Source organism: Leptidea sinapis, chromosome 36 (assembly GCF_905404315.1).
Source record: "Leptidea sinapis chromosome 36, ilLepSina1.1, whole genome shotgun sequence".
Taxonomy (NCBI): Eukaryota; Metazoa; Arthropoda; class Insecta; order Lepidoptera; family Pieridae; genus Leptidea; species Leptidea sinapis.
Genome location: NC_066300.1, coordinates 4,612,963 through 4,727,734, shown reverse-complemented (window position 1 = coordinate 4,727,734; position 114,772 = coordinate 4,612,963). Strand labels below are relative to the sequence as shown.

Here is a 114,772-nt window from a genome sequence, read left to right as displayed (position 1 = left end):
AAGCATTTTCTTCCACGACTATTAGCTCAACGCGGTCGACGGTCAATACGGATGACGATGAAAGTGGGGAGGAAGATAAAGACTACGATAGCAAGAGTTCGGTACGGATGGTGAGATCTCCGTGGAATTACGCCTGGTCATCGTACTTTGACAAAGTAGGTGACAACACGTCCAATTTGATGTCGAAAATGTTAACAATCTTGCCTTTGTTCCCACAAATTCCTCAACCACGGAAGGTGTACGCAGATGTGCATGACCCATTTAACCATCCATCTATGAAAAAATATTAGAAATTATACAATAATTATTATTATTAATTTAATTTTCATATATTTTGTGGTTTTTCTCGTGTTTGAGTACATTTATTGAAGTAAAATAAAGAAAATAAGTAGAATAGTGTTTATTAATTTTAAAACTAAAAAATCAAGTGGAATTGTTCATTCTGGCTAAAATATGCAAACTGTATTGAATTAATGTAAAACAACTTATCTATCACTGCATGATTTTTGGGTATTTATTAGGAATTAGATGTTTTACCTTTATATAATACTAGCTGACCCGGCAGACTTAGTACTGCCTCAATCGATAAATAAAAGACCTAAACTTAATCAATTTAAAGCTTTCTGAGAAACTATTTTGTGGTGCGGTTTGGTTCAGAAATAATTTATTTCTTGACAAAACATAAGATTTATCAATCTACTAGTTCGTTGTCTTAATGTCAAATAATGCTGTTTGCGTTCAGAAATTCAATTTGTGACAAAACTTAAGATTTATCAACCTACATAAAAATAATCTGATAGATAGTTAATAGCTGTAGTTCATCTACCTACTATAGTAACTAAAATTAAGTTTATTTTTTACCTCGTGAAAGAGTTGGAAAGATATAAAAATTCTAATTAGTTAATCATTTTAAAATATTATTTTAATTTGATTTCTGAACGATGGGGGACATATCAAAGGAAAATCAAAATTGTTGTTTTAATTTAATTATGAGTATTTTCATATTTATTCAACCTTTTAAACCTTCTCTGGACTTCCACAAATAATTCAAGACCAAAATTAGCCAAATCGGTCCAGCTGTTCTCGAGTTTCAGCGAGACTAACAAACAGCAATTCATTTTTATATAAATAGATATCTTCAATTCTGATTCCGTTAAATTTTTTTAATACAAAATTTATATATATATATATACAAGAACTGCTCGTTTAAAGATATAAGATACCCCCTTATTCATAATGGTCCGCTAACTTAAAACAGCCGCTAAGGAGTGTTTTTTCTCATTCTGACTTAGGTCAATAGAAGAAGACAGAGTGAGAATTAGCAATGCTTTAAGTTAGCAGACTATTATGAATAAGGGGGATAGTGATTAAATGCAGAGTTGGCTAGCTAAATAATAATATTTTTATACTACTTTACAGACGATTAATTAAACAAGAGATGTCTTTAAAATTACCCTTATATTGTTGTAGTCCCATTTTAATGCTTTATCCAACACAAACGTCGATCTAAATCTAACAAGATAAATTCGTGTTACTCTGTACCCATAATAACTTAACATAATGAAATATAAAGTCAGTGCATTCAAGAGAAGATGAATTTGATTAGGTAATCCTTCAGCAATTGTGTTTTGTCTTTTTCATGCGCAGTTATGAAGACAGTGAAAAAGCACACTTGATCACGGGTTACGTTTTGAGACACCTTCTGGAAAACGAACCTTAAAATCACTGGACTACCTAAGGGCTCTACCTTTTTTTTGTGAAAATAAGGGACGAGATGAGGAGGACGTTCATTTGATGGTAATGATACGCCCTACACATTACAATGCAGTGTCGCTCAGGATTGTTGAAAAACCAATAAATTCTGTGTAGCACAATTGTGCTCGTCACCTTGAGACATAAGATGTTAGGTCTCATTTGCCTAGTAATTTAGCTACGGCGCCTTTCAGCGTTCAGACCGAAACACATGAAGTAATAATGTTTTCACATTACAACTTCATGGCAGAAATAGGAGCCGTTGTGGTACCCATTATCTAGCCGGCTTCCTGTGCATAGGAGCCTCCCACTGGTAGACCATCTTTTTTCTGGACTGTAATTATAGGGTTAAGGGAAGTTTGATAGTTTCGAGCTTAGCATGAGTATTATCGATGTAGGCTGGAGTAATCACATACCATCACACGCATACCTTGCATATCCGCTGATAGCATATATGACAAAGGCAGTGTGAGTAGAGAATCTATATGAAAAAAAGAAATCAAGTTCAAAATTTCTATATTTGGTATTAAATTATATATACAAAATTACTTAAATCTACTTATTAAAGCAATTTACAATTAAACCTTATATATGTAGGTATCAGAAAACTTATTTCTACAACCCTACCTACGTATTGAGGGATAAAACTTTATTATGTTTAAAAAACTAATACATGAGGTTTGTGGGGGGGGGGGGAATCCAGGAAACTGGGAAAACCTGGCTATTTGCTATTTAGAGAGAATGTATATGCAGAACATGTTCGCAATAAATAGGCGACACAAGTGGCATATGTGCAAGTGGGTAGAAGCAGTGCGGTGAAGGTAGAGGACGCATGCCGACGGAACAGTACAATACAGTAAGTTAAGTAAACGTTAGTACTTCGTTTTTAGGAGATAACTCCTTTCTTAATAATAAGAAAGACAGGTAATATTTAAACTATTTTATTTCAATCTACAATATGAAAGGTAAAAATATATATTATGACTAGCTGACCCATCAAACGTTGTATTGCCGATATTAAAATCGCGATACAAAAGTAACTGTTGATCGTAGATGGGTGAAAATTTGAAGTTGTATGTATTTTTTAATGCTGACTCATAATCAAACAAATTTAAAAAAAAATGTCAAAAAAATTAAAAGAAAAAAATTCGTGTGGACCGCCCTTAACATTTAGGGGGATGAAAAATGGAGGAGTTCAATGTTTAACACCATGACACTAGAATTTTATATATTAGACTAGCTGACCCGACAGACGTTGTTCTGTATATAATAAATAAAATGATGTTTTTATATGAATTTGTCAATAATATATCACATCATCAAGAATTACTTCGTAAAATATGCACCCTGCTGTCGTAATGAAATTGTTTCACAGCAGAACTGTCAAACCGTGCGTCAATAAATTCTCTCATAGAAATTATATATGGACACTAGAGATGATGAAACTATTAACCAATAAATTTAACTAATATTTAAAATCAACCATTATATTCAATAAATAAATTTAACATTATTGAATGAAAATATCATAAAAACTTCAACCATTTCAACCTATCAACCAATAAATGTAAGTGATAAATGAAAAATCATATTCAATAAACTTATTTTTTATTTATTTATTTATTTGTTTTCAACACTTACATCTAGCTTTACAGGATTATTCCTAATGCGCTAGTGTAACATTCATCTTATAAAAATAAATTAACATTTAAAATGAGCATAAACTAAAAAATAACATACGGTACCTTATCTAATTATATACACTTAATCTTATATGATAAAATTAATACTAAAGAACCTTATCTAATAATTATTATGCATAACTATCATAACATATAGCCCACATTGCAATCCTTGTGAATTCACTGAGAGTACAACAAAACAGGTCGATCCGCTCGGACACAATGTTGAGAGTACTAAGTGCGCGCGCCAGCGGCGCCTTCTCGACCAGGTTGGTGCGCCCGCGTTGCAACGCCAGCAGTGACGGCCTGCGCCTGCGCCACACGTACCGGTCCGGCACTCGAAGATAAACCTGCCCTAATACGTCCGCATTAAATAACTTTCCTCTTATAATTTTAAAAATATATAGAACAAGCGCTAATTCCCTTCTAGACCTTATCTCATTGTATCCGACCATACCCAAAACAAATAGTGTAGGGTACATTAATGGGTAAAATAAATTAACAATCACCATTATTGAATAAAAATATCATATCAACTTCAATCAATTCAACCTGGGTTTCCGAATTAACTAAATTGAATGCTTTGAAATTTTACCTTTAATATCTTAGTGTTAAGTAAAAATTTCGTACGTTCATATAATATTATGCTACCGAACTGAAGTATACCTATTAATTATGTTAGCTTCATTCTATTGTCGTCCTTACTTTAGTCACTATAGTGTTTGAATTGCTGATTTACTTCATGCGATATTTATATTCGAAACAAAATGAAGTGATATTTTAAACAAATAAGTATAGTACGATTAGTGATTTGCTGTATGCGATATTTTTATTCGAAACAAAGTGAAGTGATATTTCAAACAAATAACTATAGTGCGATTAGTGCGTGACTTGTTATTAATAATTTTATTGAAGTGAAACTTCTTTAGGCGCATGAGGGTAAAATTTTACAAATGAAACGGAAATGATCGTCACGGAAATTTGAAACGTTTTTGTTCAAGAAGAGGTGGAGTTTTTGTTCAAGGGAAAGAGCGATTGACACCGATTGAGGAAGAGTATTTTTTACTCTCGGGCTTCCCTACTAACCTTGTATCGTGCAGGTTTTTTTTTTAATCCAAGATGGCCGCCGCGCAAAATTATGATTTCAACATTATGGATATCGTATCCGAGGTACTCGAGGGTGCAGAGTACGAATTTGGGATCAATTTTGAAATCCAAGATGGCCGCCACGCAAATATATGATTTAAACAATATGGATATCGAATCCGAGCTTCTCGAAGGTACAGAGAACGAATTTGGGATCATTTTTGAAATCCTAGATGGTCGCCGCGCAAATTTATCATTTCAACAATATTACTTAATCGTAAAGCAAGTGTATCTTATAAAGTGTTCAAGCATGAAGAAAAAAACATTTAATTTTATCTTATAACATTGTATGCTCCAATATGATAAAATATTCAACTTCATTAACCCCTGAGGTGCGTAGCTGCCACACCATGTGTGGCGAGTAGGTAATATTTTCAACCGATAAAATAGCGATAATTTTTATCAGTTAACTGTTAACTAATATAAAATATTCAACATCAACCAATAACCAAATGTTGTAACCGACAAAAAATATTAACTAATATTTTCAACCAATAAAAATATCGATATATTTTTTTATCAGTTAACTATTAACTAATATAAAATTTCAACCATTATTAACATCTATGATGGACACATCAAAGGACAAACAAATTTGCTGTTTTTATTTAATTTAGTAGCACTTTCCTATTTATTCACCTTTTAAACCTTCTCTGGACTTCCACAAATAATTCAAGACCCAAATTTGCCAAATCGGTCCAGCCGTTCTCGAGTTTTAGCGAGACTAACGAACAGCAATTCATTTATATATATATATAGAATTATCTATATATATAACCTACCAAAACCTATAGTAACCTACTGAAACTTTGATGTAATAACTTAGCTCTAGCTTTAGATATATATAATGTTTACCTATTTATCTGGAAATTAACATAACTATTTAAGACATATCTCCAAGATAGCCTAGAGACTAGCAATGTATAAAAAAAACCGTGTGGTGTTATGGGACATCGGATAGGAACGAAGTTCCTTATTATAAAAATATTAATTTAACTGATTTAATAAAAAAAATATGGGCAGTTTCCACTGAATTCCAAAAAAATCCTGTATTAAATAAAAAAAAAGTGTGTGTATTTATATGTATGCGCACGCAAGAAGTTATACTTCTTTGGCGTAACAAAACAGATCCTTAAAATTATTTATCCGTCGTGCTACGACGTAAGAGAAATAATAACGTTTATAGAAAATATTGTAAAAATCGTGAAATAAATTATTGAATAATAACGGATACGGCTGTACTGGCTTGAACCGTTCGCCTGTTCTAATAATGGACAAAGAAACATATCATCGTCGTTTGTATATCAATACAAAACAAAGAAACCAATAAAATTGTGTGCGTGTAATCTTTACGCGCGATTGAAGTAAAACTTAATATTAACTTTAGGAATAATTAACAGATACATTAATATATTACATTAAATAAAGCATTGTTACCAAATGAGCACTCACGTATTACTGAGGAGCTTTGTTAGATTTATTTGGTATTTTTTTTTTTCTCGGAAACGCTAACGATATAACTTCATATTTTGAGCAAAGTTGTCATTTTCTCTACCTAAAATATAAGAATGCCTTTAAAATAAATAATATCATTTAATCAAGTGAGATTTTATATATTTTACAAAGAATGATATAATGTTATATTTTGATATTATTATTCATCAGAAAATAAACACTTATACTTTTTACAGGTGAGGTCATTATCAGGTTCTTGATTTTCTCTTTTATGCTTATTTATTGATGAAAGAGTAAAATGTTCTTGGGATTTCGCCATTTTATTTGACTGATCATTATTTTCATTTTATATTCCATTTATAATTCATTAATACCAGTCGCATATTTTAAAATATTCACTCACAAATATTAACGGTGATATCATTGGCTGTATGGGCTCGAACCCTTTGCCTATCCTAATAATGGACGAAGAAACCAAAAACAAATTAACGAATGTCGCAAATGTCAGAAAAATTCTGATAACTTATATATTATTTATTAGAAAAGTAGTAATAAATATGCAAATTATACAGATTTTCAAAAAAAAATTACTGAGCATATTGAAATGTTTTTTTTTTAAAACCATAAAATTATAACGGCTTAAAAAATTGTTTCAATTAACTTTTTTACTGAGAAAAAAATTTTAAGTCACAAACGTCAGAAAATTTCTGAAAAGTTTTATTTGTACATGTCGTTGTGCGCGCGCAACTTAGGTAATAGTCAAAGAAATATATCTTCAATAACATCAAAAAGGTATACATAATGTACATGTTTTGCTTTTATGTCAGTGTAATTTTGCAGTTATAAACCTATTTAAATAGACATGATTTAAATATTCGTTTATTGTATGATTTATAGCAACTGGTCTTGCGAAGTTGCGACTCGGCCCGAAAAGCAAAACATTCCGGCGAGCGACAGGCGACAGCAGTGTGCCAAGTAGTCTGCAGTCACAAGTAGAGGTGTTCGCAACGGCTCTATATTGAAATCACGTTATAACGATACGCTATTTTTAATACCGCTATTATTTTTTACGCTATAATATATTAGTTCACTTCGTTATGACTTATGACGCGTTTGATTATCGTTGCTATTCGTTACAGAATGTTGATGTATCGTGCGCTGTTAAATATTATTCTATACATTATTGTTGTGTGAACTCACAAGTCAGTCAGTCAGCGGTTGCCAGTGGGCACCGGCCACGGTGAGTCAGACTACGCTCGCCCGCGGACACGATATCTCAACAAATTACAGTTATATTATATTATTTTATAATAATATTTACTAACTATATTTTAACTAAGCTTACATTTAATTTTATAATTAAGTTATAAAATTTTTTTCTCTAAAAGTGAATTTGCAGATTTCTTATGAGAAATAAATTCTTTAACCGTTAACCGTTGATTTGGTTTGGCCTTGTTGCCAATGCTCTCAATAAATAAAATAAACAATCAATGTAATTTGTCAGAAATGTGTCAAATGTCAATAATTGTTACTTATCAATTATTTTTTAAATAATAATAGTCTTACGTTCCGGACGCTTTTTCCCGGTTAGGATATCAGCATCGACCCTTAAGGAACTTCGTTTCAACAATTCAGAATAAATATGGAGCATTGCCCTTTTCCTTGGTCTGGTGCTCACCAGCTTTAACATTCAATGCACCCTGCCCCAATTGTCTGGGAATAGTGCAGCCAAAAACCTTTCTTCCAAATATAACCAGACTGATGAATTTTATTTGAAGGAGTTTCAAATTCAATGATTTGCCATAAGATACTTGTTTTTTGTTTTATTCTTGTCAATAACAGTTTTTCTTATATTGTTATTTTACAGTCCATTTATAAGTTCATAAACGTCCTGTGGTAATACGAAAGATAAAAAAAAACTATTTTATATATTTCAATGAGTACCTTTTACAGATACATATATCATTTGTATATAATAAAAAAAATGCACGGAGGCATGTCATTAATCTATATATATATATTATATAAAAGAATGTATGTTTGTATGTTCCCTAATAAATCCTAAACTATTCGACCGATCTCAATGTAATAGATTCGATGAAGCTCAAGGAAGGTTTACATATATAGATTGTCGTGTCACGATCCCACCCACGCACTCACCCACGCATTTACCATATCTCTCGAATCGTTTATTGACAGAACAACGTCTGTCGGGTCAGCTAGTAGAATATAAAAGTATGTATAGCTTTATAATGTTTTTATTACATAAGCAGCATTTACTCAGAAAAAAACAAGTAAGCAAATTTTATAAAGATTCACTCTTAATACTTTCTCAGCCTCTTAACACTAATCTAAACTAATATTAAAAAGAGGAAAAATTTATGTTTTTGTAATATTTTCACCCAAAAACTACTGGACCGATTCCAAAAATTACCATCGTCATTAGAAAGCTGCATCTTAACTGAGTAACATAGAGTACATTACATTTTCAAAAAATAGGGATTCCTAATAAAAATTCGATAATATAACCCAAGGTGTGAAAAAAATTGTCAAAATCTGTGATCGCGTGCGCTGCGGAAATTGATGATAGAACAAAAAAAATTTCTACAGTATTATAGGACGTATCAATATCTACAAAAAGTCCATAATACCATATGTCCAACTACTGCAGTTATTTTATATTTTAAAAGTTAATAAAAGTGCCGACAATAATCAAACTATATTGTTCATACGTATAATCGTTATCCTATTAAATAATATTTTATTAAAGACCGTTTCAACACCTGTAAAATACTTTTATCAACACCCATGGTTTAAATCCTCTATTAAAGATTCTGAAACAGTTAGCTTATTGCCAACATTAAAACACCCAATGTTCTAATAACCATTACATCATCCAAAAGAGCGTTGTAATGTTGTACAACACTCCTACGTTTTTTTTTATCCCTTCATGCGCAAAGAGTTTCAACAGACAGCCACATTCTTATTGCTCGATGCGTGGTATCTGTATGAATTTCAAAAAAAGAACATTTTCGTTTACGCGCCTTCCACACAACCAGAACGTCGCGCGCCGTAAAAAAAAAGTAGGTGATTCGAATCCCCGCCATTTCTCTTCGATATTTTTATTGTTTTGATTACAAAAAATGAGCGATTCATTTTAAACGCTGCAAAAGAACATTATATTCGAGTGAATTTTAATTATTGCACTATACAAAGTGTAAACTACTACTAAAATAAATAATTGTTTCATTAATACTTACTTTATTTGTATATAACCAGTAATGAATGATATTAGGTTACTATCTAGTAGGACTGGTGTTTTAATGTTAGCAGTAAGCTAACTGTTCCAGAATCTTTGAGAGGATTCATATTCTGGGTGTAGATAAAGTCTTGTATGCAACTGCTGATAATTAGGTATTAAAACACTCATGTGATACTATTATCATATTAAATCCTCATTCGTGTTTTAATACCATTTATTACACAACAGTTGCATAAATAACTATTTACGGTCTAGTAAAATACTTTTTACTTTTAAATTATTAAAATCGTATATTCCGTTCAAAAGCAACTGGGCAACATAATATGACTACAATATCGCACACCGTATTCCAGCACTAATGTTGCAATATTTTCGATTGCTGACCTATTGTACATGGTCGACGCGTCAGATCGTAAACGGGTACTTTATGTGGAGACTGGTCTTCTTGCTGTTAGGGTTAAGAATCTAAAGAATACTGACTACTATGGTACACGTTGAGACGTTTAGTGGGTCTTGATAGCTTTTAATATATTGTATTAATAAATTTTTACAATCATGATTACATAGCATCTTGGAATTCAACCTAATAAGTTGAAATACATTTCTGAATTTTTTGTATAATATAAAACACACCTTGAACATTAATAGGTACGATTTCGCATATTGGATCATGATTGCCTTCGACCTAGATGTGATTGCATTTTGTCTAGAAAAATATCTGTTTATTTTTGTAATTTTTTTTGTCTTTAACACATCTCTTCAGTCTTCATTTGCCTAAAAGTAATAATGTAAGAAGTGAATAATTATAAACAAAAAAGAAATATTTCGTAGTGCTAAAAATAGTCATCGTTATTTGTTCTTGCCATATGTGCGATGTCATGATATTTATAATAATCTTTGTCGGCTCCTGTACTTTTATTTTCAATTTCATTCTTATTTAAGAATTTTTGGCTCTCAGCGTTTCCTTTTTTGTTGAGGGAGTTTGCATTACTACCAGTCGATGCAAATGCGCGAGACCCAAGTAAACCTTCCGAAGCACCAACGTTAATTTTCGATCCACCCGTTTCTTCTAACTTTGATTTATTACTGGAGTTATCAAAGAATTCATTATCTTCCTGATATTCATCTTTATGGTAGACTCTTCTAAATCCCTTTTTATTTTCACCCTTATCTTGAGTTTTATTTATACTATAGTTTGTATCTTTACCATGTCCTTCTGAGCCAAATTTATTAACAAATGAATCCAGAAAATCTTTTAACTTCATGCTATTTTGTCCTTCATGACTATAACTTAGGGAATGATCTTCACTTTCTTTTTCGCCTTTGGCCTGACCACCCTGTGTATTATACTTATTGAAACCACTTTCTGTTTCTGCAATTCTATTTAAATGTTCGACTGATTGTTTATCATTGTCATCATAAATAGATTTATATGGTATTTTATTATCATCTAAGCGTCTAACTCGCTTACCTTCCTCAATATCAAGGAACGGTTTTTCATGATCGAAATCATTACCCCAATGCAGTCCTTTAAACGTAAGTGGGTCTTCCTCTTTATTATTATCGAAATAGTCATTGAGGACAAATGAAAAAAATGGTTGATTACCGTATATAGGATTATCAACATTATTTTCATGTGATGGATTATATTCTTGAGGCACATCATCTAGAATTATTTCATGTACTGGAATAATTTTTTCATTTGTTATAGCACTTCGTTTGTCTTTAGCTTTATCTTTCACGTAACTGGATTGCATAGGTTCATACTGGTAGGGGTTGCTATAGAAGAATGGCCACCCACCGTACATTTTGGAATCAGTTCTTACATCATCGTCATCGACCCGGCGGTGATTACTGTCATATCGTATGACAATATTGTTGACAGAGTTTGCTTTCGGTTCCAGATAATTGCGACTTTCTAGATTATATGAGCTGGTTTTGAATGTTGATTTAGAGTTATTTCTAGTTTTATTATTCTGTTGAGGTATATCTTGAGTATAACTTAATGGATTAATATCACTTTCAAATACATTTAGTTCACTTGGTGCACTTGTTTGCTTATATGCGTAGTATCCAGTATTTATTGGCAGAGAATTTGGATGCGTATTCCTCGCCATATAAACGTGGCGTTGATAAGATTTCACCTCAGAAGTAACACTAGAAATTAACGTTACCAGGGCTATTACTGGGATCATAGTTGCCCACGCGACGTTCAGCCAAGCAATAGACTAATGATCGATTTGTTTAGTGTTTATAGTTTGTGTTTATTATTCTATTCGTTACTATTGTTTATAAGACAATGGGTATCGAAACAGTTAAGAAACAACGCAACTGTTTTAGCAATCGGAAGTCCGCTCTATTCATATTAGTCTTTATGGTTGCGAAGGTAATTCCCGCCGCTTATATTATAACGCCAGAAGAATTACAAGGAATTACTGCATTTATTGAGGAAGATAATGATGGTATTTTATAAAGGTTCTTAATTTTGCAATATCGACCTAAAATTGCTGCTAATCTTCCATATCCTGAATCTGGATGCCACAATCACCATACTGGAGGTTGGATATGTAGACATCATACATATCACAGACTAGGAATGGAACACCCTCATGCTTTTTAATTATAAATGTTTACTGCACGATATTACATTGTTACCATACTTTAAGAAAAAAGAATTCCTATCAGGTCTGAGGCACACTATTTCGAATGGGTGGTGGTAGTTTATGACGTTCAATAAGTGATTTTTAATCCTATTTTGAATAAAAATATTTGAATTTTAAACTAACTATACACGAACTTCGACATTTTTCTCTCAATCATGATTCGATGTAGCACTGAGTAGTTATAATATATTTAATTTATTTGTAATATATTTTAATACCTCTGTGTTATTTTTAATTTAATAAATTGTTAAACGCAAATATCAGAATTAAAATTTAAATAGATATATAAATTAACAACTGAATTAAATGTGTTTAATTTATTTTATATAACCATTTCACACATATTTTAGCATGCGGTATTCATCTAAAAAGGTAATGCATTTAGTAATAAGATCTTTGTAACTCAGCATAATTATACATGTAATATTGTAATTACTACTGGTGAATCTAAATAAACAAATAAATTGAATAAAAGGCAATTTTTTTTTAAATTCTTCTGGAATTCTTTTTGATGTCAATCACTACCACCCACTGACCTCTTTGAGTGCTACCACCGCACCGCTTCGTTAAATATTTAAATGACGCAGTGAGAGAGACGTACTCGTTTTTTTAAAGAATGATACATATTACGGCACTATAAGAGCTTCTTAATTCGACTACTTATATCTTATATTTATATATATAAATTACGTGACATGTTGTTTGTCCGCGATGGACTCCTAAACTAATCAACGGATTTAAATGGGGATTACTTCATGGAGTGTAGTTTAGTCCAACTTGAGAGATAGGATAGTTTTTATTTCGATTTGGGACCCATATTTATTTTTATTTTCAATATTTGTTTTGTATGGACACATTTTCTATGAGAGAATTAAGTGACGCATGGTTTGACAATTCCACTGTGAAACAATTTCATAATAACAACAAGGAGCATTTTTCACGAAATAATTCTTGATGTTTGGAAATATTATTGGCAAATTCCTATATTTTTTTTATTACCTACAGTGCAACGTCTGTCGGGTCAGCTAGTATTTTTATATGAAAATACATAATATATAGCGTTTGTTTTTTCATCAAGAAAATAAGCATTTTTATACAAAAAGTGTCATTACTTAAATAAAGTTCACAATGGCCACCGGGAGGTTTTAAAGGTAAGTATTTCTCGTATGGCGAGAGTAAATCAGCCACTATAACCAACCACATGTAAAGGGAGTAAAATAGAATATTTCTCCAATCAAACTGTGATCAGTTTGATGGCGATGAAGCCGAAAGGTAGCCGTCGGAACTTCTGAATTAAAATTGAATATAAAATCACTTATTGACGTCAAAAACTACCACCCATTTGAAATAGTAGGTATGCCTCAGACCTGAGAAAAATGGGCGCAAGCAACTCATTTAGAACCTAAAGAACATATTAGAACCATATACCTACCCAAGCCGTGTTATTAGAATTTTCATTAGACGTACTCTTTCTATAGTATATGAAACCCTTTCTTTATAATGTAATGGTATGACAATACACTTATGAGGGACACCTTACTACCAAATCGATTTACTCGTAGTATACTCGTATATAGAAATTTTAATCAATATAAAGTACCTATTGTTGTAGAACCTCCTGTTTCCGCAATTAAATCACTAACGTCCATTTTGGGTTCAGTGTTGGCCAGCTACTCCAACCAGCCCAGCTCCTTCCAAAGCTCAGAACACCCCTGGGTTGTTTGCAGACTTTTTGGATACACGTCGTATAATTAACTAAAGTTTTTACTCGACCTCAGCCAAACATCCTGCACCTAGGGTTGTCCCTTACCCCGATTGTAAAAAGGTGCTTATTTCGTAGGTATAATGTTTGTGTTGTGCTGACTTGATCTTCCATAAGCAAGTGCCAAAAAAGTTACCTAATTCAACTCAAACTGAGATATACTCCCGCGAATGCCGGTGCAGTTCATTTCCCGCCCGCATCACATTGATGTTTGAATTATTTTGGCTCCAAATACAGCGCGCTGAGGTCAGGCATGTTCACATCAAACAAACGATTTTGTAACAATATCTGCTTTAATATGATAAAATAAAGCGCCAATATAAAACTTGTCTACGATTTAATTTAGATCCATACTATATTGAGAAGATTTATTATTATTATTGTGTAGTAAGTATTGGTGTAGATAATTTTATGTATTTTATTCTGCTATGCAATCGCTGTAATGCAATAATCTGATTGTTTTTTAAATCTTAATGAGATAATACTTGCTTTTAATTGAGTTTAATTAGTGTGCAAACTTTTAAAGTCATATTCGAGGTATTGCTTTTATTGCTGACGGGTTACATTGCCCGATGCGAAACTAAGTAAAGTTAAAGATAACATCTCACACATCTGTCACAGTTGCATAGCCTCCTTCTTCTGTACGACTTTTTATGCTGTGTGCTACACCCACGTTGTAATTGCACCATCCCAATTCCCAACCAAGACAACCAGTTTGTATAATAAAAGCATTGAACTTTAAATTTTATGTTTATCTTGGCCCCAACGTGTCCAATGTGAGTTTCTTAACTTTTAAATGGTGTTCTCACTGTAAATTAATGTTTAGCAAATTAAGTTACTGTTACACTTTAAGGTTTCCAGTTAAAATTCATTTAAATACAAATCACATCTTATTGACGACAGCCGAGGAGCAGTACCAACTGATCTGCGATTGTCAATACGGTTTCCGCCAAGATTGCTCAGTGGTGATTTTGTATATCTGACCCAGTAACGGATTAAGCTTAAGCGGGACCCGTAGCAAATTCTTTCAATGAACCCTTGTTATATACTGGAATAAGTCAGTTACCAAGTGTCTGACGAGGGTTGTCTCAGTAGGAAAAGTTGTAACGTTTCACGTTTTTGCCACATGAAGAAATTCAATATCTTAATAAGTCTTTCTCAAAAAATTATGCTCAGAAAGACATGAGTGGGACTGCGGGGCCCCCTTTTGCGCGGGGCCCGTAGCAATTGCTACACTTGCTATGAGGCTAATCCGGCACTGTCTGACCTATAAATTCAGTCGGAGGGAGAGGTGTTAGCGGTAAGTCTAGAAATAGTGAGTGCCTTCGATCGACTGTGGCACAAAGCGCTTATTATTTATACTTATGCTTAACTTGGGGCAAGATAATCTGTGTAAAATGTGTGTCAATATATATGTGTGTTATTTTTTAAGAAATACTTATAGCAATCCTCTTTTTCGTCTGGGCTTAAAAATACCTAACTGCTACTCCACTGATGTCACTATCCAAATCGGGTTATAATTTCAAAATACGCAGCTTAAACTGAAAAAGTGTTTACATTGCTGCCTATTGACCAATAATACTTTAAACAACTGGAGTAAACGCAGAAATGTATAGCCGTAACAGGTAGTGCGGTAGTGCAGCGGAGACCAATCCCTCTTAATCTAATATTCAGGATTTATTGTGGGATAAGATTAAAAAGCATCATGAAGCAGTAACTAATAAATTTATAAAAAAAAAATCTAGTTTCTAAAAATTCCTAAACTAGAGATTCAATATATAGAAAGCGGTCGTTTCATGTTTTCTGAGCACAGAATAAAGTTCAACAGGGATAAAATAAAACTTCATAAATTTTAACACAATTTTATTGTAAATATATTTATGTATACATACATAAATAAATGAACATTTGCCGGTACAGACTAATGTTATTCTCTCCATATCTCTACAACAATCATTTCTTTCTATCATAAAATACTTAAAATAAATTACGCCAAGGAGTTGAGACCCGTTATAATCTAAAGTAGACTAGAAAAGAGGCACACTTTTAACCATATAATAATATTAATAAACTATTTGGTATTTGAATACTATACAAACATTTACGTACATTAAACAAGCATACTCTCTCAATGTCTGAAGCAAACTCTGCCTACGCGCCTATCGGGCACTATTTTCGTTCAGTTGTGTTTCGACCGCGCTTTAAATAAAACGCCACGCAATACAAAGTAAAAATTGTGTAACTGACGTTTTTAATCATTTTGCTAATTAATTACATTTCAATTGATAAACAAAATGTTCTTGCCTCGTGTTCGCGTCCGTCTCTTTTGCACCATAATCAAACTATCAAGAACAAAATCTAATGAGCGTACACAATACATTTAGATAATAGACATGACTGCCACGTAATAAGGTGTTAATTTGGATGAATGTTTTAATCTCATATGCATAAGTTAATAACTTGAAACAAACGCAGAATTTTTTGACGACCTTTTAATAGGCGATTGGGGATATAGTAGTTTATAGTACGTCGATGTAAACAAAATAAAAAATCAAATGACTTTATACATATATTCGTACATCTCCCACATTAAAATCAAACTGCTAATAACTAAGTGAAGACACTAGTGTGTAAGAAATACTGTGATTGGGTGAACTCCTTTACAATTGAAAATCCTGACGCACAACCATTTACAGAGTTATTTAAAAGTAAAAAAATACTAATTTGATAACATATTTCACTAAGTAGCAAAATCGTGTTGTGGCATAAGAAAATCAAAGAGAGGGACACCGCTTTCCTTCATAGCGCACCCCAACTTTGTTGATCCTTCTAGTCGTCGCGTAGACTATTTGTATTAATTATAGCATAAATTTTCTAGATGTTAAATCTTTTGTCTTTAAAAAGGTTATTATTCTCTGTCACCATATCTTATGAGAAATGGCATTATTGAGTCTAGTAAGTGCAGCTCATAGATTATAGGAAAAAACTGGAGTATTAGAATGTTTTATATTATAATTGCATCCAAAGAATTATTAACAGGACCCTTGGACATTATTTTATGCTTCCGTTGTCCGAACATCCGTACGTCTGTCTCAACGGGCTGTAAATCATAGCAAAAAAATAAAATATAGACAGCAAATCCCGAAAATTAAAAAAAATGTAGATAATGCTAATTGGGACCATAATATAAATCTTAAATTAAGTATATACTAGTAACTTACGAGTATCAACATCCGTTGATCACGAGAACATTTAACTAATAGTAAAATAGAACAGATCAAAACTCCTTGAGCGTGGTATATTTAACTATGATTCGATTAGAAAAATATCTATGTCTTCGTTCAATGAAAAAATATGAAACTTCAATCGGACATTTGCGAATACTCTAGAACTCAAATTGAAATATTAAGGCTGGGCTGCACCAAATTACTTAAGCAATATCAAACATGTTAAAGTGCTGGTGAAGCAAAAATGTGTTGCAGCATTTGACACCTTTTAAATGACGTCATAGCTCTAGCTGCTAACCGTCCAATCTTCGCCGATTAAATCTATTGTTAATGTTAAATAGCTAACTAGCAACCTGTCAGAAGTTTCAGATAAATATTCAATATTGAATTGTTTTTAACTTTAATAGTTAAAGTCAAGGAATACGATGGTTCAACTTATTAGTATCATGTACTGTAAACATGGATGTTACTGTAAACGTTAAATTTAACTTAAACCTTAACAATAATATTTAATATAAGTTAATATGATGCAACGTTATGTTCAGTAGAGCCGCCACGACTTTTTCTGCCACTAAAGTCTGTCATAAAAGGTAAGAACAAATTGTGTCCGAGAGTTTTATATTGCTTCATCTACATTACGCTAAATATTATACTATTTGTTGTTTGAGAGCGAAATCGTTGCTGGGTGACGTCATCGAACGGATCCAGGGCTTTGTCAAACCTGGAAATTACATGTTTCTAATAAGACCAACATCGAAATGAAAATTTGTCCACCATAGTTGTGATTTATTAATTATTGAATTGTACCAATATTCATTTTTTCTTATGAAGCCATAATTGCAGCATTCAAAAAACGCACTCAATACTGGAGATACAGGTTTGAATCGCGTCTAATCGCCTTTATAGTTTATACAAGAATGACATATAAATTTAATATCGTACTATCAGAATTGAGGGAAAACACTTCAAACAATAAAAAATTTTATGTAATATATATGTAATTTATTAAAAGACCAATTGATATTTAGTTATAATAATATAATTATTTGAATAATTGTTATCGTTATAATAAGCCTAGGTTTCACAACCATACCTTAATATTGGATTTGTGAAGCCTGGACACTTACACAAAACGAGGAGACCAAACTACTTGTACATAACGGAAGATCATACGCAAGATCTTGGGACCCACCCTATCTGAAAATGGGGAAGTGATAGTGCGCAAAAATGCCGAGATTTCAGAAGACCTCATGATGGTTGAGCCCAACATTATTGGAGAAGTTAAGTTCCATCGTCATCGCTGGCTCGGTCAGGTAGAAAGCATGGGAGAGGATTTTGGAATGCGAAACGCATGCTAGGGACTAGTAGAAGGCAAAACAATTTGTTATTTTAAAGTGATCACCCTCACTTCTGGGATGGATCACACAAATTAAATTTATAACCAAAAATTATGAACGATGCGGAACTCGAACCCGCGTTAATATAAGAAATTGTTTAGATTTGAAAGAGCGACATCTCAAGTCAATTTCCTAATATGCAATTATTGGGGTTGAGCAGGTTATCAACTTACTGTAAAGTAGATGCAGATGTCCTGCAGATGGAGCCAGGATCTAAGAGTTGAACAGGACATACCAAGATTTACGACCTATGCGTACTCGAAAAAATGGCTCCAGTGGTAAGAGCGTTCGGACTTTTATTTGTATAAGTGGAGCACTGTCGTGCCAGAAGCCAAGTGCCACTTTGAGTCGCTACACCGCAGGAGTAAGTAAATACAGTGCTCCGAAATTATTTTTTTTTTTTTCTTCTTTTGGCCGAAATTAATAATGCGCATACAGATCTTCGCTAATGGGCGTATTCCCGGAAACACCCGAATCATTCAATCGTAAGAGCCCTAAACAATGCACTTGCATTTTGCACCCTGTGCGAAAGAAATAGGAGTCAAATCATGTGTTCACAATACGAAAACAAATCGGGCGGTCGGCTGTGGTAGCCGGTCAGTCAGTCGTCTTTAAGTATTGGTGCCGACTGCACGTGTTCAGTCTATGTGGAATTATATAGAGCTCCTATTACACACCCCTCTCGTTATTATTATTGTAATATAATTCTACTAAATTATGCAAAAGTAATGCATTTTACAACTCTATATAGATATCGTCTCCCGACGGTCGGGAAATACGACCGTTGCCGAAAAGTGGCGAAGATCTGTATTCGCATTATTAATTTGGGAGCACTGTAAGTATAATAAGCCTAGGCAACAAAGAATATAATATAAAGTGGCATCGCTCATCATTACTTCTCCTACGCGATTATTAATTATGTTTGCCTCCTCTTATATAAAAAAATGTGCAACAACACACATCGGTACCACACGTATGAGAAATACAAATAGTGAGTCAACTCACTTTGTTCTGCCGCTATCCTACTTCAACGCTGTCTCGTGGGATATTGGTATGAACTAGAGTTGAGGTTGTTGAGGCACAGCCATATATAGCACATGAGGTGAGCAAAGTTGTGTAGTGACACAAATAAATACGAGTACCGACTTGCAATGGAATGAATCGGTACGAACGCAGACGGCGCTCTCCTTTATTGCGCACCCCATCGTTGCTCCGTCTTGTGACCGAGTTGAGACTTTTATTTACTACACATTACACATATATGGCAGAACTGTGTGCAATTAAAATCTGTACTAAACTAATGACAAACTCTTTAAGTCAATCGAAAAGCGACGTTGTTGGCGAAAACTCATATTATTAGTACCTATTTTCTGTAATGGTTTCCATGAAAAGACAAAGCCTGCAAAGACAATGAAATGTCGGAGTAGGTAAAAAGTTTTTCTTTAAAAATAAACGTAAAGAAATGTTTTGTATAGAATTATTCTTTACAAAGTGTTTTATTTGATAGTATTCTTTTTTTACTATAGGTACTGCTGTAATTGCTATTACATTATTTTATCTATAGGCTGGGCTTATAATGTTTTGAAGCGTCAGCGGTGCGATAAGTAGAACCGAACCTCTCACCACGATGTCCCCGGTTCGGTCCTCGCCCGTCACTTACCCTATGTGGAAAGGCTATCCAATGCATATGTACGATTATTTAACACTAAGTTCGGCAACTTTGATCATTTATACGTCTAGATATACTATGAAAGCTGTGAAAACAAAATTGAGTTTGGAATTAACCATTATTATGAGCAATGCACGCACACTAACACAGAATGTCATACAAATCGCGAGTATAAGACGTAGCTTGTCACGCACACTAAAGTAATAAGCCAGGCATATTTTCATCGGTTCTCTAGCAGCAAGCTGCTCTATCTAGACGTATAAATTATCTAAGGTCAACAACTCTATTGTGATTTCTCGGGTATTGAGAATATGAGCCGCGGTAATCATATACCATCAGGTGACCTTTATGTATGCACGATTGTCCTCCTGTTCAATAAAAAAAAGAACAAAATATGTAGAAATTCGTTGCGTTCCACGCCAAAAGGTATCCCATTCAATTTTTTTATTTCAAAAAAGGGTTTAAAATCGGCATTCCCATCGGAACTAAAGTAAACTTCCACCTATAGGGATACTATTCATGTGGGAGAAATGTTACGGCTGGTTTGGGCAAAGGATACATACAGATCTGATTATGGTCGCAATGTTAGAGGAGACAAGTCATTCTAACATTCAGATCGGGGCAATTTTTGGCAGTTGGTGATGTAATATGTAATGACTTACACATACTCGTAAGTGGCAACAGTAGCGTATGGGTCACCTGATGTTAAGTGATCACCGCCGCCCACGTTCTCTTAAATGATCTTTATCACTTTATTATAAGTAATAAATTTAATATATTGTTATTACAATAAAATTGTTTATTTCTTTAACAAAGAGTAGTTAAAAACTTGGGGCAGGTGTTTCCCGTTAAGCTTATCGCCTGTGTTGGGACACCAAAGGAATCACATGAACGTTGCCGGCCTTTAAGAAAGGTGTACGCGCTTTTTTTGAAGGTACCCATGTGGTATCGTCCCGGACCGCACAGTAGAGGAACGCCACACATCCAGATGGTGGGGAGGAGATCCTAATTTTTGGCACGTCGTGCGATGATAGAATTCAGCGGCAGGAATCAGGTGAAACAGTTCTTTGGAACACTCTTCGTGATAAATGCGGTAAAAGTGGTGCTCTGTGAACGGCGTGCGTGCGTACGCGTTGCGTAGAGACGTCGCTTCATTGTGTGTCTTCTACCGCATTTATCACGGGGAGTGTTCCGAAGAACTGTTTAACCTGATTCCTGCCGCCGAATTCCACCTTCGCACGACACGCCACAAGTTAGGATATCATCCCCACCATCTGGATGTATGGCGGTCCTCCACAATGCGGTTTTCAAGGAGTTTTCTTCCTCGTACTACAAAGCTGTGGAATGAGCTTCCTTGTGCGGTGTTTCCGGGACGATACGACATGGGTACCTTCAAAAAAAGCGCGTACACCTTCCTTAAAGGCCTGCAACGCTCCTGTGATTCCTCTGGTGTTGCAAGAGAATGTGGGCGGCGGTGATCATTTAACAACAGGAGACCCGTACGCTCGTTTGTCCTCCTATTCCATAAAAAAAAAGACCATGCCTTGCCCGCACTGCGAATAAAATCGCGCTTTTATGTCAGTTTCTAACATACACAAAAAAAAAACTTTTTCGCGTCTCATTTCCGTGATGTGCGTGCAATTTAATGAAATTTTTTTTTTCATTCACACTATTCTGCGGAATAAACCGTATGGTTAAAATTCGTTGTGCAGGCTTTACAAGATCGCCGAAGAAGGTTGGATGAGGGCAGCGCAGGACCGATCGTCATGGCGATCTTTGGAAGAGGCCTTTGTCCAGCAGTGAACGTCTCCAGTTAAAATGATGATGTTGTGTACAGGTGAAGGTGTAATACCGTCAGGTGATGTCAAGTGTCGGTGAGCGAGTGGTTGGCGAGTGAGCCGTCCCAAGCCGCCTCCTTGTGAAGCGCCGCTTGACGTTTCTTCTCTGAAACGGACAAACACGCAATGTTACTTAGTATTTAGTACAAATACATATACAAAACTTATTGACGTGTAGTATTGTTACTGGATTTAACATTTTTACAAAGTCAAATAGTTTTTTTCAAGTAGGCTTATAAAACCCTTTTGGAATCATTAATTGCTTTTACAACCACCGATGTCAAAACTTGCGAATTGCCAAAAGCGCGTACACCTTTCTAAAACGACAGCAACTCTTGTGTGATTCTTTGATTGTTGCGTCAATCCAGGTGGTGGTTATCAATTATCAGCAAGTCGCACGTATGATGCTCGTTGGTCAGTCACCCTCTACCACAAATAAATAAATATCTATTTATTTTAAAAAGAACACATGTCTTAATTCGGCTAATGTGATATTCATTACGTGGTTTTCATGCTCATTTTGTTCGAGTTTTATAGAGAACTTTATGGGGCGATTTCTAAACGATTAAATTAGAAATTAGAAATTTATACCCGACGAACATGGTGAACGTAGAATTATAGAAATTATAATAAAACTAAATTCGAATATCAGTATTCAATATCACTTATTGAACGTCAAAAACTATCCATTCGAATTAATATGTCTCAGACCTGAGAAGAACGGGCGTAAGATACTCAGCAGGTATTATTTTTGGTCGTAACGAGACTTAACACCATGGTTGTGGGTTCAATGAAGAATCCAGAGCTTCTTTGTATTGGGTGAGGCGTATCACTTACAACCGAGTGAGTCTCTTGATAAAAAAAAAACATATATGATTGATAGATAGATTAGGCCAGGGGTGCTCAAACGGTCGATCGCGAGTGCTTTTTGAGTAGATCTTGAGAAAAAAATCCGGTATAATAAACTGAAATCGGTAATTACGTACCATCTTATGAAAAGTATGCTCAGGACATGCAGTGTCACGCTTCAACATCCAAAGTCACTATTTAGTTGAACTTAGAACTTTAGAACGCGTTTGTTTTGTAAGAACCAATAAACTCGCAATTTTGAATAATAATTATGAGATTTTTCATTAACATTTAAGAGCAAACCTACACTTACATTGACTAAAATATGCATATTTTGCGCAAAACTAATATCTATGTCATCGTGACACTCTACCTAGACGACAATCACCGCTCTTCGAGAACACTTCCCTTAAAGCCTCGCCTAGTATCGGAATACTGGGTCTCGAAATCTCGAGCGATTGCCAATTCTGTGGCCAACTGGAGGGCAAAGCCAAATTGGCTTCGAAGAAACTGGGCGTCACAAATAGAGGACGGCAATACTTCAAGCCGGCCCACATTCTAGCGCTCTACAAAGCGCAGGTCCGGCCTCACATGGAGTATTGCTGTCATCTCTGGTCTGGCGCACCCCAGTATCAGCTCGATCTATTTGACCGCGTGCAACGCAGAGCAGCTCGAATTGTCGGGGACCTAGCGCTCTGTGAACGGCTGGATCACTTAGCGTTGCGTAGAGACGTCGCTTCATTGTGTGTCTTCTACCGCATTTATCACGGGGAGTGTTCCGAAGAGCTGTTCAACCTGATTCCTGCCGCCGAATTTCACCTTCGCACGACACGCCACAAGTTACGATATCATCCTCACCATCTGGATGTGTGGCGGTCCTCCACAGTGCGGTTTTCAAGGAGCTTTCTTCCACGTACTACGAAGCTGTGGAATGAGCTTCCTTGTGCGGTGTTTCCGGGACGATACGACATGGGTACCTTCAAGAAAAGCGCGTACATCTTCCTTAAAGGCCGGCAACGCTCTTGTGATTCCTCTGGTGTTGCAAGAGAATGTGGGCGGCGGTGATCACTTAATACCAGGTGACCCGTACGCTCGTTTGTCCTCCTATTACATAAAAAAAAGCAGTTCAAGCTTGAGCACCCCTGGATTAGGCTTTCAATTAGATTTATTGTTGTGGGTCCATTCCATTCTGAGTGGGATCTGATTATACAATAAATTTTGGTTAAGATCCAACGGTAGACCAGCGTTGGTTTTCAAACCAGCAAACATGCTGAGTTGGGACCATTTTTGTAACGAATAGTATAAATTTCAGTTTTTAAGTTATTTAAGTCTTTTGTATTTATCTGTACCTACTATAAGTTTCAAAATAAACATTTTTCTTTCATTCTATATCGTAGTGTCTGCAAAGCCTTCTTTACCAGTGGGAGGCTCCTTTGCACAGGTTGCCGGATAGATTATGGGTACCACATCGGCGCCTATTTCTGCCGTGAAGCATTAATGTGTAAACATTACTATGTTTCGGTCTGAAGGGCGCCGTAACTAGTGAAATTACTGGACAAATGAGACTTAACATCTTGTCTCAAGGTGACGAGCGCAATCGTAGTGCCGCACAGAATTTTTGGATTTTTCAAGAATCCCGAGCGGCACTGCATTGTAACCGGCATGGCGTATTACCATCAGCTGAACGTACTGCTAGTCTTGTCCCTTTCGGGGACGAGGTTTTTTGCTTATTTATGAAAATAATAACAAAAAGCCTCGTCTGTGTCACACAAGTTACCTCTGGCCAGCGAGATGAGTCTCCTCTCCTCGGCCCGTTCCTGTCGCGCGGTGCTCAATCGCACGCCCAGCGCTCCGGATACCAACCGACGTGCTAACGCCGTGCAAGTCTCCGGCCGCTGTCTGTAACCACAACGAAATAACATAAACAAACATTTAAGAGCACACATTCAAAAGAAACTGAAGCGTGAAGGCGTGGCCTCACCGCCTTATGTACCAGTGGGAGGCTTCCTTACCTGCACAGGATGCCGGCTAGATAATGGGTGCCACAACGGCGCCTATCTCTGCATGAGTAATGTGTAAGCATTAAGGTTCCGTACCAGACGTGCTCAGTACTAGCACGAAAGCATGCTTTTATTGAGCATGTGCTCATTAGTAGCACGTGTGTACTGTAATGAGCATACTTACTTAGAGCGTGCTTAAAAATCAACCGACGTTTGATTTTCGAGCACGCTACCTGAGGCGCGGGTAAAAGGGGACGTGCTCCGAGCGTGTCTGAACAGGTTTGCTTATTAGCATGCTATTATCGATTTGATCTCGATCCGCGGCGGGCGACTATGATTATTTTATTGAGTTTTGTATGGATATCACTGTCACTATATCTTTGTACATCCATTTTGTCCCAAGAGCCTGGTGCCAAATAGCAGCACGTCTGTCCGGTACGTTTGCTTTGAGCATGCTTATTTATGAGTATGCTTAAGCAAGCATGCTTATTGCTGGCAAATGTGAACAGTTGCATGAGCATGCTAACTTTAAGCATACTAACAAGCACGCTTTTTTTGAGCACGTCTGTCCGTACCTTAAGGTGCTCATTACTAGCACGAAAGCATGCTTTTATTGAGCATGTGCTCATTAGTAGCACGTTCTCATTAGTAGCACGTGTGTACTGTAATGAGCATACTTATTTAGAGCGTGCTTAAAAATCAACTGACGTTTGATTTTCGAGCATGCTACCTGAGGCGCGGGTAGAAGGGGGCGTGCTCTGAGCGTGTCTGAACAGGTTTGCTTATTAGCATGCTATTATCGATTTGATCTCGATCTGCGGTGGTCGACTGTTTTTGCGTCAAATTATAATAAAAACGAAATTTAACCCTCAATATGTCGCGTTGGGGAGAAGAAAAAACTTTGCTGTTTGTGTCACATTATCGAAGTTACGAATGTCTGTGGAACACGCATTCTCCTTTATCTATACTAATATTATAAAGCTGCAGTGTTTGTTTGTTTGTTTGAACGCGCTAATCTCTGGTACTACTGGTCCGATTTGAATGATTCTTTCAGTGTTGGGTAGTCCATTTATCGAGGAAGGCTATAGGCTATGACTTTTTTTTTCAAAATTAGGGATCCGTAATAAAATTACTGTTTTGTAACACAAGGTCTAAAATCTAAAACCTATTTTTGCGTGCGCTGCAAAAACTATTGACAATAGAACAAAATGATGTACAGGCTATAATATAGGCAATATTTTATTACTTATAAAACTATCGCGTGAATTATACTTTATATGGCAAAACAACGTTTGCCGGGTCAGCTAGTATAAAAATAATATTGCACGAAATGCTTATTAATGAGTATGCTTAACCTTTCCGCATCAGCGCGCTCCGGATCTCGCTGTACACTATAGATCGGCAAGCTTCCGGAATTTTCGCGGCATTTTCCCCGTGTGTATTATTTTACGTGTAGTTATAAAATGCTTATAACTAGGGTGATTTGAGTGACTGTCACTGAAAGCTATTGAAACAAGCTATAAGACCATGTATAAATTATTCATATTGTCTTTCTTTTTTATTTCACAAAGACTTTTCATTCGAAAAAAAGTGTAAAAATAGGTATATTTTAAAATAAATATTGTTATTATTGTTAATTACTTGTTTTATTTATTTCCTTTTATGTTTTTGTAATGAATAGTATATGTTAATTATAAAATTAAGCTTAAATCTCCACAAAGAACGATCTTCGTGTAAAGTCTTGATAACGACCGCTCGCTGCGCCGGCCGGGAACAAGTGGACACATAAGTGCTTTGTCCGTAAAGCTATGACGTCGAATATTGGTGGCCTTGAATCGTAACGGATCGAAATATGTTTGGGAATTCACTCGTTCATAACTGCGTAGGCAAATAAACCATCTTGTACACCTAATAAGGGTGAAAACTGGATGAGGTAAAAGAGTGCCCCGCGGCACAGCCGCTCTCATTGTTTTTTGAATTACCAGTGCCAGCGGGCACGGCTGATGCGGAAAGGTTAAGCAAAAGCATGCTTATTGCTGGCAAATGTGAACAGTTGCATGAGCATGCTAACTTTAAGCATTCTTAAAAGCACGTTTTTTTTGAGCACGACTGTCCGTACCTTTATTGTGTTTCGATCTGAAGGGCGCCGTCGCTATTGAAATTACTGGACAAATGAGACTTAACATTTTATGTATCAAGGTGACGAGCGCAATTGTAGTGCCGTTCAGAGTTTTTGGGTTTTTCACGAATACTGAGCGGCACTGTATTGGATTACAGGGCGTATCAATTACCATCAGCTGAACGTCCTGCTCGTCTCGTCTATAAGTATAAGTAGTAGTATCTTTTAGTACAATCAACAAGTGCGCAAAATAGTTAAATATGATAAACGTGAATTTGTTATAAAATAAATAAAATAACAAAAAAATTAAACCATTGAAAAAAATATATCTATAATGTACTAATTACTACATGCTTCATTTTTGATTTCTTTTATATTTTCCTATCTACCTTGGTGGTACTGAGTAGGTTAAAAACACTTAAAGGTGACACTTGCTTTAACTGATCTAAAGCCAAAATTTATTTAGGATATGTTCCGATATGCACTACGACCACTGTACAGTGTGACGTCAATTTATTTTACTGTGAAGCCGTTCCTTTATAGCCAGTTACACAGGTTACTATTTAAAACGGAACGCAATCCCGTATACTGTCAGCCGCATTTTTTGACGCGACATTCAAATGAGTGTATTAAAGTTTTCTAGTTCATTAAAAAAACTGCTGTTGGAGTACTGTCAAATTATAAATATTTGGGATTAAACTGTAGGTATTGTTTATAAAACGTAAGGCACTCGAGTGGTTTTGACTGATCACGTGATCAAAGTACTGCGAGCACCTTACCACGAAAACGCCAGTGCTCACAGTAGAATATGGCGGCGATTTATGACGTCATATATTTCCCTAGAGTACTGCGGCAGTAAACTGCCAGTCCATAACGGAACGAATTTTTCTACAGTGATAGCACTGTGCCGTGCTCGCAGTGCATATCGGAACATACCATATATCAGATCATTAATAGAATTAGGTCTGAGAGATCTACACACAAGAGACTGACAGGTCTAAAGCTCGTTCATTAAAAAGTTTTTTTTTTTTTGTAATACACAACTAAACATCAAAATCTGAATTTTTCCCAATTTAATTAATATGGGCGAACTTCGAGGACTCGATGGTAATAGTTGAGATGGTTTTATTTTGTATCCCTTTTTTATACGCATTATATTACCTTCACATTTCATTTCATTTCGAGGACCGATGACAATACACTAATTTGATAAGATTATTCCATTAATCAATTTGCAAACTAAGATTTTTGTCAATTTATATAATTTTTATCTATAATCGATAAGGCAGGAATTGATGTTAAAGTACTTAATAGTTTTAAAAATACGCTTTTATAGAAAATTTAACTAAAAATAAATATGATTTTTTGTAGTTAATAGTTTTTTTTTGCACGCTTTTTTTTATAATGAAATATATGTTTTTACACTATTTTCAATTTAAATTTAAGTATTAAAATTTATTTTCTATTTTTAGTAGAATTTTATATAAAGCGTGTTTTTTAGTTTTTTTAAACTATTATTTTTCTTTAACAATAAGACGTGTAGTTTACCCCAATCATGTTAAACGGTATCATCTGCCCATAATCATTCCACACTTTGGAAATGAAGCGTGTTTATTCTAGAATAATCTGATTTGAACGATTTTGATGACGAAGTATCCTGCACACATATCACAATGAATTCAAGCTCTAAAGGTTGATTCATCCAATTTACGATAACTTATTAATTTTTGAAATTTTTTATATTATTTGATGCAGCACCTTACAAATTAATTTGCTGTTTATATTAGAGAAAAGAGTGGCCATTGAGTTTCTTGAATGTTCTTCTCGCGAGCTCTACTTTTTCCGAATAATAATATGGTATTTTCAGTAATTTAATATAAATATTTATAGTAACGATTCAAAGGCGATTAATTTAAGTCTAATTCAATAAATCTTATATAACTTCGACTTTGAAAGTGAGGTCCGTCGAGTTTATCTTATTGTTTGAAGCATAGCTTTTCAAACGGGTGATAGATTATGAAGTTCCCAATACAAATACATGAAAATCTTTGTTCCTAAAATCATCGCTAGTTTCACCAAAGAAAGTGACATTTACAAAATAAATACAAGAAAAAAACATACATTACAACCGCATCAAACATGTCTCCACAAAATAGTAGCTCGTTTATCGACTAGTGTTTACTATCAATAAACTTAAACAATTTGTTATGTTTTTAAAGTGATAACCCTCACTTCTAGGATAAATGCACAAATAAAATTTGAAAAACTAAATTTTATGAACGATGCGGGGCTCGAACGCACGACCTCCGGCGTTCCGTGCCGGTGCTCTAACCAACTGAGCTAACCGTTCGAGTATCGTATCGTTATAAAATCTTGTATGCTTTTTTCAACTCTCAGGTTGTGGCTTCATCTACAGGATCTTACTATAAATAAACTTCAATCAATATGTAAATTTAATAATATCTTCAAGAAAATCATCTGTTAGAAAGGGTATTACAAAATATTTGATTATTTGGATGTCAAACAGCCTTGGGATCGAAGTTGCTCAACTTCGATGTAATTCGAATTGAAAATATTTTTAAAATTAATTAATTAAGTTATCATCTTAATTTAGGACATGTAAAAATTTAAATGGCCTACTTACAGAATAAATATTATTTGAACATGAATTCAAATATTGTAAAGTGAAACTTTCATTACATCGTCTCAAACTTTTTCGTCTGTGTGTTGCATGTCGCGTGACGGTCGGGCGGTACCTTTAGTTCGCAGCAGCTGACCGTGTAGTGTATACACTATTACTCATTTGTGCCAGTGCTCCACGCTGTTTTGTTTGTTTTTGTCAGTCTTTAATGTAATACTTTTGAATCAATATTTTTAACCAGGGCTAAGACACAGAGTTCAATAAGAATATTAGTTGGAGACTTAGTCTACTTTTATTATTTCCCATTATCATTCCAATTTTCGAAGTATAAAATTAAGATTGATAATTGATAAGGGATTTTTATACCCTTAATTGAATTTATTCCAAAAATTTTTAGTTAAATGTCTATAATGTGAAAAAAAGTTTCACTTTTACCGTGGTTACATAAAACCACCCAATCCTTTTTTTGAATAAGTTCGATGAACAGTCACATTATGATTGATAATATAATCAACATAACCCAAGTGTATCGTGATACGACCATTCACAATGAGACACTGAACCGATTCCATTCTCGGCGGATTAGGTCTTTGTTTGCAAACGGATTGAAGCCGTCGAAATGATACGTCTTGGTTTGTGATTTTGTCTACTGTTATTTTACTATTGTAGTAGATCGCAAAGTAGAACGTACGGAACTCCAAACACACGTATTATCCTCTAAGTCAATAAACAATCCAAATAAAAAGTTGGAATGTCACATATTCCTGTCTGTACAAGGACTTCTTCTCTCGGGGATCAACGCTCTTGGCTTCAAGCTCATCATTTCTTGTGTCTTTATTTACAAAATCGATCTTTACAACCGATAAACGATTTTACTCTCAAGGTTTTGTTTCTGGTATACAATGTCAAATATGTTCAAGTAAATTTATTGACATTTTAACGAATATATTACCTGTAGGGCTGTAGAAATTCTGCGCACTTTTTGGCCTTGTTCCTGGACTCCAGGGTGGCTGCGTGCAGTGGACGGCATCTGACCAGTGGACGCTGCATCGACAACGCTTCGGCAGCTGAAATATGCAAGCCATAATAAAGTATTGTCACAGTGTACAGAAAGCTAACAGTGGGTCGTCGCTCGCCTCTGGGAGTCTACTCCTAAAATCGATATTCGCTAAATCGTGGCATTAGTCGTGTCGAATCCTACTCTTAGTTACATCGTAATCAATGTCGAACCGATGATTGAACGAACGAAACATTATTCGATATTATCGGTCTCAACCCTACTCTTAGTTGAAAATGTCAGAGACGAATATTCGAATTTCACAAATAACCAAACGTCACTCTTACGATAATCTCAACGACACCTTCTAGGCTGTCGATGCTATTATCGTTTCAAGTTGTATAGATATATATGCCATACAATATACATACTTAATAAATATTATTGAAATAATTATATGTGATTTACTATTCAACAAGATTTTTTTACTACTAAGTCATTTAAGTCATTTTGTTGATCGTTTATGCGTAGAAATAATACAAATGGCCGCCTGAGAAATAGGAAGTCGACGAGTTATTTTTGTTTTTACATTATATTATCCGCAAGTTTTGTATTATTTATTCAATTTTAAATGGTCATATTATATTCATTACATATTTTTTTAACATTTACACTATGTGTTTTAATCATACCAAATTGGTGGTGCAGAGTCTGGCATGGTCCTTAGCGCCTAAACTATGTTTTGAATTTTGACACTTAACAGCGACATAGCACAGATAATGTTTAGGTTTGAACTTATTTCATTCATACTATCATTGTAAAAAAATCAAAATATTCGTCTATAGTAACGATAAACGATAAGGAATTCGAACATTTGTTAGAGTAGGATAGTTGCGATATATTCGGAGTATTATCGTATCGTTCCGAATGTATCGTTGTCGATTTTGCGAGTAGACCTCCTGATACTTCACGAAAAGCGTACTCCGCAAGCACTTAGGGCTGTCACATATTTTTTTTTGTAATTTACTTAAACTGAATATCATCATTTAGTCAATTATTGACTTTCTTCATAATAATGAATACAAAAAGGCATTTCGCAATGACAAATTTTACAATGTTAATATTCTACACGGTTTCGTCGGACGACTTTTTTTGATACATAATACTGTGGTATTGCGGTCCGTGTCTTTTTTTTATATTAGGAGGGGCAAATCTGGCTCATCTGATGAAAAAATAAAACATCAACCATTGAGTTCGGAGTCTCCACTAGCCTGAATGTCCCAATATTCAGTCTATCTCTTACTTGAGATAAAAATCGTAACTATCGTTGACTTTTCTGTCCCAATAATCTTATCGACGGTAACTCATCTCATCCGTACACGCTGGCTGTCAATGGGACGACGTATAGCTTACCAGCGATAGAAGCTTGTATGGAAATTTCAATTCACTCGTCCCAATATAAGGCGATAAGATTCCGATTATTGACAGCTAATTACTGACAGTAGAAGGTTATTTATTTATCTCTATCTGTAGAAAGTGTATAGGGAACGGCCGTTAGTCGTATCGGGATAACTGCACTCTGAAGCCATCCACGTCAGTCGATTCAACAAAATGGCTCTGAAAAACGCGCGCTTGTGAAATGTCAGACATCAACGTGAATCGCGTGGAGTTTATAAGAGCTATTACGCACTGTCGACTTATCGCCGGCGACTCGGTCGCTCGGCGAGCAAAACATAGGCAACTAAGCCCAGGAGACCAAGCTGAGCGACAGTATTCCAAGTACATTCGTGCAGAATGGACGTCGAAGAAGCTTATAGTAGCGCTACTAATCAAGAGAAAGATAAATAAAAGAAAATCAAGAGAGTATTGGGTACATCCTTTTTTACAAGAACGGAGATCAAAAGGAATGTTTAAAATATTTTATGAAGATGTGAGAAAATACCCTCGTAAATCCCTTTTCTTCTTCTGCTAATCCTTCACCTCCAAATAACTCCACTATTTCTTCCCACTGTTTTTCCTTCAAATCCCGATTAGAATATTCGTCACTTAGTTAGTCCCAAATAGCTTTTCGGGATTGTATTTCTTTTATAAATTTCTCGGTATCGAAAGCCTGAGCCATTTTTGTGCGCGACGTCCGGTCGTTACGACAGTTGCTCGCAGTGTGAATCCTTCCATTTCAAGCAGTGCTCCTATTGGTCGCCGGCGACCGGCAGTCGCTTGTGCGTCGCCACGTCGCGGCGAATCGCCCAGTCGCTTGAACGACCGACGACCAAGTGCGTAAACACCTATTTAAACTGTAGAAAGTCACAGTCGCCAGCGACCGAGTCGCCGACGACAAGTCGACAGTGCGTAATAGCTCTAAGAGCAGTAGACGTTATATATATATATGTAAGTGCGGTAATTCAGTATTGCAATCCGGTTCTGATGGGTTGCTGAACTGTTTTTAAGAAAAAGTAACGAGACGAACGTAACCCTAACCTGGTAGTGATGGCTGTGCCCTGCCTATTACAATCAGTATCGCTCAGGATTCATTGGTTGAACCTAAAATTTTTAGCGTAATCGCAATTACGCACCTCACTTTAAGAGATAAAATGTTAAGTAGTTAACCTAGGTCCTAAAGAATGATTGAGGACAAAATTTAAAGAAATTAACATCTTGACTGTTGCTTCTCTATATATTCTTGACAATGTAATGTATGTTCCTAGGCACATAAATGAATTTAGTAGAAATTGTCATAACAATAATGTTAACACCAGGAACAGACATAATTTTATAACGCCTACTACTCGGCTAAGTCGAGTTAGTAAGACTTTTGTGGGGCGATGTACGAGGGGCGGTCAAAAAGTTCGCGGAATGGCGGGGTTGGCGGGGGTGAGGTCGCTCCTCCAGGTAGCCGCTACTTGAGTAACTCATAATTACTATATATGCCAATTTCTAGCCTAATTGGGTCATTAGCTTTCGAGTTACAAACGAGTGAACAAGTAAATCGGGAACAAACTAGCCACTATGGAGAAAATTGAACATCGCGCCGTCGTAAAGTTCCTCACCAAACAAGGAAAAACGCCTCAAACTATTTTGCAAGAGATGTTAGCTGTTTACGGAGACTCTGCTCCTGGTAAAACCATGATTTACAAATGGCACGGCCTTTTCAAGCAAGGAAGGGAGTCAATTGAAGATGATCCTCGACCTGGACGGCCCATTGAGGCCACTACGCCGGAAATCATTGAAAAAGTTGAAAAACTTGTATTGGAAGACGGAAGGTTGAAGAAGAAACAACTTGCAGCATCAGTTGGAGTATCAGAAACCACAATTTTAAATATTCTTCATCAACATCTTGGCATGAGTAAAGTGTGTTCAAGGTGGGTCCCGAGAATGCTCACGCCGCTGCAAAAACGTGAGCGCGTCAACTGTTCCCGCGAGTATTTGGACCGCTGTGGAGAAGTTAGGGAAGAAATTATGGCCCGAATTGTAACCGGTGATGAAACTTGGGTTCACCACTATGAGCCTGAGTCAAAGCAGGAGTCGATGCAGTGGCACAAAAAAGGCACACCACCCCCAAAAAAATTTAAAGTGTCGCAATCGGCCGGAAAGATCATGGCGACTATTTTTTGGGATACTGAAGGTATTCTTTTGATCGATTATAAAGAACGTGGTGTTTCTATAACGGGAGAGTACTACGCTTCCCTATTGGACCGATTAAAAGAAGCTATTAAAGAAAAAAGAAGAGGAAAACTGACAAAAGGTGTACTCCTTTTGCACGACAACGCGCCCGTTCACACGAGTCATGTTGCGACGGCTGCCATTCATCGATGCGGTTTTGAACAACTACGCCATCCACCCTACAGTCCAGACCTGGCCCCTAGCGATTTTTATTTATTCCCAAAGATGAAGAAAGAGCTGCGTGGAAAAAAATTTAGAGACGATGATGAAGTCAAGTCGGCGATTTCGGCGTATTTTGACGCCCAAGACAAAACCTATTTTTTCGACGGTATTAATAAGTTATATGCCAGATCCCAAAAATGTATTCGTGTTAAGGGGGAATATATTGAAAAGGAAAAATAACATAATGTATCATTTCATCTTTTTTCCCAGTCATTCCGCGAACTTTTTGACCTCCCCTCGTATATGCTTTTACAACACGATCCCAGAAAATGTTTTAAACAAAATTATTACGACATTCAAATGAATTGTTAAAAAACGTTTGTGTGGTAAAGCTTACTATAACATAAATGACATTCTAAATGATAACACAGACTGGGAATGGAGCGACCGCCCTCAGGCTATTAAACAATAAGTTTAATTGTACAATATTACTTTGTAAACATATTTTTTATGAAAAAAAGCCCACTTTGTTTGCTGCGCCCGTTCTTCTCAGGTCTGAGGCATTCTTTTTGGAATGGGTAGTTTTTGACTTTCAATAAGTGATGCCACATCCTATTATGAATAGAAATATTTTAATTTCAATTTGAATTTAAGTAAATTTAAGCTAATAATAGCTCAGTCATTTCACTGTTTACGGCGCCTTTCAGACCTCAATAATGGAGCAATATAAGTGTTTGGAAACGGGAAATAAAGGTGCCGCTGTGGTGCTCACTAGTAAGACAATGAGATATTCCGTCTTTAGGGCGTGATGTGATCATGGTTTTATCACGGTAGGCTACGCCTTAGGTAGTTAACGTAGAAGCATTTAGAACCAGATCATGTGATTGTTATAATTGGTGATAGTCACACAATTTATCTGGTTTAAAATTAGGCGTCGCCAAGTTAGATGCCAGCTACAACAGATACATTTAGTTCAACATACATATTTAAACATATACTACATCGATATATCAGAAATAAACATTGTGGTTATTAGTCTAGTCTTTATAAAAATTATCATAAATACTATATTACTATATATACTTTCAATCCGATGTGCGTATAGGACAGGGGCTCGCATTGGTTTTTTAGCAAGGCACTGTAGATCTAACTAGCTGTCGTTGAACTTTAGTTAGGGCATCGAACCCGGGTCTACCCGGACCGAAAAAACTCGGGTTTTTCGGTTTTTCTTTTAATACTTTTATTGTGTTTTAAGTAAATGGAATAAAAACACGCTATGATAAATTATTATATTATTATTAAAATTTAATATATGTTCACAAAAATCGTCACCTTTTTGCTCTTAATAGTGATTTTCATTATTATAACACTAGAAATAAGGGATTGCTTGTAACTAATTCTAGTAGGCTTCATAAGATACATAATAGCTTTAAGGGTAAATGTATACACTTCTATAATAAAGTCCCAGCCACTGTTCAGGCATTATCTATAAATAAATTTAAATGTTTTTATAAAAAAAATCGCTCTGTCGTAAATCCTATTACTCCACTGCTAAATATCTAAATGATCGGACAGCCTGGGACTAGATTGTGATTATTTTATAGCGATAGAAATGACTGTACAATATTGTATATTTTTATTGAAAAGAGCGCAAAAAAAGAATGCTGGGAGAGTTTCTTGCGCCGCTTCTTCTCTCTCAGAGCGCCATTTCTTTCCGAAGCGGTAGTAGTATCTAGTAGTATAAGAAATGACATCAAAAAAGAATTCTAAAGGAATAAATTTTGAGAAAATAAATGCTTTTTATGTCTTTATTATTTATTACGTAAAAAGTAGCTTCCTTGCTACGTTCCTACTAATAAAACAAGCCATTCAAGTTAAATGGAGCTTTTAATACAATAAGTGAATGTTACCAAAATAATTCATTTAATGTTAAAACTAATCTGGGTCAAAGCGCAGGTCCAGCCACACATGGAGTATTACTGTCATCTCTGGTCTGGCGCACCCCAGTATCAGCTCGATCCATTTGACCGCGTGCAACGCAGAGCAGCTCGAATTGTCGGGGACCCAGTGCTCTGTGAACGGCTGGATCACTAGAGACGTCGCTTCATTGTGTGTCTTCTACCGCATTTATCACGGGAAGTGTTCCGAAGAGCTGTTTAACCTGATTCCTGCCGCCGAATTCTACCTTCGCACGACACGCCACAAGTTAAGATATCATCCTCACCATCTGGATGTGTGGCGGTCCTCCACAGTGCGGTTTACAAGGAGCTTTCTTCCACGTACCACAAAGCTGTGGAATGAACTTCCTTGTGCGGTGTTTCCGCGACGATACGACATGGGTACCTTCAAAAAAAGCGCGTACACCTTCACTAAAGGCCGGCAACGCTCCTGTGATTCCTCTGGTGTTGCAAGAGATTGTGGGCGGCGGTGATCACTTAACAACAGGTGACCCGTACGCTCGTTTGTCCTCCTATTCTATAAAAAAAATCTCTGCATGTATGTGATTTAAAAAAGACTAGATCACTTACTAAGTTTTAAGATATTCTGAAGAATAAAATAAATCTTTATCACTTTTTTAAACATTAAAACTGTTTTTGAAATTTGTAAAGTACTCTCTCATTTATTTAAAATTCTTCCTCATCCGTTACATTTTGTATTGTAGGAAATCGATATATAAACGCAGATTAGTGTATTTAAAAAAATTACAATAAAAATATCGAAATGCTCGAAAAAACCGGTCTACCCGGGTTTTGATTACTCTTAGACCCGAAAACCCGGGTTTTCAGAATTGAACCGAGTTTCGATGCCCTAACTTTAGTCCGACAGTACGACAGAAGTTGTATGAAACGCTGCTTGCTTCGTAAATGCAATCTGTATACTGCCTAATGTAACTACATTAGGCAGTATACAGATACTACATATATTCATTTAGGTTTATAACGAGTTAGGCACTGCCTATATGATATGCACGCCACTGGTATAAGGTCACCAAATCTCAGGATTTGTAATGAGATAGGATTTATGGTATGTTCTCTGATAAATATTTTTTGTTTAAATTTGCAATAATATACAGCTAACATTTTAACGGTCTCTATAATAAAAAGTGTTAGGGGTAGGTACCGTTGCCAGATAAAAAAAAAAATGTCGCGACCCAATGTATAGAAGACTTAGTTCGGAATTTTTCGTTGAAGAGATGAGGTAAAAGAGAAAAGCCTGGAAAATGACAGGCGTGACAACCCGTCAAAACGCTTGTTCCTAATTGATCGCCCCCGAATACCCCCAAATAGTAAATTTTAAACGTAATCTATTAAAACGATGCCGAGATACACAAGTACGAGTATAAATGTATACTAGGTGACCCAGCAAACGTTGTATTGCCATATAAAGTAATTAAAAAAATTCAATAATTTAAATTTTGGGGTGAAAAAAAAATATGAAACCGATTCTCAGACCTTCCAACTATGTATATCGTAAAACAATAATTATTGTATTCGATTGCCACCTTGCAATCCTATAGCGGTTTTGTGGATGGAAGAGAATAATATAAAAATCACGATACAAAAATAGCTATAGATCGAATCGAAAATTGAAGTTATATGTATTTTTCAATGCTGAATCATAAAAAATAAAAAAAAATTGTCAAAAAAATAAAAAATATATATTTATGGCTGGGTCACCCGTGTCATTTAGGGGTATGAAAAATAGATGTTGGCCGATTCTCAGACCTCCCCGATATGCACACAAAATTTCATAAAAATCGTTTCAGCCCTTTCGGAGGAGTTTGGTAAAAAACACCGGGCCACGAGATATTTATATATTAGATATTAAATACATATCTAATACGAGAATTGCTCGTTCAAATAGCATCCATCGAAGGTCAACTTTGAAGCAAGAATTAAAGTTAGTAAAATATTATTGTTATATTAGAAGACTATTAATTACTACAACTACTTCACTACTACTAAATACTTACCCCCTTATTCATTAAAGTCTGCTAACTAAGGCATTGCTAATTCTCACTCTGACTTCTTCTATTGACCTAAGTCAGAATGAGAAAAAACACTCCTAAGCGGCTGTTTAAAGTTAGCGGACCATTATGAATAAGGGGGGTAATTATATGACGTAGGTACAACTAACAATATTAAGTGTAATTTGGCAAGTCCGGAGAACCCGTGTAATGAAGAATGTAAAGTTTAATGAACCGCGTGCGTCGTGACGCAACACCGGACATGTGGGACAAGCGGCGGTAGTGACGTATTCACCGTTAGTATGGCCACGAGTGACACGCGGAGCGGTGAGCGAATAATTTAAAAAGTAATTGTTTTACAAAAACAAAAATACCGACTAAAACATGCAGTTAAATATGTATAGTTAGAAGGAGATAGCAAAATATATCATAACTAGCTGACCCGGCAAACGTTGTTTTGCCATATAAAGTATAATTCACGCGATAGTTTTATAAGTAATAAAATATTGCCTTTATTATAGCCTGTACATCATTTTGTTCTATTGTCAATAGTTTTTGCAGCGCACGCAAAAATAGGTTTTCGATTTTACACCTTGTGTTACAAAATAGCAATTTTATTACGGATCCCTAATTTTGAAAAAAAAACATAGCCTTCCTCGATAAATGGACTACCCAACACTGAAAGAATCATTCAAATCGGACCAGTAGTACCAGAGATTAGCGCGTTCAAACAAACAAACAAACAAACAAACACTGCAGCTTTATAACATTAGTATAGATGAATATACTTTACAGCGTTTTGAAGTGTATACATACATAGTCTGGCCATAAATACTGTTACAATTAAAAATAAACAAAATATTACATTTGAATTAGAAATCGGTCCTTTTTGTATGATTGTTCATTGAGTTTTATAATTTTTGCGCCAATATATGGTACAATATTTTGCGATATTAAAATGGAGTGGGGTGATAAAGAGAGCCGAATCGCTGTGATTGCATTACACAAAGTAGCTATATTTGTGACAGAAAAAGATCTGGCCGTTCACGTAGTGTTCGTACGAAAAAGGTGGTCAAAGCAGTAAGGGAAATAATTCGAAATCCTGTCCGAAAGCAAAAGATTTTATCTCGGGAGGTTAAGATAGCACCTAGAACTATGTCAAGTATTTGAAAAGATGACTTAGGACTTGTAGCCTATAAGAGACGTACTGGTCATTTCTTAACTGATAATTAAAAAAGAATAGGGTGGTAAAATCGAAACAACTACTGAAGCGGTACGCAAAGGGTGGTCACAGAAAATTTTGAACATTTGAACAAACAAAATGACCGAATTTATGCTAAAAGCTCTAAGGAAGCTTCCCAATTAGTCGACAGAGTGCAACGTGGGCACTATCCGACTTCAGTGATACTTTGGTGGATTCAGTGATACCTTGGTATTAGCTACGAAGGAGCGACTGAGCCATAATTTTGTGAGAAAGGTATCAAAACATCGAAACAAGTATATCAAGATATGGTATATGGTATATGGTATCTTGAGAAGGTAGCGAAGTCCCTTCACAATACCATGTTCAATAACCAAGAATGTTCCTTCCAGCAAAACTCGGCGCCGGGTCATGAAGCTTTCGGACTTTATCAGAGCTGAAGACTGGCCGTCGTCTAGTCCCGGTCTTAATTACTATTGACTATGATTTAAGGTGAGTTTTAGGGAGTACGGCTTGCACTAAACGCCATGATAATTTAAAGTCCCTAAAACAATCGGTACGATTGGTAGCGAAGAATTTTTGCTATTGAACGAGTGCGTGCTTCTATTAATAACTGGCCTCGTCGTGTAAAGGACTGTATTGTATCCCATGGAAAACCACTTCGCTTTAAGCTTTCGGAATAAGCTTTCTGTATTTTTAATTGTTTTATATTTATGTATGAAACTAACACACTGTAAATGTAATAAATGTTAATTGCAATAGAATTTTTTTTGTTTCTTTCAGTATTTATGGCAAGACTATAGTATAGTGAGATACCTCTACCAGTTTAATTTAAATCATTATGAATATGGCCATCGTAATAAAAATCCCAGTGGCGGTGTCAGAGATAATCGCGTTAGAAGAAACAAATAAACAAAATACTTCAGAATTATTATAACAGATTGATCTAAATCATTGGTTCTCAACGTGGGATAACGATAGCGATAACGCCCCCTTATGGGCGTTTGAGACTTTCGGGGGGGCAGTAGAAGACCCAGAGAAAATTAGGGGGCATTAAGATGGCGCAGATGGGGCGTGGGTAGATTAAAAAATATAGTCTAAAAAGGCAAAAAAATACACGAAAATACTCTAGAAAAAAACATATTCTTAAAATAAGCTTGAGAAACTATGATCTAAATTGACACAGAGGATCCACTCTCATTAGTGAAATGGCAGTGGTATTTCCCGCTAGCTGCTCAGCTTAAGCCGTGGCCACACCATTACATACCACGCCGATGCTGTCAAAACTAATAACTGGATCTCACATTCCTTCGGTTAATGTAACCACATCACTGGGGCTTTTTTACAAATTCCTTACTCATGATTAAACGGCATGGAACTGTTGCCTCTCAATACATTCTTGATAATGTTATGTATGTACATAGGCACAGAAGTGAATTTGCTAGAAACTGTCATAACTATAATGTTAATACCAGGAACAAACATTAACTTATAATGACTTCTACTCGGCTAAGTCGAGTTAGAGGTCATTTGTGGGGCGTTGTATATGCTTTTACAAAAGATCCCATATATAGATAATATATTTTTTAAATGTATTACGAAATTCAAAACAATTGTTAAAAAACGTTTGTGTGGTAAAAGTTACAATAACATAAATTACTTACTTATTGATAGCACTGATTGTGAATAGAGCGGCCGCCCACAGGCTATTGAATAATAAACTTTATTGTACGATTTTACATTGTAACCATATTTTTATATAAAAAAGTCAGAAGCCCGCTGAGTTTGTTGCGCCCGTTCTTCTCAGCTCTTAGGCATACCTTTTGGAATGGGTGGTAGTTCTTGACTTTCAATAATTGATTTTATATCCTATTTTGAATAAAAATATTTGAATTTGAATAAAAACAATTTATCATTAACTAGCGGCCACACTACTCCAGCTTTTCGTGATCACTATATAGTTGAAATTTTATTGGGAAATGATAACTTTAGATTTATATCACGAATTTAATGAGGCTCACCCTATTGGCCGATTTCAATTGAAGATGTTGTTTAAGATTAATTAGAATCCATTCTTTATGTATTACGTCAATCGATCTTAAATATGCATTTCAAATCGTAAAACTTCATTTCCAAATACATAATATATTCATACAAATATAAATACGTCATCCAACAGATGGATTGTAAAAAAAAAAGATGAACAAAACGTTGCAAAGATCGATTATTGCCAAAAGAAGGAAATGGATTAAAATAATCTCGGATCGGTTTTATTTATTACGAAATATAGAAATCTGCTGCATTTGAGGTATCTGCAGTCAAAGTGCAGTTGTTTGGCCCTTAAATAGGCAGATCAAATGAAAAAAACAGCGGTTATCTGTTCATATAGGAATCTAATCAGTTTAGATTCACACACATGTCAAGAGCTGTCAAGAGTTTCGATTTGCAGGGTGACACTGTTAGTTTTTTGAACTGGCCATTTTGTAAAGAATATATTAAAAATAGAAGCTAAAATTTTGAAAATGGAAATCTTTGCCAATTGTAAATTGTCTGCGTCACATGATTTTAACGAGAGAAAATTTTCGTGCAATGATTTTTATGACTTTCGATGTCATTTAAAGGCCGTTCCCAATATACTATCTAGGGATAGAGATAAATTACTACCTTCTACTTGCAGTAATTAGCTGTCAATAATCTGAAGCTGTCCCAATATACCCGATAAGTCATTCTTATCGACTTATATTGGGACGCTTGAATTGAAATTTCCATACAAACTTCTATCGCTGGTAAGGTATACGTCGTCCCATTGACAGACAGCGTATATGGATTAGGTGAGTTAGCGTCAATAAGTTTATTGGGACAGACAAGTCAACGATAGTTACGATTTTTATCTCAAGTAAGAGATAGACTGAATATTGGGAACGGCCGTTAGTCAACAGGAAAGTTATGATAGACAACGGTTGGTCATTATGAAGGCCCATCTCGTGCCACTGTTTACACCTGGTTTAGTGATTTTAAACGTGGTCGCAATATTTTCGCCGATGATTTGCGTGAGGGACGACCTTCTACGGCAACGACTAAAGATAACATCAGTGCTGTGCGACATATAATAGAGACTGATAAAAGAGTGACCTATCAACAGATTCGGACAAGCTTATGTATCACTTAACCCCATGCCTACCATTGGGTTAAGTGATGAACATTAAGCGGTAATATAGCCGAGGCCCAAAAACTCAGCGGTTTTGCTTGGTGCCGTGAAATGGTTGAAAGATTTAACGGAGTTGACTCAATACTGGGTTCGACATACGGGTGACGAAAGCTAGAATTGCTTAATAGCAATTCTAGCTGATGATGATATAGAAACTAAAATACAATCTGATCAGAGAGAGTTTCCCTCCGAGGAGTGATATAGAAACTAAAATACAATCTGATCAGAGAGAGTTTCCCTCCGAGGAGTTGCCAACTAAAAAGATGATGGACGCAACAATTGTTTTAGATAAACGATCTCGAAGTAAGATCGTTCTTCACCACTATATCGCCTCGACGCACACCGCTATACGAATGATCACAGAGTCATAAATTTCAAACAATGCAATTCTAGATTTGCCCAGCCCCGCCTAATGCCTCCCGGTTAGTTACATCACCCACAATACATTGTTCACATTTTCCTTGCGTTACGTAAGCGCAGGCGATCAAGACACTTCCTCAATATCGTTCTGATAGTTCAACTCTGAGGAACTGGTATTTAAACGGATTACATATATCTACTAGAAACTAATCAGCTTTGGAGTCTGTGTGAGATAATATACCGTATCTATAATTTCAAATACCAGTGTGGATTTAGCTTACCGTTTGGGCCTCCTGCCCTTCCTTGTTAGATGATATACTAAGATTTTAACGTTACAAAAAAATTCTTTTCGTTTTACCTCAACATCCCATTATGTGGCACTAACTTCGGCTTGCGATGTTATCCGCGTTTATTACGAATCGCACAGTCTCGGGATCACTTTAAAGAAAATCCAACACGGGAAGATGAGAAATATCTCGATGAATATTTAAATTCCCAATAAATATAAAGTCCAATTTAATAAATCAAGTTTTCTCCTCAATTAAAGAATTTCAATTGCTAAATATTAATATAAGAAATATGGGATGAGAACTGTCAATTACCTAATACCAGAATACATTAACGAAATGCCCAAGGAGCTGCTAGTAATGTACATAAATACCAAAAATCGAACAAAACACGCTCTAAAAGATACTTTCTGAAAAAAAAAATGGTTTCATGAATTGAATTACTCTCTGTACCTAGTATCGGATAATAATGTTATGTATTTATTCTGAATTGACACATAAAAAAATCATAAAACTGTTTTTATTGGTCTAGAATAGAATTTACCTTGACAGACATAGTTTCCTCTACCAATATTTTAAGAGAAAAATTTTGTGAGGCGGACGGAGGTAATCTCTAAATATACAGAATTAATTTAGAAAATTCTGTTACGAATAGAAAGCCACATTATATTTTGTGAATGTCATAGGCTATATATTAACAACAAACAATGAAAAAACTTTTTCGTTGTATTCGGATATGCAAAGTAAGTCAAACAGTATTAAATATCTTTAATACATATTTATCATATCTGATATATATAAAATAATGATTGTTTTGAATAATATATGCAAATGCCAGCATTGTATCACCATATTATATGGTAGTAACTACATAAACACGAGAGATGAGTTTTACCCATATCATAAACAGTTGAAAAACTAAAAAACACACTTCATATAGAAATCCGAACTAAAAAATACAAAAGAAATTTAAAATTAACATAGACGAAAATTGTATAATTGTAAACATACATGCAGGTGAAGCTAATAAAAAGTGTGTAAAAAACACCAAAAAAAAAATATATTCTTCCTTAATAAAACATAAGAAAGAACTTTTTTCACTTAAGTAATTTATCAGTATATAGTATAATGTAATATATTATCACAAATTAAAACATGTGGTATGTGTTGGTTGCATTAATTGCTTGTTGACGGTTTTCCGCACTCGCTTTTTATTTTACCTGAGAATTCTATGGCATTCTGTGGTTTGTAAATACCGGTGTGAACGGTACAATTGCACGGCTCAGCGGGAAGCCGATCCGTTCCACCGCAATGTGCCGCAACATTCCTCTGTTCCGGTGCTCACAAATAGGCCTATCGCAGATTACACACTTTTTGTGCCATCGAGTCTGCGACACACAAAAAGTATGCATTGCGCACAAAATGTCTTTGGCAGATGTTACACAGACTCAACGCACACGACGTACACTTTCGATCATTTTGGCCCGGCGCCCATTATCGGCATCGGCAAGGAAAAGGATCCTTCAGCATCCTACATGCAAGCGCACACTATCGGCAATTTTGCTTTGGCATGCTGCAACGTTCTTAGGGATGACGAGGCGTCCTTAAGGATGCCGCACCGTCCTGTAGCTTGCCGAAGCGTCTCAATATCGTATTTCTCATCATAACAGTCTCAGAGTTGTTACAAGCTAGCTGTCTGAATTGTATTTAATATGGTGGACTATCTAGTGTTCATAGCAACTCTTGCTGAAGAAGAAGAGAAATCTAATCAATTAAGAAGATTTTGGGTGAACAACCTTTGGAAGCAACGATATATGTCCGGTGAATTCAACAATTTATTCAATGATTTGCGTTATGACGTTCGAAAATTTTATGATTATTATAGAATGAGTTATTAAAATTTTGAAAGTCTGGTTCATTTGCTTCGACCTTACATGGAGAAAAAACAATCAAGATTTCGCTCACCTATACCTGTTGAAGAAAGATCCCCCGAGTGTTGCCTCGGCGCCGGCGGCGTACCGGAGGATGCCGAAGCATCCCGAAGCATTTTCTAGGCTGCCAATACAGCAGCCTCAAGCATACCGAAGCGGTACTTTCGTTATAACGACCACATATCACGGAAATTTCTACTTAATTGCCATTATGTTATAGTATATTGCTATTTGCCACCTAAAATCCTCAGTCGTACCGATGCCGATAATGGGCGCCGGGCCTTTGTCGGCAGAACTGTAGGGATGTACACGAAATGGAAGTACAGATTGCTGTGTATTATGTATTACTTGAGATAAATACATAATGAAAATACATATTATCGAATAATAAATAAGAGATCACTTATTACGTTGTGTTCTATGTATCAAGAAAATTTATTGAATTAGGCGTTACTTTGCGAAAATCCATAATTATACAAATGATTTAAGTTTTCTTTAGTGTTAATAATTCCGCCAATATTTGTTTTTAAAACAATTCGACACGCCACGAATTCGCCAAAATCTCGCCTCAGTCTCGTGCCAGATTTTGGCGAGACAACACGTCCTGAGGATGCCTCGTGTAGAGGAGAAACACGTGTCGAATTGATTTAAAAACAAATATTGGCGGAATTAACACTAAAGAAAACTTAAATCATTTGTATTCTATGTTTTACATAAAATGGATTTATATTTATTTACATTATAATAAATGCAAACTTGGAAATTAAATCGATTCTTAAGAAGTTGATCTTTTAGACTTTAGATTTATTTATGAATCAATTATTCAGCTAATTAATAGATAGAATATTATAGTATAATAGATAGAATATTAGATAGTTGAATAAAAAATGTATGTTGTCGTGTACTAAGCTATATAAGTTTCTAATACTTTTAACTAACCCACGAGACCTCTTAAATTTACCGGGATGTTAAGTATCTAAGAAATTGACCGGCAATATAAGGTATCAACATGCCAAATTTTATTAAATTTTGTGCATAAGTTGTTGTGTACTACGTTATATAAGCATACGTTTTAACAGTCCAACGGGAACCCTTTCCGGGATACAAAAGTATCTAAGATGTTGACCGGCTAATTAAGGTATCAACATACAAATTTTATTAAATTCTGTGCATAAGTTGTTGTGTATTACGCTATATAAGTAAGTATACGTTTTTAACTGCCCCACGGAAACTCTTTAATTTTCCGGGACGTTAAGTATCTAAGATGTTGACCGGCAATATAAGTTATCAACGTGCCAAATTTTATTAAATTATGTGCATTACTTGTTATTTAGTACGCTATATAAGTAAGTATAGGTTTTTAACTGTCCCACGGGAACTCTTTAATTTTCCGGGATGATAAGTTTCTAAGATGTTGAACGGCAATATAAGGTATCAACATGCCAAATTTTATTAAATTATTTGCATGAGTTGTTGAGTGCTACGCTGTATAACTATAGGTTTATAACTTTCCCACGAGAACTCATTAATTTTCCGGGATGAAAAGTATCTAAGATGTTGACTGAGTTTGTAAGGTATCATCATGCAAAATTTCAATAAAATCGGTCCAATAGTTTCAGAGATTAGCCCGTACAACAGACAGAGAAACAAAAAAATTCAAAAATCTGGACTTCTCTATTTCTCTTCTTACATCCCCCGACTCCTTTTCGCGCATTTGTTTTCTTTATACAGAAATATAATCTCTACAGATTTATTATAATAATAGATTCGACAAAATTTTCCTACGCAAAGCATGGCTATATTAAAAAAAAATGTAGGTACGGAAATGGGCCCCTTGTTTGTCCTCGTCTTATATAAAAAACTATCGGCAATGATTCGAACCCGTACCTCTTTAGACTACGCCTGTTGTATGTTTGTTCAACAATCCAGTTGTGTCCACAAATTTCGGTAAAAATAAACGATTAAAAGGCATTACTCAAAATTGGTTCCTTTAGAATTCTTTTTCATGTCATTTCTAATATACTAGCGGTAGTAAGCGCTTCGGAAACAAATGGCGCTCTGAGAGACAAGAAGCGGCGCAAGAAACTCTGCCATCATTCATGTTTTGAGCTCTTTTTAATAAAATATACAATATTGTACTATCATTGCAATTATCTATCAATAATTTGAACATAGTAGTGAGGGTTGAACATAACAAATCAATAGTAAGAGTACTCCAAACCTCGTCAACAAATGCAGTGCCGTAATGACCACGGTGTCATAACTCATAACCGCAAGTTCAAGGCCGACGAGGCGCGCATTAATATCACAGCACTCGCTGTAAAAGTAGCACGCGGCGCCAACGAAAACGAAAGTATACGGTGCAAGTTATAAGCGATCGTATTTTACGTATAACATTATATCGTACACACCTACTCTGCCAGATCACTGCTAAAAACATAAATAAATATTATATACGTGCTTAAACACATAAATAATGGTTACTTATACCTAGAGACCGGATTATATGCTACAAAAAATGCCCAAAATATGCAAGAAAAATAGCTAAAATATACACGAAAATCCACAAAAAAGGCCAATATAAAAATAAAAAGTACTGACAATCGTATTTGTGTAAAAAAAACTATTACAAGATATATCTACTTAGGTAACAATGAAATTTAAGATTTACCTTTAAAAATATGTACTACTAAGTACTGTTCTAAATGTTCTGTAGACAAATTGTGTCTACGATGGTTTAATAAATTTTTGTAAGCGGAAAAGGAGCGTTTTTCGTCTACTGAGGTTACTGGGCAGAATTTAAATTTGAGTGCGATGTTTGGGCGTACTATGAAAAGCATCGAATAGATGAGCGAGATCGAACGTAAATATGCATAATTTTTTTTTTCTAAAATATGCAACTACGCTGAAAAGGTACTAAATATGCAAAAGCATATACAATAGGCCTTTGGATATAATCCGGTCTCTACTTATAACATATTATATTAATTGAAGAAAGGAGTACTTTACTTCTATCAAACATTTTCAGAACTAATTTAAAATATTAATTTGAAGCTCACTCGTGAACCTGTTTTGTAAATTAATTGTATTTGTATGTTTACTTGCTTGCTTGTAAATCGCTGCTAATTTTGTATTTTAATGTATCCATTTTGTTAATAAATTTATTATCTTTCTTTCAAATCTGTTTCGAGCACTTGTTTTAAAACATTAATAATAATGATAGCCTTTAAAAACAATCTTTAGATAGTTTTAGAATTACATTTAGTTAGCAGCAGACATCGGCACAGATTGTTTTAAATCATTACATAGGGAAAAATAATAGAAATAGTTTTCAAAAAACTACGAATAGTGTGATTATAAAACAACAATTGTACCTATTTTTATTCTAAAAACATGGGGTGCTTGATGTCACTTTCATATAATATATGTTTTAATGACAATATTATATTAGTAAAAGTAGAGTCATTTTGAACATATCTTAAAATGCACTCCACGCTATTTAGAATTAATTTTTTTTTGTTTATGCTTATGAATAATTATTTTCTACTTTTAAGTTTAGTTTCTTTTCATTTTTTTTATTCTTTATTTATTTTAACCGTGATTTTATGATTTCGGGTAACGAATAATTGACGTAATAGCACGCGCTATTATAGTCTTTGGCACAAAGACACTATCAAAAATTAATTTAATTAATTTGAAATTCTTTATTTGGCTACTATGGCCCACTTAATTGTCATAATAATACAGCCAGATATTATAATTAATACATAAATAACATAAAACTATCAAAGTCAAAGTCAAATACACTTTATTCAATTAGGCTTAAACTAGCTTTTCTATCGTGCCTATATACATATTTGTTTTGAGTTACTGAATCTACCAAATGTAAGGAAAAACTAGAGCTCGTAAGAAGCACATGCAAGAAACTCAACGGCCACTCTTTACAATTCATAGAGTATTTATCGGATATAAAATATCACGTATCCTGAAGATCCTTGTAATAATAATATATAAATCATCTATATATTATATACTATATATCTAATATATAAAATTGTCAAAGTCACGGTGTGCTGAAATTTTGAGTGCATATTGGAAAACATCTATTTTTCATCCCCCTAAATGTTAAGGGTGGTCCACACGATTTTTTTTTAAATTTTTTGACATTTTCATTTTAAGTTTGTTTGATTATGAGCCAGCATTAAAAAATACATACAACCTCAAATTTTCACCCATCTACGATACAACGTTTGCTAGGTCAGCTAGTAATAATATATAAGTCAAAATAATAACTTTACAAATTATTAAATTGACATTAGTCCGTAGCCAGTGTCGAAAATCACGTTCAAAGTTACATTCAAGCAGGCAGACATACATACAAAGCTAATAAAGGTGGGACTGATTTAAAAAGATCGTAGTGAAAATCTTGTACCTGATTGATGTCATTAATAATGTATGAATCTCGTCACTATTGCCACTGCTGTTATGCTCGGCCAGAAAATTATCACCAAGGCACGTTTGGCTATGCAGAGGCGTATTGATTCCTACGCTTACTTATGGTACTAAATATTGGGTGTGGCAGATGATGAATGAAAGCAGAATAAATGCGGTAGAAATGAGAGCTTTGCGTAGAAATTGTGGAGTTAACTTGAATTACAGATTACGAAACAGAGACATTTGAGAGTGATGTCGAATTATAGAATAGGGTAGGGCGGGGCAAAAAGGTCCAATTTCACTTTTAGCAATTATATTGCGAAAACCAAACCTACTACATCAAAACAAACAACACATACGAAACAAACAATTATCGAACTATGGCATTTTAAAAGGCATTTATTTTCTCAAAATTGATTCCTTTAGAATTCTTTTTGATGTCATTATGTTTGGCTCAATTCTTGGTTGATTCATCATTAAAGAAATATATCTTTTTACTGTTTTTCTAGACATTGTCATCTGTCCGTTTTGCCCCACAGTAGGGGTAAAAAAGGGACAGCGAGGGGGCAAAAAGGTCCAGTATTTCATTCTTAATTTGAAAGGGTGATGACAGTCATTGTTAAGAACATGTTCGGAGTTTTATATTATGTAATTATGTATTGCCCTCCAGATGATAACACAGGAACACTTAACTATGATAAAGGCATTTATTTTCTCAAAATTGGTTCCTTTAGAATTATTCTCGGAGGCATTTCTAATATACTTCTACAGCTTCGGAAACAAATGGCGCTCTGAGAGAGAAGAAGCGGCGCAAGAAACTGTTCCAGGATTATTTTTTTGCGCTCTTTTTAATGAATTATACAATACTGTACTGCCATTGCTATTGCTATAAAATAATCATAATCTAGTCCCTGGCTGTCGGATCACTTAGATATTCAGCTGTGGAGTAGTAGGATTCACGACAGAGCCATAGATAAGCTACCGGGTCGAATGAAATGATTAATGTTATAATAATATGGTTATTGAAATTTGAGCAGTGCTGTAAAAACACTGCAATTATATCGCTGTACGCTTATAACTTAAAACTATTAAAAGAGAGCAATAAAGTTTTCAGCCAACTCATTCTTACAATGCAATTCATATCATGTTACTATTTTCATTTAATTTCGTTCGCAAACATTAGTTTTTTATTTCAGTACATTGATTTGATTTTGACATGTGAATTGTGATTTATACATACATAAATTTTGAACTTCATTTCAATTTTTTTTTGTATACCAATACTTGGTACCTTATAATACACACATCAAAAAAGTCTAAGCAACATGCATGATATTACAAATTTACCATTTATCTTTAAACGAGCAATTCTTGTATATATATATAATCTGAACCTCCGAAACGGCTCCAACGATTTTCATAAAATTTTGTGTACAGGGGATTTCGAGGGCGATAAGTCGATGGTATGCTATCGACGAAGTAGATAGGTTTCAATTTAAAAAAAGTAGTTTTATCCGTGTTTTAATGAGAGACAGGTACACAAACATTAGAATACAAAGGTAAATTTCGCCAATATACACAAGACGTATAATAGGTTAGATGGGAAATTGGGTGATCCGGAAAGCAGACGACCCCGGTTCGAATCCAGATGTCCTATTAGTTTTTTTTTTGTTCAAGTTTTGTACATTCTTAAAAATCCGAGCAAGGCTCGGTCGTCCGGATATTATTAATTAATTTCTAAGTCTTTATTCACTCAAAGTGCGTAGGTATGTAAACTTTTTTGTTATTGATGACATACTGGCTGGTTGTAAAAAAAAATTTCAATGATGTTTTGTTTTTTTTTTCATAAAATTAAATGAAAGGGAATTTGTTTGAATGTAAGTGCGTTTTTATTGCTACATTTAGTCTTGATTAATAATTATAATTAAATAATTTTACCAACCATTTAAATAAAGTTAGCGACAAAATTGAATTGATAGGTATTCTTTACGTCAAGGAGCGACCTCATTTGACAGGAAATGAAATGTTACAAGCGGGAATTAATCAATCTCAATTATCTCGGCATTTTGGCATTCATAGAAGTGTTATTTGTCGTCTTTGGCAGCGCTACAATAATACAAGGGAACCCGCTAAACAGCATTCAGGCCGTAAAAGGACTGCAAGACGCCAGCCGATGTTAACCGCTCGAGAAATAAGTTTGAGGCTACAAAATTCAAGTGGTGTTGATCTAAGTCCCCAAACTGTGCGAAATCGACTGCATCAGTACGGCCTACGAGCTTGACGCCCAATTAGGTGCCCACCGATACGTCACGGGAATCGCGCTCGTCGAAATGAATGGTGTAGAGAACGCAAAACATGGACCCAGGAACAATGGGATAAAATGATGTTTTCCGAAGAGTCGCGATTCGGGTTTAGGCCTGATACAAGAAGGGTGCGACAGTACCGTCAGCACGGAAATACTGAAAGGCTCAGGTGCATTCAGGAAGTTCATGCATATGGCGGCTCCACAGTTATGGTATGGGCGGGTATTATGAAGAACAGGCGAACTGAGCTCGTTTTTGTAAATGGAACCATGAACGCTGAAAATTACGTTGAGGATATTCTTAGACCTTATGTCCATCCATTTGCACAAACCCTTGGCTCCGATTTTACGTTAATGCATGATGCACGGAGAACGTCCGGGTATTGCCCTGGCCTGCACAATCGCTAGACCTCAACTCCGTCGAGCACGCATGGGACATGCTCCAGAGACGTGTTTTGAAAGACTTGGTCGGAGTGACAACAACACAACAGCTGAAGGATTTGCTACAATAAACAGTCTCATTAATTCCATAAATAATCGTTGCAGACAGTTTCTGAATAGCAGAGGAGGCCATACTTTGTATTAAATTATCCTATTCTTTCACAATAAATTCGTTTTCTTTAGAAATTTCATTTTGTTAAAAAATGACCATACAAAGCTTCCTGACGCTTAGATGTTCGTGTAATATTTTTTGAACTTGACTCATAGCAATGCCTAGGCTTGCCCGTATTTGCTAATAGGTCACTCTCTTATCTTCCTCTATCATGCGTCGCACAGCACTGATGTTATCTTCAGTAGTCGCTGTTAAAGGACGTCCCTCACGCGTATCATCATTGAGATTGCTACGTTCACGCTTAAACTCGTTAAACCAATTGTAAATAGTGGCACGAGATGGGGCTTCATTAAGAAATGCTAATCGCAGCCTATCATAGATTTGTTGTTGAGTAAGCCCACAACGAAAGTCATAATAAATCATTGACCGAAAATTTTCTCGCGTTATGTTCATTTTCACGTGTAACAAGAGTTTTAGATTTGCCGCCAATTCACAAAAACAAATGACAAACGAATGCAATATACTCCATTAGCTTACCAAAGAGTTCTAAAATTGAAATTCAAAAAAAAAATTCATAAGCAATGTTTCTAACTGCCCAGTTCTAAAAATTTTCAGTGTTACCCACGTATTATGATCCCAATTTTTTTATTAAACTTTATTCTAATAAGCTATTAGAAATATTATTAGGAAAATATGGCTTCTTTCCGTAAATAGCACTTTCTATATTGTAAATAATCACAATATTGCATTTACATTTTATAAATGAGTAGTTTGAAGATTAAACGTTAACAAATAATTTATAGATATATCTCTGTGCGTGTTTCAATGCAACGCAATTATGTGTTAATTCATAATTCATTAAAATCAGGTTTATCTTCAAATCAATGCACGCTACATATTACTTCATTAAAGTCATATTTTTTTGTATTTGTTTGCATTTCAATTGTATCGCTAGAATCATTATCAGATCAAGATGTTAATTGCATTGAATATGTTCAGTGTCTTTTGCTATAATATAAATAAAAGAGTATAAAAAAAAACTAGGTTTTAAAAAAACCGACTTGAAAAACTGAAAAGTATCAAATAACTAAAAATTTAATTTAATACACCTTTACCTTTAATATTAATGAAATGCTATTATTTGTATGTGCTACATATTGATAGGTTTTAAGTCGGTGCCAAGCCCTAAACAAAATAAAACTTAATATTATAAACAGCTTATTTCCTGTAATTTTTAATGTTGTCTGGCCACGCGTGTCTGTCCGCTTGGGTTGTTTTGTTCTAGACGAAGCTATCCCGCTCAGTCACGCGTGGTGAGTGTAGGTACTTACTATTACATTTGGCTTGGCACCGCCTTCAAAGCTATCAATATGTAGCACATACAAATAATAGTATTTTATTAATATTAGAGGTAAAGGTGTATTAAATTAAATTTTTAGTTATTTGATACTTTTCAGTTTTTGAAGTTTAACTATTATGTCCAATACAGTTACGGCCGTTCCCAATATACTATCTACAGATTACTACCTTACACTACTACCTTCTACTGTCAGTAATTATCTGTCAATAATCTGAAGCTGCCCCAATATACCCGATAAGTCATTCTTATCGCCTTATAGTGGGACGCGTGAATTTCCATACAAACTTCTATCACTGGCATTGACAGACAGCGTGAACGGATACGGTGAGTTACCGTCGATAAGTTGATTGGGACAAAAAAAGTCAACGATAGTTACGATTTTTAACTCAAGTGAGATAGACTGAATATTGGGAACGGCCATAGTCCAATGCTATCTGTCAATGGGTTATTGAAATGGAAGTAAGAGTAAAAGGATAGATTTGTCTACGTCTAGTAAGTTAAAGTAAGGATAGATAGGTTATTGAAAACTGCCGTTAATCAAGAAGCTAAGATTGCAATGGTATCCGTTAATGTACCTATGTTGACTGGCCCTGATGTAGGCAGGTCTGTCCTGAAAAGTAGGTAGACTATAGGTCCCAAAACGCTGCCTTAGTCAACACCTACCCCAATGGCAAAGACTTTGATCTGAGCTTCTTTTATGAGCTCTTTCTGATAATAGTTTTATTGTTGCAGGGAAGATTTCAGAACTACTACCACGTTTTGATTTTAGAGAGTTACTCCTCGTCCCACACACGATCAAAGGCTTGAGATATTTCTAGGAAACCAGTACTCGAACTCGAGGATGTGCGTTGTCAAGCAGATGAATGTTTAGTGCTGTACAGTTAAAAGGAATTGTCTCAAATGCCTGTAATGATAGCAGCTCCTATAATATATCACAACAGTACAAGTGCCTTTTTGGCAGAAATACGTGTAGTGGCAGTTCAAAGAGTTGTTTGAACAGTATGAGTCCATATCTCTTTTTTTACCCAGATTCATCACGATCTAATAACGGGCTCGTCAATTTAATTATGACTGGTTGAACATAGGTCCCAGACGTCTTCGAAGAGCCAGTTCGATCATCGCCCACGTACAGCACTTATCTTTGATATTACGCGCGTTACATTAACTATTGCGTGGTATTCGACGTAACACGTTGCGTCAAGTATCAAGATTATAGGCTGCGCTAATACACCGGTTATACTGCCGAGATGTTTCTAGGTTTAATTGATCAAATGATTCATATCTAAATTGGCTATAATATTTAAGTTATGAAATAGTAACTTTTATATGCAGCGTTCCCGAACCGAAACGGATCTTCAAACACTTCAAAGGCCCCTAGCCCATCTCTAAAACTCTGTTGAGCGGCCCTATAGGACGGCCAAAACAAGGTGCCAAGCCGTTTCGATTTTAGTTTCGGTGTTCGAATTTATATACATGTACGATGATTCGACGATCATAGCCTTATATCTATGGAGCGTACTTAGACTTTCCTTACGTAAAACTTTGTCAGCTTAATACACAGCATAATTTCAGCTATCAAATGACTATAAAAACGAGATCAAACATTATGCTAAGCTTACACACAGCTATGTTTTATAAGTAATGTCTGAACGGAAACGAAATTCTAAGTACGATCTACATATCTCAATCTCAGAGCAAAGTAAAACATCGTATGGACCTGCACGACCCTGCGAAGTAATTCAAAGGTTGTGGTGTGTAAATGGTCCAAATAGTCAAATCAAATTTAGGTCCAAAATGACAGTTACAAATATCAAAAGTATATGTTTTACCATTTCCAACACATCTCATTTTTTATGGGAGAGGAGGGCAAACGAGACTACCTACGCACGGGTCACTTGGTGTCAGGTGATCAGCGTTGCTGGCCTTTAAGGAAGGTGTACGCGACTTCCATGTAAACTTTATGCCAAATCTCCACTATCCCGTGCGAGCAATGTGCTTATATATTCCAAAAGGTAGTATATATAATAAATGGTTTCTGACAGAGTGTCAATGAACCTAAATGAAATTTTACCAGTGGGAGGCTCCTTTGCACTGGATGCCGGCTAGATTATGGGTACCACAACGGCGCCTATTTCTGCCGTGAAGCAGTAATGTGTAAGCATTACTGTGTTTCGGTCTGAAGGGCGCCGTAGCTAGCGAAATTACTGGGCAAATGAGACTTAATATCTTGTCTCAAGGTGACGAGCGCAGTTGTAGTGCCGCTCAGAATTTTTGGGGGTTTCAAGAATCCTGAGCGGCACTGCATTGTAATGGGCAGGGCGTATCAATTACCATCAGCTGAACGTCCTGCTCGTCTTGTCCCTTATTTACATAAAAAAAAAAGCTGATGATGAGCAAGCTAGGAAAAAAATCGCGGCGGGTGAAAAATAAAATTCTGGCTACAGAGTATACTGGAGAGGACCTGGATTACAAACGCCGAACAACTCGCTCATAATAGGGACGTTTTCATACTTATTGTAACTTATTAGAAAAATAACAAACTTACGTATAGATACCGTATTATAAGCTACAAAAAATGCCCAAAATATGCATGCAAATATGCAAGTAAAATAACTAAAATACGCACGAAAATCCATAAAAAGGGCCAAAATATGCATAAAATTAAACAGGAAAAGATAAAAAGCCATATTTTTATTTCATTTAATAAAGGCTCATTACATTTTTGTACTGACAATCGTATTTGTGAAAGAAACTATTACAAGATATACCTACTTAGGTAACAATTTACCTTTAAAAACATGTACTACTAAGTACTGTTCTAAAAGATCTGTAGACAAATTGTGTCTATGATCGCTTGGTAAATTTTCTTAAGCGGAAAAGGAGCGTTCTACGTCTACTGAGGTTACTGGGCAGAATTGTTTGAGTGCAATGTTTGGGCGTACTATGAAAATCATCGAACGATGGGCGAGATCGAGCGTAGATATGCATAATAATTATTTATTTTCTAAAATATGCAACTACCGCTGAAAAGGTACTAAATATGCAAAAGCATATGCAATATGCATTTGCATATAATCCAGTCCTACTTATGTAGATCATTAAAATATGTAAAGGTACTCACAAATCACCCTCTAGATTTTCTTCAAATAATCATTGAGTTATATATTATTAGTAATGACTGGCTGGTCATTACTTTATAAATTGGAACTTCCAAACCATAACAGCTAATAAATGAGCAAAAATTATGCACTTACCAATTTTTGCGCTGCTGAAGACAATAAGCGCGTGAGTGTCGTCCACCCATTTTATTTCGAAACCCGTATCCTTGTATTCACTAAACAGCGACAGGATATCGTTCGTTTTGAACTCGCTAGGAAAGTCATACACTTCGACGACGTGCGCGAACGTTTCATCGAACGGCCCATTGAACAACGCCTGGCCCCTTGTCTGGTACTGATCGTATTTATTCTTCGTCTGACTGATGTGCACTTTGCCAACAGTCGCCGTCAACTCTTCCAACAGAGATGGATCTAAGCATTCACCGCTCTCATCGAATACCGCGTCCCAATCATTTTCCTCACGCTTCAACGACACTTTCGCCTCCAATTTTAACTTAGGCTTAGGTTTCTGCACTTCTACTTCATCGATTTCTGGCTCTTTGTTAGAAATAGGCTCATCCGTTATCGGATCTGATATCACCAGGACATCCGAATCGAAGCTCTGCTTTATAATTCTCTTACTACTCCTATTTATCTCTTGTGACGCACGCTTGAGCTCATTTTTCTCCACATCCTCATCCTTATTATATAAATAATCGCCATCTATAATATTACTTTGACTTTGATGCATATCCATGTCTATCTCGTTCGATTCATTGGTCCTCCAATTGGTCTCGTCTGCATAAGTATTATCGTTGTATTCGTAGAAATTCGGACTATAAAAACCTAGCTGTCCATTAGTAAAATAATCTCCTATATAAAAACTCTCTCCTACTTCTAAATCTTTAAAACTATTATCACTACACGATATTGCACTTTCAACGTTTGGCACTTTGTAGCTCGAAGGCACGGACGTGTCGTTGATTTGAGATTGGCTTTCCACACCGTCTATACTGGGGGCAGTCTGAGATCTTACATTCCTGAGATGAGGGGGTGTGTACACATTGCAGAAATCTTTGTTTAGAGATTTTTTGGGAGTATTGTGAATAGATCTTTCTTTGGCGGCGGGTGATTTTGGACACTTTCCATCAGCGCTGTGACTTGTTCGTTTATTTTCTAGAGGTTTGTTTTCATCAGTGATATTTTCTGAATTACGCAGCGCTCTCGGCACGTATACGGCGCGGTCGGGTCGTCTTGGCTTCGTCGATCCGGATCTGTTAACAATAAAACACTACAATGAATATAACCCGATTCCCACAAGTTCATTGTTTCCGCTTGAGGTTTTCCGAAGTGTTGTTAGTCTGCGTAATCGATCGAGATGCGGAAGAAAATAAAGTTTCGAAAGTTTCTTAGAATCCCCTTACACATACATTAATGGCAATCAAAGAATATCACCGTAAAAAACGTATTTATTTTTTCAACAGCTCATTATCGTTATCATAGTAAGGATATTGAAAACATGAACTATAATATAAAACCTGATGTTAATCTGCGGGATTCCCACTTTTTAACGAAACGGCCAAAATATTCAGAGTTCATGTCACACACGAAGTCACTGAAGGCTTTCATCAAGGAAAATAAGTAGTATAGTTTTGTAGCTAACTGAATGCACTCCTAATTCAATAAGCCAAAAATGTAATTACCAAATTGCAATTTCAAAGAGGCAGTGATCGCAATCCGAACTGTTGAAGATTGGTAAACAAACTGAGTGTGAGTTGTATCACAGCTGAGCTGCTGCAAGTTACGATGTCCCGATCACAGTGGAAAGGCAATCGTAAGCTTGCCGGCACGCCGTAGCTGGTGAGGTAACCGCATCGAGGGCAAGGTCGCGACGAATGGCCGTCCCTCTCACTATGGCACACTTTCAACGGGTCAAACCAGCTCGTGCATTTTTAGTTTTGTTTATTTGATTATCGCACGTTGCGCTATGGAGGTTATGAAATGGACCTCAATTCTGGTATGGTTTTGTCGGGTGTGTGTCTTTTTTGGTGTTATGAGTTAAAAATTAGCAGAGTCCAAACGACTTCTGTGAGTTGCCCATTAATAATTCTCAAACGCCCAGCAATGCTAATGTGATCCTCTGGTATTTCAAAAGTTCCGCAGGAACGTTTTTTTTATCTTTTTCCATAAAAAACCGGTCAAGTGCGAGATAAAATAATATGAATAAGATAATACAAGATAATATAATTCGCTATCTTAGTTTTTATCATTTGTTATTATAGCGGTTAACTTTAACTTTTACGAGGAACAGCCAATATCACTTCACATCACAAAACTCATTGTTCATTAACATATTTCCACCCTTACCTATGTGTGGTAAATTAAAGAGTTGGGAAACGCATATAATTAAGTTAGTCTTTCTGGTGCAGGAAGTTAACCGCTAGCCCGTATTTCCAAATCCAAAGAGCAAAAAAACAACTTTTCTGTCGCATTCATACAAATACTAATTAGTCATTCTATATGGTTTGACAAAATAACTTTCGAAGGCCACTTTAGCTTTGCATTTGAATAGGGAAAACGGCCGTAAGCGTATCTACTGATTTTGTCAAAGCACATGTACAAATATTCATGGACAATGCTGGATTAACCTGCTACCGCTAGGCAACCTAAGATGTGTTTCTGGTAAGTTAACCGTCCTTATCATCGATGGATCGTTCGTAAATTTTGGCATATTTGTTTAATTTATCAGTCGAGTCTCCCTTACAGGATCTACGGAACAGTTGATAGCGAGCATTAGAAGGGTTAGCTTAGCAACCAACTCTGGGTTAAGGCCGCTCCACAGAAGCGAAAACTTCAATAATACGAAATACAATAAATTGCATAGTATTTGCTTCGATTAACGCGAAACTATATTTTTACAATAATTTACAATTACACGCCCAGTTTAAGCAAACTTCTGTTACAAATAAAAATGCATTTACTTTTATGACATAACGGAATCCTAATAAAATTTATATGAAAGTATTTATTTATTAAATTCTCAATAATAAAAAAATGATCCTATTCGAAATGACTACCTTTGGCTTTTATGCAGGCCACGAATCGATTCGATCGCCGTTTTACGCACTATTTCTATGGGAAATTTAGTAACTGCTTGTCCTACAGATAACGGCCACGAATCGATTCGTCGCCGATTCAAGCAATATTTCTATGAGAAATTTAGTCACTATTTGTCCTAGAGATTTCTTAGCGAATCGATCTCAGCGTGTTGTATAGAGCATTCAAGGTCATTTGTAGTCCTAGAATTTCAGATCTAGGCTAGACGAGAGCCAGTCTTCAGATATTATCAAGTCCAGAACGTTAGCTATCAAGACCAACTTGAGTAGTAACATTCATCCACGTACAACTAAGCTTCCTTGTGCGATGTTTCTGGTACAATACGACATGGGCACCTTCAAAAAAAGCGCGTCCATCTTTCATAAGCATCTTTTAGGATCATTGCCGGCCTTTTAGGCCCTGTAAATCCTCTGGTGTTGCAAGAGAAGGTGGGCGGTGGTGATCAGTTAACATCAGGTGAACCGGACCCACATTTGTCATACTCTTTCATTAAAAATAGGAGTTTTAGAAAGGTGTACGCGCTAACAACGCAACAGATCCAGTTTGTGGAGATGGATATGATGTATGTGGAATTCAGACTGGAATGAATGGTGGAATGGCAAATTTGGCACGTAATGTCAAGCAACTCACAGTAGCTACATTTATGAATAAAGCATTGCCCTTCGGAGTTTTAATCATTAATTCCTACCCGGAATTACACAAGGTAATCTGGTATTGTGAGCATGCGAAAAGAACAATGATATTTATATACATAGTGGTAAAAAAGGTTTAAATTTCCGTTTAAGCCTACGGTTTTATTTTAATTGAAAATTTCCTTGCTGCGAGATTTCAGAATGAAACGTGTTGACATGACAGTTAGATCATTCTAGATTTAAAAATGTACAAAACTGGATTATTTATATTTCAATTATTGTTTTTAATGCGACTTTAGAAGTAAAGATTAATTACTAGTATTGAATACGAGTTGGAACTAACATAGAAGAAACAGCTGTCAATATTCATGCTGTGTTTGGAGAGGATAAGGCTTCTGAAGGCACCCTGCCTTCTTCGTTTAATCGCTCCCGTAGGGGAAACATCGAATTCAATAATAAACCCTTAGAAAGACCAGCTACTAAGATAAATAATTATGAATTTAATGCGATGGTTAAGCCCAATTTGCTTCAAACTACTAAGGAATTAGGGGCATGGTTTTATCTCGGTTTAAATCGATAAAATAAAAAATCTTAAACACTGGGTCATGAAATAACTGACCTGAAAAGAGAAGTTTGGATTACCATGTTGAACTGGCACAGAAATGAGGGTATTTTGGGGTGAATTGCAACGCGTATAATTGCAAGCCAACACAGCATTGGCTGAAAAGTGATGGTAATTTTTAATTGTCACTTTAAGCTGCAAATCATTACAGCTTCCTCAGATCTGGTCAAGCAGTAGCCTACTACTGCTACACAATACTACTAGAATAGCTCCTAAGCTATTGTACTAAATTTAAACAATGATGGCGAAACTCGAATTGAGACAGTACCAATTCGTGAAGCGATCTTCACAATTATTTGTCCATAATAACGTAAAATTATGAATCAATTTCTCACAAGACTTACACATAGAAAGGCTCCGACTCTGCAGACCAGGCCCTAACCGACTACCATTTTGATGTGCAAAGTATGATGAAATTGAAAATTTGTTTATAGCTATACGTTAAATTATTAATTATCCAGCCTTACTTACCTTACCGATATACGCACAACATACAGAAAAAAAAAAACTTTAAATTTCATTGTTTATTTTATACCATTATCTTATAAAATTATAGTATGCATAATAATAGCTTATATTTCACATCTACAATAAATTAAAATTTCCATTTATCTATATGTATACATGTACCTTTATATATTTATCTTTAAAATTTATTATCTTTAATACTTGATTATACATTATTACTTTAAAAGTTCAAAATAAACCCAATCAATAATACCTTACTATATTATTATATGAAAATAGCCCAAGTCAACAGTCTTTGTAGTCAACCCAAATGTTTTTAAGTATACCCTCAATTTTATTACTGACCGCTCAAGTACTAACCAGTAATATGTATGATAGACAAATGTTATTTATTTTCTCGTAGAACTGTTAAAATTTTTTTTTTTTTTCCATAAGTTAAATTCTTATATACGCTTTTATGTATTGAAGTTATCTGTAAAAAACAATGTATCTGGAAGTAACTAGTATTAAAATACAGGCCCGGCCTAGTTTAATGCTAGTTACAACTAAAATAATATAAAATATTTTAATTAACTATTAGAAACACTACTTATCCTACGGGATTAGTGGTGCGATTATTTTCAAAAGCATTGTGAATATTTGAAAATTATTTTGATGTATTTGGTGTTGTTTGTCCAGAAAAATATCGTGTATGTTCCATTACTTGTATTGTTAGTATAGCATAATAATATTAAGTAGAATTAAGTGAACTAAGTAATGTATGAAGGATTTAATTTAATTTAATAAGAATTTTATCCGAGATAGACAATATTTTACACGGCAAAAAGTTTTCTTCTCACAACGCAATACAAATGTCTTTACATACTTTATTAGGTCCTTGTTCCCAGGGTACTTATTACCTGCCGTAAAAGCAAAAACGACCATCCCATGAAGTGGGCAGAAATTTATAGATAACGAGGGTAACTTATTCGATTAAAAAAAGGTGTGTGTGTACTTATGTATGCATCCAAGAATTTATATTATGGCGTAACAAAGCAAAAATCTTGCAAAGATGGCTTTGACAATTAATTATTATTAAGTAACGAATACTGCTGTATGGGCTTAAATCCTTTGCCTGTCCTAATAATGGACGAAGAAACCAAAAAAAATAAAGAATGTCGCAAACGCCAGAAAATTTTAGGAACCAACTTCACCCTGTTACTTTTGTGTTACAGTGATCTTGGAATTTTACTCTCATCATTTTTTCATAACGCGCCTAAAGAAGTATAACTTCGAAAAACTTAACTTAACAAAAGGTCCAGATATTATATAGTGAGGGCGCGCACTTAACAGATTCGAATGAGTCCTAATTGGGACGAATTCTGCCAACGAATGACGTTTGATTAAAGTAACGCGCAGGTAACCAAAAACACCCATTTGTCAGTACAGTCAATTCACACCATATTGTGACTGCTACTCGAAATATGTTTTACGGCTTTTGTGACACTACGAAAAAACAATTAAAACTTACATAATACATGTTTATCTACGCCTACCTTTGTTTTGAAAGCAATTTTAAATCCGCAGGGTCTCTTCAATAATGGACACGTTCTCACAAGAGCACAATAAAAATTGAACAAACTCCAAACACCTTATCAATATCGGTCGACACAGAGCACTATCGCAATACAAAACAAACTCAAAGGCTCAACTATTTGACAGAGTCGATATCATTAACGAACGACACTCGACTCTATTTATAGGTGCATAAGTATCAAAATATTACGTAAATTTCATATAGAAATTATCAAATGATTTTGTTGATAATTACCATCATATTTGCTAACGTTTTCCGATAAATAAAATGGACGTCGCAATATCGATACTAAGTCATTATGTCATTAAGATATGTATTTCTTAATTAATATTATAATATCCGGACGACCGAGCCTTGCTCGGATTTTTAGGAATGTACAAAACTTGAACAAAAAAAAAACTAATTGGACATTTGGATTCGAACCGGGGTCTTCTGCTTTCCGGATCACCCAATGAGCTATTATAGTCTTGTATCTAGTAGCGAAATTTACCTTTGTATTGTAATGTTATTGTAGCTGTTTCTCATTAAAACACGGATAAAACTACATTTTTTTAAATTGAAACCTAGCTAGATCGATTTCTCGCCCCCGAAACTACCTCTATACTAAATTTTATTAAAATCGTTGGAGCCGTTTCCGAGATTCAGAATATATATACAAGAATTGCTCATTTAAAGATATTAGATATGTACATACATTTAAGTAGGATTTATGCTTAATATTAATAATTAATACGAAACACTTAAATTATGAAAACATTTTTGATGACTATAAGATAACTGCTTTATGCGCGCTGAGTGGACGTTGAATGAGACTGAGCCGTCACGCTTAGCCTTGTAACGCTCGGCAGAAGTCAACAAATGACTCGTTTTAGATGAAGTTTTCATAAGTTTCGTGAACATTCAGCTGTTCATAATAAAAAAAAACTGTATTTATTAATTTGTCAAAAGTCAAAGCTAAAATCTAAACCAAAGAATGAAGTATGATTTAAAACAAACTTATTTCTGAATAATCCATATTCATGTCTATTATCTATGACTCAATATGTAGTCAATGTTGCATTCTGCAATGGTAGTATATGGTGGTATATCATAATGGATCAGTATAATAATCTATATATATAAAAATGAATTGCTGTTCGTTAGTCTCGCTAAAACTCGAGAACGGCAGGACCGATTTGTCAAATTTTGGTCTTGAATTATTTGTGGAAGTCCAGAGAAGGTTTAAAAGGTGAATAAATAGGAAAATGCTGCTAAATTAAATAAAAACGAAAAATTTGTTTTTCCTTTGATGTGTCCATACATAATTTCTATGAGAGAATTAATTGACGCACGGTTTGACATTTCTGCTGTGAAACAATTTCATCACGACAGCAGGGTGCATATTTTACGAAGTTATTTTTGATATTATGATATATTAATGACAAATATATAAAAACATTATTTTATTTATTATATACAGAACAACGTCTGTCGGGTCAGCTAGTACTATATATAATCGAATCGTTGTAAATATTGGTGCTACGCCAGTATTTTACTCCATCTTAATCTAATATATAAAATTCTCATGTCGCGGTGTTTGTAGTTACGAGACCTTCGAAACGGCTTGACCGATTCTCATGAAATTTTGAGTGCATATTGGTCTGCGAATCGGACATCTATTTTTCATCCCCCTAAATGTTAAGGGTGGTCCACGCCAAATTTTTATTTTTATTTTTTTTTTACATTTTTTCTTTAAATTTTGATTATGAGTCAGCATTAAAAAGTACATACAACTTCAAACTTTCACCCATCTATGATCAACAACAATGTTACTTTTGTATCCCAATTTTAAGATCGGCAATACAACGTTTGCTGGGTCAGCTAGTATATAATATATTTCTTTTGTGCGTCTGTTGTAACTGAACTCCTCCTAAACGGCTGGACCGATTTTAATGAAATTTTTTGTTCAAGGGGATCCGAGGATGGTTTAGATTCACAATTGAACTACCTCCTAAACGGCTGGACCGATTTGGATGATATTTTTGTGTGTTCCAGTGAATTTGAAATTGGTGTGTGTCTTCAGGTGGATTCAAGAATGGTTTAGATTCACAATTGAACTACCTCCTAAACGGCTGGACCGATTTTGATGATTTTTTTGCGTGTTCCAGTGAATTTGGGATTGGTTTAGATTCTCAATTCCGTCCATATAATATAATTCTCCTGCTCATGTGTATGTTAATGAACTCCTCCTAACGGCTGGACCGGTTTTTTAAATTTAAGACGTGTGTACAGGACAACGTCTGTCGGGTCCATTAGTTACATATAAAATTGTATCATCTGCATCGTAAGGAGTCGCACCACTGCAGCAAACGGAAAGCGCCAGTTTCAATATTTTGTCAATTTTCGCAAGAAAATTCTAAATGTAAAAATTTAATTGCATTTCCACACCAAACTTGAACAATTTTTTGCATCTTTTACTATATTTTTATCACCTTAGTAATGCCTTTGAAGTGGGTGTAACAACCCTATAGCATATATAGAGACAATAATTTGAAGCAGAAACAAATATAGCAGTAAAAGGAAATGAATGGAAAACAGCAATGTGCATTCCTGTTTTCCACATTATAAAAACTGTACTGTTTCAAAGGATAACACCCTTATTCATAATAGTCTGCTAACTTAAAGTGTTGCTAATTCTCACTCTGTCTTCTTCTGTTGACCTAAGTCAGAATGAGAAAAAAACACTCCTAAGCGGCTGTTTAAAGTTAGCGGACCATTATGATTAAGGGGGTTAGAGTTCGGGTTCATTATAGACACATGAGACGGTAGCGCTGCGATTTGATTGGAGTGTTAACGAAACCCCCCGCACGGTGTTAACAAAAGTTACTTTTGATTGGTGGATTTTTAATGTGTATGCTGACGTCACTAACATGGCGGCCTGTTTCTATCTCATTGCGCGGGGAGTATCACATTTCGGGACGCCTTAGCTCGTTATATTGCGATACACAACAAGTTAGAAGAGCTGATAATAATATTTTTTTTATGATAATGAGGGACGAGACGAGCAGGACGTTCAGCTGATGGTAGTTGATACGCCATGCCCATTACAACGCAGTGCCGCTCAGGATTCCCGAAAAACCCAAAAATTCTGAGCGGCACTACAATTGCGCTCGTCACCTTGAGACATAAGATGTTAAGCCTCATTTGCCCAGTAATTTCACTAGCTACGGCGCCCTTCAGACCGAAACACAGTAATGCTTACACATTACTGCTTCACGGCAGAAATAGGCGCCGTTGTGGTACCCATAATCTAGCCGGCTTCCTGTACGAAGGAGCCTCCCACTGGTATTATGATAATGAAGTACTCGTAGTCTACTATACGCTGACTCACTCGGAAAATAGCCAAACAATGGAAACAAACTTCCTCGTACGGTATTACCCAGTAGAATATCACATATAATATATACTTAGTGCCTAAGAAGTAGACTGGAAACAAGTTTTGAGCGGTAAACGAAAATATACTGCAGTGGCAATTGACGTAAAACTTAGCTAAGTGTAGCGTTTCTTTGATAGTTTTTATAGTCATTTGACAGCTGAAATAATGATGTACTTTTTTATGGAATAGGAGGACAAACGAGCGTACGGGTCACCTGTTGTTAAGTGACCACCGCCGCCCACAATCTCTTGCAACACCAGAGGAATCACAGGAGCGTTGCCTGCCTTTAAGGAAGGTGTACGCGCTTTTTTTGAAGGTACCCATGTCGTATCGTCCCGGAAACACCGCACAAGGAAGTTCATTCCACAGCTTTGTAGTACGTGGAAGAAAGCTCGTTGAATACCGCACTGTGGAGGACCGCCACACATCCAGATTGTCATACTTCAGAAAATATACGCTAGGCGGATGTTGCCTGAATTGAAAGAAGAAATGATAATATTATATTTAAAATAATTAATATGTTATATTTTTAAAGTGATAACCTTCACTTCTAGGATTAATACACTAATAAAATTTGAAAAGACAGTTTTATGTACAATGCGGGACTCGAACCCACGACCTCTCGCGTTCCGTGCGAGTGCTCGTTGACGACCGAGTGACGTATGGTCATAAAATCTTGTATGCTTTGTACAACTCTCGGGTTTTGACTTCACCTACAGGATCCACTTAAATAATTACTACTAAAATAATTGCTAAATCTGAATCACTGAGAACTTGTTACAATTTCTCAACTGTAGTAGTATCTAGTACTACCATTATTATTATTAACACTGTTATTCATTTTAAAATATTATTTTTTTAACTTCAACACTTCAATAATGCCTTTTGCTGAAAGACAATAGGATAGAGAGTAGGATACTATATTATATAGTAGGTTTGGCAACTCTAGACTGTGGGTCGTAACTCGCAGTGATCACGAAAAAAATGTACTAACACAGATATGTCGGTAGAAAGACTAGGTATTTTTCTTTTCCAGCGCTGTATGGCAACAATGCAAGCAATACTGTAATTAATTAATACAACACACATACCTGCGTAATAAAAAAATCCCACCTACCGATAATTAACACTTCACTTATCACTAATTATCGAGCACTGAACTACCCTACACAAGGTCACGATGCAAACACGTCCGCCTCTCACGACGGTCCAATACCGAATGATCCAGGAAGTGTTGTGTTGAGTGCAGCGACTACTGACTACTGACCTGCTCCTGTCGCGGTCTTGAGGCTGCGAGCTCGACGTGCAGGTGCCCCCCGACCCGTCAACCATCCCCCCCGCCTGCCCTGCGGATTACGTCACTCTTCAGTTTGTACTTTATCTAAGATGCAGTTACTAACATTATAAATTGCATCAACATTTGTAATCAACTCGACTTTTTCCACGACAGTATTCGCATGATCAAATCCCGTTAAAAAACTGGCATAAAAAGGCATTTATTTTCTCAAAATTGATTACTTTAGAATTCTTTTTTATGGCATTTCTAATAACAACTAGATACTACTACCGCTTCGGAAATAAATAACGCTCTGAGAGAAAAGAAGCGGCGCAAGAAACTCTCCCAGCTCCCAGCTCTCCCATTCTTGTTTTGCGCTCTTTTCAATAAAAATATACAATATTGTACAGACATTTCTATCGCTACAAAATAATCACAATCTAGTCCCAGGCTGTCCGATCATTTAGATATTCAGCAGTGGAGTAATAGGATTTACGACAGAGCAATTTTTTTATAAAACATTTAAATTTATTTATAGATAATGCCTGAACAGTGGCTGGGACTTTATTATAGAAGTGTATAAATTTACCCTTAAAGCTATTATGTATCTTATGAAGCCTACTAGAATTAGTTACAAACTGTGTGGGCTTATAGCCTAAACACATGATCGCTAACCACTCGGCTATACAGGTTGTCGTCGGCTATATAAGGAGGAGCAAACGGGCAAGAGGCTCACGTGATCTATTTATTAAAAATACAACGTAACATTACAGATTAAATCTAAAACGCTACAAAGATACTATACTAAAGAAAGAAAACAATCAAAATTATAAACTAGTTATCTTATTTCATAGAGCTTACAGGAATCATACTCTCAAATCTTTTCATACATTCTTTGACCAAACATCCCATCGTGCATCGTGCCCAAATAGATCACACTGTGGTGCTATCTCAAATACAGCATTTAGAAGACAGGTGGCTCGTATTACGATGACTACGTTATGTAGACCAGGTTTCCATGGGCATGGTGTCCATGGGCATCCGCTGGCCTTGAAGTCGCGAGTATGTTCTGAGCTTGAAGGTCCATAAGTGGTATCGGTTCACAACAACAGCAGGTGGTAATTGATTCAAGAAAATTTATTGAAGTAGGCGTTACTTTGCGGAAATCCATAATTATACAAATGATTTAAGTTTTCTTTGAGTGTGAGGATGTGAGAGAGAGGATGCCTCGTGTAGAGGCGAAACACGTGTCGAATTGTTTAAAAACAAATATTGGCGGAATTAACACTAAAGAAAACTTAAATCATTTGGGTAATTGATTCCACAAGGTAGCTGTGCGAGGCAAAGAGTTCCAAGCCAAACATAGTTGTAGAATGCAGCACGTCAACATAATGCGGAATTACATGCAAGACGAACAGTCCCTCTGACCACTCCCCGTGGTTTATACAGTTGAAGATATAATAATACGGCTGAATCACTTGGCGTTTCGTAGAGACGTCGCTTCATTGTGTGTCTTCTACCGCATTTATCACGGGGAGTGTTCCGAAGAGCTGTTTCAACTGATACCTGCCGCCGAATTACACCTTCGCACGACACGCCACAAATTAGGATATCATCCATCTGTGCGCTTTTCAAGAAGCATTCTTCCACGTACTACAAAGCTGTGGAATGAGCTTCCTTGTGCGGTGTTACCGGGACGATATGACACGAGTACCTTAATACGTACGGTAAAAAATGACACCTTCCTTAAAGGCCGGCAACGCCACTGTGATTCCTGGTGTGAATAGAGATACAGAGGTAACACGCATTTCTAAGCAACGACAAATAGTCAAGCCGATCGGAGATGACTTGATCGTCTATAATTCAAGCGGCTCAACGTTGCATGCGGTCAAATGGAAGAAGCTGGTACTGGGGAGCACCCACCCAGAGGCGAGCACTGTATTCCGTATGAAGCCGAATTTGTGCCTCTGTTAAGTAACTCTCCCAGCATTCATTTGTAACAATTACATCACGTAAGTAAATGCTAGAGACTTTCATAATTTAGTCGTATTGCAACGCAATTACAAAAAAAAACAAAACTAAGCAAGCCTACGGAAATAGTTTTACGATAAAACACTTATCATTCATCAGTTACGACAATATCGTCAGCATCAATAGTACAATCTAGACTCTAGAAGGAGTTCTCCCACGGGTATTACAATGGGTATTATGACAATATGAAGGAATATTTTTATGAAAAGTAAAAGTAATGATTTTATCAGATGGCCCAGTTTTTATATAAATGATGATGAAAACTAATAAACTTCTCGAAGAAAAATAACGTTCCACGAAATTATTAATTTAAAATTTATTTGTGACAGGCACCTACTTGATCCCAAAGACTACAGAAGATAATCCCACAGAGAATAACCAATTTAGTTATCTAGTAGGGAATTTATTAATAATATAAAATGGATTATGGGGAACCCAGTAGAACTAGAACCGGAAGATAATGGATCAGATGGATTCTAATCGGGATCAGTGTCAGGAAAGCCATTTGATAACTCTTTATCGATATGTACTGGATTGTTCGTCGCTAGTGGTTACGACTTACTTCCATAAGGTTGAGTTAAATCTATTGCAAAAACGTCAGGAACTACCATTACAGCTTTCTCTCTCAGTCTCAATAATTTGTACGTCTAAAAATTGTATTGTGATGTTATTATCTAGCTATATATATATATAAATGAATTATTGCTGTTCGTTAGTCTCGCTAAAACTCGAGAACGGCTAGACCGATTTGGCTTATTTTTGTCTTAAATTAATTGTGGAGGTCCAGAGAAGGTTTAAAAGGTTACTATAAAATGCTTGGAATTAAATAAAAACAATAAATTTGTTTTTCCTTTGATGTGTCCATACATAATTTCTATGAGATAATTTATTGACGCACGGTTTGACAGTTCTGCTGTGAAACAATTTCATCACGACAGCAGGGTGCATATTTTACGAAGTAATTCTTGATGTCATGATATATTATTGACAGATTCATAAAAAACATTATTTTATTTATTATAATATACAGAACAACGTCTGTCGGGTCAGCTAGTTATTAATATATTTTATGTTATGTGAAATCAATGTTTGAACGTTTACTTCTTAGTTTTCTGTACTATAAGTTATATCCCCTTACAGCCGTTCTCAATATTCAGTCTATCTCTGATAAAAATGACTTATCGGGAATATTGGGACAGCTTCAGATTATTGACAGTAGAAGTAGCTCTATCTGTAGATAGTATATTGGGAACGGCCGTTAGTGCAGTATTAAGTAGCAACAAATTTGCTGTAGATAAATCGCTTAACGATATATTGACATGCAACACCAGAAATAGTTACATTATCTAGGAAACAGCATTTAGTTCCTGAAATTGGGCAAGTAGCACTTCTTTATGTATTTATTTTCGGAGAAATATGACAGTGAATCAGTACTAATAGAAGGTCAGAACACCTTCAATTTCAAAAACTCGGGTTGATCGGAACCTTCGGATTACACACATGGGCGTTTCGCAAGAAAAAATTGTCCCGCAGACCCACTTTGGAATCAATTGTCAATTAGTATTTCCAAATTGGCTACGACTTAGTAACCTTCAAGTTAAGAACATACTGCCACCTCAAAGGCCGGCAACGTATCACTTAACGCATCACGAGCGATGGCGTATCGATCTGAAAATACAATCAAATTCATTCCATAGTTCCAACATATACCGTCGAATGAGCCAAAGAGCGAATGAGCGGGCGTTCCGTATCTTAGACGCACTTCTGTGCCGTCTTTCTAACCGGTTGGACCAGAGCCTTTCCTGCCTCTGCCACATAGTTGGTTCAGGAACCACTTAAATCAAAAGATAATAGCACTACATCAACAATACTGGGATAGCCTTGAGGAATGCAGGCAAGCCAGAGCAGCTTTACTTTGCGCCGACTTGCGTTTTACCAGGAAAATCTTACAACTTAATCGGTGTCGACTAAGATTAATATTATGTGCGGCCACAGGTCACGGCAATTTTAACAGGCATCTTTTTAATATAGGTGTCACGGACAGCCCTCTATGCAGAGGTTGCCTGGGGGCAGAGGAAACAGCCGCTCACGTTCTGCTGGAATGCAGTGAGGTGGCAAAATACAGGGCGAAGCACCTGGGGTCACCAGGCGCTCTTCGGGAAGTATTCCGAGACGTTAAGCAGTTGGGTGACTTCTTGGAAGAGCTCCGCTGGTTGGAGTAGCCTCTACCGCCCTCGCACGCTCAAAATAGGCGCATATGACGTCGAGTTGCGGAAAGCGCCCGTATGAAGAAGAAGATGCCGTCTTTCACCGCTATGTTTTCCTGGTCGACATTTAGACTGAACTTTCTAGATTTTTCTCGTAGTCAACGCAAGTTGTCCGGTGACCTACCCAGATGCTTAGCATGTAATATTAACCAGTACATACACGAGAACCTCCTATACGCTCATAAACATATTAGCCAATTTAAAAAGAATAGTGATGTACATAATGTCAATACTCGAAACAAACTCGCAATTCCATCTACTACTAATTCAAGCTCCGTAAAATTGCTAAATCTTTTCAAGTGGATTGTGTTATATATTTATAATAATTTCCCAAATGATATTAAAATATTACCTATTAAAAAATTTAAATTTATCGTAAAATATAAATTAACATCTAAGGCCTATTATAATGTGAAAGATTATTTGAATGATAAAGAGAGTTGGAATTAATGTTCTAAATTTTGTGAATGAATATTGTTATACTCATTTGAATGCTATTGTATCTCTTGTTCTTCATCCTGACTTGCACTAAATCTTATATATATAAATATTATATATAAAAAGTTGTTTGTACGCGATGGACTCCTAAACTAATCAACGGATTTAAATGGGGATTACTTAATGGAGTGCAGTTTAGTCCAATTTGAGAGATAGGATACTTTTTATTTCGATTTGGGATCCATAATTATTTTTATTTCCAATATTTGTTTTGTATGGACATATTTTCTGTGAGAGAATTTATTGACGCATGGTTTGACAGTTCTGATGTGAAACAATTTCATTATAGCAGCAGGGATCACATTTTACGAAATAATTCATAAAAACAGTATTTTATTTATTATGTACAGAACAACGTCTGTCTGTAACTTTTAAAGTTTTACAGTGAATAAAGCTTTTTTTGACATTGATTTTGACTTATTGTAGTGCTTGCAGCTCGAATGAAACTGTTAATGTATTTTTAATAATAAATGTTTATATCAAGCATAAATTTACAACGTTGCAATTAAAAAATTTAAGAACATTAAGATATTAATTTGAATTTAAAACATTCGATATCTACTATTTAGGGTTCTTACTACGAAGCACACTTACCGAACATTTAAGAATGAGACTATTTAAGTAGGTACTCAGAAAATGTAGAAATAATTGTGTTGTTAGAGGAGCGTACACACGACCAAAAGGATGCTATTCGTAATCTAATCCTCCTCCTCGCGTCGGTTTCTTCAGTGCTGAGGGTCGTGATCATCTCGACAGAGTACTTTTTAGCGTATTATTTGCCGCCATCTGCCCCTGTCGGAAGCAGAGTGTAAAGCGTCGTGGACAGTGGTTTCAAGGGCAGTGCGAATCTGATCGGTCCATCGCATGGGGCTCCTTCCTCTTGGTCTTCTTTCCTCCACCTTCCCTGTTACCATCAGTCTCTCCAGGTTGTCTTCATCCCTTCTGGCGATGTGGCCGGAGTATTGTGGCTTGAGTGGCTCTTTAAAGTCCATGTTATCGTAATCTAATAATTGCGAAGAAATCATTGATGGCGCCGTCTACAAACATGCTGGACGCACTACAGTACCTAGGAAATCTCTGTAGGTTGCGATATGTAGCATTTATAAGAAATATAGTTTGAACGAAAAGGTTAAAAACTAAAAAACACGCTTCGGTTGAAAAGATAATGGTTGAAATTTAAAATGAATATCAATTCCTTGATGACGATAGGTGGGAAATTAAATAAATTAACAAAAATCTTATTTTGCAAATTGCAAAATGGAACAATTTTATCAAATGAATGTATTGTCATCGGTCCTCGATAAATCTACGAAGTTTGAACGAAATCTGGCCGTTTAAAGTGGGTCAAAATCGCGCCCAAATGAGTCACGTACAAACAAACAAACATACATACAGGTGAAGCTAATAAAAAGCGTGTAATAAATAGTGCACCCTAATAGTGCCAACGGATTTTCGAGTGAAGTTTGACCATAATTGACAAGTATAAAAATTTTGACAGTATGTTTTGAATAATATCGCTTTTACTTCTTTATAAAATTTAGAAAACCTGCCTTGGCCGAGAAGTTGACGTCCAAAGCTAAAATTTGAAAGCCTCATGGTGATGAGTATCCGAATCACCCCTATGTATGTTCTATGATTTTGCGTAGTTTAGGATATAATATTTTTTTTCCCCTTTTATCCGCTTTTTTCACCTAATTGTGGTTTAGGACATTTTTCAATTTTTTTTGAACACTTTTAGTTAATTTTATTGTTGATAATTATTAACTACAGTTGCAATAACCACATAAGAAACAATGAATAGTTTAGACAATAGTTGAAGACAACTGCTCCAGCTAAATTCATGAAAATGTTCAAGGTATCAAAAATAAAATAAAATGGCCTATGGCTTCTAACTATTTTTAAAACTTCCCAGAACATTGGCCAATAAAATGAACCAAATTCAAATTTTAGCTTTGGACGTCAACTTCTCGGCCATTCTGTATAGTGCTTATAACGTATTTATACAGACACACGAACAAACTCACAGCGGACAGAAACACTGAAAGCGGCTGTGTGTCGAACAGGATTTAATAATAAAGAATCCAGTCCAACAATCGTCATCTAATACATAATAATTGCAGTAATAACCTCGTAACACGCCTGCAGACATTACGCAAACTTCATACGCGTCAATTAATTCGATACCAATTCACATTATTGTTGACTTTAACTAAAACTTGTACGATTTTCAAGTTTTAAAGTGAAACTTATAGCGAAGCCTATAGTTCGCAGCAGCTGACCGTGTAGTGTATAGACTATTACTCTTTTGTGCCAGTGCTCCACGCTATTTTGTCTATAATGTGAAAAAAGGTTTCACTTTTACCGTGGTTTCATAAAACCATACAATATTTTTTTTTTAATGGCACACGTCATAGCAGTAAAAATTCTAAGGACAGTAGTGACGACTATCAAATTCACGCTGATTTCAGTCAGTCAACACGTGAGCATGACGTTTGAGACGAGACGTCGTAATATCGAGAAACTCAAAATCTTGATAAATACCAAATCATGTGTGCAAAATAAATTGAAATGATTTTTTAACACCTGCTTTCAGTTCGGAACGTAATGACCATAAAAGAGAGTAATTTGTTAACAAAAAACCAAACTAAATCTCAATTTTTTTTAAGTGTTAAATATTCTCAAAATGTATTCTTTAAGAACTAATTATTTTGGACTGGTATCGCTTGGGAAGCAAATCGGCTAGAAAAGAAACTTTTTAACCGTAAAGCGAATTCCAGTTTGTTTGACGGTTTGTTTTTTAAAGAGCTTTTGCTAACAAAAAACATGTGGAATAAACTTCCTCGTGCGGTGTTATCGGAACGATATGACACAAGGAATATACATCTTTTATAAGTGAAGCACCGTTATGCTAGTGTGTGTGCGGTTACGGGGGATAGCTAGTTACACAATTTTTTCTCCCTTAAATAATCATATATGGCCACAAATACTTATACAGTATCGTTTTTATACTTTTTCACAACGCACAACGGCATTTTTAAAATATTTTATTGAGACGCAAACTGATCTGTGACAGACGATGATAATTCTCATAATGGCCGCCTATCGGCCTGTAGTAGTGTAAGTGTGCGCGTGGGTCTATGTATTTACACGTTAATCGGCTTGTTTTGGTGCTACACTGTTATGTAAGGTAACACGGAGTCCTTATTTTTTTACTAGTCCGTGAAATTAGCCACAGTAGCCAGTTGCGATTGGATATGTTGTGATTTATACATGAGAAATTCTTACGATGTATTGTCATCGTTACCTGGCCAATGAGCATTCAGTACCCCGCACCCGCTCACCTCAATTGTCTGACTGAATTGTTTGCATTGCGAATTTGGTGTCTGTTAGGATGACCAACACTTAACACGAATGCTCGATCGTCTTCTTCTCTGACCAGGTCAATTCTAAATAGATTTAATCGTGACCCTTATAGAATAGCTATTTCATAATAAAAGTATCGTAATAAACAATTATTACAAAAGTTCAAACGCGCTGCCCTAAGTCGGCGTGCTACTTTCACTGTTAAGTGGGTCACCACCGCTGCAGTTGTCCGCGGTCTCGCTGGTCATTCACCGATTGCGACATAACTACTATTCACATTATGTCACCGGGTTCCGTGCTCGGTGACGCTGTGAAGGACGCGGTGTGTTGCAATATTCTGTATGCAACTCTAGATTTTCTGTTGCAAAATGCTCTATACTACACTTTGGATGCGAACATGTTTATCTCTCTGGTTACCTATATATTATGTTACACCTGCTCAGAATGGCCTTTGTAACGGTGCGAGAGCTAAATATGCGGGCAAAAATATTATATGGAATTCCATTACTATCTATCCATTAGGTACTGTCGTGGTTCAGCGGGCGCAGAAAATGTATGAATATAAATTTCTAACACGTTTTTTTTTTGGCTTCTGAATATTTTGGCCGAAATTAAAACTCGTCTAATTATTATAACTGATCTTTAATAATAAACTAGCTGACCCGACAGATGTTGTTCTGTATATAATAAATAAAATAATGTTTTTTTATGAATTTGTCAATAATATATCACAACATCAAGAATTACTTCGTAAAATATGCACCCTGCTGTCGTAATGAAATTGTTTCACAGCAGAACTGTCAAACCGTGCGTCAATAAATTCTCTCATAGAAATTATGTATGGACACATCAAAGGAAAAACAAATTTGTTGTTTTTATTTAATTTAGCAGCATTTTCCTATTTATTCACCTTTTAAACCTTCTCTGGACTTCCACAAATAATTCAAGACCTAAATTTGCCAAATCGGTCCAGCCGTTCTCGAGTTTTAGCGAGACTAACGAACAGCAATTCATTTTTATATATATAGATTATATTAATGATAAAAAAGTATTTTGAAATAACCCTTAGCGCTATAAAGCAATAAAGGGTGTTTCAAAACCCATATAAGTGTCGTTTTCGTTTTGATTTTGCAAGGGATTCTAACGACGGTCATTCAAATATTCTAGAACCAGCTTAAGAAGACATATTATATTTGTATTCTAAAATGAACTGCAGTATGTCTACATCTAACAGTAATAAACTATATGAAGCTTCATTTATACGGCCTTACAAATAAACTAGGTATCAAGTTCTACCTGAGAATAAACCAATAATATGCAAAATGTTTACTTATGGACATTTTGCTTAGGGCGGTTTTCCTGTCACGCGGATTTCTGTCCGCGTGCGCAGCTAATCCGCATGACACAGACTCCGAACGCTCCTAGTCACACGCAAGACAATATTACCACCTGCAATCAACCCGCGTTCCATGCGCGTGCTAAGAAACACAATATGTATAAACTAATAGGATGCGGGTAGTCCGAACGCGGATCAAATTCCGCGTGACAGGAAAACCGCCCTTATACTCTAGTATATTAGGACGCATAACGTTTCCCGCGTTAATTGCAAGGCTGCTTGAGATTCGAAAATCTTCAGAATCATCATTGTATAGTGTAGTGTTGTCAGCGATATAGACAACCTTCTGTATTTTATTGGTTTATTCTCAGGTATAACTTTATACCTTCATTATTATACAGTTCATTAGTATAATGAACTTCATTTGTAAGGTAGTGAAGTGGTTTATTGCAAGCATTCTGTTTACGACAATAGAACAAAACGGCGTACCGCGTTTTTGTCATATTACGCGAAAAAAATGCAATATTTAAATGCATTTTTGTGGCCCTCATTGATGAAAACAAAAAAATTGTTTTTAATTGCTGTTTATTTTCACCTTAGGATCAAAAAGAGTTGAGACACTTTCCAAAAATGATTGTAATGACCCTGTTGTGCTCGTATATGCCGTAATAGTGAAGTCTAAAAGTAATGAATTCCCAAGTTATACTTATATATGTAAAATACTTTCGGATTGCTTTAAAACATTTTCGAATAGTGCAATCGTTTTAACTAAACTGCAACAAGGAAGGCGATTGCGGAATCTGAAGACCTAAATCGTGTTTCTGTATTACGTGCAGTGATCTAGAGAGCACTAAGTTAAGGCGCGCTAACATTACGCTATTCTTACTCGAAACTTTTCCCTTGACACCTTATTAAAGTTAGGTTTACAACGTGCTGCGCGTTCGCGCTAGTAATTCGATTAAATTTAAATTCTCATCGTTTCCGTAAGTAGACTCTATTACTCGCTGTAATATTAGCTAACTGGTAATGAAAATAGCATCTGGGAACCCAACAGACAAAGACAGAATTTAATTTTTAATTTTCGTTTGTCTGTTTGCTTATTTAGGTACTTTGATTAATACATGTAGATTTTTCACGATAAATCACTAAGACTAGCACCAGCAAAATATCCAACAATACCACTGGCAAAAATATCGCACCTGCATATTCGAGCATTCGCTACGAGCAGATGATTGCAAGCAAAGTGTAAACACAGCCTTAAACAGTCTCCGGCCTCGCCGAGAGACGCATTATACGTGTCGTAACCGCACTCGAGACAACTTGTTTTATAATATTTTACAATAATGCTAGTATTTAGAGCCTTCACTCTGTTATGTGTGCAATCACTGTTTATTTTCTAGTTAAAAAAGAGCACGATAACATTCGTTGTTATTAATATTCGCTGATTTTCTGACGCCAATTTCTCAAGTCTGAAGCATATGTATATTTTCGAATGGGTCATAGATCTAGACACAACAAGTGATCAAGAAATCTTATATTGAATAAAATTAATGTAACAACTGGCTAATAAACGTTTTTTTTATCATTTCTTTACATACTCCATATTCAACTATATGCAAACTTCCCTATTATTATTGATATATTTTTGTTTCCTTTGGAAAATTCTATTGGAACTTACTTAAAATACAATGCTGTATTGTAAGATTGCTATCAACAACCCATATCAAATAAACACTAATAGTTTTGCCAAATTCATTGTAGTTCTTTACACTACTAAAGAAACCACTTCCTTTGAATAGACCGTGAAGATCTGGCTTACTGCTTGTTAAAAACAAAATCCCGAACACATCTATATATAGATTATATTCTGGCGACTGATTACAGATTCAAAACACGAAATAAATCTCTAAATTATATTTTATTGGTTACCACAGAACTCATATTCGTTAATAATCTTTTTTTTGATGGCTATTCCTGTTTAATCCCAAGTAAATAAAAATAATAATACTGAAATAATCGAGTATTATTAAAATGATATTTTTACCTTCTGTGAAAGAAGCATCATCTTTGTCGGCGGATATTAGCCCCATGGTTGGTCTGGAACAAGCTTCATTACTGAAAACAAAGCACCTGATGATTTACTTGTATTTTTGGATCACCTGATGATTAGCGCATAATATTCACATAAAAGAAATGTCTTCTAGGAGTTTCACACCCTTTTAAGGAGCTATAATGGATAATAAATAAATAAATAAATAAATAAATTCTTTATTTTGCTAGAAAACATGTAACAATGGGTGTAAGTAGTTTTAATGTATCAATGTTATCGGCCATTTCTGGCATGCAAAATTATTATTAACAAAATTCTAGTTATTATTATAATTGATTAACAAACTCTATATTTTAAGCACTTAGGTTAATTTAAATTATAATTATTATTTTAAATGTCATTATTTAAAGACTAGAATTAATATATATTTTAAAGTCAATTTAATTTAACCTAATGTGTCAACATTTCATTTATGGAATAAAAACATTTATCTATAAGCCATGTAAAAAGATCCTTTTTAAATCGTTGGACGGGTAATACGCGTAAGCTTGGAGGGAGTTTATTAAATATTTTTATACACATGACATAGCTACATTTTCCGTAGGATGCATTATGAAATTTGTGTGCAATCACCAGTCTGTCACCGTTTCTTGTATTTCTCGGATAAATATCTCTTGCTTTTGTAAATAAATGGTCATGTTGTTTGACAAAGATACATATTTCGTATATATACATACAGGGAAATGGAAGAATACGTAATTCTTTAAACAGTGGTTCACACGAATCTAAGTAAAAAGCTCCTGTCATAGCTCTTAAGCATCTCTTTTGGGCTATGAAAGCCCTATTAGCCTCGCTAGAGTTTCCCCACAAGATTAGTCCATATCGAAGTACTGATGCGACATAACCATGATAAGCTGCCAGGACTGTACTTTGTAAAGCCGTTTTACGCAATCTATATAACACATAAACATATCTATCAATTTTTTGGCATACCATGTCTACATGCTCTTTCCATTTTAGATTTTTATCTAGAAGTACTCCTAAAAATTTAACATGCAAAGCTTCTTCTATTTGGGTATTTGTATAATTTATCTTAAGGCTATAGTTATTAGAGCGGTTACTTAAACTAAATTGCATAAATGAGGTTTTTTTAATATTAACTTGAAGATTATTATCCTCTAGCCAATTTACCACTGTATTAATTTCATTATTAATCTCACTTTCATAAATATCAATCTCATTTTTATTATTACATGTCATAATTATTGATATATCATCGGCAAATAAATAACAGTCATTTTTTGTCACACTAGGCAGGTCATTAATATAAATTAAAAATAATAATGGTCCAAGGACGCTTCCTTGCGGAACACCAAATCTATTTAATTTAAAGTTTGATTGTTGGGCAATTATGGTAGCCTTTTCGTCGATAGAATTGATCTCCACACATTGCTTACGGTCTTTTAAGTAGGACTCCATCCAGTTAAGAGCTGGTCCTCTAACGCCATTTTGCTCCAACTTATCCAACAAGATGGTGTGTGATACGAAGTCAAAAGCCTTGCTCATATCAAAAAATATTACACACGTTGGTTTTTTTGAATCTATATTTTCTGCTATTTTGTTAACCAGTTTAAATGCAGCTAATGTTGTCGACTTGTTTTTTTGAAAGCCAAATTTTAATAACAATATTCAATGAAAGAATCATAGAATAATTTATGTTTAAATAAGAATTTGCTGTTTTGGCAAACTGAATACTTCAGATTAAAATAAAACCTTGTTGGTATGGTATGATAGTTAGAGTTATTTTTTTTTAATTTTCTATGCCTAAATGAGATAGGCAAAGGCAGTGTCATGCAGCCATAATATCAGGGTGAAACTTTTTTCACATGACAGCTGGAACATTCTAGATTAAAAAATGTACAATATTGGAGTGTTTGATTATCAATTGTTTTTTCATTTAGTTTTAAAAGTAAAGATGGCTGATACATTTCATATATATGCTATAACTCAAATTTGGTTAATTCAAATTCAAATATTTTATTCAAAATAGGATGCAAAATCACTTATTGAACATCAAAAACCACCACCCATTCAAAATAGACTGCCTCAGACCAAAGAAGAATTGACCTCTGTGGTGTTTTTTTTATAAAAATATGGATTACAATGTAATATCCTACAATAAACATTTATAAATAAAACTTCCCCACACAAACAATTTTTAACATTCTTTTAAATTTCGTAACACAATTGTTTTGTACCTTTTCTGGGATCATATTGTAAAAGCATAATATACATTGCCCAATAAAATACTAACTAACTTAACTTAAACGAGTAGTAGGCAAAACAAGTTTAAGTTTGTTCCTCATGTTAACATTATGCTTGACACAGTTTCTAGCAAATTCCTCAATAAGCTTATAAACATATACACACAGAACATTATCAAAAATATATTGAGAAGCAACAGTCAAAATATTTATTTCTTTAAATTATTCTCATAATGATTCTTTAGAATGTAGGTTATAAATAGTGCGAATAGCCCTCTTCTACAGCACAAAGATGGTATTAATATCGGCTGCGCAATTCTCAGCTATTGTTATCCATAGCAACCACAGACATAATCACCTCAGTAATCTCTCTCTGTAGCACACAACTGTCCGCCGTTCATCACATATCCCAATGGAGAATGTAGCAAGTTCTGGTCTACCAAACTGTTCCACAGAGTGGTGGATGAGGAACCGCCGATAGTTGCTCACAGGAGGGAAGACGAGAACGCTAGGGGAATGAAAAATAAATTTAGTAATACAATTGAAATATACAATATGCTGAATGTTACAAAAATTAAAACAATCCATGTTATTTGTTTAAAGGTATGTTATATTTGCTTAAATAAGCAGAACAAATGCCATTAAGATTTATGAAGTAATTTTAAAGTTGGAAGATATGTTATAAGTGTGGTAATGACTTTCTTGCCACTTCTTCCCATTAGATCTACAATTTTTGAAATTGTTATTAAATGGTAAAATATAAAACTATGGTGTTGAACAAATAACTTTTAATAAATATATTTCACACAGTATTCAGTTGAATATGATAAAGTATTTTAATTATATATACTAGCCATAATTTACCAGATTATTGTTAATTAGAAACATTTTATGTATGAATCATATAAAAGTATTATATTATAAATATTAACAACACTAAAAGGATCTTTGGCTTCAGGGTCAGCTACAGACAACTAAAAAAATAAACCTAAAATTTAAGTATATAAAAAGTTGATTTTATTTACATAATTTTAGCTCCATTGCATTCCAAAATATATTACTACAGACTTACTCAGCTGAATGTTATATTTAACGTCTTATTTTTCAAAATAAGAGGAATATTTGTAAATCCATGCCATAATTCAATATATATTGTGTAAATAAAAAGTCGATGTTAATTACTGAATTTTAATATCATTTATAATATTTATAAAGTCTAATATAATGGAATATGTTATTTATAAATCTAAGTAACTAGATAATAAGAGTTAATAAAGTTAATCCTAATTCCTAAAATGTTTAGTGAGTATATATTTAACCTTGAAAGATCCACTCAACATGTACGTATATTTTTAAAACCGCCTACTTAAAAAGAGTGGTATTTTTGTATATTTTGTTATAGGTAACATAAGATAACGATTTACCTGTCAACTTTTCCTTCGTTTATAAAACATTTCAAGTCTTCGTTGACATTTTCGATAAAATTGGTATCTGCAAGGTTGAAAAACCTCTCTACCGTTCTGGCACCCAGCTTGACGATAAACAAAATACCGTTTCGTACACCAATAAAATTGTTATTAGATGTAGCATTGAAAAATATTAGTTGGATTGTATTTGTCGTTAAATATTTTACATTTTGTAAATATAGCCAAACTTAAAAAGTTTAAACTAGAAACTCAAGGCCGGAGGTATCGTAGCTACTTAGCTAGAGAATTTTTATTTTAATTAATTTAGTGTAAATTATGTAGTCTACAATCTACATTATTCAAGTCATTTATGTTAGATATGTCAATTGTCAAGTCATGTGCACAGAATAGGTACTTTTTACTCTAACGTCATGTGTAAACTTTCATGCTTAAGCGGTTATTACACTTGACTGAATTTAGTCATCTTAATTCAGTCAATACTGAATTTAGAAAAGTATAATCGCTTTCAGCAATCTAGCATCCTAAATTCAGAAGCAAAAGTGGATTCTGACTGACTAAATCATTTAGAAGCCTAATTAGAATCGCATTTAGGAAGGTGAAATCGCATTTAGTTTATACTGATTTCAGTCGCAAGTCTTCGTGTGTGGAGGACGTATTTAAGTTTTGTTTTGTGTTCCCGCATAAAAAAGTGCAGTGGTAGTGCGCAGCATTATCTAGGAAATGACGAAAGAAAAAGTAGTCATGCTCAATATTTTTGAGCTGTATAAAGATATAGCCCTATCTGTGGGACAAAAATTATATAAAATTCTTCTTTAAATTAATTAATTGAGCCAACGACCAGGGCTAGGCAAAGGACAATTTTTTGGTCTGGACAACACTGGAGCCATCCTCGTACTTATACGACACGTCCCAATTCGTCACGCTTTAAGTGGTGACTGATTCAGTAATTAAATTTAGGACAGTTGAAATGACTAAATTCAGTCAAGTTTAATAACCGCACTAGTCTTCATTGTCAACTTAGACGGAGGTTAGATTTAGTGCCATAAGCAATTTTTCTATACTGCTAAATGCGAGCTTAGTAGAATACCAATATTTCAAATGTTATTCGACAGTCGTCGCGTAGAAGTGTAATTGTATTATTTTATAGAATACATGGTTGCAAATTTCTGAATGTGATTAAATCCTGTAAAGTTTAGTGGCTTAATAATTTGCATTGCTTATTAATAGCAGCGTGGTTCATAACATTGACACTGGGTTAAGACAGGGTATAATATTTCAATTCACTCACCACTTTATAAAATTATTTCTGTTCCTATTACGATAATCTACCATTTATATTTAGAACTCAATAGTAATAATGCATTGGGTAGAAAACTCTTTTCAGGGCCCACATGAACGGAGCCTTGTGCTTGATAAATATTGATTTATTTAATTACCTATCGAGCCACGCAATCCGAGTGTGCCGTACGGCACCCTATGCCCTCAACCAGTTCTGACCCTTATATTGTTTTTAAGATGGTTTATTTTCCTTTAAACTTACTAACCAATGAAATCAAATATATATATTGAACAGAAAACATATCATGACATAATGTGAAGGATAAAAAATTTCTTAACAATGCTCCATTTTTTTACCTTACTCTACGTTTTGATTCATAAGGTATAGTTTTTTTTTATAAAGAATCGGATCTAATTCTATTTAAAAAAATTAGATTAAAATCATTACCATATTTATAGTATATAAATAAAAGTGAAGATATTTAAGATCTATTCATAAAATATTTTTTGATGAATGGCTCCATGCAATTTCTGTTGATCGTTGTTTCAGTGGGTCTGCATGAATATAATCGATTTAGAAAGAACATATAAAGCTCAATACAAAAACATAAAAACTAATAAACAAAACAAGTAATCATCATAGAAAATACTTATTTATCTTATAATATAACAAATTTTCTGTCTGTGTAAAATAAAGTAAAAACACAATATGAATAATTTATACATGGTCTTAGAGCTATTACGCACTGTCGACTTGTCGCCGGCGACTCGGTCGCTCGGCGACCAAAACATAGGCAACTAAGCCCAGGAGACCAAGCTGAGCGACAGTATTCCAAGTATATTCGTGCAGAGTGGACGTCGAAGAAGCTACTAATCAAGAGAAAGAAAAATAAAAGAAAATCAAGAGAGTATTGGGTACATCCTTTGTTACAAGAACGGAGATCAAAAGGAATGTTTAAAATATTTTATGAAGATGTGAGAAAATACCCTCGTAAATCCCTTTTCTTCTTCTGCTAATCCTTCACCTCCAAATAACTCCACTATATCTTCCCACTGTTTTTGACGTGACAACGTCTTATAATTCGATAGAGCCGGCTGCACGCACGATACACACATAATTATCGAGCGTAGCTATGATTTAAAAAAATTAAAACATAAATATTAAATCTTCCACATATCACAACAACGTGTCTGAAATGACAGGTTGGACCAGCCATCCGTCAAAGGGAACATTTTCTCCTATATCAAACACATTGAGGCGGGCTTTTTAAAAACTAGATTTACGAAAATTTTAATGTTTCCAAATTTTAAATGTAAGATTTATAAACAATAATTTAATCATTGTTTATTCTTATAATGAATTATTTAAAATTATTACTTTTTTATAACAAATTACAATTAAATTTGCAAAAATAATTAAGTAACTAATTGAAAAAATTTAATTATATTATTAAAATAATAAAATCAAAATTTAAATTTTAACAATTGAGTAGAAATTTAAACAATAAATTTTATTCAAGTATTTTGTTGTATTTTTATTTTTTAAATTTAAAATGATTTTCTGAATGAAAAATTTTATGATTTTTTTTTTAAATTGTTTTGTAAGAAATTAAATATTACACATGTTTAAAAGTTGTAAAACAATTGCTCAACGCACATTTATTCTTGTAAAAACTATTAAATTGTAAAAAAAATTGACATAATTGTATTTATGCGTACAAATAAATCTAACTTGATCAATTTCATTGTGATTTCCAATTACCTCCTTCTCTATATACATACAAATCTATTAAACAAATGAAATTAAAATTTTCTTTTGAAATATGCTACCATTCCATCAGTATTTTCTTAAGACGTTGTCACGTTCAATTATCGTCAGTAAACCGCCTTTACAGACAACCAATTTTTTTCAAATCCCGATTAGAATATTCGTCACTTAGTAAGTCCCAAATAGCTTTTCGGGATTGTATTTCCATTAAAAATTTCTCGGTATCGAAAGCCTGAGCCATTTTTGTGCGCGACGTCCGGTCGTTACGACAGTTGCTCGCAGTGTGAATGCTTCCATTTGACGCCGTGCTCCTATTGGTCGCCGGTGACCGGCAATCGCTTGTGCGTCACCACGTCGCGGCGAATCGCCCAGTCGCTTGAACGACCGACGACCAAGTGCGTAAACACCTATTTAAACTGTAGAAAGTCACAGTCGCCAGCGACCGAGTCGCCGACGACAAGTCGACAGTGCGTAATAGCTCTTATAGCTTGTTTCAATAGCTTTCAGATACATTCACTCAAATCATCGTAATTATAAGCAATCAATTGCTACACGCAAAATCGCGCCGATCTATAGTCTATTTTTCCTTACTTGTCCTAAAACGTAAACAAAGATGACCTTAAATTAAATTGTCTTATTTTCGGACAACCACACATTTTAGATTTGTCTTCATCATTTATAACTATTTCAGGAACACACACGCAATTAATTACACTAATAAAAGCTATTTATCAATGTTTTAGATGTTGTAAAATTGAAAAAATTACAGAGCAACTTTTATATATAACATATCAACATAAGATTTAGACGTTTGGCTACAGAGATGGTACATGATGGTATATGATGGTGAAACTGAACAAATATCAATAGGATATCAATCTGAACAATATATATCAAAACTGAACAAATAATAACATACAAATAATAATACACACATCAAAAAAGTCTAAGCAACATATACTAATTTAAATTTTTGGATAGTTTTCACATTAGAACGTTGTATTTTTAGGGTCCTATGATGTACAAATAACAGCTGTTGTTTTCATAAGTTCTTTTTATAACAGAAATTAACAATATTAGAATATACTGCAGAAACTAAGGTACATAAGCAACTAAACATGTTTTTAACAAAATGAAATTTCTAAAGAAAATTAATTTATTGTGAAAGAATAGGATAATTTAATATAAAGTATGGCCTCCTCTGCAATTCAGAAATTGTCGGCAACGATTATTCATTGAATTAATGAGACTTTTTATGTCTTCTTGCGGTATTCGCTCCCAATGGAATTGTAGCAAATCCTTCAGCTGTTATGTTAATGTCACTCCATCCAAGTCCTTCAAAACACGTCTCTGGAGCATGTCCCATGCGTGCTCGATGGGGTTGAGGTCTGGCGATTGTGCAGGCCAGGGAATTGCCCGGACTTTCTCCGTTGCCACGTATTGACTGGTTCACCGAGCTGTATGTGAACGCGCATTGTCATGCATTAACGTAAAATCGCAGCCAAAGGTTTGCAAATGTATGGACATAAGGTCTGAGAATATCTTCAACGCAATTTTCAGCGTTCATGTTTCCATTTACAAAAACAAGCTCAGTTCGCCTGTTCTTCATAATACCCGCCCATACCATAACTGTTGAGTCGCTGTATGGATGAACTTCCTGAATGTTGCCGGAGAATCGGTTTCAGATTCTTAAAAGTTATTGTGTATATATATGTATGGATATATACATATTTATTTATTTATAATCGCTTTTAAAATGATCACAGAATACCTTTATTTATTTATGGTGTATGTGGATAATGCAGCTACCGTACTCAATAACTTTTGTATTAATGTACATTTACTTTTTTGACTTACTCGTGTAAGACATTGAGTGTGTTTGTTGCATCATTTTACATTTTACATATTATATTGTAATTGAAATGATTTTTAAATCGATGTAAATGTAATTCTTGATATAAAAGAGTGGCAATGAGTGTCTTGCTACTACTTCTTATTAGCTCAACCCTTTACGAAGTAGCGGTAGATTCAATATGAAAAATATTTTTTTTGACATTCATACGTGTCATTTTCGTGACCTACGTGAATAAACTGATTTTGATTTGATTTGATTTGAATGCACCTGAGCCTTTCAGTATTTTCGGGCCGACGGTACACTCGCACCCTTCTTGTATTAGGCCTAAACCCGAATCGCGACTCATCGGAAAACATAATTTTATCCCATTGTTCCTGGGTCCATGTTCTGCGTTCTCTACACCATTCATTTCGACGAGCGCGATTCCCGTGACGTATCCGAAAAAATGCTTTTCGAAACTCTATTTCACGTTCTTGTGAGACAGTGAAATATCGTTTTTAACGTTTAATAGCTATGAATGAGGTAGCATAGAACGTAAATGGATAACTTTATTTCCGATTAAGATAATTATCCGGATGAATATAATATTGTGGTTTTTACTGAGAATAGGGGAACTAACTAATACAATAACAAAATTACAGCTTACAATTAATACACTAAACGAGCTTTCTTAATTTACAAATAATATAATAACTGGGTTGGTAATTCTTTGTCCACTCATGAAGTTTCGTTTTAATTAATAATTACATTGAAGGAGCAAATTACTGTTCTTTTTTGTCAATAGTGTTGTGCAGTTAGTCATAAAAATATATCGAATTTATAATTTTAGGACACAATTTTTTTTTATTACATTGATTTCTAAACAATATTAGGGTATTTATTATTTAAGCTATTGCATAGCTTCTATCGCAGGCCTTGAGCGTGGAGACCGAATCCAGAAATTCCCTAACGAAAATAACCTAACACCCCACTTATAATTACAGGCCCATTACACTCATCCCAATATTATCAAAAGTAATAGAGAAAGCGATGAACAGTCGAATGTTATCTTTCTTCAATGAAAACAATATATTACGACGAGAACAATTTGGCTTTCGAAAAAATAGTTCCACAACATTAGCTTCATTTAACGTTATTAAAAGTATTTGCGAAAGCTTAAATAATAGAATACCCGTAACAACGATATTTCTAGATATGTCGAAGGCCTATGATTTGGTATTACATCAAAATTTATTGAATAAACTTGAAAAATACGGTATAAGAGGCAATGCCCATAACTTGATTAAAAGTTACCAAAGAAGTCGGCAACAACGTACCGAAATTCAAGAATAGTTAAGTGTCATAATAAATCCACAAAAATTGTTTACACTTCGGAATTTAGAGAAAATGTTATAAAAAGAGTTGCACCATTCCACAAGGTAGCATTATTGGCCCTTTGCTATTTCTATCATATATCAATGACCTCCCAGACTCTACAATTAATCAATGTGTGCTATTTGCCGATAACACCACATTAATTACTAAAGAAAAAGATATAATTACACTAAAAAATACAATTATTAATTCACTTAATGACATTACCAGATAGCTTAATAATAATAACTTAAACTTAAATATATTAAAAACTAAAATAATCCATTTTAATACTAACAGAAATTTAAATAATAATTTGAACATAAAATATAATGGTACAATGATTGAACACATAAATAATACTAATTTGTAATAAATTGGACAGGTTTATTTTTGCTATTAGGAGAATAAGACAGACAGTATCACAACAAGCCGCGTGGTGTGCATACCACGGATATGTGTCATCCATTCTGTGCTATGGACTCATCATTTGGGGAAATTCTTCGGACGCAATTCGCGCTTTCAGAGTTCAAAAAAAATGTATTCGTGCAATATGCAATGCACACTGGATCGATAGCTGCAAGCCACTTTTTATCAAAAAGAAAATATTAACACTACCCTCTCTGTATATTCGAGATATGTGTGTATTTGTACATAAACACCCGGAATATTTCAAACAAAATGAAAGATCACTCTTCTAGGAACACTCGATACCCAAACAAATTACTTGTACCCAAATGTGAATTGACACTCTGCCAAGAAAATGTTCATTACATGGCGATAAAAATATATAATAAGTTACCCGACCATTTAAAAGACATGACATGTAATAATCTTAAGAATAGATTAACATCATGGCTAACAAAAAAAATTTTTTATTCAATAAATGTCTATTTAAATTTAACGAAAATTGACATATAAAATTTGACATGAATATTACTGTTTTATTAGAATTATAATTGTATTGCTTAGTTTATAATACTTAATGGTTAGGTTCAATTTCGTGTAAAATAAGAAACATAATCTAAATAAAATAAGACCAATTGTAAAACTGACCTTATTCGAATGCAAATAAAGAATATTATTATTATTATTATTACTAGATTTATATAGATATTTTGCCACGTTCATAACAGTTGCCGTGGAACAGTGGTTATCACGTATGTTTTTTGCGTATGAAATCTAATACGTTGGTCACATAGGTGTAACCAGCACAACTACAACCTCCGGCAAACTGGCGTCAATGCAAAACAAAGCAGTTTCGACTTAACTTTACTTCGAAAAGTACAAATTGTGAGTGCACTGCGATTGTGATAAGTTAATTTAACTTAAAAAGACTAAAAATTGGGCTCTGTTTACGCCTTTTGTTGTTGATTTCGTTGATATGGCTGAACGTACGCAGATAACTTTTCTAAACAGTCAGACACGTGAGTTTGTTATACGCCTTTGTAACTATTTCGATCGTGAATCTCAAAACGGAGGGCCAATTTTACCTATAACGTCATTGGTTGAACGCGTAGCTGATGCGCTTAATATTGGACAACATTAGACGAATAACTAAAGAAAAATATGGCGAGACTGGCACAGAATAAAATAAACTTCACACACCAAAAAGAGAAAACGAGCAAAACCAGTCGTAGGCATCGATAGTTTTGATGCCGATGCCATCCGAAGACTAATATTTACGGAAGTAGTATCGAACAAGAAAAAAGTTAGTGCAATCACTGAAGGAAGCTGAATTATGCTTCGGTGGGGAAAGTTCTTTAACGAAGATTTTGAAGACCGTTGGATTTCGATACAAACAATGTAACAAACGCAAAACATGATGGAAAGATTTGATATCGTCATGACAAGATATATATTTTTACGGCAAGTGAAAGAAATTTAAAATTTGGAAAAATGTTGTGTTTTTGGATGAAACATTGTTGAATGCTAACCATACTGTAAACCGTTCTTGGACCGCTTACACATCACGTTTTATTTCACATCACAATTATACTATGTCAAAACGGCCATCATAGCGTGCCGCTAGTATAGTAATAGAATAGTTACTAAAACATCATAGATAGTAGTTTTTATCATCGGAATCCAATTAATAAAACTAATAAAATAACTTGTTATATTATCTCTACCCGATACTTTTCATTCTCTGCATAAAAACCATTAAGTTCAGTCGTTCATTCGTTCGATGATCCCCATCTTTATGAATTCTTTCTTGGTACGAGCTGGTTCTCTGTACGCCATATTTACTTACAACGACAAGTAAGGAAAAATAGACTAAACACCATAACGCGAGGATCAGCGAGCGACGGTCGTCATAGGCTAAGTAGCCACTGACTATACTCTTGTAGTTCTTTTTCCTTCTATGATAGATCTTCCGTGGTTTCTCTTTTGCCAAATGCCCAAAGCACAAATGTCATTTAAGTGTGTCAATTAAGTTTTGACATTAGTTGTCAATTTGTGACTTGTAACTTTGTGGTGTTCCTATTTTAGCATTTTGTTGATTTTATTTTTATTTTTATGTTATTTTACATTACAAACTGATGACTTCTCAGCAGGCATCTCATCATTAAGATGACAATGGAAAGAAGGATAAAACTAAAAACACTAAACAGTCACATAACTTGTAAAATTTGTCGCGGCTACTTTATTGATGCTACAACTGTTACAGAGTGCCTTCATACGTGTAAGTTGTGTATTAATTTATTTGATTATTATTATTTATTCTTTAAAATACTTTGGGTTCCCGTTCTTCAAGTTTTATTTATGTTTAATGTTTTTTTTTTATAAATACTGTTTGGGATTGAAGCATGGCAAATGTTATAAAAGTAGTTAATTCATATCTTATTGCTTGCTTTAAATAGGTAGGCTACTTACGATATGATTAAAAATATTATATAAAAATCGTATTAATTGTAGATCTTTTTCAAACTTTTCAGTTTGCAAAAGCTGTCTGGTGAAGCACTTGGAGGAGAACAACACATGTCCGACATGCAGCATTGTGATCCACCAGTCACATCCGCTGCAGTACATCAGTTTCGACAGAACCATGCAGGACATTGTGTACAAATTAGTTCCTGACTTACAGGACAGTAAGTTTATCTTAAAATTATATCAAATGAACTCTCTATAGGCGTAGACCACAGATATTTCAACACTGATGTTGGTGTACACTTAGCAATTTGGACAGATGTAACAGCAGTTTTTTTCATCATATAATTCCATATACCCACATTATTATTGAAAACTTGGCATATGAAAGCATCTATAATAGTGACAGCATGATGAGTTGAGTTATAAAGTTGTCTATTATAATGCAATAACTTTACCACAATACTTAGTTGTGATGCTACTCTGAAACTTCTCTAAGCTGTACTACATTGTAATGGGCAGGTAAATCACTCACAATTAGGTGAACATCTTACGCTACTCCTCACTTTTCTGACAAAAAATACATCTCTGCGAAGTCTATATTTTCACTTATAGTTATCTAATAATTTAATACACCCACATTTAAACTTAGATGAATTGAAACGCGAAAGAGACTTCTACCGTGCAAGAGGCCTGCCGTGTCCAAAGGATGCAGCACTAGCCAATGACAAACCTGGAGCGGGTGATGAGCCAGAACAACAAGACAACAGTGACTGTCATAGGAAAGATGAACAAGTAAGCTATGTAACTTGATTTATGTGTGAACAAAATTTAAAGTGAAATGGGTGATAGGTTATGTATTTATAAGCCCAAATTGGCCCTGTTGTGAATATGGTATTGATAACAATGATTTAAAAAAATCTTAGGAATAATTATTAAGAGATCTAACTTAATTGCAGCACCACTAGTAACTCATTAATAGAATGATTTACATTTCCGTTTCGGGGAAACTCTGACCGCACATGATACCTCATGTCGGCGTGATTTTAGTGCTCTATCAATGAGTACTAATTTATGTGTGTTAATGGATTCCTTTTAATTAGTATGATTTGAGTGAATGTATCTGAAAGCTATTGAAACAACCTATAAGTCCATGCAAAATAAATCATTTTATAAACAAATAATGGTCAGAACTTAGTGAGGGAATAGTGTGCCAATTTTGTGTCTTGGGGCACCGCTGATTTCGGAAGGTGAACTCACATATATAGAAGCTATATAAACAAAAAAACATTAAATTTTCAGGTTAATGTGTGCCTTGAATGCATATCAACATCTCTCCGGACGCTGAAGCGTAGCTTTATCAGATGTTCGTCTCAGGCGACCATCACCCACCTTAAGAAGTTTGTAGCAAAAAAAGTATTAAATGGAATAGAGAAATATAGAGAAGTGAGTATAAAAAATATTATGAAACCTTTACTTCATATTTGCTGTATATTTATATATATATGGTATTTTTGATCTGTTGGTCTTAAAGTGTTTGCATTACTGTATGTTTTCTTTGACTTATTTGCTTGCATGGAGTTTCCAGGTTTCCTTTTATGGCTTTTGATTACTTTTGATATTCAAAAAGAAACTAATTCAATTTGTGTCACTAACTTCTAGTATCACACCAAAAATTTGTTGAATGATATGTTATCAAGTATTTATGGCAGTACTCATATGAGAACTCTTATGAGTACTACAATATACATAATTAATTATTTCCTTTTATTATTTATTTATGCTTTTATATTATCCATACTAGTGTCTTTTACTTTATGTAGTGGGATAACATATTTTAAATTCTATATGAATTAAGTATTCTGGAATTTTAATGTTATATAGATGAATCATAAAACAAGTTTTAAAAGTTTTTCATAAATTTGTCTATTTGAAGGAGGATATTGAGTATACTCAGAGTTGTAACACTCCCATTAGTGTGCAAAATCTGTGAAATTTGCTAAACATGCATATTACATAGTATTAACATAACTGAATGTGCAGTGTCGAACCATTACATGTGTTAGTGTAAATGCATGGTGTCAGTGACAGAAAGAAAAATAAAAAAGTAGAGGATTGGAATCAGACTTTTTAACTGAAACACCAATCAGAATGAATGATGTCACGGCTGAGTCATCAGTATGTTGGCTGTAGCTATACTTATATAACACGATTTCATTGATTGCCATACCATGACGTCATATGACTGCACAATCATTTTCATTGCGGTTGTTTTGGAAACAATAGACATGCCACATTTTAGTGAAGTTTAAAAATTTGTCATCATGCTTATCAATCTGATCTGGGTCGTATTGTGGTATGCCCTACCTTGTTCGTTGTTGTTTTTCAGAAAACAGCAATAGTTTCACGTTGGAAGGGTCTAACTCAACAGCTGACTGAGATCCATTCTTTCTCTGTGGCCGATTATAGAGATCTCACTACTTCATTTGTTGTGATGTGTTAAAACTTCATCGGCATCCTCTGTGCCTGAGCCTCCCACTGGTAAAAAATTATAATCCGATGATGCCACTTAATATTTATAACTCCTGCGTGTTCGAGGCAGGCAATAATTTTTGAAGTATGATGTACGCGCGGATGTAACATCAACAGCCTATTCCATCAAATATTCCTATAGAACTAAACACAAGCCTCAAAAACTGTAGCCTTACATATTGAGCCTTAATGTAAATAATATGCTAATAATATAATTTATTTTCAGATTGACATACTATGTAATGACGAATTATTAGGAAAAGACCATACGTTAAAGTTTGTATATGTCACAAGATGGAGGTTCCGAGACCCGCCGCTACGATTGCAGTATCGGCCGAAGATAGATATCTAGATATTAGTAATTTTTATATGTCTAGGCTGATACTCTGGTCGTGGTATGACCATTGTCCTATGGCACACTGAGGGAAGCTATATCCAGGTATGAAATATGCTTAGTAAATTATTTAGTGTTTCTACTCTCATCAGTTTAACACGACAGTGAATGTGTACGATGAACAAACAGACTGAATCAGTGTGACTCCACCCAATACTTACAAACTGTACAGCATATCAAGACATTCTGGAAGGCTGCTGAAGAGCTCTTGCAAGACATTTCATGGAATAAAAGTATCAGGGTGTCTTTAATCTCATAAGATATCCAAAGGCTGCCAAAGTGTTGAGAGAATTATAAAGGCTACCAACATATCCAATCTTATCAAAGCCTCAATGATGTAAAGATATTGCGCGAGTTGAATGCATTCGGGGCCTGAGGTAAAGAGCGGGAGCATCTCCCCCCGCTGTCCGCATGCCTCCCCGCGCGCACCTGCAGTGTAGTGATGTGCCGTCGTTGACAGTTATCGTACGCTTATCGTGTTATCGCGTTTATACTGAAGTTGCGATCTCGTGTTATTGTCTTGGTTTTAATAAATAAACTGAAACGTTTCCATCAGGTTCCATTTAAAACAAAATTTTAGAGTTTTATTATTATAGATTTGGCGAAAAATTTTGTAGACATGTGTGTTGAAGAAATAAGTGTGTGTGTACTTATTACGTGCAAGAAGTTATACTTCTTTGGCCTATCAAAGCAAAAATCCTTAAAATTATTTATTCCTCGTACTATTCTACGTTTGTAGAAAAAACAATATTGTAAAAATCTTGCAACGAGGGCTTTGACAGTTAATTATTAAATAACGAATACGGCTGTACGGGCTTGAACCCTTAGCCTATCCTAATAATGGAAGAAGGAACCAAAAAAAAAACGAATGTCGCAAAGGTCAGAAAATTTTAGGAACCAACTTCACCTTGTTACTTTTGTGTTACAGTGACGCGCGCGCATCTTAAAGTTTCGCTTTCATCATTTTTTCACAACGCGCCAAAAGAAGTATAACTTCATAAGGCAAAACAAAAATTTGAGATTAAATTTTTTGTTTAAATGATAACTTAAAGTATTGTTTAAGTTTATCGACACGACCATGTTTATGGTCATCAATTATAATTAGGTCACATCACTATCGCATTCCTGAACTCTGCATTCAACTCGCGCGTTATCTGTACCTCTCTTAGTATTATTTAAATTTAATGTGACCACTTATTTGTTTCTATTTTATATTACTTACGTACCATCCTTCCAGTGAGCCCAGCTCTCTTAACAATCAGAAATTAAGACTATATATATTATCATGTTAACAAAATAATATAGTAGTGCAAAATTCAGTGTTTCCAATTAAATTTATACAAAGTTTTTTTTTTAATATTAAGCAAGTCTTAGGCTGGATTTAGCGCTACACCGACGGTGAGCGCTGACGTCGGTCGACCGTAGCGCGTACACGTACTCGCTGACCATGTTGCGTTAGTTAGCCATAGTTCTTAGTTGACAGCAAACTTGAATGCGCGTGTACAATTGCTAATTAAAATTATTGGAACGAAGTTCCTTACGGCAGGCTTGGAGGGGATAGGGATTTTGCTGCGCGACCGAACTGAAAAAAATGTGATGGTAGAACCGTAAGATGAAATCCGTGGAAAAAAGTGCGTGGAATAAAACCGTTAAATGAGACGTGCGCAGGCGCGACAGTCGCATACACAAGCGAGTAGTGTATAATACCTTTCTCTTTCTCCCTCTTTTTGTCGTTTTGTTGAACTTCGTTCCTACCTGGTGTCCCACGACACCACATCATTTTTTTTTATTGCCACAGCGCATCAGCGGACCGACGATAGCTGTACTCGATCATATGTTTTCATTGTTATAGCTACGGTTGACCGACGTCAGCGCTGACCGTCGGTCGAGCATCAAATGCAGCCTTAAGAGTATATAATATACATGACAACCAATTGGTTTCCATGTATTTTTAAAACCAATTTCAATCGAAATAGATTAGTTGAAAAATTATTGTTAATAAAGCATTGATTTGATATGGATAAATGTAAAATATGAACATTGGGACTGATATTATTTCATTTTTTACCATGGAGAAATTTGGTGATTTCGACGAGGGTGTAATTTGTAGGCATGCAGCGAAGTCGAAGGTTAATACACGCAAGTTGTTGGAATCGCACTGTCCACCGAGTGCTACATAGTTTATGGTACACCTACTAGGAAAATAACCAATTATAATAATCCTGCCGCGCACTATTAGCCCAAGTCCGCAGTAAGAGTCGGGACGTTATCGCGAAGCCACTACACTCACCCCGACGAAGAACCTCCGAATGGTCCGAAACTAGTCGGTACCCACATCAATAAAACGTGTGTAAAGACTTATTAATAAGTAAATAATGTCTCACGAAAGTTATAATAATTTAATTGCCAATATTAATTTATCAAAATGAACACTGAATACTATTTGATGGATTTTTGAAAGCCTTAAAATAGATTAAGGTTGACACGGTTTGCTTGTAAATTCCGTCAAAATTTTTAATATCCAAAAAGAATATGTTAGAAATGGAATTAAATAAATTTTTGAGCCCGTATGTTTCCCACAACATAAATAACTAACTTTCGGCCCAGCATTATTTATTTTACTACGAAATTTCCGAAAATTAAAGATAAAAGCAATGGGATTTTTAAGCAGTGAAGGTGTTCCGAAAGACCATTCAAGACGTCCCGTAGAGGTCTAATGTCTTATGACATAAGGGACGAGACGAGCAGGACGTTCAGCTGATGGTAATTGATACGCCCTGCCCATTACAATGCAGTGCCGCTCAGGATTCTTGAAAAACCCAAAAATTCTGAACACCACTATTGCGCTCGTCGCCTTAAGACATAAGATGTTAAGTCCCATTTGCCCAGTCATTTCACCAGCTACGGTGCCCTTCAAACCGAAACACAATAATGCTTACACATTACTGCTTTACGGCAGAAAAAGGCGCCGTTGTGGTATCCATAATCTAGCCGGCATCCTGTTAAAAGGAGCCTCCCACTGTGAAATCACTCATCAAGTCAGTCCTGGATATGCTTCTTTTTAAACCCATGACCCAAATTAAAAGTCAGAATGACACCTTGAATGTATTGACTTTGATATTTGAGTGCAAACATTTAGGTTGGATAGTTCGGTAAACCTATGGCATTTGGTGTCGCCAGTAAATAAAAATAAATTTTGCAATGAAGTGGGTAGCATGTACTTAACATAAATATTTTGGTCCAAATCTTGAAAACGAATGAACCGATTTATCCATTTCAAAATGGCCTGTTTAGTTTCTCTTTTGGCTACGGGGCCCAATAAGTTTGTGGTATAATACAATGATTTCGTATTTGAAAAGGTATAGATACCCACGTAACGTATCAATAGACACATATTAACATTTAAAAGATAAATTTAACTTTGAGACAATATTAGTGCTGTAAAACGATTTGTCAACAAGTCAGGAAAACATCCTATTTTTCTGTAACCTAAACCTTGACAATACTGATAGTATTTGTGTCCTGAAAGTATATGAATGAATAAGCGGGTATAAAGTTAAGAACATAATATTTATACCTACTTAATACCCAATTTGTGATTTCGAAGTAAGAATTTTACTCGAACTGGACTTCCTATGATTAGCTAAAACATATTTTATGTTTATTGAATATATATATTTCTTTTGTTATTTTGTTTTTAGTATAAACTTTAAATTAATTTTAGTGTAAGTAAACAATGTTAGTGTAAGTAATAAAATTTTTGCAGACTAAATTATATGTAAATATTATATATATATATTGGTTTTATTTCACTCTTCCCCACTACGGAGATAAGTTACGGAAAAGGCTTACGAAGGCGCAGAATATTTAAGCATAAAATAAATAACAACCATACAAAAAAAGAAAGCGCATAGTTTAGTAAAATATCATATTCTTATTCAGTTATTAAACCTGATGATCGATTTTTAATCGTGGGGGATTTTAATATATCTGACGCAGTCTGGCAGACTAGTGTTGGTTCTTTAGAATTGCAACTACATTCTAGCGGTAATTATGTTACGCAAATTATGTCTGAGTTTTTATCACTCACCGGCTTAAAACAATACAACCATGTCCAAAACTCTCTAAATAGGGTTCTTGATTTAATTTTGTCCAATATAGATTGTCATGTTTGTTCATGTGACAAACCGCTTGTTTCTGAGGATAAACACCACAAATCACTTATAATAGATGTAACATTGGCCCACATCCCGTCACTTAAATATGTAGATAATTACTTTTTCAATTATCATTTTTCTAATTTTGACCAGATTAATAATGCACTTTTTACAATAAATTGGTATGAATATTTTAATAATTTAAATATGGAGGAAAGTGTTACAAAATTTTATAATACTTTAATTGAAATAATTAAATGCTATGTCCCTCGGCGCCGCGCGCTGGCTTCTTCGACTAAACCACGCTGGTTCAGTCACGCCCTAATCAAATTATTAAAAGAGAAACTAAAATTGCATAAACTTTGGAAACTCTATAATAATCCTTTAGATTAAAATATTACGTAGACGTGCCGAAAAAATGGAAAGAGAGTGCTATTTTAATTTTGTATCGATCAGAGGAAAATATTAAAACTAATCCGAAATTCTTTTGGTCATGTATAAAGTCCATAATGGCTAATCCTATGTTGCCTCAAACTATGCATTTGGGAGAAATTCAAACTTCCGATGGTCCTTTTTTTGACCATTTCTATTCTGTCTTTGTAGAACCTACATCCAGTTTGAACATTGACATTCTTGAAACACCTCATAACTCTATAAATTTAAATGTTAAGCTTATCGGTAAATACCTAAACTCAATCGATGTCCACAAGGGATCTGGTCCTGATGGAATACACCCACTATTAATAAAAAAGTGCTCCGACGCTTTACCATTACCTATCACCTTATTATTTAAAAAATCTCTCCATGAAGGCCATGTACTGGATACATGGAAACATGCATGAGTTACTCCTGTACCGAAAGGAATAATGAGCACTGACATTGAGAAATATAGACCAATCTCTAAACTGTGCCAATTCGGCAAAGTTATGGAGAAGATTGTAACAGATGAGCTTTCAGCGGTGACACGTTGCCACATTACGCCCAATCAACACGGATTTTTCAGAGGTCGTTCTGTGGATACAAATCTACTTGTACTCACAGAAGATATATTGCATGCCATGGAGGACGGTTGCCAGGTTGATGCCGTTTACACTGATTTTGCCAAATGTTTCGACAAAATTTGCCACAACACACTTTTGGCAAAGCTCTGGCGACTCGGTGTACACGGCGATCTCTTTAGATGGCTCAAGTCTTATGTTGAAAGGAGAAGTCAATCGGTAGTCCTGTGTGGTTACAAATCATTGCCAAAACAGGTCCATTCTGGGGTACCCCAGGGGTCTCATTTAGGGCCCTTGTTATTCAAATTGTTCATAAATGACGTCACAAAACACCTAATATACTCCTCGTCGTTACTTTACGCCGATGACACCAAGATCTACAGAGTGATACGCGATACCAGGGACTGTGAATTGTTAAAACGTGATTTAATCAATTTTGAAACTTATTGTACAGAAAATAAATTGCTTTTAAACCTTGATAAGTGTAAATATATTAATTTCTCAAAAAATAAAACTATTATAGATTACGATTACTGAATAATCACAAAATAGAAAAAGTTACTCAAATTAGAGATCTTGGTGTTATCCTCACATGGATTCCATTATATCTAAATCGTACCAGCAATTAGTACTAATACTAAGGATTGGTAAACCATTTAAGAACTCCCTCACCTACAAGATACTATACAATAGCTTCGTTAGAAGTCATCTTGAGTTTGCGTTTATGGAACCCTTATTTTAAATGTCATATTAACCTCTTAGAAAAAATACAACGAAAATTTGTAAAATCTTTGGACCACAGGACAGGATATAATTATGTTGACTACTCTGAATCACTGAATCGTCACAAGTTTCAGCCATTGGAATCCCGCCGTAATTGTGTTGAATCCGTCCTTTTATACAAATTTTTAATAGCTATATTGACGTCCCCTCACTACTAAATCGGATACATTTTAGAGTGCCTCGCAGGCGTGAGCGTCGTCGTATTAAAAATTTGTTTTATATACCACGTAGTAGAACACTTTATGGTGCAAATTCTTTTATTAAGCGTGCTTATAAACACTTTAATGATAATGAAAATCTAGTTGACACAGATATTTCCTTTGATAAATTGTTGACCTTAAAAAAATGTTTCAAATAAACTCTTTCTTGATTTGTTAATTTAATGCTATAATCTAATTGTATCTTTATAATATCCTCTATCTCTTTATATATAAGTATATTTCATTTTTATGTCAAGTATCGAATTTTGTTTAATATTAGTATCTCTATGTAGCGCAAATCTAATTCATTATGTTTAAAAATAAAGTAAACTATAGGTTTTTAAGTATTGTTAAGTGTAAATTGTTAAAAGTTTTGTATAACCGATTGTTTCTGAAATAAATAAATAATAAAAAAATGATCTTTAAACCATGCTTTTCCATTTTGGAAACAGATAATATTTTTTTTCTTAATTGTGGTACATAATACACATCGTTTAATATAATATCAACTTTAAAATCACTTAAATAACATTTTATTGTCCCAACAACAACAGCCTCTAAATTAACGCCATTTTTGGCAGGTGAAATTTTAATTGGCTTATCCAGTTTACAATAATTAAAGAATAAATGTCATTTACAAGATGAAATGAACTGCCTGAGTCAACAACCCATTTAAAACTATTCTTATTCTGCTGTTCGGTGTCAGGGCTAAAGGACATAAAACTTACAATTTTTTTACCTTCAGTAGTTTCAGTGCCTGTAAGAAATGACTTTCCTCTACCTCTACCCTGGGGCTGATGACGAGTTGCCTTACTGTCGTCTCGGCCACCGTTGTACTTCTAGTCGCCACGTCCACGGCCGTGAAGTCTCCAGTCCTGTGTCGTGCCTGCTGAGTGCTCCTACACTGGGATTTGTTGTGTCGGGGGCGTCCACATCCATAACACAAGAAGATTGAAGAGTCAAGGGATTTGATCGCTCCTCTGTTCCGTTTTTCCTCTTCCCCAAGCAGTCTGTTTTTCACGAATTCCATTTTCAATTCCTCCACAGTTTCCAAAGCCGTGATAATGCCTTCATAAGATCGGCATGGATAGGAGTAAATAGTTAACCTTTTCTTCCTCCGAGAGCTCACTGCCAGCATCCCCGAGTTGTGCAAATAGCTTTTCCATGTCAATAAAATGTTCCATTAAAGGTTTCTGTTCGTCGATTTTCATATCGGACAACTCTCTTCTTATAAATAGTTTAGATCGTGTACCTTTCTTCTTAAAGCTGTCTTCCATGCTTTTAATCATTTGATAAGCAGATCTGTCCTTTAAGTATTCGAGGTGACTGGCGGCGGTTGCCGCTATTATAATAGCCTGGGCTTTAGCTTCCAGTTACAATTGCTTGTTATCCGTAGATTTACTTAAATCCTCCTTTTCGATCGCCCCTATTGCTCCATTATCCCGCAGGATACTTTTCAATCGAAACTCCCATGCGTACTTGTAATTGTCCCGCGAAAGGGACAATTTGATATTTTTCTTTTGACATTTTCTGTCCTTTAACACTTATTAATCCACTATAAAACCGATGGCCGTACTGGGCCCATAACCCTGTTAAGGATTACGGGGATAATTAAAGATACAAACTTTGAACATTAAAACGTGCTTTTTATTAATCACAAAACAACAACATGGAGAACGTATAACATCATATTGAACTTTCCTTCATAACCGACACAGTGTTCACAACCAACGCAGTGTTGCCATTAAAATACAATATTATATAAATCATTTTTAATTAACAAAGGACTCCCTGTTTTCCAAGTAACTCGATTGTTTAACCAGTACTCTTTTGTGGGGAATTGAATAGTAAAGTTGCTGAAGAAGTTAAATTTCGGCAGCATGGCGTCACTCACCATGTCAAATACAGGACTTCTCAGTGAAGATGGGTCAAATAGCCGCAGCGAGTTTGAGAGCCAGGTCGTCCTCGTATGGGTCATTACCGTGTAAATAGCACTAATTTGTAATTGTTCACGTTCTTGTAAGCCGTTCATATTCACTGGCAATGACTCTGTGCACAAAATACAATATTGTACAAAGGGCCTTTAAAAAAAGCAATTCTGTCAGCTATGACTTTCCGTGCACACAATACAATATTGCTAATCATTGTTCACTGGGCTTTTAAAAAAAGAGCGACTGTATAGTTTTCATTTCTGACTGTGCTTGTCGCGTTCTTTTATCTGTTCCATTCTGACAAGCGGGAGAGAAAGGGATGTGAATACTTTGTCAATAATTGTATAAATTTTAATGAAAAAATTTTCGTTTTACTAAATTATTTACGCTTATTGCCAACCCATCTTATGCGAATAAAATAAACTTACCGCTGATAATTAACAACAAATTTTATTTCGTCGTGGACGTATTTAGACACTTTTCTAGAGCATACATAGACTTGGTGATTGACACACGACTAAGGAGAAAAGTGTGTCTTTAAGCACACTTTTGCCGTTTCGCTGTCAGACTTCGAATGATATGTCCATATTTATAGAACGCCATTGTGTAGGGCCAACAAACGCCCGCGTCATTCGGAACACTGTGACGCGACACGTATATGGCATTCACAAGTCAGGAGGTACGGATAGTATCAGTTACTACGCACCGCGGTATTTCCAGGTTAATAATAATAATAATAATAATTAAAAGGTTTATAAAATTAAAAATACAGAAATCTTATTACTAATAACAATATTATGGACATTACAGAACCAAAATGGTGTCTAGTCAGCATTATGTTGGGAATTTTACTTCTCAACGCTGGTATACTCTAGACACCGAGACACAGACTTCGAGAATTAAATATTTATATATTTCTAATCCCCCAAGTCTACTGCTACCATAAACATTGGGACTGAAAATAAAATTATGTATTAATACAAAAAAAAAAAAACTGTTAGTAACTAATACACTTATCAATTTAAGGAAAATAATGATAACATAACATTAAATCATAATATTATAACATCGGTACTTAAGTAATCGGCAATTTTTTTCTTATAAATAAAATAACAATAGTAGTTTGAATAAATAATAGGTAAGTTATAACTTTGACCTTTAAAACAAAATAAAATATATCCTTATGACATCAATAAATCAACTATAAGACCCAATGATGTTCTATACATAAAAAACCAAATAACAACAAATCCAAAGTGCTTATCATTCTCAACTTATAGATATTTAAAGAAGGTAAATAAAATCTAAATAACAGAGCAAGATCCTCAACTGTTTATCTAAACTTCGAGCAATTAGTGTTGTTTGATTCTTTTTTTTTAAAGTAGTCACAGTTATATGACTTGGGTACCTTAAATAATGGTTTTCTTTCATCTCAAACCCATACTATCGATTGTTTTATGTGACTATTCCTTAAAAAAGGAACATTCATATAAAATATTTTATACAATCCCCTTTCTTACATTATATTGATCATTATAGATTATATTACGTGTAATATCTTCGCTTGAAAATATTTTTTCTCAGGCTGTTACCAACGAGTTTATAAGTAGTCAACTGATATTTCAGGAAAAGAATATCTGTATACATAAATATATATTTATTTACATTTCAATAAAACATTATTTAGTCAAACAAGTAAAATGATTAGATATTACGTAATGTTATAGTGCCGCCTCCAATTATTTCTTTACCGGTGGAGAAGTAGGCAAGACCTTTACTAACTCCCTTGGGAACTGGAATTGGGAAGTCTCTTGGAGGTAACTCACAGTCCGTTATTACATATGTACCCTGGAATTATAAAATAGTTAAGCAATAATATAATATTTAGTTAACATATAAACATATATACGAGCATATTACCTACTCAATTTGATGCTGCTATTAATCGATTGCATATGGGATACAGCACCTTGCAAAGTGATGAGTATCAAGTATGTGAAACTAATTGGTTTTAAAGTTAGAGCTGTTTGACCTGATTCCTGCCGCCAAGTGCCAAGTTTGCCCTGTGCTGCCCCGGGGCGTAAAAAGAATAGGGTAGTCCCAGGTCCAAGGGTGTCGTAAGAGGCGACTACGGGCTTTTTGAAAGTGGGAGAGTCACGCTGCTGTCTCATGACGTCAGCACAATCGGGCCAGACTCGTCCGGGTTACTTACCACACTCGCACAGAATACCGGCGTGAAGTAGCGGCCTAGTGCCGCTATGTTTCGCATAGGTTAGTGTCGAGGACCGGAGGCCATTCCCCCCCCCCTCCCCCCAACAAAATATGAGAGCGGTATTTAAAGAGAAATTACCCCAGGAGGGTACCGGCTCTTGTAGAGCCAGAGAATCCCTCCCCGAGCATTCGCGCTCGGGCTGCCCTTCGTATTCTGGGGAGGGCACAGTACCGTGTATGTCACAGGACAAACAGGGCAGCAACACCACGGCACCCCGCTCCACGCTTAATGTGGACTTTTGTAACATCCGGGGAATTCACTCCAACTTAAACGCCGTCCACCACCACCTTGAGACGTCGCAGCCGACCTTGTGTTTCCTTACGGAGACGCAGATATCTCGACCTAGCGATACGTCATATTTAACGTACCCCGGGTACAAAATTGAGCATAATTTCATGCCTCATGCCGGGGTATGTGTGTACGTTAGGGAGGATATCTGCTGTCGCCGTCTCGGCAATTTTGAGGGTAGGGGCCTGTCTACTCTCTGGCTCCGCGTAGATTTAGAGGACCGCGTCCGCATCTATGCGTGTGTCTACAGGTCCCATAGTGGTAACGCAGAAACGGATCACCTCATGGGCTGCGTTCAAGCGGCATTTGATGACGTGCTTGCTCAGATCCCCTCCGCTGAAATCGTAGTCTTGGGTGATTTCAACGGGCACAATGCCGAATGGCTTGGATCACGTACCACAGACTACGCAGGGCGATCTGTGCATAACTTTGCATTGGCGTATGGTCTGTCCCAATTGGTTGAGTCGCCGACGCGGCTCCCGGATGTGGATAGCCACATGCCGTCCTTATTAGATCTTCTGCTGACTACACATCCCGATGGTTACCAGGTCTCTGTCGACGCCCCTCTCGGAACGTCCGACCATTGCCTGGTCAGGAGTGTAGTGCCTATCCGACGCCAACGTCGCAGACCACCAGCGACCCGCCGCGTTTGGCACTACAAGTCAGCAGATTGGGATAGGATGCGTTCCTTTTTTGCATCCTACCCTTGGGGCAGGGTTTGTTTCCCTTCGGATGATCCTAGTGCCTGCGCCGTTGCAGTAGCCGATGTGATACTGCAGGGCCTGGATATTTTTATACCAAGCTCTGTAGTACCGATCGGTGGCAGATCACAGCCCTGGTTCGATGCGTCAGTTAAAGCAGCATCTGACTGCAAAAAACAGGCGTATCGAACTTGGGTTGCGGCGCTGGGCTCAAAGGATCCGAACTGCAAAGTTCTGAAGAGGAAATATAACCGTGCCTCCAGATTTTTTAAGCAGCAAATCGCCCGTGCGAAATCGAAGCACGTCGTCAAAATTGGCGAGCAGCTTTCCAGTTACCCGACCGGAACACGCAAGTTCTGGTCGTTGTCGAAAGCTGCTCTTGGTAACTTCAACCAGCCGTCCATGCCGCCGTTGCACATGAGGAATGACACCCTGGCCCATACGGCAAAAGAGAAAGCCGATCTCCTGTGCACTCTTTTTGCCTTCAACTCGACTCTTGACGACAACGGAAAAACACCGCCGACCAGTCCGCGGTGTCAGAGCTCCATGCCTGAAGTACAGTTCCGACAGAAAACTGTTAGGCGAGCTCTGTTTTCGTTGGACGTCAGGAAGTCGAGCGGGCCGGATGGCATTTCTCCAATCGTGCTTAGAACGTGTGCCCCTGAGTTGACGCCGGTGCTAACGCGTTTATTCCGGCACTCTTATTCAAAAGGCGTAGTCCCTGATTCATGGAAGTCAGCCCTTGTCCATCCGATCCCAAAAAAAGGAGACAGTTCGGATCCGGCAAACTACAGGCCTATTGCGATTACCTCCCTACTCTCCAAAATCATGGAGAGCATAATTAACCGCCAGCTCTTGGTATACCTTGAGGGTCACCAGTTGATCAACGACCGGCAGTACGGCTTTCGCAATGGTCGGTCGACTGGCGATCTTCTGGTATACCTAACACATAGATGGGCGGCGGCTATTGAAAGCAAGGGGGAAGGCCTGGCAGTTGGTCTGGATATAGCGAAGGCCTTTGATCGTGTATGGCACAAGGCGCTCCTCGCAAAACTTCCATCATTTGGGCTTCCCGAGAGCTTATGCAAGTGGACCTCCAGCTTCCTCACTGGGCGCAGCATACAGGTCGTTATCGACGGTTATTGCTCGAATCCCAAGCCCGTGAACGCTGGAGTGCCCCAAGGCTGTGTGCTATCTCCCACGCTGTTTCTTCTGCATATCAATGATATGTTGGACACCGCCAACATGCATTGCTATGCAGACGACAGCACTGGTGATGCCGTATACACGGGCCATGCAGGTCTCTCTCGGGAAAACGTCGACCAGTGCCGGGAGAAACTTGTGTCTTCTATCGAGTCCTCTCTCGAGAAGGTCGCGGAATGGGGTAAGTTGAACCTTGTCCAATTTAACCCCCAGAAGACTCAAGTTTGCGCGTTTACCACTAAAAAAACCCCATTTGCCGTATCACCGCTCTTCGAGAACACTTCCCTTAAAGCCTCGCCTAGTAACGGAATACTGGGTCTCGAAATCTCGAGCAATTGCCAATTCCGTGGCCATCTGGAGGGCAAAGCCAAACTGGCTTCAAAGAAACTGGGCGTCATAAATAGAGCACGGCAATACTTCAAGCCGGCCCACATTCTAGCGCTCTACAAAGCGCAGGTCCGGCCTCACATGGAGTATTGCTGTCATCTCTGGTCTGGCGCACCCCAGTATCAGCTCGATCCATTTGACCGCGTGCAACGCAGAGCAGCTCGAATTGTCGGGAACCCAGTACTCTGTGAACGGCTGGATCATTTGGCGTTGCGTAGAGACGTCGCTTCATTGTGTGTTTTCTACCGCATCTATCACGGGGAGTGTTCCGAAGAGCTGTTCAACCTGATTCCTGCCGCCGAATTCCACCTTCGCACGACACGCCACAAGTTAGGATTTCATCCCCACCATCTGGATGTGTGGCGGTCCTCCACAGTGCGGTCTGCCGCTCGCTATGACGTCAGCATAATCGGGCCAGACTCGTCCGGGTTAATTACCACACTCGCACAGAATACCGGCGTGAAGTAGCGGCCTATGGCCGCTATGTTTCGCATAGGTTAGTGTCGAGGATCGGAGGCCCCCCCCCCCCCCCCTCCCCCAACAAAATATGAGAGCGGTCTTGAAAAAGAAATTACCCCAGGAGGGTACCGGTTCTACCAGAGCCGGAGAATCCCTCCCCGAGCACTCGGGCTGCCCTTCGTATTCTGGGTAGGGCACAGAACCGCGCATAACCGAGGACAAACGAGGCAGTAACACCACGGCACCCCCTCCACGCTCAACGTGGACTTTTATTTTTCTTTTATATATCAGGGGAATTCACTCCAACTTAAACGCCGTCCACCACCACCTTGAGACGGCGCAGCCGGCCTTGTGTTTCTTTACGGAGACGCAGATATCTCGTCCTAGCGATACGTCATATTTAACGTACCCCGGGTACAAAATTGAGCACAATTTTTTGCCTCGTACCGGGGTATGTGTGTACGTTAGGGAGGATATCTGCTGTCGCCGTCTCCGCAATTTTGAGGGTAGGGACCTGTCCACTCTCTGGCTCCGCGTAGATTTAGAGGACCGCGTCCGCATCTATGCCACAGGTCCCATAGTGGTATTTTTTTTTATATGAGAGGGGGCAAACGGGCAAGAGGCTCACGGGATGGGGAGAGGTAAGGCAATCGCCCATGGACATCCGCAACAACAGGTGTGTCAAGAAATGCGTTGCCGGCCTTTAAGGTATGCTTTTTTCTTGAAGGTCCCTAAGTCGTATCTGTTCGGGAAGACCGCTGCCGGTAGTTGATTCCACAAAGTGGCTGTGCGAGGCAAGAAATTTCGAAGAAAACGCGCGGTTGTGGAATGCCAGACGTCTACGTGATGCGGATGATACTTTGCGCGTAATGTCCGATGGTGGAATTCGGCCGCTGGAATCAACCCGAATAGCTCCTCTGAGCACTCCCCGTGATAAATGCGGTAAAAGATGCAGAGAGAACCCACATCTCTACGCAATGCTAGAGAATCAAGCCGATCGGAGATGACTTTGTCGTCGATGATTCGAGCCGCTCTCAGAGTTTATGGGTTTTAATTTGGAGCATGCACCCTTGATGCTCCGATCAGCCAAAAAGCTAGTGACCCATTTGCACAACTTCTCGGGAAGCCCATAGGATGGCAGTTTCGCTATAAGCGCTTTATGCCACACCCGATCAAAGGCCTTCGCTATGTCCAAACTCACCGCCAACGCCTCTCCCTTAGACTCAACCGCTTGCGCCCATTTATGGGTGAGGTACGCAAGAAGATCACCAGCTGAGCGACCCTGACGGAAACCGTACTGGCAGTGGAAGGCGGCAACGCTCTTGTGATTCCTCTGGTGTTGCAAGAGAATGTAGGCGGCGGTGATCACTTATCACCAGGTGACCCGTACGCTCGTTTGTCCCCCTATTCCATAGAAAAAAAAGCTGTGGAATGAGCTTTGTTGCGTTGTTTCCTGGACGATACGATACGGATACCTTCGAAATAAGCGCAAACACAATTCGACTTTATAGACCTGTTATCAAAGTTTAAATTGAACTCGGATATTTTATGGGTCACCCTTCCGGTTTCTTCATTTATTATTTTTCAAGTCGTTTTTTATCACGTTAGAACTATTGATTATTTTATCTCGTATATACCTTGACTTGGCAATAGTACAATCTTTTTTAACATTTTTAGAGAACTGTTGAACATATCTTTTGAAGTCATCACTACAGTTATATTGTCACTCCGCATATAAATCCTACAATTTTTGAATGTTTTTGTGTAATTCAACTGCTGCCCACTCGCTAAAAACTATTGCATCAGTTTTGAGGACCGATTTAGGAATGAAGATAGAAGTTATAAAATTATAGAACTTATTAAAGACTTAATTATACATTTCATTTGGTTTTAATGTATTATGTAAAAATGGGAGGTCTCTAACAAGGATGGCCCTCACTCTTTCTATGCGGTCTGATGTAACTGGCACAAAAGTAAATTTGTGTTTAGTTATATTGGGTTTTAAAGATTCAAACTGAATTAACTGACTACAGTGGTCCGAATCTAATTTACCAATTATGTTCTTACTAGTAGCCCTTACATTTGTGAAAATATTATCAATACATGTGGCAATTCAAACTCTTCATTAAATTTGAACGTATTGAGGGTGGCGAAAAATAATTTTTCGCTGTCACACGGCTTTGTAAACAGTAGCTATGAGACTTTTTTTTTAAAACTACCTTCATAAATAACATCGAATAATCGGTAAATTCAAGTCTTACCAAATTAAAAGAACTTTTATCCTGTATTCAACCTCCGATGAAGAAGAAAGAGTCTCTGTATTGTTTTTAAAGGTGTGACGTCACAATTGTCGACATGCTGGTGATCACTCATAATTGGATCATCGAAAGAAAACTGTACGTGTATTTGATCACCTTCATATATTCCACAGGCAAAGTTACGCCGACCCAGAGAGGTCCATACCTTACGACAGCCCGAGCACAAATGCCTCGAGTGTCGACAATGTGTTTTCAATGAATGTTTTTTAAAAATAATTTGACATCACAATGTTATCAAATGATGATTTATGATTTAATTTTAGAGTAAAATTATTAATCTTACTATTTTCGTTTTTATAATAGGTGTGTTGTAGTATTTGCGACGATATACATTATAGGTATGTATTTTTGTAACTCCTACGAGCTTTACACGGCAAACATTAATGCACGCAAAAACTACTGCAATCTGTGGATTGCAGTAGTTTTTGCGTGTAGAAGTAATAAACATACACACACACTCAAAACTTCGCATTTATAATATTAGTAGGATAAGATTATCGAGTAGCATAATATCTTAACCAGAAATTGTTGCTATGTTTACATTGCAATTGGTAATCCGATGGTATGGAAAAAAAAGAATTGACAGCCCTATTTTTTTAACTTCCCTGTAAACAACATTTATTGTTCTTCTTTCGGGTGGAAGAAAAATCTGTTGAAATGACTCTGGAGCACGCAACATACAACTGCCCATGCAAAAAACAATCATTTCTGAGATCTATACCGGCTAGTTTCAAAGTTTGGCCCTGTGCTTTATTAATTATCATCGGGTAGCATAGTTTAATAGTGGATTGCACAAGTTTCAATTCAAATTGGTAATCCGATGGTATCAAGACTAGACGGGATAAAGACTGTTTCCCCTTGGTTGACGACAGTAAAAACGGAGGCTTCTGACCTGAAGCTGAAGTCTGGTCCCATTGCAAAGTTTTGAAGGGTTTAGATTGCACATTTAAATAATTGGAGCGCCAACTTTGAGGTATGGTTTGTTAAGTGGTATTCCTAGTGGCTCAAGAGTGTGGAAAAACTCTACAGGGTAATGCACAGCATCATCGACCTCCAATACACTGTTTAAAGATTCATATTTTATTTGAATAATTGGCAACCACTCGGTTACTGCTCAAAGAAATTCTCAGAGGCGGAGAAGAAATACTCAGCGTATGACGAAGAACTCTCAGCCGTCTATAAGTCAGTGAAACATTTCCGTAAGATGTTTGAAGGACGTGAATTAATTATATTCACAGACCACAAACCCCTCACATTCGCTATGAATAAAACACATACTGCAAACAAAACGCCACGCCGAACGCGCCAATTATTATTCATCAGTGAATTCACAACCGATATTCAACACATCAGTGGAAAAAACAATATTATTGCCGACGCATTAAGTCGCATAGAAACAATAACCGTATCACCTACGATCGACTACAGCGAGATGGCAAACGCACAAGAGCGAGACAGCAGCATAACACAACTCATTCAACAACCAAACTTAACCTTCAAGAAAATAAATGTACCTAACACGAACCTAGAATTATATTGCGAAACATCAACAAGTCATGTACGTCCTTACATACCTACAAAAGTCCGCAAACAAATTTTTAATAGTGTGCGTAATATTACTCACCCAGGAATACGAACATCACTATATATCACCATCACACAAATTAATATCTCAAAAATTCTTTTGGCCATCAATGAATATTGACATCGGGAAGTGGAGTAAAACTTGTATAAATTGTCAGAAAAGTAAAATACAACGCCACACAGTCAGCAAAATTCAATGTTTTGACGCAAGCGATCGTTTTCAGCATATACACATAGATATTGTTGGACCTCTACCTACCTCTGCTCAAGGACATCGTTATCTGATAACAATGATCGACAGACACACTGGTTGGCCTGAGGCAATCCCTACCGACAATATTACAGCCGAGACAATTGCAGTTATCATATACAATCACTGGATCTCAAGATTTGGATGCCCAGCGACACTAACAAGCGATCAAGGTCGACAATTCGAAAGCTATCTGTTAACCAACCTCATGAAAACTATGGGAGTTAAACGGATACGAAGTACTAGCTATAACTCAAAGAGTAACGGAAAGGTAGAACGCTTTCATCGTTGCTTGAAGACAGCCCTTCGTTCAAGGTTAACGAACACCTGTGCATGGGTCAATGAACTACCAACCGTATTATTAGGCCTGCGCGCAGTTCTACGATCGGACACAGGCGTTAGCGCCGCCGAACTAACATACGGCTATAACCTTCGTCTACCAAGTGATTTCTTCGACATAAACACACAAACATCATCTACCTCATTGGATCAACCCTACGTTGATAAATTACGTACCCATATCGCAGCTAATAAACCACACTCACCTACTTCACATCGTAATAACAAACACATATTTGTTCATCAAGACTTACATACATGCAGTCATGTGTTTATTAGAATAGATTCAGTAAAACCACCATTAGAAACACCATATGAAGGACCGTACCGTGTTATCAAACGAAGCGCCAAAGTTTATGCCATTCAGTTACCAGGTCGACAAACAAACATATCGATCGACCGTTTAAAACCTGCATATTTATAAAATGAAACTGAAGAAAACAATACATTATATTCATTACCTTTACCTGTACAAGTTACCAAAAACCTTACCGATACTATACCTAACACACATACCACCAATACCCAAAATACCAAGTTACCAGACCCTACGAACAACTTGACGTCCCAGCCTATCAAAATGTCAAGGATAGGCCGACACATCAAGTTGCCGGTGCGTTTCACTTGAAGGGGACTCCTGTAGCTGTACCTACAACCAATAATATCAATTAATACAAATGTCTAATATCTAACTTGTCGTCTAGATCGTAGAAATAGTAATCGTGCATAATAACTGTAATAAGCGTATGCCAAAAGATTCGTTCTGAAAAGAACATTTTATTTTATATAACGTAATATTAGCTCTGATAAGAACCATTTCATAATGCTGTACATCAACTCATAGAATCATACAGATCACCAGTAGTCATCTAATCGATGTACGAGCATCGTCACGTTCTCTCGACGACCGCAGACTCACGTATCAGTCATATGCTCCGCGTTACACAACCGCACAGCAAGGCCGAGCGGACTCGACTGACGCGTCGGGACTCGGGGCTTGATCACTATTCATGCAATTTTAATCAATGAGCGACAGAGTAGGTGCTGAATGCTCATTGACATCGTATGATCGAGGTTCGACGCGAGTTTACACAAACCGCGCTCTCTGGCCGGCTTACTGCGATAGCATTAGTTTTAGAGCGAGATAGAACACATAATATTATTCTCAATTCTTATTGAATGAAATGTTTTACTATTGGTTAAAATGTAAGCTTTAGTATTAGTAATACACACCGTATTTTCTGAACTTGTAAATATTTTTTAAGTAACAATTGTAATTGGGTAACTAGTTTTAAGGATTTTGTATATATATCATGTAACTTTCAAATAAATCATATCTTCCACATAATCGTCACAGTCAAGCAGTTATTTTATTTAATCGCCAAACGCTCAGTCTCTCAATATCTTAGATACTATTTAGAGCTTCAATGCCTTTCTTATGGGCGCCATAGTACTCTCATCCCATACAATAATTTTGGTTTCTCGAAGCACTTGTGCCGTGTTTAGGTTCAAAGGTAATTTGAAAGC

At 35.8% G+C, this 114,772-nt stretch overlaps 3 protein-coding genes across 6 annotated transcripts; 1 reads left to right on the top strand and 2 right to left on the bottom strand.

The window, feature by feature from the left end:
* Positions 1 to 9,903: 9,903 nt before the first annotated feature.
* On the bottom strand, positions 9,904 to 11,601 carry LOC126975543 (uncharacterized). The gene has a single exon (XM_050823472.1). It carries the CDS (start codon positions 11,490 to 11,492, stop codon positions 10,131 to 10,133), a length of 1,362 nt encoding a protein of 453 aa, XP_050679429.1. The 5' UTR covers positions 11,493 to 11,601; the 3' UTR covers positions 9,904 to 10,130.
* A 3,971-nt stretch (positions 11,602 to 15,572) lies between these two features.
* LOC126975616 (uncharacterized) lies at positions 15,573 to 83,661 on the bottom strand. 4 transcript variants are annotated; one of them, XM_050823595.1, is made up of 9 exons: positions 83,322 to 83,661; positions 82,256 to 82,405; positions 79,628 to 79,698; positions 68,080 to 68,158; positions 57,139 to 58,256; positions 30,415 to 30,529; positions 24,480 to 24,601; positions 21,868 to 21,959; positions 15,573 to 17,670 (listed from the first exon to the last, which is right to left on the bottom strand). In XM_050823595.1, exons 3-8 carry the CDS (start codon positions 79,671 to 79,673, stop codon positions 21,880 to 21,882), a joined length of 1,560 nt encoding a protein of 519 aa, XP_050679552.1. In that variant the 5' UTR covers positions 79,674 to 79,698; positions 82,256 to 82,405; positions 83,322 to 83,661; the 3' UTR covers positions 15,573 to 17,670; positions 21,868 to 21,879. The 4 variants fall into 4 exon arrangements, with proteins under 4 accessions (XP_050679552.1, XP_050679556.1, XP_050679555.1 ...); XM_050823599.1 differs by having other exon boundaries at positions 68,080 to 68,153; XM_050823598.1 differs by lacking the exon at positions 83,322 to 83,661 and adding an exon at positions 83,217 to 83,309.
* Positions 83,662 to 92,049: 8,388 nt separating this feature from the next.
* On the top strand, positions 92,050 to 99,171 carry LOC126975637 (polycomb group RING finger protein 3). The gene is made up of 5 exons (XM_050823645.1): positions 92,050 to 92,264; positions 92,518 to 92,670; positions 93,102 to 93,244; positions 93,752 to 93,895; positions 95,208 to 99,171. The coding sequence occupies exons 1-5, from the start codon at positions 92,153 to 92,155 to the stop codon at positions 95,331 to 95,333; spliced, it is 678 nt and encodes a 225-aa protein (XP_050679602.1). The 5' UTR covers positions 92,050 to 92,152; the 3' UTR covers positions 95,334 to 99,171.
* The last annotated feature ends 15,601 nt before the right edge of the window (positions 99,172 to 114,772 follow it).

Excerpts from the sequence above, each read along its gene's own strand:
- LOC126975616 (XM_050823595.1), bottom strand. The coding sequence starts at position 79,673 with ATGGGGCTAATATCCGCCGACAAAGATGATGCTTCTTTCACAGAAG. Across the intron at positions 68,159-79,627 it reads TGATGCTTCTTTCACAGAAG|GGCAGGCGGGGGGGATGGTT; the intron begins GTAAAAATATCA and ends CGTAATCCGCAG. Across the intron at positions 21,960-24,479 it reads ACTCATCTCGCTGGCCAGAG|AGAAGAAACGTCAAGCGGCG; the intron begins GTAACTTGTGTG and ends TGTCCGTTTCAG.
- LOC126975637 (XM_050823645.1), top strand. The coding sequence starts at position 92,153 with ATGACAATGGAAAGAAGGATAAAACTAAAAACACTAAACAGTCACATA. Across the intron at positions 92,265-92,517 it reads TACAGAGTGCCTTCATACGT|TTTGCAAAAGCTGTCTGGTG; the intron begins GTAAGTTGTGTA and ends CAAACTTTTCAG. Across the intron at positions 92,671-93,101 it reads AGTTCCTGACTTACAGGACA|ATGAATTGAAACGCGAAAGA; the intron begins GTAAGTTTATCT and ends ATTTAAACTTAG.
- LOC126975543 (XM_050823472.1), bottom strand. The coding sequence starts at position 11,492 with ATGATCCCAGTAATAGCCCTGGTAACGTTAATTTCTAGTGTTACTTCT.